A 130,914-nucleotide genomic window follows, 5' to 3' on the forward strand; every position below is an offset into this window, starting at 1 on the left:
CTGCACAGAAATATCATAAATATTATGTTATCATCAGACCAAAATAATTTAGAGAAAAAGAAGCTCTGTTGTCTATCTAGATTTCAGTTATCTGTTTCTTGACATTAAATAGCAAGTAACCCAGTGGAAGCTCCTGATAAATCATTCATTGTCCACAGCATATCTAGTTTTTTCTCCAAAAAAATTGAATCAGCTTCTGTTCACAGCAGGTGCAGCAACAACAAGTTGATATTGTTAAGAAAAATAACTGAGCAGCCACTGTACCTCGAAGGCCACCGCCATAGGTCCGTTCTTCACCAGTTCCTGCATCATGGCCATCTCACTGCAGCCTCCGTAGAACCCGCCCACATACTTGTATTCTGCCGTATAAAGGCGAGCACACTTGTGCGGGAGGCCACACGGAGAGTCCTTGCCAATGTATGGGAGGCACGACTCGTCCACGATGCCAAAGTCCTGCACGTATTTCCCAATCAGGTATGGGAACCCACCATCACAGCCTTAAAAATAAACAAAAATGAAATATTTAAAAAAAAATTTAAAAGTTGTTTACTGGTTCCTTTTTCCATTTCTTTATAGTTTGTCTGAAACATAACGATAGTATCAACATCAAAACAATAAAAACAAAACATTGAATACAAATGTTCTAATCCTTATTACAGCAAAAAACAAACAATAGATTTAACACAAATTGTACATACTGTATGTATCCTTCAGTTTTAGAAGGGACAGAATGAAGCACTATCTAGTCCTGACACTCCTTACTATCAGTAGGAGTATGTTTTTTTTGTAACAAACAATTGATTTGGCAACGTTGTGCCTGTTATAATGTAAAAAATCTCGCAGAATTGATTGGCAACCATCTACTTGGACATTCTTTTACTGAGCAAAAAGGGGTCACATATAATAAGACTCGGTCTTCAACATGCTCCTATTCTGACATGTGAAAAGTACTGACTATCAATTACAATGCAGGAATTGTAAACAGGATTACATGGAAGAATAAATTTGATTTGATTTGACAATCAGTGACCAACAAAAAGTCATGTCCATTCCAGCAAAACACAATCTAACACATACAGTGAACAATATTGTAATACATACACAATGAATAATAGGATAGTGATCTCCTCATACTTAATATGTGCATATGAATCAGTTACAGTTTGTATTGTTTTTGAAAGACTTTAAATTCTAATCAAGTTTGTTCCATAATTTTATACCATAAACAGAAGTACACAAGGTTTTTAAAGGATGAATAAAGTGTGGTTCTCCCCTTAAATTGTAATAATTGTCTCTTATTTTGGACAGTTTTTATAGATTAATTGGTAGTCTGTAGAGCACAGCCTTGTGAACTACGAACACCATTTTAAAGGAAACTAAATGGAAAAAATTGTGATTTTAAAAAAAAAAAGAAAAGGGGATTAGTGTGGTCTCTCTATAATTCTTTTTTGTAATGAGAAGATCTTTTGTAGATTTGATTACCCCAGACTTCAAACGCAATAAGACAGGTATGGCATGATCACTGAGCAGTGAGCAGCAAGTGTATGTAAAGCGTTTTTTTGGTCGTAAAATACTTTGTTTACTTAATTATTCCTATACTCCTTGACATTTCTGAACACAGATATCTTATGTATGGTTTCCAGCAAAGCTTGTGGTCAATCAAAATACTCAGATCTCCTATCTCAAAGTGCCGTAGGACTTCAGAGTTATGCAGATTTATCTAACAATAACGACTTTTTATTGCGCGTACACCCTCCAACAAAAAATTTACCTTTGTATGAAGCAGATTTATCAATGATGTTTTGTTTACCTTGAGAATATTCAGAACAGGAGACCACTTGTTGAGGGCTTAGGGTGGGAGTCTCTGAATTATTAGTGAGGATCCGCACGCGAGCTTCCAGCATTCCCATAGTGGCAAAGGAATAGCAGCTTCCACATGAACCTGAAACAAGCAAAAAATAATAATCACTGCAAGAAATCACCAGTGGAAGCTACAACTGCACCTCATACTTTGCTTTTAGTTGTGTGTTGGTTTAATAAGGTTTTCTGTGGCTGTACTATTGTGAAATGCACTATGTGAAATTGAATATGTGTCCTATTGTGTACAAAACTTCTAATAAGCAAACCAAGTCAGCATTTCTGTGCACTTTGAAAGTGCATGGATTGAGGAATACTTTAAAGAGTCAGCATTAAATGTACGTGTAAAGTTTCTGCGCCTGTGTACCTGATCACTCCTCTAATGCATTCAAATGAACCAGGGGACTCTGATAGATGTACTGGTTATTGCCACTAGTTTCCCATAAAGCGCAAGACATCCAGTTCTTAATATAATGCAGAAGCAAATTAGTGCAGTGGACCAAAGCTGCAGGGAGCATAATTGAAGTAATGATTCAAATCATGGGGACGGTGAAAGTGATTTCTTCCTCAGGTCTGAGAACATGTGTCTTTAGAGGACAATGATCTAATGGAAGTGACTTTGAAGATTATGCAAGAGCAAATGTCTTTGTGTCTTATTATTTGTGTAATGTGACCACATCTAATCACACAGGACCTCAGACAACAGCTGATGAGGCTTTGACTGGCTGAAACAGCTACGGTGTATTAAATAAAAACTGTGGTATTCAAGTTTTTTTATTGGACCATTAACTGCATGAGAGAAAGCAAAACTGAAATAAATCAGAGAGACTACAGTTGTTTATCCATTGTAGGCCAAATGAACGGAATGATTTGCCTCCAATTAACCATTAAAATAACAACGGACATTACATCATTTCAACGCATCCACTTCAACTCAGAAGTTTAGAGCTTTATATATATTATTTAAATAAAAGTTTAAGGTATTGGATGCTGGTGTAAATCCAAGTCTTGACATACATTACTGTTACAAACATTCTTTAAGGCTAGTAGGATTAACTAGACTGAAATTAGAACAAAAATGTTTTGTATTTGCTTAATCCAAATTCTGCAATAAAAATCTCATTAAATTCAGAAAGGTAATATTTTGCACCTGCCTTATATTCTATAGATCAGGGGTGTCACACTCATTTTTACTTAGGAGACAAATACGCGACAGTTTGAGCTCAAGTGAGTGTATTTTAACACTAATGTGCCTTAGTTTTTACTTTTTTTAAATGATATATACAATTTGAAAGACACCGACAATATCCAAGCAATGAGTGACAGATATCAGTCCCTGCAAGATCAACACTTGAAAAATTAAGAGTTGTTTCCACAATATCCAATAAAATTACACTGAAATCGTAATATTGGCACAAAAGCCCCTGCACATATTGTGTCATTTTAAAATTGTGTGTTTGGTATTCTTCATGAACCGCCACCTTAACGTGGTGGAGGGGTTTGAGTACCGGAATGATCCTGAGAGCTATGTTGTTGGGGGCTTAATGTCCCTGGTAGGGTCTCCCAAGGCAAACAGGTCACAGGTGACGAGTCCGACCAAGAGCGGTTCAAAAGCCACATATGAAGAATAATGAACAGAGGACGTTCACGTCGCCTGGATTGGTGCTACCTTCCTATAGGCTTACCATCCACAGGAGGGACCGTATGGGACCGGTGCAATGTGGATTGGGCAGTAGTCAAAAGTGGCAGCATTGGCGATCCAATCTACAGAAGCTGGCTTTAGGGACGTGGAATGTCACCTCTCTGGTGAGGAAGAAGCATGAGCTTGTGTGCGAGGTTGAGAAGTTCCGACTAGATAAAGTCGGTCTCACCTCAATACATAGCGAGGGTTCTGGAACCAGCCTTCTTGACAGGGGTTGGACTTCCACTATGGAGTTGCCAATGATGAGAGGCGCAGGGCCGGGGTGGCTATACTTCTTGGCAACCGACTCAGTGCCTGTACGTTGGAGTCCGATAGACGAGAGGGTAGCCTCCCTCCGCCTTTGGGTGGGGGTACGGATCCTGACTGTTGTTTGTGTCTATGGGCCAAATTGCAGCTCAGAGTATCCACTCTTCTTGGATTCCCTAGAGGGAGAGTCCTGGAAAACGACAGTAAAACCTGGAGGGGTGTGATTGGGAGGAACGCCCCCCCGATCAGAACCCGAGCGGTGCTTTGATATTGGACTTCTGTGCCCATCACAGATTGTCCATAACAAACACCATGTTCAGGCATAAGGGTGTCCATATGTCCACTTGGCACCAGGACACCTTAGGCCACAGTTCGATAATTGACTTCGTAGTTGTGTCTTCGGACTTACGGCCACATGTCTTGGACACGAGTAAAGAGAGGGGAGGAGCTGTCAACTGATCACCACCCGGGTGTGAAATGGCTCCGATGGTGGGGGAAGTTGCCAGTTAGACCTGGCAGACCTAAACATATTGTGAGGGTCTGCTGAGAATATCTGGCAGAGTCTCCTGTCAGAAGGAGTTTCAACTCCAACCTCCGGGCAAACTTCAACCATGTCTCGGGGGAGGCAGGAATTATTGAATCAGAGTGGGCAATGTTCCGTGCCTCTGTTGTTGAGGCGGCTGACCAGTACTGTGGCTGCAAGGTAGTTGGTGCCTGTCGTGGCAGCAACACCCGAACTCGTTGGTGGACACCAGGGGTGAGGGATGCCGTCAAGCTGAAAAAGGAGTCCTGTCAAGCCTTTTTGACGATCTGGTCCACCAGATAGTCAAACCTCGGATCCAGGAGGAGCAATGTGGTTTTCGTCCTGGTCGCGGAACTGTGGATCAGGGTGCATGGGAGTTTGTCCAACCAGTCCACATGTGTCTTGTGGACCTGGAGAAGGCATTCAACCATGTCCCTCGGGGATTCCTGTGGGGTTTTTTTCGGGAGTACGGGGAATCGAACTCCCTGATAGGGTCTGTCTGTTCACTGTACGACCTGAGTCAGAGCTTAGTCCGCATTGCCGGCAGTATATTGAACTCATTTCCAGTGAGGGTTGGACTCCACCAAGGCTTCCCTTTGTCACCGATTCTGTTAATAACTTGTATGGACAAAATTTCTAGGCACAATCAGGGCGTTGAGGGTGTCCGGTTTGGGGGCCTCAGGATTGCATATCTGCTTTTTACAGATGATGTGGTCCTGTTGGTTCCATCATGCCGTGAAGTTCAACTCTCACTGAATCGGAATGAGAATCAGGACCTCAAAATCCGAGTCCATGGTTCTCGACCGAAAAAAGGTGGAGTGCCTTCTCCACCTTTGTTTTTTAACAAATGATGGCCGATTGAGGAGGCTTGACTCCTTTTTTTCTTCGTTAAAAGCGAGATGAGGTCCTGCCCCAACTGGAGGAGTTCAAGCACATCTTGTTCACAAGTGAGGAAAAGATGGAGCAAGAGATCGACAAGCGGATTGGTGCGGCATATGCAGTCTGTAATGACCCGTCGTGGTAAAGAGGGAGCTGAGCCGAGAGGCGAAGCTCTCAATTTACAATTCGATCTACGTTACTAAGTGTGAGTAAAGTGTGTGCGAGGGAGAAAACAGCTGGATGCCTGAAGCCCCTGAGGAGTCCGGTACATGTGTCCGCTGCGGTGCAGAGCCAGAGGGTCGCTGTGTGCGGACCTCCGTGGGTGTCGCTTTGGACGCACAGCTCCAGTGAGCGTCTGTCTTTCTCTCCATGTTTTTAACATCAAACCCTGTGTCGCGTTGATGTGAGGCCAGAATCAGCTGATCAGATGCGTAATTTACGCAGTGATGGTGACACAGTGCTGCTCAAACCTGCTGGATGATGGTCAGTAGATCATCTTCAAATGGTGCAGACTGATTGACAGACTGTGTTGCTGCATTAACTCGGATCAATGGCAGATCAATAGGAGGGTTTCTGTCCAAATCTGCCTATTTTTCATGGACTGATCAGAGCAAAGTTACAGGACTTAACGGCGCAGCCACATTAAGTCTATCTGCCTCCAATTTAACTTCCTCAAATGTCATTGTGTGCTTCTGTGCACTCACCTCTCCACATTGAACGAGCATTGAAATAGGGCGATCTCCAACACCTTTGTTAATCATTGCTCCAACCTTAGTGAATTCTTCGCAGCATGTGAGGAAACTGCATCACCAAAGAATTTAGGCACGCACCTTGTTTACCACCCTTTATTCCAGATCTTAGTGAATCCACCCCTTAGAGTACTCAACCTCCATAATCTGCACTCACAAGGGTCCTACAGAATCATGAGAGGAGAACAAAAAGCTGACCCACACCTGGTGAAAGGTGAGCAATAGCGCCTGTTGTCTTGCTGAGAGCTCACACATGGAGGAGTGGCTCTACGTTACACCTTTGATTCTGTATGTCTCTTCTCCAAACAATTCCAAAGATCAGCAATCAACTTTAATGTCTAAATTCCATGAAATTCTCTCCTTTCTCATTTTGCAGACCTAGTTTAAAGTATACACATTAAGGGTTTCTATTGGATGACAGTAGATGAATCACCTTGGTTTCTCACAGGGCTGAGAAAGTTAACACTGTTCATATTTCTCCAATCCCAGTGCTCAGGGAGGGCTGCTGCCAGTTTGGCTACGTGAGCTTGGACAGGCACTGGGCGAACACGCCTAAGAGAAAAGACAATAACAATAAAAATAATATTTTAAAAATAAAAAAAGAACAATCAACAGGAAGTCTGCAAATATACTTTATATGTAAAATTGACAATATTGTATTGACGATACATGGGTCAATTTTTATGCTGCTCATGAGGTATTTTAAGTAAAACTAGCAAAGTCCTCCATAATGCTGCAATTGTAAATGTATCATGTTGTCTTTCATATAAATATAATAATTTATTGTTCTCATAATATACAATGCCTGTGATCCTACATCAAATCTTTCATTGAAGATTGTTAGCGTGTGTCAAACATTATTAGTAAATCTCATGTGTTTTAAATCATTCATATATTGTCCAAAAACGGTCTCTTGTGAATGAGACCTTGTTGGGACTATTTTGTTTTTTATCTTTTGGTTTATTTAACAGGGACAGTGTACGTTAATATTGATACTGAAAATATACCAAAATTAGCCAAAAGGCTATTTTTTATCTGTAGTCCGTGGACAGAATGTTCAATTGTCACCCTAAAAAAATAGCAATTACACAAATTACAGGAAATTTACGATAAAATGTACAATGAAAACATGCAACTACATAATAACATAACACTTCAAAAAACATCAGTACTGTATAAATATAGTTCATAAATAAAAACATTAATGATGTTAGTTTTATGGTAACAATACAACAACAGTAACCTTCAATATTTTCACAAATGAGTGTGAGACGGGGAATAAAGCAGAAACATGTGAGCACTCACACAGGGATCTGGGAGGCTGGTCCTCCTGCTCTGTAGTGCAGCTCCTGTAAAGAGTAGAGTTCATGCTCTGCATACGCTGCAGCCTTCCAGGAATTCTGAACAGTGTTGATTTCATTTATGAAGTCCAGGTTATGTTTGTATTGTCTCTGAAGGAATCTAGATGGTGAATACACGGGAGGTGGAAAGTGTAAAAACTTCAGTGCAGCTAAACACCAAAAACATGGCTGCACTATGTTTAAAATGTTAATTATAGCTAATAAACCTCACATACCTAACACATTTGTTCTGTTGCTAATATTTCTGCATGACTCATGAGAAACTTGGTGAGTAACTTAAGTTTCCTGGTCACACAGACGTGGTTTTCCGACGTCTGTAGGTCTTTTAATTTTATTTTTTTACTTTTTTACTCAATTAGTTGAGCATTAAGAACCATTTGTTGTTGGTCTCAATTGAACATGTTTGTAATTTCATTACAGCAGCTGATTCATTTCGGTAACACATTTGTCTTTAATTAATCCTTTCATATAAATAAATAAATAAATAACAGATTTTAAGGTCTAAAGTGTTGGGTTAATATTTCTATTAATGTTCCAGTTCCTCTTCCTACAGCGTGTGGACCTTTGAGGGTTCCTGCAGCACTTTTTAAAAACTCCTGCTCTAGTTGCATTTTGGGGAAGTGAATGTTTTTACACACCTGCTGCCAAAAAGGAGGTTGTAGTTTTTTCTTGGTGGCACAGGTTCTACTTTCTTCCCAACAAAACAAGCCCAGTTACGGCCCAGGACATCGTGGACCCATCCTGGCAGGGTATGGTCACAGTAGCTGGTCACCTTTGAGCCTTCACCAGTATACTGAAAGAGTGGGAAAACTCAGCTTATCTTAATGCAAAGCTTTGTGCTTCTAGTTGTATGTGTGTGAATGCCTCTGCCTGTGGACCAGGGTTAGGGTCAATTACATTTTTCAATTACAGTTATGTTGATAATTATCCATGTTCAATTACAACTCAATTATGATTACGGTAACCGGCATTTTTTTCAATTACAATTAAATTAGTAATTATTTTTTCCCTGTAAGTCAATTACAATTACATTCTATTACTAATAGTTTAAATTCAATTAATCACAATTATTGAGCCTTTAATAAACAACCATATCACGGTTAGCTTCCTGTTAGCATCTCTTATGATAACGGCTCAGTTTTCACCCATGTCTTAAATCAGCTGTAAAATACACTAAAAAAAATGTTAGTTTTATCTCATTTGATTCTCATCTCTTGGTCACCTTGTTAGTAGGGTTGTCCCGATCCAATGTTGATATCGGATATCGGTCCGATATCAGCCAGAAAACAAACACCGGATTTTATCAGACTGCATCTAAAATCTCTGATATATATTATTTATTCAGTTGTAGAATACTGTAGATATTATGTTGAAGGTTAAAATGTATGTAACCAACTGGTTAATAATAAATGGTTCAGTTTTTCCTCATACCTATTGTTGCTGATTATTGTTCTCTGTTTGAATAACATCACTTAACCAAGCCTTTTACACTACAAAATAAGTAATAAAAGCATGTATGATTCGTGCTGATATCGTATCGGATCGATATCTATATCGGCCAATACTCAAGGCTGCAATATTTATATCGTATCGGAAGTGAAAAAGTTGTATCGGGACATTCCTACTTGTTAGGCTTCCTAATCAATGGAAATATTGGTATTCATATTTTTGTTGTGGGCGTTCAAGCCTTTTTTTTCCCCATAAAAATAAAACACATTTTAACAATAGTTCCTTTTACTACATAGTTTTGTATTAAATTAGATTGTAATTGTAATTGGCATGGAAATTCTATGAAAACCGTCAATTACAAAGTCAATTATCTGAACTCAATTACAATCCATTTACAATTACAACAGCAAGATATTGTTTTCAATGATTACACAATTACAATTATAAATGACCCTAACCCTGGTGTGGACTCAAAGTGTTTAAAATCCACTAGATGTTACGTTTAAAGTTAATGAGAATAAAAGTTAATCAGCAGAAAATAATGAAGGCCAACAAAACAGTGAACAAAGTCTCAAAGTATTGAGCGGTGCAACGTTTTAAGAGCTTCCTTAAAACATAAGTCGCTTGAGTGTGAGGAAATGACACATGACACAAGACCACAAAATCAGCTGACGCACGTACGCACACACACGGAACCATAAATACAGGAAACAGTACATGATGATACCTTGAAGAAGGCGAACCATTTATAGCCATTGATGACCACCTCAAAGCCCTGATTGTAGATGAGTGTGAAGAAGCCGGTGTTTCCTAGTTCGTCTGTGGCTACAGACAGTTTCTCCAGTGTAATAGTCTTTGTGTTATTACCTATAACTACAAAATAAAACACACAAGGCTTTGTATAAGACAGGGCTCAAGGCCAAAAAGGGAAAAATACAACAACCAACATTTATGAAGTACTGATAAAGAACACAAGAAAACAAATTTTTATAAAAATCCTTTTATTAAAACTGATGGGACGACTTTTAACCACTTAACAAAATAAATAAATTAAGTACTGTACACTCATTGAATGTATTTGATGTTGGAAAATAAGTTATCATAATTGTTCAAATCCAAACACCACTTTGAATACTTCAGAACCCATAACCTTAGTAAATACTAGTCTATGACAAAGACTAACAATATTACCCCGTAATTACCCTATAATAATAATAATAATAATAATAATAATAATAATAATAATAATAAATGTGTAAGAATGTAAGACTTGCAGGTTTCTGGCGACTTCAGTAATTTTTTAATTTCTTGCACTTATAGTACAATATGTAGAAATGTCTACCTCCTAAATTCTAAGAAAATCTATGTTCTTAAAAAGACTTTTTACCTTTGTTTTCTATATTTGTATAAAACAAGTGATGCTGAATTGCTTTGCAAGTACGAGTGTAACTGCAAACTGTATCACTTTGAAAAAGCCCATAATAAAAACATTTATGGAGGAAAAAAATTATAATGTGAGATTTCAAAGCATTAAAATTACATTCTAATGATCACTATTTTAAAACTGCTAATTAATCATAGCAGCACAGTAGCAATAACATTGCAGGTTTTTTGCCATAACTTCATGTTGTGATAATGAAGTGTCCTACTGTCAAATACAGCTCAAAAGCACCACAACATGAATAAAATAATAGACAAGGAACAAATAATGAAGGTGAACCACAGTCACATGTTGTTCCTTAGTCAGCAGTAATGGAGTAATTACCTTCAGCTGTGCAGTTCACAGTCCCGTCTCGTCCCCCTCTGGACATTTGGAACACCCATGTCCCCAGCAGGTCCTCGTAGGTGCAGTTAGCCGGTGTGTCCCCCACACAGCCCTCAGTCCACATCAGTAGGACACACAGCAGCACACCGAGCAGCCTCATTGTTACTGCTAAAGCTAACCTAACGCTTTAACCTGTGTAATAAACACCCTGAAGACCAGCCGTGCTTTGGAAGAAGCTCAGAAAACGTGTGACTTGCTCCTGGTACTGCTTAATACCAGTACAGTCCCCTTACCTTGTCCTATGCTGTTTCTGCACACAGAAACTTTTACCCTTACAAAGACTACCAGCTAACCCGTCAAGAGGAGTCACTGTATCCTATCGGTGCCATTTGCCAATAACACAGTACGAGTAGCTGAAAACTGAAACAAATTAAGGAACCGATGTCACTGGTTATTATTTTTTTTACGATGTTTATCCTGCTGTGTATATATTTGAAGTATTATCCACTACTTTGTATGAATTGCAGAGGTACATATCTCTTCATAAACATACACGGAAGTACACGACAGTACATTTCTTGTGCTCAGATTATCTTCGCTTCTTCCCATTTGGTTGGACATGTGACTACGCGGCTTCGCGCATGCGCTCCAAGTGCAGAGAGACAGACACTGTCTGGGTTATTTTTAATCTTGTATTCCCGAACTATTCAACCGGCTGTCCAAGTGTTAAAAAAAAAAAATAGGTTTAAATTTTAGATGGGTAAACAAAATTAAATGTATTGTTAACCAGTAGCTGTCTTACTAACTACATTTCTTTCCCTGTTAACTTTGACCATGGGAATCATTTTAGTGGAAAAAGTAATATTATGTCCTCTGGTGCTTTGTGTGGAGTGCTAAAACAAAAAGCCTGCATTTAATGCATTTGATGAAAAAACAACAACAAAAAGATACCTCATAATAGGGGTGTCCCAATCCAACCTTTTTAATACCGATATAATACCAATATTGATGCCTAGAGTAATGATCGATGTGATATCAATCCGATTCGATATCAGCACAAATCATACACAGTGTGGTATGTTAGAAAAGGCTTGATCAAGTGATATTATTCAAACAGAGAATAATAGTCAAACAGTAGGTGTGAGGAAGAACGGAACCATTTATTATTACCCAATGGGTTACTTACATTTTAACCTTAAACATAAGAATATTCTACAACTGAATTAAATCATCCAATATTAACAAAAACATATGTACTTGCAAAATAATCCTTCATTTAGCATCAATGTAAAAATATTCAACAATTGAATAGAATGCAATTTATTTATTTATTTTAAAAAAATAGAAAACCCTGAAATATGACCTCAAAACCAACAGCACGTTCATGGTGACAGACGCTGCTACCAGGGCGGAAAAGGCCTTAAATTACGCTTTGGGCACTTAAAAGAAGTGGTGGTGGCTTTGATCACCATGGTAACTCTGAATGAGGCTGACTCATCTTCTTGACTGGCCATAACATGTATTTATCTGAAGAGGTATTAGTCATGCAGTCTCATTAGTCCCACTGAACTGTGTTTGTATGGACGTGTATTCGGGCAAATTTGTACAGTCCTTAACTGACACGATACAAACATATAAACTTAAATTAAAGACATTTGTGTTTGGTAGACCTTACAATCCAACTGCTGTTTGTAAAATGAATAAATGAGTTGCCTGTGTGCGTGTTCGGGCAGTTGGTTATCCTGCTATGTTCCATAGACTTCAGCCACAATTACCCCCTAACAGACATAAAGCAGTACCGACCTAAGCAATTTGGCGCCCCGGACAGTATTTAAGGTTCCACCCGTTTACATCACAGTAAACTGCCAATTTAGATATCCTCACACACACCCTGGACAGGGCAGCAGTCCATCAGTGGTTAACACACGCACACACAGACAGACAACCACTCACACTCACTCCTAATTTAGAGACTCCAATCAATCTAATTGTCATGTTTTTAGATGGTGAGAGGAAGCTGGGGTATCTGGAGAAAACACAGACAAGCAAATGAAGTGCCAACCCCAGGACTTGAACCTAGGACCTTTTTGCTGTGAGGCAGACATGCCAACCAGTACTCCGTGCATGCATGCTCCCAATTAAATCAGTTACCTGGAAAATAACATGTAAAAAAAGTAAATAAAAATTAATGTATTTCAAATAAACACAAGATGATATTTAAATATATAAATAAGAATATTTAAAGAATGAAATGAAATCATACATACAAAATGAATAAGGCGTTGCAGCAAAAAAGAAAGATATATACAGTAGATGCTCATGCTGTGTGTGTGCGTATGTGTGTTTGTATATTTAGATGAGGTTAGCTGAGTTTTTTCTGAGAATGACTCACTGGAAATGATGTTTCAATCTTGATCTTGTTCTCGTTTCCAGTGGCAGGAAATTTGCACTTGAGTGACTTTGAGTTGGAATGAAATGGCACCACAAGTTGTTTCCTCTCTTCTTTCATCACATTTTTTCTTATCTGCTTTAGTTACCCCCCTCCTCCTTCCTTTCCATATATTTCTAGCAATACTGTTTCCTATTTTGTACATGTTATAATGTGGATGTACTATAATATGACTATCATACCATAAAAATGTAAATATTAATTAACAGTTTAGATTTTTTTCAAGTATTTGCAGGTATACAACATGTATCTGCATTCTTCTATTTTTTGTGTTGTTGTCATAGCTGATAGCTTCAATATTTTAGGTTCCTGCTCTCCTGTGGGGTGAAAAAAGCATGAAGGCTTTCATGTTATCAGTGCAAAAACACACAGTATGATAAGGCTGTATCAGGAGTACTCAAATACAAACCTTAAAGGTCCACACGGAAACAAAGGTCCATTTATTATATTTGGTCAAGCCACAAGTCACAAGTCATAATAATGTTATATTTAAAACAAAAGATAATTTTTATTCAAAACAAAACAAACATAATGTAAAAAATAAAATACATAAAGCCAAATGAATATTTAAATAAAACAATATCTCTGTAAAACAAGTCTGTCGTGAAGGGGATAAAGAAGCCCCTTTCTTTTTGAAAAATATTTACATACTCAAATAAGATAAACTATTGCTTTCAGTTTAACAAAAAATCCATCCATCCACAGAATATTTGGTAAACAAATATATCAATATTTCCAGAGGTCATATTGATAAATTCCACTGCTGTTTAATCAGATAAATGGCATTTAGTGTCTTGGTGTGATGGTCAGCCTGAGACATTGATATGTTCATTTAATCTTAGCTCTGACTTGTTGAAAAGTAGGACAAACCACTTCAGAAACAAAGCCAAAATTGTTTGTCACCTTTTTCCATTTGCGGGTCACCACAGCAGATCAGTGTCTAACATGTTCGGATCACTGTTTATCCAGGTTTTGGACCAACACTGGAGAAAAAACTTGTAAGTGTTTGTGATTGTCCCTGTACATAATCTCTTAGGTAGTGGGTAGTGGTCAAGTGGACTTGGCAACTACTTCAGGGCGTGACGACCCTGCCTGACATGAGTCCCAGGCTCAGTTGGCTCTGGCTGACAGTACCTGGTATGGGCCCCTGTCATGGGTAACTCATACCATTCTGCTGCCTTGCAGCCAGATTCTTTAACCAAAGAATAAGGGAAGGTGTAACCCTGACAGAAAACATGCGTTGCGCCCAGCGATAGGCTCAGTAAAATGAGCAAAATCAGAATCAGAATCAGAAATGTTTTAATGGCCAAGTACAGTTTTTAGGACAGTACAAGGAATTTGACTTGGTAGTCAAATTGAGAGCAGTCACTCTCAAAATCAGTTGTTGTAGACCTCCCCATGCCACCGAATCACTTCGTGGGTGACCAAGTTAGTGGATCAAGGCCAGCGCACCCTCCATCCACTGTGCTGGGTCGGCCATGTCAGTCAGCCAACCGCCTTCATTAACGAGTCCTCTATGGAGAGCTCAGCAAGAGCAAGAGAAGCGCTGTTGGACAGAAAAAGCGATACAACGATCACCTGAAGGCCACCCTCAAGAAATGCAGAATCCCACCAGGCTGGCGAAGCATTTGTGATGCCGGCATGCAGCACTTCGACGATGCCTGCAAGCTGTGGGCCCACCTGCAGCAGGAGCTGTGCTTCACGCATTGGGCACCACCGTCACCTCCAGAGCCATATCTGAAGAAGAAAAATAAATAAATAAAAAATAGCGCCACAATGACGTCTTCGTCGACACCGACGGCACTACCCAGGAGAGAGACAGAGAGAGAAGAGAAGACATAATCTCTGTGCAGAATGAACCCAAAATGATCAAAATACCTTCTTATTTCCAACACTTTTACTGTTTTCATGGTCACTGTTCAGCAAGGCCATTCTCAGATGAAATACATATGTGTGGGGGTTATTTGCTGCTATAGGCCAAATTGCTAACCACAAGACCTGCACATTTTCTTCTTGGACTTATTGAAAATCCAGCCAAAGGGCAGCAGATCCCTCATATTATACAAATGTATTGTTTGAATTCCTAATCGAGTTTGACATTTGCTAAAATCTCTTTGTTTCTGTCACCAGAAACAGTAATACATTTTACATCTCTAATATAATGGAGGTGAAGGCTGAGCCCTCTATCGCAGAGTGGGGTGAGACACTTTAGCTTTTAGGTGATAATAAGGTTCTCTTCGAATTCAAATCAAGCTCTGTTGCACAGCTCAGCAGTCACTGACTCTACCCCAGCCACTCGACGACACCTACGCACAGACTAAAGAGAGCCAAGCAGCGTAAAACTAATTGTTTTGCACTTCTTGTTCATATGCCTTTGCCCACGCATGCATTACAGTCTTTGTTCTTGCAGAAAATACATATGCTTAGGCATAAATGTGCACAAACTCAAACGCACACTCATTACCAATTATCAAGATGTAATAAACCTGTAATACAGTGTATACTCCTTTACCAAGATGTAATCTGACAGCCATCAGCTGACTAACATAATACAAGACTTGGTTAGCACTTTATGACTGTTACACAGCCCCTCTCATTGGGTTCCACCCCATTAGTTTAGTTTCTCTTACAGTAACTGGACTAATGTGACAGAAGTGCCCTTATGTTCAAGTTTGTCAAGGTAGTATGATAGTACTGATTCATTGGGCTTTGAGTAGCTAACACTTTGAAGTTATGACACATGCCCTGGAAAATAGTTTTTCATCGCTATAAATGGATGGAACACATTGCACTCAGACAGGTGACTCAATTCAGCCTCCAAATCTTATAAAGGAATAAAAATCCATTATGTTGTCATACTGACGACCTGTGTTAAAGAGATCAACCACTGTTTTTATAAATGTGGCCTAAAACCTTTGAAATGTCCTTATTAGAAGATCTATGCCTAACAAAATGCAATATTTTCCACCATATTTGCTTTATTAACTTTTAAAAATGGGACTACTTTACCATTTGAGTCTGTGCACCGCCATGTTGAAATGACATCATTGGTGACTTGATTAGCCCCTTTTAGTCCATTGAGTTCTATAGGAGTGAAGCATACAGGATCGTTTAGCAGCTTTTTCAGTCAAAATGACAACTTGTGCTGCTTGGGTTTTGCCCTAAAAAGCAGTAAAAGTAAAAAAAAAAAAAAAAAAAAAAAAAAAAGTTGACGTAAACCTCCTTTGTTGAAGGAAATTTGATAAACAAAACCTGTGACCCAAAAAAACAACTCTGCTGTTGTGTAGATGGCATGCTTGGTGCCTGCTTATGCATATTCATGAGCGGGTGTGTCTATAAGCGCTGACTTTATGCCTCGCTCTTACGAGGGGAATCAGTGATCACCAAAGCGATTTTATTTTGCAATCTATACACTGTTATTGTTTTCAGCTAAACAACTGCCCATTACAGTAAAACACATGGATATTTAAGCTGCTATTGTTATTGTGAGTCCGTCTCAGTGCTTCAGGCTGTGTGTTTATCCCAGCAGCAGCAGCAGTAGAAGCAGTCATTCAGCTACTTCAAACTGTCACCGGAGTGTTAAGCTGCTAAGTCACTTTCTTCTCCTCCTCTCCTCTTCTAACTATAAGAATAGTGCATTTAAGGTGATAATCATTTGTTTTGTCCAACTGCTGCTTTGCATTGTGTCACAAACACGTCAGATCAAGTCAAAGGCGATACAAGGTGATATAACGGGTTCTAAAAATGCGCGTGCTCCCTGGCGCTACAACGTTGCTGCAGAGGGGACATTGCCCTTAACAATGAAATCCAGCCACTTCATTCTTGTGTCTTCAGCAGCTGGAGTTTGAGTCAAAGCCACATGCTGGTCTTTGCAACCTACAATGGAGCAAGTTCTGTATTTAGCTTTACTGGTAGCCATCACTCCTTCGCTAGTGAGAAAAACAATGGCGAACTTTCACAAAGGTTTTCATTAGGTTGGGGGTGGAGTCCATGGGTGGAGATACCAGCAGAGGGGAGGGTATTTTCTTTACCGATTTCGCTTGTGACGTCACAAACTTGAAAAAAATTGAAACGGCGCATTTTTCTCTGTGTTGTAAGACTTACAAAGACCATAACAAAAAGGACTGAATGGATTTATTTCACATTTTGTGCTCTGGTGGACACTCTAGTTACCTCATGTGTTCAAAAACACTGCAAAAGTGAATTTTTTCATAATATGTCCCCTTTAATAAATCCAAAAATACATTTTTTTCATTATATTCACATTGTTGTTATTATGGAAAGTGCAAAATAACAATTCAGTTATTTCTTACTGCTGGATAGAAGTGCTTGTTTCAGATATTTTAGAGGGAGGCCGGTATAATCCATTTTGATTTTTTTTGTTGCTGTTATCGGATCAATTTCTGCTATCAATATTGGATCCGGACACCCTTAGGGAGCGTTGTCACCGAACGTGACTTCAGTAGCTATAGTTGCTTAAAACGCCAGTGATGAGTCGCTTCAACACAGTCGTGCTTTTTCATTGCGGATGTCGTGACACAGCGTCACTCGAAGTCGCTTTAAAAGTTCAACATTTTCAACTTTAACCAGAGTCGCTAAAGTCACGTTCAGTGTAAATGCACCTTTAGTTATAAATAAAAAAAGTGCAGGTATCACCAAATATCCTGATTAAAAAAGTTTTTAAATAAGTTAAATAAAGGCAGTGGCTATCTGTACGGTTGCCGTATCAATATACCAACATTCTATCCATACACAGCACCCTTATTTGGCCATTTTAGGTCAGTCATTGGCCAGTTTAGGTCACGTGACAAAGACTAAACCTTACCCTAAACCCTATCACTAACCCTAACCCTAAAAATTGTTGTGAAATTGGGTTATAAACCTAACCCTAAGACGCTACATACTTGTACTTTGGTAACTGTACCAATAGCCGTACAAATAGACACTTTCTTAAATAAATGTTGGTAATTTCTAATTACTTTCTCTTCACCAGTTGCACTTTAGTGTTTCCTGCGGGCACAGATCAGTCCTAAAGGAGGGCATGGATTAAAAAAAAAGTTTGCACCAATTTGGATGAGGAAAACAGCTTTCAATTATTTTTGGTGCCGAAAAAAAGGCATGTGAACAAAGTCCAACCCCCAACTTTTTGTTTGAGTTTGGTGTATCGCCGTTTAAAACCGTCCAATCAGCTCGGCTGCTGTCACAGGTCCCCACCCAAAAAAGTCACTCAGACACAAACAGGGTGTATTTTCCAAACAGCTAGAGCCATATATTCTCATATTTGACACTTTACATTGCTGAGTGAAAATGTTATTGTTAATTAATATCCAAATATAAAGCCATCTTCTATCACACCAATATCAACACAGCATCAAAGTACATTCTACAAATCTTAATATTTTTTTTAAAAAAATCAAAAACAATAGTCATTTTCACTAAAAAAAAAAAAAAAAAAAAAAAAAAAATCACAATCAAAAGTTCCCATTGGGTGATAAACATCAACACATATCTTTTAGAAAAGGGTTGATTTAAGCCATCTTTATCACATATAAAGATAATGGCACTAATGTACAACTTGTGAAAAAAGATACAAGATGAAACACTTCTTTTAAGAACCAATATTTATTAAACTATACATGTTGTTTATTCTCTCTCTCTCTCTCTCTCTCTATGAAGTAAATAAGATTTAATGCTATGAAACACATCAGGAGGATGTTGGCACTGAATACAATGTGTGTCCCTAATGCAAAGATAAAAAGATACTCCATTCAGAGGACACACAGCCTCACTTTGCTGATACTTTTGGAATAAATAACTACTGGTAGTATAATTATATTTAAATGTTTCATTTTAGTAATTGTTAGTTATTGTTTATGAGTGAAATGATTGGTAGGTATGAATTAGAAAAAACACACTGGGATTCTTTTTACACTCGATACCAGAAGTTTAGCTCATCCACTTTGCTTTAATTATGACAACCCATCATCATTTCCATTTTATCAACATAAGCTTGAAATAGTCGCTCCACTGAGCTTGGCTGAATTAATATTTTGATAAAACTGAGTTGTAAGGAAATTGGAGCATGGCACAGGCCCCCAATTTGTATGCAGATTAGCAGGCTTTGTTGGAATGAAAGGCGAAATTACATTTTGTGTTTCTGCGCTTGATCATCTAACACACTGAAAAAAGAAAAAGGAAAAAAAAAAATCATGTAAGTTTGCTAAAACCCAACTCAAGTCAGAAACAAAACCAGCTCATCTTAAACATCTTGCGTGATCATTAATCATGTAAACATTGACGTCTATAGGCAACATTCAGTGCTTATATAACACTAACACTTAGTCAGCTGTCGAACAATACTGCAGAAAAAAGAAAAAAAATCTCATCTGAATGAAATGCAAGAACATTTTGTCCACAAAAGTAATCAGTAGTGAACAAATGATGAATATAGAATGAAAACAGTGACACTCTGGTGTTTTTATCCTCTAAAGGTATTTTCTTGGGGTGGAAATTTAACTCCAGTTTAAATTGCATATGTTATACACCAAAGTATAGCATTATTATTGTTTATTAACTTACTAAGATTGACAAACTATCAAGAGACATTATCAGAAAATCTGCAACTTGCTGTGTCCTTACATGAAGGATAAAAGAGGAACAAACCAACATCTATTCTTCACACACACTTGCGCACACACACGCTTTAATTAAATAAATAAAAAAAGAACTGAATTTCAATCAAATATTAGGACAAACACATCCCCTTATTCTCGAACAATGATTCAACTTCCAGGACACTTGTGCACATATTTTGCGATTTAGTAAAGCACAGTTAGGAGTATAAATGTAATAAAACACAGTTAGTAGTCTAAATGCTTTGAATTGGTTCTCAACATACAACCTGATTTACAGGAAGTTTAAAATCAATCAGTTTTCAAAACTCAGATAACGTCCAAGGAAACAAAACCCTGTATTGACTTCAAATGCAAATATTAGGTCCTTATTTATCCTGACAACACAAAGTAGATACTTGTTTAGTGAGAGTGTAGAATAACAAACTCATAATTCTATCATTCTTTAATGGAAACATGTTTGGAATACACAAAGGAAATATTTGATATCCACTTTCATTTCAATGACTTTTTGTTGTTCTTGTGGAGATGATGTATTGAGTTTCTGGATGCCTTTGAAATTTCTCGTGTGTTGCGTTGAGGGGTTAGAAATCATCAGGTCTACAGGTGATAAACCTTTACTGTGCCAGGAGCAGTTGTATTTGAAGATAAGCAAATAAATAAATAAATGAATAAATGTGTGAATGAAAGCCATTACAAGTAAATATGAATTCTAGTTTTTCTGCTCTGTAATAGTTACCTACGCTAAGGAGGTTATATATTCTAGCCCAAGTTTATTTGTCTGTTAACTGGATTAACTCAAGAGTACTTATTAGATTCTGACTGTCAGAGAGAGACCTTACACCATGGAAGATTCCATTAAATTTAGAGGGGTTCCGGATCAATATGCTGATTCTGGATCAGTTTGAAAAATCAAATAATCTCTTATCATTGGTGAAATTTCAAAAGATTCTTATTTCGGTTTGTATTTTACGGAGCCCTTAAAGGGACACGGACATTTTCATTTTTTTACTGCGTGCTCACGTAAAGGTTCCACGCGAGCACGTGAAACGTGTCTTTTTTTAACTGCGTGCTCACGTAATACTAGTATTGCGTTGTCGAGCATGTAAAGGTAGTTGCTAACCCTAACCCTAAACCTGACAAAAAAAAATGCAAGCATCGCATGGAAGGCACGCCAAATAAAAAAAGGAGGAAAGATTTTAAAGACGTGGACAAGGAACTGCAGAATTTACATCACACCACTGGGAGAAGAGAACGGAAAACCAATCCTCATCAAAACGATGGAAGACTTGGGAAAATACGAAGGATCCACCTAAACAACAACATTACTGATGGTAATCATGGATATGGACCCAGATCTATATAAACACTGGAAACAAAACTCAGACTGTGATTATTTTACGGAGACTGAATTAAATGTGGAAACCAAGAGTAAAAAAGGTCTGTCATTTATTCATTTCAATTGCTAGGTGGTGGGGTGATTAAGGATTACATTAAATTTAAATTCAAAGTGTTTATTGTCATATGTGCAGTTAGAAACACATTTTCCTGTACAATGAAATTACTATCTTGCTTATGAGCTAAGACATAATAATGTGTTTATACAAGTTAAATCTAACAGTGGAAAATACAACACTGCCAATACAACTAACAACAGCTGGATTAACCTTGATGTAGAGACAAAACGAGCTGCAAACTTGTGTGTCCCAAAAGAGACATTCCCGAGTGGTGACACTATGGATGAAAAGGGAAAAAAACTTCCAAACACCTTCGAAAGAGGAACTATTCTTGCACTGGAGGAATGCTAACAACGTCTGGCAGGGAACAAGGCCAACACGAACAACGATAGAGAGGAGGAGGAATAAAAAAAAAAAAGACAACACTGACTACAGATGAGAATACACAAAAAAGGACTGTTCAGAACAACTCAAGAATGTTTGACCAGAGAGACATGTAAACCCATGTAAATTTGCGATGGTAAAACAGGGGACGGGACCCAGATAAGCAAACTGCTTCTCTCGTCTCCTTTTTCGGCATGTACAAAAAAAAGAAAAAAAAATGTAAAAAAAAAAAGTGAATGTAACCATGTCGGAAATAAACTGAATAAATAAATAAATGAAAATAAATAAATAACTAAACATTTTACGTGCACGCTTAAAACTATTACTTACTCCCTTAGAACTACTTTTATGAGCTCACGTATTAGTTTCACTCGCTCACGTAAAAGTTCCACGCATGGAACCTTTACGTGAGCACGCAATAAAAATAAATAAATATCCGTGTCCCTTTAGGGGCTCCGTAGTATTTGACTGATCTTTATAAAATCTGAATCAATTATGTCGAATTGATTGTGATTTTCTGAAAAATGATGTGTGCCCATATGCATTTGGACCTACTTTACAGTTATTGATGAGAATAGAAATTTCTTGCCAGCCTTTAAGGTAGGGGTCACCAACATTAGGCCCCCAGGGCCACAGGTAGCTAGCATGGACCATGTGAGGTGCTCTAAGGAGCTCTAGTCACCAATGAGCTCCATCATAAATCTGATTTACTTGCCAGGTTTCAAACTGACAAATAAAAATGACAGATGTAGTCAGAACCTTAGTAGAGTTAAATACTTGATAAGTATTTGTATTGAATTAATCATCTTGAAATTTTTTTTTTTTTTTTTTTTTTAACTAAAACAATGTGTTCAGTTGTTGCAAATATCTTGTTAAAGATGTTGCTCATTTGGTGTTTAGATTGTGATAACGATGTTGTTTTAAATAAACAAAATGAGGATTTTTTTATAAAATATTACAAACTTGTTGAATTGTACAAACATGTTACATATTTTATAATTGGTTCAAACATTGGCTAATAAAATAGGAACCTTATGAAATGTATTGAAACAATACTGTGTTGCATGTTAAACATAAACATTTCTTGGTGCTCCTTTATTATCTTAAGTCTTAAAATCTTAGTAGAAGTGTAAATCACATTGGTAGCCCTTTGGATTACTCAGTACTTTTGTTGTAGCTCATAGTTTTAGAAAGGTTGGCGACCCCTGCTTTAAAGTATGAATGATCATGGAACCATGATCACGAGCACTTGTCCAGATAACTGAGAATACTGAGGATGCTTGACTATTGGTGAAGGTTTTAGCTCCGAGTGCTCTTGTTATTGAATGTGATCTCAACACACGGCTCTTCAACAAATCCCATTTTTCAAACATTTTATGTATGATACATGCTGTATCTGATTGTGCAAGTCTATTATAAAATAAGGTACTTAAAGTGATTAAGATATGGCAGAGTGAGATGAAGAGTCAGTGTGATCTACAGTGTATGACTAGCAACCTTTCCCCAGAGGGCTGATGTAACACGTGGCTGAAGAGCTGGAGTGAGCCCCTCGTTATTCCCTCAGCCAGTTCTGAACACAGCCGTGACACCAGCACATAAACCAGCAGCTCCTCAGTGGCACATGTACGTTCCTGACAACAGGTCAGGCAGTAAATTAATAAAAAAGGGACGAGGAGCTCTAGCATGATGCACTTTAAGCACTTTAAGCACATTAAGCACAGGGGTCAGGAAGTAATTATGTCCACGATTATGACCAAGTGTTTGTCATTTCTCGCTGAGCTATCGCTTTTGAAGCTGCTTGCGTGAATCCACCAATAACGTTTTCCATTAAATGCCTACACATCTGAAAATCAGAGGAAAAGAACTAAACAGGCCTTCATCCCAAAAACTGGACTTTAAAGATAAGCCATGAAAACAAATATTGTTATTTCATTCATTCATGAATAATTATTAATATTGTTATTATTGAATCACTTGAATGAGAGAAACCTCACCGTTTTCACCAGGCAAACATGGTGTAAATTTCTCCAATATTTTCAATAATCTTTGATTAATAACTCCAATACTGACAAAATAGGACAGCCAATCAGCTGTTCCCCGTGAACTCTTGCAATGCATTTTCAAATAGAGTTTTTTTCTACCTACTTGTGCCCAGTGTGCCCTACACTTTCTATATTAGTTTTTTTTATATTCTGTCATCCCACAGTGACATCTGTTGTATTCATTCTACACCAGCCATTCTCAACTGGTGGGTCGGGACCCAAAAGTGGGTCGCGAACCTGTACTGGGTGGTTCGTGGACAGCTGGTCAAAAATAAGTATCTCTCCAAATTGGACTTGTCTTTTATTTTGAAAGAAGCTTTTCTTTTGACAGGCATGCTGTGAAATGCATGTTACACAGTAAAAAAGAGTATATATATATATATATATATATGTGTGTGTGTGTTTTCAACAGCTATTTTTGAAAAACTAACTGGGTCGCTATTTAATGATTGTGGTAAAATGTGGGTCCCAGGGTGAGACCAGTCGAGAACCCCTGTTCTACACTATTGCAGTTTTTTTTTAAATTCGCTGATGTTTTTTCTAAACTATAACCATAGTGAATTAGTAGGATGTTTTGTATCAGGAGCTGCATGTGTAAACCATAATGTGAGTATGAAGCTTAGACACTTTGTGCTCCCATTTTGTGTTATTTGCTGTTTTAAAAGATAAGTGAATACAATCATTAACACAAAAATGGATGATTTGAATATGGTTTTATATGGAATCAGTTTAAAATGATGTCTCAAACTGTAAGGGGGGCCACTTTAAAAGTCACCTTTGACGTCAAACCACTTGTGTAAAACCCGCATGACCAAACCATTATCAAGTGTGCAAGCTTATACCAGAAGGGATGTTTGTTACTTTGCTTTGTCACTTTTTAAATTATTATAATTATTGGTATAATGCTTTTTTTTTTTGTTTGTTTGTGGCATCCGGTCTGGACAGCAAAGTAAGAATTTCATTGTACAGGGAAACATGTCTCCTTACTGTGCACGTGATAATAAACACTTTGAACCTTGAATCATGATAATTACGACCCATGATGTTCGTTTTATGTAATTCACATCAACGCAGCTTATCAAGGAAAAGGACATTCTCACTCCTCACTGAACAAGCCAGGGAATAATGAGCGAAGAGAATTAAATGACAATGTCATTTACAAAAGTGTGCACCTTTTGTATTGATAATATTGCTTTTACACTCCAAAGTCAGAAGTATTCATATAGAAAATATCCAAAACATCAAAATACATTTTCCCTTCTTTGTTTTCTTTTTCTTTTCTTTTTTTTTAATAAAACAACATATTCCACAATCTAATGAACTAGGTTCAACCAAACCCCTTTGGCACGATATTCATAGTAAATATTACATTGTTGAATTACAAGACATATAAATGGCCACTCACACTAAAAGGGTATCTGTAGTGAATTCTAGTTGTAAGCTCTATTGAAAAAAAGTATAATACCAGAGATTTAGTGGGGTTATGTTCTTTAGATGTAGTTGTAGAGCAGCCAGGAGGAAAAAAATCCAGCTTTTCTGTAAAACACGGTGGCCGCCATCATGCTACAGGTGTTGTGATTAAATCTGTGACAAAATGGTGGTTTCCATTAAGACGAACCATCATTCACAGACGAGCTGGTGTTTCTCCTTCTGGCTGCTCCACAAGGATTTCTAAAGTAAATAACGAAACCTCTGGTACTATATATAATATAATACTGGTATAATCTTTTGATAAAACTTGCAATTAAAATTCACCACAGGCACCATTTCAGATTTGTAACACAGTTTCTGTAGTCATAACACATAGGCTATTGATATTGTATGTTATAAGAAAATTATTTTCCTTTTTTTTTTTTTTCACTTATAAGTAAATAAATCTATTTTGAAAACAAAACAGAGTTTTTTTCTGCATGCCCTTACTATTTACAGAATCACTTTGTCCGAGTTGGTCAAGCTGGAGAGCATTAATACAAAATCTAATATAGAAACTGAGATTTAGATGGTCTGCATCAGTCAGTTGAACAGCTGACAGATGCACACGTGAAAATATGATCATCGTGATAATCAACTAATCACAGGCAGTAACTTCATGTGATATCAAAATATCCCATTATACTTAATATGTATACATTTCTATAAAAGTCAAAACCCAAAGTCAAGGCCCCGTTTCTTAAAAACACCTCATTGACTGCATTCTTCGGTATATTATCTCATCTCCTGGGAGTCGTGGTTGGCACATGTAAGCACATTCTGAGCAAACAAATCAACATTTTAGAAACCAAATGTGCACTTTGACTGTTTAGCAGATCTATTCACTTCTCTACTTGTCATTCTAATAACACATTAAATATGACATCATGAAAATGGGGTTACCTCACACTTCTCAGAAGGCCTAAAGCCACTACTGCAGCTAAAGTTTTTTTTAGTTTTCTTTAATCCATCATGAAACTAAAGGCATATAATAAAGACACACTGTTGTTTCAGAATATGACATAACTTTCCTTTCTTAAGCATCGTTTGAGGTTAAATTTCCAGAATGGAAATATTTCTTTCTTTATATTTTTTGTAGCAGCCAAAAAAAGAGAAAGAAATAGAATCCATTGCACTAAATTTACCAGTAACTCAATTTTGCATTTATCAAATCTTTGGTTCTTTGACCTTTTTTATGTCCAGAAAAGAAGAAAAAGCTGTAGCATCTGTGGCACAGATGACTCTTATTGATGCGCAATAAGAATTCATCTCTTTCCAGTTTGAGGATTTCTGCAGGTTTTCCTTTACAAAGGCAAATTAAAATATTCCAAAATGTTTGTTTACTTTTATTTGTATTCTAAACGGGAATAAGCGGGTATGAAAATGGATGGATGGATATTTGTATTCTGTCTACTTTTTTGGATGAACCTAAATTAGAAAAAAAATTTTAATAAACTAATTAAGGTAATATATTTATTTTTCTGTATATACAACAGAAAGAAAATCTTAAAGAAAATCTTAATACATATATTGTCTAAATTAATGTAACATAATGAATTTACTGCAGTGTCTAAATATAGCTGTTAACACCACTATTCTCCAAAATAGAAACAAATTGATTTATGATGTAAAAAACAATTTGACAAGGTATGATGCATGACCCTGCCACTTTAAGTTTGATTAAGAAATCAATGTTTAAAAGGAGCTACAAACCAAATGTAATAACTGGAATCCATCTAAGCCTGGTGATAATCTTTATTTGATAAATATTACTAAGTCGTGGGCAGGTTTTGCATGTCTTTTTTAGTAACTGAACTTAAATATTGAAAGCCACAACATTTTTGGTCCCAACTACTTCATGAAAAATGTAAAAAAAATATATACATTCAAGCATTTGACGAAAACTAAAAGGATGAGCTGGGAAAAACAATTACTGATAGGAGGAATTAAAAGGGATAAAAGTAGGAGCCATTAAACTGTAAAAGTATGCAATGGGCTTAGGTTGGAGGTGAAAGTAATTTAGAGTATGAAACCCTACAGTATACCAATAACGTTAATGCAATGCACTTGTGTCATTAGCCTCGTAGATTTTATCATCACAGAAGAATCTATCCTTTTTTATATTTACATTGTCTTGTTTGTGTGTCCTTGCACATGATTGTGTGTGCGGTTCTATAAACACATACATTTATGCCCTTTGTTTTTTCTCTTTCTGTAGTTCTTACAGAGCATCTTATCGCACTATATATATATTTATTTTTTATCATGTAACCATCACCTTGTATGAATAAAACACATCACGGCAAAAGCACATTCTTCTACATACATTCACGATCTCTAATTAATTAATTAATAGCCAAGTTACCATAAGGCCACGACCTGAATCTAAATTTTAGTCTTTGACCCTCAGGAATGTTGTCTGATATTCCTGACCTCTGACCTCTGACCTCTGACCAATTTTTAAGTGGCCTTTTTTTTTTTTTTTTTTTTGCAGTTCTTCATTATCATTCATTAGTGACTTCACAATGAAAACACCACTGTAGCAGGAGACACACTTGCAGGTCACTGCAAACATGTAAACACAGCTAAGCGTGTCATTAAACCAGCCCAACAGGACGGTTTCATCCAAGGTCTGTCCTCCACACAGGGATGAATGATTACTTCATCCTTTCTGTGACATTTGGACTTCTTGATTTTTACTCTCTACTGGTTCTCTGTGCCTCACAGTGAGGAGGAGCTCTGGCTGTAGTTTCTGAGTGTCAGTCTGCTATACCTGGGCGAGGGTGGGGAAGGGGGAGGATGGGACGGAACCGGGGGAAGACACAGACCTGTCTCTGAGATTTGTGAGCTACTGCTGGATGCCAGAGAGTCCCGGAATGGTGACGGAGGAGTCAAAGCGATTAGCTCGTCTTCCATCTCTAGCCTTCTCAGAGGAGAGTCGGTGAGGCAGGAGACCAGACCTCCTCGCATGGGGGAGAAAGAAGGGGAGGCCTGTGGGTGAGGCAGTGGCATGGGGTAGGGTGAATGAGGTACAGAGTGAATGGGGCAGCCAATACGACCGGAAAAGCCTGATTCCACAGGGGGGAGGGGCTGGACGTCAGCGTAGGTGGTGAGAGTCGGTGGCATCTGCATTTCCGGCTGTAACAGATAGGGGTCGGTGGGATGAGGAGAAGAGGGGGGGTGTTTGTGATTTTGGGAGTGTGTCGGGGAGGGCGAAAGCATCATGTTGTTGAGCTCAGAGATGTTGGCAGTGAATCGGCTGACCACGCAACTGATCTGATCCATGAGCAGTGAACTATGGGCTTCTCTTGGTACGTCATCTATAGCAACCAAGCGACCATCACTTCCAGCCATGGCAGAGCCAATGCTGGGGGCCCCACAGCTGCTGCCACTACCCCCGCTGCAGGTACTACTGGAATACCTCGGAAGCCTCACCATTTGAGAAGGGTCCTCCCCCATTGCCGCTCCTACTCTCTGGCTCACTGTGCTGATAGGCGACGGTGTCTGTGGGTGGTAGGTGATGGGGTACCGTTCCTCTGCTTCTGAGACCTCATATAGGGTCTTGTTATTGTCAATGTGATGGTGGGAGGGCACCATTGAGGGGAGGGAGGGCAGAGGAACGTGTTGCGGCAGGTCGCCCCCACCACAGTACCGCTCCTCTGAGGTCTTAGAGAAAGGCTTGATAACAGCTGTCTGATTATTCTCCTTCTTCTTTATGTGGAAGGACAGACGCTGCCACAGGTGGTTGCCTCGGGAGCTGGTGCGCTCTGTCTGGGCCCAGGACACTGATTTACCGTTGGAGCTGCAGGAGAAACAAAGGTAAATGCAGATGGGATGTTAGCAGGATTATTATCATATGAATGTGGCTTTACATTTAGAAAACCATTCCGTAACACTTTACTTGAAGTTTTATACATAAGGCTGACATTACGCTGTCAATACAGATATTGACAGTGTATCTGAATAAGGTGTCATGAAGGCTGTCATTAAGTGTTGTTTGCTAAATTAAGACACCTTTTGCTGAATTAGGAAACCTTGGGAGCTATGTTGGCATTTTGGTGGAGGGATCTAGTGGGGTTAGTTAGGGTTAGGCAGGGTTAGAGTTAAGGTTAGGGTTAAGGTTTGGGTTAAGGTTAAGGTTAGGGTTAAGGTTAGGGTTAAGGTTAGGGTTAAGGTTTGGGTTAAGGTTAAGGTTAGGGTTAAGGTTAGGGTTAAGGTTAGGGTTAAGGTTTGGGTTAAGGTTAAGGTTTGGGTTGAGGTTAGGGTTAAGGTTTGGGTTAAGGTTAAGGTTAAGGTTAAGGTTAAGGTTAAGGTTAACTTTAAGGTTAAGGTTTGGGTTGAGGTTAGGGTTAAGGTTAGGGTTAAGGTTTGGGTTAAGGTTAAGGTTTGGGTTGAGGTTAGGGTTAGGGGTTAAAGCTGATATCGAGAGTTTCTGAGAAATCTATGTTTATGTATGATTCTTTTGAAATGCAAAAAACCACACCTCAATACCTTTTACAATACCTAGTCTTTTACGATGGTCTACTGCCGGTGGTCATTCATATGCATTAAGTCCCGCCTTTGTTCTACAGACCCCTATACAAATGGAAACGATCGCAGAGTGCGCCCAGCCAATAGGCTTCAACTTCATGTTTTTGAGACTGTTAATCAAAGTGAATGCAAACAGGTACATATGATTTTGGCTCTTACCTGACCCATAGATCTATATCAATGCGACCTTGTTATGTTCTGCTATGCACGTGCAGAAAAGTAGAGGCGTGGCTTCTGGTAGATTGAGAGAGGCAGTGGGAGGAAGTGAGGCTGTTTAGGGCGGGACATCGAGACGTTTCTCAGAAACTCCAGATAGCAGCTTTAAGGTAGCAACTAGCAGCACTTCATGACACCTTAATCATGCTAATGACAGGTATCATGTCATAATAATGACAGCGTAATGTCAGCCTTGTGTATACAACTTCAAGTAAAGTGTTACCAACCTGTCTATACTAACTATACTGTAAAAAGACCAAATGTTAGGTTTATACAAATTTAGTGTTTCAGGTACAATCATTCTACACTTCCTATTTAGCAACGCTAGTAGTATGAGGAAACTTAAATCCATAAATCAAAATAAATTTTTCTTGAAAAAGCTTAGTTAAAAAAAATATACTGAATGAATGCAGTTTTGAGGTTTCTGTTTTTACATTGGTGTTTAAAAATAACTGCTTTTTTTTTTTTTTTTACAGGAAACAACCCAGAATGCTATGCAGCTTATATGGGAGCAAGCTACGCAGCCTCTCCACATATGACACCTCTTATCTGAAAGGCCGATATGAAATCGAGAAGCTATAACATGCTACTGTGGTTAGATAGACGCTAAGCAGGATATTGCAAGATTTTAACTTTACTGATGAAAAAATTGTCCATAAATCAAACTTCCTCTACTAGAGTTGCTGACTGTGTCCTCAAATGCCCCGTGAATTACGTAAAACACAGCTAATTAACTAAGGAAACAAACTCTGATTTACTTAAAGAGGATCAAAGAGTGGTGAAGTGTAGCTTTTACACTGGTTCCAGTAAGAAACCCTTCAGAGATTTTAATGCTGGTTCACACAAAACTTGTTGTAATTATCTCATTATTCCCTCCAGCCTTCTTAATTCACATTTCATATCTGTCTGTGTCTGTTTCGTCTGCACAATGATATCATCTCAGACTTAACAGCTTCCAGCCCTGCCCTTAGGAGACAGACAGGTCTGAAAATTACCTTCACCCACAGCAGATAGAAGCAAAAGAGAGTTAAAAGGGAACAAAACTGGATAAACATTTTTGATTGATACAGATTGAGTCTTGTTTACCAAGCAGGTGAGCTGAAGTAACTTGCTGATGGACAAATATGAGATTTGAGCACACAATTTAGCTTCAGTCGCCTTCATGTTTTGGTCCTGTTCGATGTAGATGACTTTTTAAGACAACAATGTATGTTTTGTAATTGCAATTAAATAAATGAATGTATTTTAATGCATAATTGTGACCACCACCAGCCCTCCCTAAGGAAGGGTAAGAAACACTTTATTACAGGGAGGATATAAAAAGAGAGGGCAGTGTTACACCTAAGTGAGGGGGAAGGGAACAGGGAGGAAAGACTCAAGGTAGGAAATGGAAAGGGTGGGGAAAAGCTGATTATTGAGAGTGAGATGTGATGTTGTAGTTGTGCATATTGTGCTTATTGTGTTGTGTAATCAAGCCAGTCTGGTGACAAGTGTAAAACTTAGGTATAATGGTGTTAGCTGTGGACAGAAGGAAGGAGTGTAAGGACTATAACGCGATTCACCTTTCACGTCCTCTGTGTTTCACGGTTTTGTTTTACAGTGCAATTTTGGATGTATTTTTTTACAGCGTATGAACGTGCATTGTGTTCTGCGTCCTAATTGGCTAATGCTGCGTTCACCCACCAGCGACACATCCAACTCGGTGAGTTTCACTGCCTACTGAAGTGAGGAGCTGCTCTCCTTTTTCTCCTCTCATGAACATGAACCACCAGTGAAAAAAGCCGGTGTGATTACCGGCTATTGCTATCCTAGCGCAGTGCTACAGAGAGAACTTTTACCTGCTACTACCACCTCCTTGATGATTCACCTCCACGCCAAATCCTTCCTAGTCTGGTCCCGGTTCTAAAGGCCGTGTCATACAGCTCCAGGTGGTCACACACAGCTTCTACTCCATGGTTGAATGGGTGAACAGACCGATGTTCGTGTTGACGGCCTGACGTCAACGTCAACAAAGACATTGATGCGCTCGGCATAAATGTCTGATCGCTAGCTGTGTGATTGCTGTATGTTTGAAAAGAAGTTTGTTTTAAAATCTACAGAGGTTTGAACTTTGAGAGTGTTTAAACAAGAGAGAAATGTTAATTCCTGTCTGAGAAAAGCGTATAAAGTGTGTGGTGAGGGGTTTTATTGCCCTAAAATATGTATAATAACTGTAAAAAATAAAGCTGACTACTTTGAGGATTTCGCCTATTGCGGGTTATTTTTAGAACCTAACCCCTGCGATAAACGAGGGACTACTGTACCTAAAACAGGTATTTGGCATCAACACGTCTAAGGTTAAGCCCAGTGCAAGTTTTATCCCACAGTCCAAGGCATGCCAGTGCATCCAAGACCAATGTATGTGCAAGAACCACTACTGCAAACCCAAGCAATACAATTACAATTTCTCTATTGCATCACTCCATCCAACCTATTTCTCTGTTTATAGTTCTCTCTCTCTCTGTCTCCCTCATTCACTTCACTCTCCCATCTGTCGACAAGGTCTCTATTAACCAATTGTCTGCAGTTCATGCCGGGGTCAGGAGATCTGTCAAGCAGACTCAAGGGAGTTAAGAGAAATCAATCTATTAAAAAACACACACACACACACACACACACACACACCTGAGTGTCTCTGCAGTGGAGCCTCTACGTTTCCACAGATTAACCAGGCTAGAAGATCGGCTGGCAGCTGAGGATGATTTGCCATCTCCTACATGCATGCGCACCACCGTGCTAGTGGTGAAGGCACTGCGCACATTACGCTCAGGTTTAGCCAAAATGATGTACACCTGCAATGGGAAAAAAAAACAAATAATTACAACTAGTATTTTTATATCAATAATGGCCAAGAATCTTTTACAGCTTTAAATCTCTAAAATATGTAAATCATCTGTTTACACCAAGTACCCTTTTACAGTAATAAATGTACCTGCAAAGACATAAAGATTAGGGTTGGGGTCAATTACATTTTTCAATTACAATTACGTTTTCAATTACCCATGTTCAATTACAATTCAGTGATCAGCATTTTTTTCCAATTACCATTAAATTTTACATTATTTTTTATCCTCAGAAAGTCAATTACAATTACGTTCTAAATTACTTAAGTTTAAGTACAATTAATCACAATTACTGAGCCTGAAATGAATAACCTAATAAAAGTTGTTATTATAATAGGTTAAAAAAAAAAAAAAAAAAAAAAAAAAACTGTAAAATACACTAAAAACAAATATCTATCATCTAATTTCTCTCTTTGTTAGGCTTCCTAATCAACGGAAATATAGGTTTTAATATTTTTGGTGTGGGCATTTCAGACTTTTTTTTGTGTCAATTTCAATTTTTTTTAAATGATAAAATGTGAGAAAGCTTGATATGAAACACATTTTAGTAATTGTTATCTACATACACTACTGGTCAAAAGTTTTAGAACGCCACACTTTTTCTATGTCTTTTACTGAACATTATTCAGTTTATTGTGTCATTGCACTCTGAAATGAAAGCATGGAACAAATAAGCAATTTGAGTTGAAAAATAAATCATGGAAACCATGAATAATACTGTTCAGCTGGTGCACATGAGGGTCTGTTACCACAGTGTGTTCCAACACTGCTTCCACGCAGACAGAGGGGGTTGGAAGTAACCAAGAAAAGTTGGAACACCTGTAGGAATGCTTTCAAGGCTGATTCAGCCTTCATTACTGCAGAACAGTTTTAACTTGTTAACCCACTTTGTGTTCCCTGAAAAAGGCCTATTTGTATAATTCTGAAATGTAAATTATTTTTTAGTTTTGGGTAATCAAACCTTTTAACTTTTGGCTGTTCAGTAGTTATCTTTGTACTAGTTCAAGCTATTCAGTGGACTTGCATGACTTGAACTGTAATAAATAAGTGGGGTGTTCTAAAACTTTTGACCGGAAGGGTATGTGTAGAACTGTACATGGAACTGGAACATGGTTCTCCAGTTTTGCATTAAATTACACTTGGCAATTTCTATAGAATTTTCATGGCAATTATAATTATTAAGTCAATAATCTAAACTCAATTATAATTTAATTACGATTACAACAGCAACAGTTTTTTCATTTACAATTATAATTACGCCTAAATTGTAATTAATTATCAATTATGCAGTTACAATTATAATCGACCCCAACCCTGGTAATGACTTATATCTTTGATGTAAACCTGGTACATTTTCCCAACAAGGCAACACATTAAAAGAAGAAGAATATATAATACACAATACTGAAAAAACACATACACAACCAAGGGTGGAAAATGAATTAATTTACATTTCAGTGTTTTCCAAAGCTTAAAAATCTCATTGAACTGATAATGCTCATGCTTAAAATGACAGTATATGTTCTTAAACTGGCAATGTGTTCACAATAAATGAAAGAAAAGCAAATGAGGATCCTTGTTTTTCACATTGTCATTGATTAGTATTGATTATTTTCCCATCTATCTCATCTGTGTATTACGATCCCAACAACCCGAGCACATCTGCAACGGAAACCAAGTCCACTTTATGTGGTGATATCAAACCACTCCTCTCCTGTGCAGCAAAAAGATAAAAAATATTGAATCCATAAATAGAGTAGCCAAAATCCCCCTCTAGAGTCTCACAATCTGGGTGCAGTCATAGAAAACACAGCCACAGCTCAGTTGAGGCCACTTAATATTCACTATTCATGGCAGGACATTTAGAAAAGGGTATAAGTGACGTGATTGCAAAGTGAAAAATGTGAAGGAATCAATTAAGATCAATGTAGAAAGAGGGACAACTTCAAACCTTACCTTAGGTACAAACATGCAGCACAGGGCCACGGTCGCACTGAGGCTGACGCTGAAGCACATGGTGATTATCTTATAGTTGGAGCCAAAGTAGATCGGTACAAACGCCAGCCAGATAATGCAGGTGGTGTACATGGTAAATGCAATGTACTTGGCCTCATTGAAGTTAGCTGGGACATTGCGGGTCTACAGAGAGAAAGGAGAGAAGTAAGTCATATGCATTTCAAGAGCCACAATATATTTTAATGAATTCAAAAACAGAGGGGCAAACATTGAGTAGAATAAGTTCCCTCTGATGACTGTAAATTGTATTTTGTGCTGTATATTGAACTGAAAAAGAAATTGAATTTGAATACATTTACAGAGTCCTGTGGAAAAACACCTAGGGGAATCTCAAAATATATTGAAAAACATTATGTTAACATTTTATTCATAATTCTCTGACTTCACCATGCTTTGCAAGCAAGTTAAGGGAAGCATGAGGTTATTCAAGTTTCAGCCATCACAGCTGCTAGGGTTTGCCAGCTCTGATGTTCATAAACACAGAATAAACACAATTGATTTATGTATTTGTTTGACCTGCAATGCGTTCCAGCTTGTTTTAATATTCTCTTCACGCACCATTGAAAGTGGAGGGCTGCAGACAACTGATAATCAAGCGCTGACCTGTTTGGAGTAACAGAATTTCATTTTCTGCTGTTTAAATGTTTTAGAGCAGGGGTTCTCAACTGGTTTCAGCCTGGGACCCACATTTTGCCACTCTTTTTTTTTTTTTTTTTTTAGAATTCTTCAGACCATGTTTAGTTTTTCAAAAATAGCTGTTGAAAACGCACACATACATAAACTTTTTTAAAACATAAATCTATATATTTTCGTCTGCAACATGCATTTCACAGCATGCCTGTCAAAAAAGGTCCAACATGAGAAACATTAAGTATTCATTTATTTTTGACCAGCTGTCCGTGATTTAGGAAACTTTTATATTCATGTCTTGCCTGAAAAACCTTTCTGCTACAGAGTAGATTTACATATTTTACAGATGTTTTATCACAGTGACTGGAGCCTTTTTTAGTCTACACAGTGACCCCTGGACCACCATCAACACCACAAAGTAACACAATGCACTACATCTTTAACAGGGATTTGAATCCAGGAACTTCTAACTGTGCAAGCAGCAGAAGTGGAAAGATATTGCAGCCTCAAGCACTTTCTGTGATACAGAGTAGAGAATGCACTAAATTACTGTAAGTAATTTAATAATGTACTAACAATTTAACTAACTATTGGATTTGTGAGAACAAATTCGCCAGCTCATACCTTGAAGGCATAAAAGGTGCAGCTGAGGATGAGCAGGCCGTTGTATCCCAATGGGGTCACAACGCCAAGGTTTGTGGTGTTGCAAATGAGGTTGACCTGGCGGATGCTGGGGTAATCATGGATCACCTGTAGTTAGAAAAAAAGACCATGTTCAATAGCTCACAATACACCATTTGTACGAAAACAAACTTTAAAAGAAAACTCCAAACCATAATTCCTGCTGGTGAGAGATCAATTGCTATCAGTCATACAGCAATATACTTCAGTCAAGTTTCACACACTACACATTTCCGTATAGATTTGTGAAATAGTCTCCAAAAGCTTGGAGATTAACGTCCTTTAACTCAAGAGTCAGAAACGTACAAAAACCTCACCTCAGGGGGCTCCATGAGGAAAAGAGCCACAATGATGCCCAGCTGCAGCAGTATGAGAAGGAAAGCGATGATAAGCTGAGCGCAGGCAGACATGAAGCGAGGTTTCTTTGTGCAGATCTTCTTCTTGCTTCCTGCCAGGATCCGGGCAATGCGGTTCGTCTAATGTCAGAGCACAAAACATCATCAGTACGATGAAGCACACACTCTCTTAAGAAGTCACTTAACTTTGGCTTTATGTGTTTTTAAATGCAATTAAACATGTTTAATCAGTATCAAAAACAAGACTATTAAAAAAAATGCACACGTGTGAAAATATGTTCATTAAGGTCAAGTTAATGCTAAATTAATCCTGCAACCACACGTTTAAAAATAATGATTGGGCAGTGAGAGGACCGTCCTTATGACCCATTCTATTAGAGTACTGCACCACTCAGCAATCTACATAAACTGGAAAGATACATTCCTGCAGCTACTCTTAGCCCAGATTGGGGTCAATTATCTTTTTCAGTTACAATTACGTTTTCAATTATCCATGTTCAATTACAATTACAGTGACCAGCATTTTGTCCAATTACAATTAAATTACAACATTGTTTTTATCCTCACAAAGTCAATTACAATTACGTTCTCAATTACTAACATTGAAATTAAATTAATCACAGTTACAGAGCCTTTAATAAATCCTTCCACTTGTGTTAGCTTTCTGTTAGCATCTCTTATGATAACGGGTCGGTTTGACCCATGTCTTAAATCAGCTGTAAAATACACAAATAAATATGATCCATCATCTAATTTGGTTTTTGTCTCTTAGTTACCTTGTTAGGCTTCCTAATCAATGAAAATATTGCTATTAATATTTTTGGTGCGGACGCCTTTTTTTTGTCTTTATACCCCTAGAAAAATGATGAAAATGATCCTGAAGAGAAGTGACAGGTAGTGGGAAAAGTTGATCTGAAACATTTTAATATTTATTAAATAAAATTGTGTAAGTCATAGATCTGTGAAATGTTTCCACAGGTTTGCTTTTCATTACAATGTAATTTACAGTTTTTATAGGTTTTCAATGACAATTATAATTACAAAGTAAATGATATGGACTTAATTACAATTCAATTACAATTATAACAGTAACAGGTTTTCCCAATTAGAATTACAGTTATTATTACATCATAATTGTAATAAATTAACAATTACACGATTACAATTATGATTGATCTCAACCCTGAAACATGCACACGGGGATGAAAATATTGACAATTAAAAGCAAACTGTGTAACTTGTGGCCACTAGGGGCGCTAGACCGATAACTTTCACGCTGCAGCAGTGTTGCAAAAATCAACAGTCAGTCAGGCCAGCGTCCCTTGTCTTTTGATTGTGTATGCAGACAGTTGACCTGGAACTTCAGGGATAAGGATTGGCTCTAAGGGCTGGGGTGTGAAGCCCCTTTCACCGAGGGACCCAGCATGTGAGGGGTCGCCCACCCCCTCCGATGCCCGGCAAAGTGGGCCGACAACGCGATGTTGAGGGGAAGCGCCACTGACGTGGTGAGGCGGGCCGAGCACCTGGTCTGCGGCGGCGGGGAGAAGAGTGGGCGGTGGCGGCTGCTTCTCCAACCCATACTCCAGCCCATACACTGTAGCAGCAGCGCGAGCCCAACCCTGAGAGCCAATTCTTAACCCGAAATTACAGATCTGACTTGCCGACTTCCCTTACTAAAGAATCCATGTTTAACTGAACTATCGTGGCAATTACTGCACCATTAACCCAACACAAAACTACCATATTGTGCTCTTTTGGCTGTAAACAGAAGCTAACTCTTTTCAGCTGCCAACAGCAATGGCGCCGGGTCGGGAAATGCCCGTATGTTGTGACGTCACGTGGGAACTATACAGTATATAGCTGAGCCTGTGGTCACGTGACTGCTGTAAAGTAATCACGTGACTGCTGTAAAGTAAGTAAAGTAATCACGTGACTGCTGTAAAGTAAAACTTCTCCAGGCATTCTCCAGGTCACATGACCTGGTGAGAGACGGTCCATCTCCTCCAAACTTACATAGTCGGTATTTCAAGAGGGAAGTCTCGCGAGGAGCATTGATACTGTCAAGCGCTGTATATTGGCCTGAGGAATCATTTAAAATAACTCATGGGTCAACTCTGTAGGTCAAAAAGTCTGCGGTGTGCCTTTAAGGTCAGGGTAATGCTAAAGTAAATTAACCCTGCACCCATAGTTCTAAATAAAGGGAGTTTGGGCAGTGAGAATTTGGTCCTTATGACCCATTCTATTGGATTAAAACGCTACTCAACAATCTACCTAAAGATATCTAGATAAAGACTGGAAAGATACATTCCTGCAGTTACTCTCTGTTGGTTGATTATGTCCCGTGTACTTTTAGAGTCAGGATTTTTCCACTCTATCTAACCCCTCTCACAATCACTACACTAATGCTTGATCACTAATCCTTCAATCTGAGCTCACCTTCGTGACTAGAGCGGAGTAGCTCATGGCAGGGGACAGGCCGATCCCCAGTCGCTGGAGATAGCAGAGGATGACATGAGGTTTGGCTATGAGGCTGAACGTGCACATGTATCCCAGGCAGATCCCTGCTAGTATTATGTAGCACAGCTCCCTACTAGAAGATTTTACTACTGGTGTGTCCCTGAACCTGTGTGCACATAGTCGGACAAACACAATAGAAAATTATGGCAGATGTCAAAAATACACAACCTTCATCTAGACCACATGGAAATGTTGGTAATATGTTTTTAACATTTATCTGTTGGCTCCATAAATGGAAAAACACCGATAAAAAAATGCCATTTTGCATTGACTCCAATTGTGTAGATGAGAGCAAATACAAAATGCCATAAAAAAAAAAAAATCTGTTTTGGAGATCAAATTCTGATCTTTTCCAATCATCAAAGAAGAAAAAGAAGAAGAAGTATCATACAGGATAGCAATAGCTGCCTAGCCCCTAATAACAGAATCCTATAAAAACAGAGCAAGATCAAAATGCACAGTGACGTGCCGTCAGGGTAGGCAAGGTAGGCAGTGCCTACCCAAGGGTGAATTGATATTTTGATTATTTAATTATAATTTTTTTTTTTTTTTTTTTTTTTTATTAGAAATTATTTATTTTTCCATTTCCAATAGCCTACAGTACCTATAAGTTTGAAAGTGTCCGCATTTTGTGCATTTCATAGCCCAAATTACTAAACAGCGCTGTTTCCTGGAACAGCTGCAGTCTTTTCTTTTTTTTTTTTCGCTCCGCTGCAAGGCAGAGGGAGGCCACGCCCCCTCCCAAAGGCACGTCGCTCTTCTGCCTCCGTTCTCATTGCGTGAATTTACGTGTTTGCGCATGCGCAGTCAGGTCCCCAATGTGACATCAATTTACGCGCAAAGGCAGCGTAGAGAGCTGCCTTTGCACATAACTGCGCTATGCTAAATGCTATACGTACGTTCACAGCACATTAGTGAATTGATGACACGTGACTGCTGCTGCTACGTTCTTTAACTAGTGGGCGAGTGACAGCACTAGAGACAATAAAGAAACTTTGTTTTGAGGAAAAACGACAGCTTTTGAAAGATGAGATCAGCACCTGAGCTACCAGACCTTCAGCTAAGGTAAGGTCAGAACATGTTTCATACTTTTCACAGTGAATGGTACAAAAGGAAGGATTGGCTTTATGGATGCTCCTCACTGAGGCTGTTCTGAGTTGTCATTTTCTCTGTGTTTCTGTTTCCAACACAAACAACGGATGTGCTGCCGTGTCATGAGATATATCTTGTTGGGAGAGTATGGAGGCTATATTAAATAATTGTTTATGTTTCTTTAATGGTGTTTATGATGTTGATTTTGTTAAATGGCTAAACACTTGTTCATGTGGATCTTATTGGGGTTTTTCTTTCTTATTATGAATTTTATATTTTGATAAGAGCATTGAGATGACTTTGTTGGAAATTGCTTGATACAAATAAAATTGATTTGAATTGAATTAACACTTGACAGCAGAAACATATGAAATTGTCATTGGTGGTCTCAATTTGCAACATGCCTACCCAACCCTAGTGGTCACGGCACGTCACTGAAAATGCATACTGTACAGTCAGGAATGTGTCTCTCTGCCTTTTTTTTAATCTTGTTTATCTATTTTCCATGATTTTCAAAAGTTGTTACCTGATAAAAACTGCAGTAACAAAAAACGTGGCCATTAATCCCAAGCAAGCGAAGACCACTGCGGCGATGGGTTCAGGGTCTCCCCACCGCAAGTACTCAACAGGAATGGGATCGCAGCCTTCCAACAAACACAAACAAACACAAAAGGAGAGCAATTATCAAAAGAAATACACATGTTCTGATTAATACTGTGGTTGAAGCCTGGCCTTTGTATTCTGAGCAACAGCATGCACAAGGAAAGGTCACATGTTGATCTGGTTTTCAGGTAAGAAAAGCCTTGACAATTAGGCAACAATCCTACAGCCATTTTTCATTTCATGGAGTATCGTATCAAATGTGATCTTCTATTACACCTTTTGTTCTTCCTTCATCAATCATTCTGCCCCTCTTTATTTCCCCTAATACCGCTCTTATCTCTTTAGATCCTTATTCTTCATACCTTGTTTCCTAATTTTGTCTCTTCATCTCTGCCATCCTCACAGACTGAAATATAACGTCATTTATTACAGGGACAGTTCTCATTAGGATCTGTCCTGATACTTTTTATAGTTTTTCATCTTGCACAATTAGGACCGAGGAACCTGCTTTTAAAAAATGTTTTCTGCAGACACACATAAGCACCAGTCACATGCAGTCAGGGTAGGCAAGGTAGGCAGTGTCTACCGAAGGGTGAATTGATATTTTGATTATTTGTTTTATAATATAATTATAAATGATTTATTTTTCATTTTCAGATAGTCTACAATACCTATAAGTGTGAAAGTGTCAGCATTTTGTGCGTTTCATAGACCAAATGACTAAACATCGCTATTTCCTGGTACGGCTGCACAGTCTCGCTCCGCTGTAAGGCAGGAGGAGGCCACGCCCTCTTCCAAAAGCACATTGCTGCTCTGCCTCTGTTCCCATAGCGTGTTTTTATGTGTTTGTGCATGAGCAGTCAGTTCCCCAAGATGAAAACCATTTACGTGAAAAGGCTGCTCTCTACGCTGCCTTTGGACGTAACCATGCGATGCTAAATGCTATACGTACGTTCACAGTGCATTAGTGAATTGATACAGCGTGGCTGCTTTACGTTCTCTAGCGAGTGGGCGGGATAACACTACAGGCAGGATGACAGCGCTAAAGACGATAAAGAAACTTTCTTTTGAGGAAAATGACAGCTTTTAAAAGATGGGAGACCAACACCTGAGCTACCAGACCTTCAGCAAATGTAAGGTCAGAAAATGTTTCATACTTTTCACAGTGAATGGTACAAAAGGAAGGATTGACTTTGTGGATGCTCCTCACTGAGGCTGTTCTGAGTTGTTGATGTTGTCATTTTCTCCGTGTTTCCAACACAAACAACGTATGAGCTGCCGTGTCATTATATATATATCTTGTTGGGAGAGTATGGAGGCTATTTTGAATAATTGCTTATGTTTCTTTCATGGTGTTTTATGATGTTGATTTTGTTTGATTAACACTTGCCAACAGAAACATATGAAATTGTCATTTGTGGTCTCGATTTGCAAAGTGCCAACCCAACCCTAGTGGTCACGGCACATCACTGATAAGCACATATACATTTGTACAACTAGAAAGAAAAACGAGAAAATATCTGTTAAAATGATTTAGGCAATGTTTAAGATGTATTTAACTCTGTCATCAAACTTGAGGATGTTCGGTTTGGGACACTGTGCATTGGTGTAATTACAGCTAAAATGTAACACAGGTGTGTGTTTGTGGCTCACTTAAAGACTAACAAAAGATGACAATTCAATTTCAGTGAAAAAACATACAGGAGGAAAATAATTATTTTTCTCATCAGATTCAGATTCAGAGCTGTATTTATCCCCGAGGTGGTTTGTTCCCAATAGACCAGATGTATTTCTTCTCCATTTTTATTTATTTATTTGATTAAATAAATTGATTTGTAAACCCTTACAATTTTATGGACCACAATGTCAATCTCCTTCTGTTGCTTCAACAAAAACAATTACATATCTGAATGGTTTTCATCCTGTGCTCTCAGTGATAAATTGTTGACATGGACAGAGCTTTGTTCCACTGCACTTAGATCATAGAAGATGCCGTGTGCATCATTTACCCACTGGTGAATTTAGAAGAAAGGGACACTTTTAAAGTGTCAGTCAGTTTTAAGTTTGGAGGCAAACTCATCTAAACGCTCACACTCTGAGAATATTTTCTGAGGAAAGGCTCAGATTTCAAAGCTTATTCTTCTCTTTTCTGCTCCATTCTCTTTTTCTGACTGCTGCTGATGTCATAGCCTCCATTCACGCAGCTTATTTTTGATAAAATGGGACACATATACGAAGAAACTCATATAAACTTTTGTCCACTAGCCATTGGTGGAGGAAGGAGTCGTGAGTAGGGGGAGGTTATACCAAGGAAGATTGGATTATAGAACAAGTAATGATAGTTTCAGTAACTGAAATAATAAATAAACACCTTTTGGAATCAAACTTAAAAGGGACTCAAACTAACAGCTCTGGGCATGCAAACCTAAAGTTATAACTCAGCACCGTCTTTTCAATCAAATAAATCCAGACAAAATAAAAAAATAGTATTAGTGTTGATTTACAAATTTGGGGACGCGATAGCACTACTTGAGAGAGAGAAAGTGGAACATTATCAAACAAAAACAAAAATATGGGGGTTTATAATGTCTATTTTTAGGTAAAAATTATAATAATGATGATGATGAAAATGATCTTGATGAAAACATGAATAAAAAAACAGGGGTCAGCCTTGGTCTCACACCAGGTGGGAGAATCATAAAAACTCTAGAAATAAATTCATTCAGGTGGCACTAAATACAGTTTAATTCCACTTACTGTATGTATAATATGATTATTTGAAATGTGTCTCATTCTTTCCATCATTTTGTTTTATAAGTGTTTTTTTATAGAATTCTCAGCAAAATGTTGTAGTCGGACAAAGGAGGTACTTGGATTAAGAAAAAAGGGAAAGTGGGTTCTTCAGCCATCAAAATTTGAGAACCACTGGATTAACTCATACCTGTGCTAGTGTTTTAATAATTCCATGGATTAAACTAGGTGTAGTAAACCATATTAGATCTACCCCCACATCTCCACTGCCTATGCTAGCTAATCTACAAGCACCCACTATCCAACCATTGGTATTTAGTTTAATTTCAAAGTTGACGTTTCATCATCAATACCAAGAGTCAGCCAGATAAACAAATTTATCTTCGACTCCACATAATTTTGTAGAAAAAGCTGCCCTTGTGCTAAAATTGTTCAAACAATGGGAATAAATGAAAATGGACAGAGGGAGTTAATAGCAGAGAAGGGAAGAGACTGAGAGTGTGACTAATGAAGAGCTTGTGGTAATAATGTTCTGTGATGAGACACTGGATACACAAGAGCTCTCTTGTCATTCTTGTTCCATCTAATGTCCTCTGCCTTTCACATGAGGGGACGTGCTGATGGTAACAGAAAATCACGTCTGTGAATGAGTAGTTTGCTAAGTGGGCTACATGTGTAGGGCTGTGTGAAGGCAACCCAAGGGCTGAGTACAATTATTTGTGAAATATGTACTTTTCAAAGCAGCATAAAATAACACATTTTCTCCTATATATAAATATTTTACGAAACTGCTTGTGGATGTTATCTACCCTTTGATTCTATAAGTCTATGGTGAGATTGAACAACATCAAAAACAACAAAGCTTGCAAAGTTTCACATTTTCACACCAAAGATATTTTTGCAATGCTTTCACAGTGGGCAGTATTGTAAAAGCAGGGTTTCAGAAATTGAAACGTAATCATATTTCAACATGCATACACAGTGCAAAGACTGACCTGTGAGTCCATCATTAGGCCAGGATCCCATTTCACAAGCTCGGCACGTGTATTCATCAAAAACAAACTCATTCTCCTTACAAGGTGTGCACGTCCAGCAGCAACTGACTTCACCTTTACGAATGACCTAGAAATGGAAAAGAATAGCAGACTCTCTACTGTATGCGTACATGTTTATTTGTGATCCGATAATGGTATAAATATATCCATTCTATTTACCATTAGGTGAGATGGGAATGTATAGTGTGTGACATCTTTAGATTTAGCAGAAAGTACTAGTTTGTGCTAGTATAAATTAAATTAATTCATGAAAGGTAATGTAGCCTATTTTTAATACATTTAAAGAACTTGTTTTTTGGTTGATGGTTATTTACTGTCATTCCCCTTATAGTTTAAAAATTTGGAATAAAAACAAAAGGCTCAGTCGGCCTAGCAAGTCCAACAACCAATGAGCAGACTTATGCATAAAGACGAAGAAATCTTTAGGATCAACGTCCAAGGACAGATATACTGTACGGTAATGGTTAAGGAAGTGAGCTTGTAACCGAAGGGTTGTCAGTTTAAATCCATTGTGGGCCAGTACTGTGGGACCAGAAGCAAATCTGCTTCCAGAGCTCTCTTGAAAAAGAGTTTATTAATCTTAATGAGACTTTCCTGGTTAAATAAAGACACAAAAAATAAAAGAAATATGGATGAATCAGCAACAAAGAATTTATTGAACATGACTTAATATAATTATACTACTTAATTTTCAACTTTTTTTTATCACTTGGTAAGCAAATGGACTATTTAACTATTAAAAAGGGGTCTTTATACAACTACAAAAACTAACCATCTGAAGAATTCTCTTTGTGTTAGATTTTAATCATCAAAAACAAAGAAAAAAAAATACATTAAAAAAAAGACATTTGGATATTCTAAATGTCTGCTTTTTTATTTGGATTAGACTGAATATATTGAGTTCTATTAAAATGTGTTACCTGTTTCAAAGCTCATTACGCAACACACATTCAACACTCAATTTGTATAATGATGACACATTTCATGCAATCGCTGTAGCCTCAGATCTGACTTGTGGCTGTACCTTTATCTGTCCTTTATCACAAGGTTCACTGCAAACAGACTTGATGAAGGCGTCTTTGTTTGGCCAGATTTCATCATCATCTATCTTCAAGCCTCTGTTGTCCCAACTGCCAACATTAATGTAGTCAAAGTAGTCCTTTCCCATCTTTTTGAAGTTCATTATTTCATATCTGTGATAAAAATAAAAAAAAAGAAGAAAAGTAATACATATAGTGCAAGCTCTGAGAAGGAATTGGCCAAAGAAATATCAGCAGCTGAGATATCTCAGTTAAAGTGCCCACCTGCCAGGTGAGTCCCCATTTTCATCAAACAGGATTCCCTCCCCTGACACACCGGTGAAGTTGGTTTTCATTAGGAAGTCAAGCAATGTAGCACCATCTATAGGTCGCATGGCATCACACAGACCCTTACAACACAAACATAGATACAATCTCTGAATAAATGGTCAAAAGAAGATGATTTTCAAAGCATATAACATGAGTTAGAGATCATCTAAAGTCAAGGAACAACCAGAATAGTAGTTCAGAGTCACATTGTAGTTCCAACACATTCACATAAAGCCATACCGTTCCTTCCTCAGATGGTCTTTTTTTCCTTCCTCTTATAGTACACATTGAAGTTAGACCTCATGTTCAGCTTTGATTCACATTTGATCAAGAGTGAGTAAAACTAGTGTGTGAAAAAATGTAAAGGGTGATTACAAAGGCAGGGAAACCAGGCTAACATTCCAAGGGACACAATGTGACCATGTCCAATTACTGGATTTAAAATGCTGCGGGTCAGATATGCTTCTGTTGCTCTGAGTAAAGGGATTGCTAGCCCTTCTGTTGCAATTTCAGAATAAAAGGCCAAAAAGGAAATATGCCCCGGGTGATTAGATGTATTGAAGTGTTTTTATATTTTGTGACATTCCTACTTGCGATCCATTCATCATTTATATCCTGTGTAACAGGAAAGCTAGCACTATGCCAAAAGAGTGCAATGAGCACACCTATATATATATATATATATATATAATTTTTTTTATGTATGATCATTAGGGTGGTTAAGGAAATTATTTTTTCACCAAATTTTGCCAGATCGCTTTTTGCCTTGTTCCATTTGACAATGTAAATATCTGCACCAAAAATGGAGTCAATTGCTACACATTTAAGCGTGGCACAATTTTCACAATGTTGAAGTTTTTTCTATATTCAGGAATAGTATTTAAACTGTTCTGTTTCAAGTATTTTGTTTATTGAAAGCATGGAACAACATCGATACTGGCTCGACAAGGCATATATGCTTTTTTTTGGTTATCATTTCAGTAGGTGTTACGGTCAGCCAAGCACAACCCAGATGCAGTCAAACATATTTATTTGAAGGCTTTCCAAAAACAGTGTGTGAGCAATGAGCAAATGTAAGTATAAAGTCCAAATGAAGGGAGGAGGAGGAGTAAGCCCCCCCCCCAAGGGACGGTACTGGACGGTCCAGGGATGTTGGGATGGAGCAGTGAAAATCCCGGATGAGCAAGGGGTCCAATATGTCTCTGGCAGGTGCCCCCGACCTCTCCTCTCGGCCATAGCCGTCCAAGTTGACTAAGTATTGAAAACCCTGACCCCATCGGCGCACAGCCAGGAGCCAGTGGACCATAAAGGCTTCCGCTCTATCAATCAGCCGTGGAGGAGGTGGAGGGCTGGACTGAGGAACGAGTGGACTGACCTTAACAGGGTTAACCTTGGAAACATGAAATGTACGGTGAATCTTATATGTACCGCAAAAGGACTGATAAGAAAAGGGCCAATAAACTTAGAGACCAGCTTTCTGGAATCAGAGAGTAGAGGCAAGTCACGAGTGGATAACCATACTCGCTGTCCCGGAACATAAGAGGGTGCCGGAGTCCGCCTCTTGTCTGCCCAGGACTTACTGGCTGCTGCTGTATGGAGAGGGTCCGACGGGCCTGGGTCCACATCTCCTGCAACGCCTGACAAAGACCTGCGCACAAGGCACACTAACCTCTCTTTCCAGGGCAGAGAAGAGAGGCAGTTGATAACCATAGGAGCACTCAAACAGGGTGAGCCCAGTTGAAGAGCAGGATAGGGAGTTGTGGGCACATTCTGCCCAGACGAAGTTCTGACTCCAGGATGTTTGATCCTGCGAGACCAGTATCCGGAAGGCTGTCCCCAACTCCTGATTCAGCCGCTCGGCCTGGCAATTAGACTCAGGATGGGAACCAGAAGAAAGGCTGATGGAAGCTCCTATTAAAGAACAAAAAGCATGCCAGAAGTGAGATATGAATTCAGGTCCTCAACCTGAGACCACGTTGCTGGGGAGTCCATGTATACAGAACACCTCACGCAACATGATCTGAGCTAGTTCCCTAGAGGAGGGCAGTTTTATCAAGGGAACAAAATGCACCATTTTGGAGAAGCAATCCACAATAGTAAGAATAACAGTGTTGCCTCTGGAAGAAGGCAGACCGGTGACAAAATCTAAGGATATATCAAACCAGGGCAATGAGGGAACTAAGAGCGGCTGGAGTAAGCCAGCCGGAGGTCGTCTAGAGGTTTTAGCACGGGCACACTCTGTACAATCGCCTCAATACTCCCGGACTTCTTTCACCATCCCGGGCCACCAGAACTGCTGCCACACCACAGTGTCCGTTGGCCTCCAGGATTACAGGAATGTGAGCGTGAGCCCACTCGATGACTTGTGGTCTAATACCTTCAACCACAAACAAAGGGTTAGAGGGACATCCTGTTCGGGATATCAGCTCCTACTTGGGCCAGCTAAACCCTGTTCTTGATGTCCCAGGTAACCATCTCCCCCACCCGATGGTTACACAGTACTGGTTCCAAGGGATTCCAAGTCTAGGTCTACTTTGGACAGGCGGGAGAGGGCATCCGGCTTGATATTCTTCAACCCTGGATGGTAGGAGACTACAAAGCCAAAGCGGTTAAAAAACAATGAACATCAGGCTTGACACACATTTAACCATCGAGTCGATTTAAGATACTCCTGATTCTTGTGGTCAGTCGACACCACAAACAATTGTTCTGCCCCTTGAGCCAGTGTCTCCACTACTCCAAGGCTACTTTTATTGCCAGAAGCTCCTGATCACCAATGTCATAATTGCGCTCGACAGAACTCAGCATTCTGGAAAAAAAGGCACAAGGGTGCACCTTACAGTCGACAGAGCTCCTCTGAGAGAGCACCGCCCCCAAACCAACATCCGAGGCATCCACCTCTCCAACAAACTGGCTCTGCAGATCCGGAAGCAAAAGAATGGGAGCAGAAGTAAACAAACACTTAAGATCTGAAAAAGCCTTTTCAGCAGCACTAGTCCAACAGAATTTGACTTAGAGTAAGTAAGTAAGTAAGTAAGTAACATTTATTTCTATAGCATCTTTCACAGACAAAAAGCCACAAAGTGTTTCACAACACAGTTTAAAAGAAAAACAGTACACACAGTATAAAAGGCCAAGACAACATAACATCATAGCAGCCCAAAATTAGCTAATTAAAAGCTTGAACAAATAAATAGATCTTAAGTTGGCCTTTCAAGGTGTCAACAGAGTCAATAGAACGAAGAGAGAGCGGAAGCTTGTTCCAAAGCCTTGGAGCAACAGCCTGGAATGATCGGTCTCTCCTGGTCCAAAAATGAGTGCGAGGAACCATCAGCAGATTCTGACCCACAGACCTTAGAGCCCGAGCAGGGGTGTAAGGTGGGATCAGATCACTAATGTAAGAAGGAGCCTGACCCTGTAAGACTCTGAAATCTAGAACCAGAATTTTTAAATGTATCCTAAAAGACACTGGCAGCCTATGGAGTTATTTTAGAATAGGGGATATATGAGTCCTCTATTTGTCAGAATTCTCGCTGCAGAGTTTTGCACTAATTGCAGTCGAGACAGGTCCTTCTTGTTCAGAAAACAAACTATTACAATTGTCTAAATGTGAAGACACAAAAGCATGAATGATGAGCTCCAAATCATTCTGTGACACCATTTTTCTAAGTTTAGATATTTTCCTTAGTTGGAAGAAGTAGTTCCTCGTCAGCTGCTAACTGTGCTGCACTAATGACATGTCATTGTCAAAGATAACTCCCAAGTTTCTCAGACTTGATTTAGCAGAGTGGCCTAAGTCACCCAAGTACTGTTTAATCCCTGGAATTGAGTCATCAGGGACAATAATCAGTGTTTCTGTTTTGCCTGCATTGAGCTGCAGAGAGTTATCACTTAGCCCTTGTTTTATTTCCACTAAACAATTGAGTAGTGAGTTTAGCTTCTGGATCTCAGACGGCTTAAAAGAGCAGTAAAGCTGGATATGATCAGCGAATAGGTGGTAAGACACATCACAAAACCTTTGGACGATCTTTCCCAAGGGAGCCAATTGCAACAAAAATAAGACAGGACCCAAAACAGAGCCTTGAGGGACTCCAAACAACAAATCCGCTGACTCAGACCTTATTTGTTTAGCTGTCACACTAAAGATAAATATGAGAAGAACCACTTTAGAACTGACCCTGACAGTTCTACTTGATTCCTCAATCTTCTCAGCAGGACCTGGTGGTCAACAGTGTTGAAGGCTGAGGACAGATCCAAGAGAACTAGAACAGTGCAGTTTCCAGAATCAGCAGAGGATGTGAAAGCATGAAGTGGTGCAGCAATAGAACTGCAGTTCTTAATGAAACATCTGTAAAAGTTTGAGAACCCTAAAAACCTTTGCAACTGGTTGCAGTCTTGCAGTGATTTTAGCTGGATGTATCTCCAGGTGGTCCGTGGATATGATACAGCCTAAGAAGGGAACAGTGGTAGCATGAAACACACACTTCTCTGCTTTAACATACAGGTTGTTCTCTAATAGGACGGTTAGGACTGACCTAACATGATGGATGTGAGTGGCCTCATCAGGAGAGAAAATCAAGATGTCATCCAAATAAAGAAAAACAAAATGATCCAACATATCCCACAGGACTTCATTTACCAGAGCCTGAAATACCGCATGGGCATTAGTCAACCCAAATGGCGTGACCAGGAACTCGTAATGACCGCTGGGGGTATTGAATGCTGTCTTCCACTCATCTCCCTCTTTAAAGGTGCAATCCGCAACTCTCAAATCCCTCTCTCCCTCTCCCTCCCCGTTGCTCTCTTGCCCTGCCTCCAAACTTTCTAAAGTCCCTCCCTCAGAGGAGCAAACAAGCTAACGTTAGTCCGACATCACAGTAATATAACATGCTCTGTTAAAAGCATATTACTGCAGCGCTTCTCTCTCTCTATGTGCACAAACCTCAGCAGCAGCAACAACTCAGTGCCACTTACAGCAGCTCATACGGAGGCTGCTGTGCGCACATGAACACATGCACCACAGAGTTCTAGTGAAACAATTAAAAATCAAAAATAATGTAAATTGAGCAGCAGTAAGTACCTTTCAAGCAGAAAAGTCACCAATTTCATGCTATACTCCTCCAGACCATACACTGTAAAAAAGACGATGCTCTAGCTCTGAGAAAGGGGGGGGGCTTGTGATCAACAGCTGTCAGACAGCCCATCAAACACAATCCTGGCCTATGGGGGAAGCGATTAGGCTTTATGTTTGTTAAAAACTTCCTGTATATCGCAGTACTCACTGGAAACCCTCTCCAAATCTGGATTTTTCACTCAAAATCACGAGCAAATATAAGTAGAAAGTCCAAGCAAAGGGTAACCTTTGGCCTGGAGAAGGACACACAGAGACTGTGGAGGCTGGAGTGGGGGATCCGTGGGAAACCTGCAAAAGGCGGCCACGGATGGAGAACACGGTGGAGGCGTCAGGCACTGTCAGAGGATGACAACCTCAGGGAACAGTACAGGTTAGCATACTTCTTAAGCAGGAGTAAGGGGCAGAGCCAGCACACAAACCCATCACTTGCCTGACAGGTCAACAAAGAGAGACACCTGACATTAGGTACAAATAGAAGAAATAATAGAACTATAAGTGAGTCAGTGTACTACTATCACGGTGTCACCAAGATAAGTATGCATATGTAAACTCAAAACAAGAGGTAGCACCCATGAAAATAAATAGGAAAATATAATAGAAATAACATGAAATAATAGAAAAACAAATAAAAACAAGTATCAATTGTAGTTGGGAGTTTGAACTGTTCTAATGTTCTTACTCATTTAGTATAAATACAGGGAGAGACTATTAATGACCATACTTAGATTTATATTGTTCTAGTTTCTGGTATCTGTGAAAGTTCTTCGGTTTAGCAATAAAGTGTGCCACCCTTTACTGACTTTACTTTACTGATTATATTTGCTCAAATTTTGGTACAGATGTTCAAAATGTCAATAGGAACAAGGCAAAATGTGATCTGAGAAAATGTTTAAAACATTTACTTATAGCATCATACTGTGAACCACCCTAATGACCATTGTAGAAAATATGATAGCAAAACTTGCTAATGACACTGATGTGCATCACTCTTTTCTCATAGCAGGACTCAAGTTTAGTTTTCTGCAACTGAGGTCTTAAGTTTAAACGTGTTAATCCGAGGGCTCTGAATTTTTACATTCTTTGAGTCACACTTTCTGCCTCCTTATTATTGTTATCACCTCGGTTTATCCGAGTGTATTCTAGCATTTTTCCATCAGCACAGCGCCTACCTGAAAACCAGGGCACAGTGCTCTTTGCATGTTATGCAGGCCAAATGCCATGGAGTAGATAGCATTGATGACAAACCCCATCTTGGTATCTTGTGCATATTGCTGTCGAAGGGACTCGCGGTCTGCAGAGGTGGATGAGGTGAGTCAGAGGGGAGGACGGGTGAGGTTGGCGAGGAAGAAAAAGAAAGGTATATTAGAAAAACTATTAATTTGCCCTGTGGTTTTATAAAAAGCACAGTTCTTTCATTTCTGACATCAAAGAGAACTCTCTTGCTTTTCCCCCTTCGTCGTCAATTTATTCCCACCCCCGCATCTCCTTTCTCCCTCCCTCTCTCCTTCTGCATTCTGTTCATTTGTATTTCACATCCCTTTTCATCAGGAATACAAGGGACCTGAGTCCTTTTGATGCAGTGTTAACGCACACTTTTTTTCCTATGAATGGAGGAAAACCAGAGTGAGAGAAAGGTGAAGGAGATGAATACAATCACAACAAAAAAATGCATTTGGTTCACTTCGATATTAGATAATCACTAGATAACCTCTGTGTTGTGTGTGTGTGTGTGTATATGTGTGTGTGTGTGTGTGTGTGTGTGTGTGTGTGTCTATAGGGCCTATTTGTAGGCGTGTAGGTGTGTTTTTACCTATTGTTCAACATGAATTTTTAGTGCAGATTATAAAAGCTTGTTATTAAAGCTGCTGATTGGCGCTGCAGCCTCTTACGCTGACCAATAATAAATGTTTCTCATTTTAGTGCAGATGACTATTTCACAGTTTATTTATTTATTTATTTATAGGTCACGTAGTTATACGAGGCAAATTATGTACCGTATGCCAAATGAAGCTAATCTATTAATTGAACTTTGACATCATTGTACGTTATTATAAGGATGTCGAACTAAAATTACAAACAGCCTAGTTAGATCTCTGGTGGCAAGATGCCAAAAATCATATTGTAATCTTATAAATTTGTCCTTTTTGTTATAAGGCAAATATTTAGGGGAAAATAACCCTGGCATATAGTTTATAATTGTATGTTGATTTTTTTATTTTATTTTTTTATAGATGCAACCATAAGCCTTAGAATTTTTATTCAAATACAGCCGAAATCAATTGTCTCACGGAGTGAAGTCATTTCATGGGGAACACCATGAACAAACCAGAAAACAGGCCATCAAATGGATTTCTGTCAGTGACGTGCAGTGAGGGTAGGCACGGTAGGCAGTGCCTACCCAACCCTAGTGGTCACGGCACGTCACTGATTTCTGTCTACCTTTTCTAGCAGACAAACAAAATACATTACGGTAAGAATGAGGCTGTAACACTTCTTGAATACAGAAAAGATCTTTGAACATCACAGTTTACCTTTGTGATGTAGATTTAACGTGATAACATGAGGCAAGGTGTGGCGAAACTACCAAAAAAATAAGAAAGTATTTCCTCATCTAGTCGAGTCTGTCATCCAACTTTTCCATCTTTACATTCTTTTACAGGATTGGTGATGGAGTCAAAATTAATCTTGCGAGCGACATTTCAACCTCATGATTCAAATTGCCCCATTTTGCGAGAGAAATACCTTTGTTCTATTGCTCTATGAGGCCTACACTATGTCTTATCTGAGTCAAAAGAGGTTCTAGGCTGCAGCTTTAAGGTGTAAGTAGATAACTTTATGTACGTTAAATGTTGTTCAAAAGTTTATCCAATTATTCGATTTGTTTTTTTGTGAATGTTTTTCTGTTGAGTTTCTGTAGAGGAGGTTTTTGTGTATTCACTTACTGCTACAGGTGCGGTTGTACTTGCTGCTCTCCTGTGGGTGACCTTTCAGCCGACAGTGGAAACGATGCTGCCAGAATTCAGGGAACCACGGGTTCCTCAGGTTGTTTTCAGGGCGCAACTTTAGATAGTATTCATCGAACCATTTCACATCAGCTGACTGAAGCTTGATGGTGATACCTCCCGCCGCTTCCCTTACGTAGCCATCCGTCACATCATACCTGTCTGCCCATCCATCACTGGAGAGAAACACACCAAAGGCACACAAGAATACATTAGTCTGTCTTTGAAAAGTAAAAAAGGATATTCACTTGTTTCACATAAAAAAATTTCACAGGTACTTAATAAGTCAGTTAAACCAGGGGTGTCAAACTCATCTTAGTTCAAGGGCCAAATATAAAATAGTTTGATCTTAAGTGGGCTGAAGATTTTAGGTGAGTAAATGAGCAATTTTTGTGATCCTCCAAATATTGTGGAGTTTCATTGAATTTGTGTTTTTAGAAGGGCTGAGAGATCTACAACTGCATTATTTTGTATTTTACACAAAAGTTCGTGTTTTTTCTGTCTTTTTAATTTCTCCTGCGGGCGGAATTGGATGTTCTAAAGGTCCAAATGTGGCATTCGTGCCGTGAGTTTGGCATATTACTTAAACGGTTACCAACATGCAAAAACAAGAGGCAGCTGAAGTGGGAAGATACGAGGGGGGGGGGGGGAGCTAGCAGAACACACAGTAAACAGAGTAGTAAAAGAACAAGAGGAGTGAACCTTTATATCACGTTTACAACTTTCAAAATCTACCATGGCTGAGCAAGAGCCACATACACACAGTCAGTCGCCGGACAAGACAATCTTGAAGGTGTGAGAACCCTAAAAGATAAATAAACACCCACTAAATATACAGGCATGAGCTGTGCTAACATTCAATATCGGTAAAGTTACATTTTGGTTTGCTTCTCGAGGAAGAGCAGGTGATTGAGAAAATGGATGCGATTGTGAATCAGGAATTCTTCTTCATCCTTTCACTATTAATGCCAACATGGACTCAAGCAAAACAAAAAATCCTCAGCTCATCCTGTGGAAATGACTTTCTTTTTGCTTTTGTTTCTGGATTCTTTTCCTCTTTCTGGGCTTCTTTTCTTTCAGTTTGATGATCCTCCAGAGAATAAAACTCATTTTCTCTCACAGCAACCCTTTCAGCATCTATCTGTGTGCGTGTGCGTGTGTGTGTGTGTGTGTGTGTGTGTGTAATAAATCTTATTCTGACAGCCTGTGCATTCACATAAATTATAATGATAAAATGTCTCACATTGTTATCCATTCTGTGCAATAATCTAAATTAGGGAGTAAATGTATGGTGTCATTTATAATTTCATGACTGATGGTGAACAGTAAGACTGAGGTAAACAGTAAGCTGCTTGGCAATATGTTGTTGTGCTGTGTACTTTCACCTTCTGACATGCATATGACCTGGTGCAACATATGCATTCAATAAAGGTCAACACCAAACCATTCAACTATTCAACCCACCTGTGGCCATTTTGTGCTACCTACTCCCAGCGTACTGACACAGGGGACATTTTAATTACTCTTCCCCCAATTAAAAGCAATCATGGCTTTCTATAGCAAAACAATACCAGTTTTAATTATAATAACTGCCTAAAGCAGCTACAAAGCACAGCTAAAGATCATTCACAGCATGCTAGTGTGCTAATATACAGCAGCTAGAAAACTCAGATTTCATGACTAAGTTGTAAAATTTGAGTTTTTATATTGAAGTTCTTTAGTAAAAGCAGTCAGGTACATTAGCAATGTTTTCTTTATGGTGTGGTATTATACAAAGTTCATAATACGATATACGCTACTGAGCCCGTGATAATGATACGGGACAATATTTTGGGATTGTTTTTATTTGACTAATGCTGAGCATGTATACTCCGGGTAAAGCCTTTTCAACTGAAGTGAATATAAAATATGCAATACATTTTTTTTCTTATTTAGAGTGCTAAAAAAGCCACTTTGCATATAGAACGCAAAAATAAAGTGACAATTTAATGCCAGTCTAAAATCAAAACAAATCATTTCATCATCAGAAGCAGAAATGCAGAATAGCAGAAATGTTTTTTAATGGCCATGTACAGTTTTAAGGACAGTACAAGGAATTTCTCTTGGTAGTGGTGCACAAACAAACAACAACCAAAAAAAAATAAAATGAATTAAAAAAAAACTAAGAACAACCCAGCAACAATAATAATAATAATAATGATAAATACAAAGGATGAGGGATAAATAAAGGATAGATAGAGAATAAAGGATAAATAGGAGGATAAATAGGAGAAATATAAATATAAATATATATATATATATATATATATATATATATATATATATATATACATATATACAGTGCAGCAGATAATGTCATCATGGAGGTGGTGATCGGGTGGGGGGGGGGTTCAGTGGGTGACTTGGGGTGTGTTCATGTGGATGGTGGCAGAGGGAAAGAAGCTGTTTTTGTGTCTGGAGGTTCTGGTCCTGATGGACCGAAACCTTCTTCCAGAAGGGAGAGATTGAAACAGTTTATGACCGGGGTGGGAGGGGTCAGCCACAATCTTTCCTGCACGCCTCAAAATCCTGGAGGCGTACAGGTCCTGGAGGGAGGGCAGATTGCAGCCGATGCAGTGGATGATACGCTGCAGTCTGGCCTTGTCCTTGGCCGTAGCTGCAGCGTACCAGATGATGATGGAGGAGCAGAGGATGGACTAGATGATGGAGCTGTAGAAGTTCACCATCATCTTTGTCTGCAGACTGAACTTCTTCAGCTGCCGCAGGAAGTACATCCTCTGCTGAGCTTTTTTAATAAGGGAGCTGATGTTCAGCTCCCACTTGAGGTCCTGAGTGATGATGGTCCCCAGGAAGCAGAAGTACTCCACAGAGCTCACTGTAGAGTCTCCCAGGGTGAGGGGGGTGAGGGGGGCTGGGTTCTTCCTGATGTCTGCTATCATCTCCACTGTCTCCCACCTGTAGTCAGACTCGTCTCCATCAGAGATGAGACCGATGATGGTCGTGTCGTCTGCAAACTTCAGGAGTTTGACCGACTGGTGAGAGGAGGTGCAGCTGTTGGTGTACAGGGAGAAGAGCAGAGGAGAAAGAACACAGCCCTGAGGAGATCCAGTGCTGATGGTCCGGGGAGCAGAGATGGTTTTTCCCAGCTTCACGTGCTGCTTCCTGTCAGACAGGAAGTCTGTGATCCACTTGCAGGTGGAGTCTGGCACGTTCAGCTGGGAAAGCTTGTCCTGAAGCAGAGCTGGGATTATAGTGTTGAAAGCAGAGCTGAAGTCCACAAACAGGATCCTGGCGTAGGAGCCTGGGGAGTCCAGGTGCTGGAGGATGAAGTGGAGAGCCAGGTTTACAGCATCGTCTACAGACCTGTTGGATCTATAAGCAAACTGCAGGGGGTCCAGGTGGGGGTCGGTGATGTCCTTGATGTGGGAGAGCATGAGGCGTTCAAAGGACTTCATGACCACAGATGTCAGAGCAATGGGTCTGTAGTCATTAAGTCCTGTGATCCTCAGCGTGATCATCATAACATTCTTCAAAAAAATATTTCTCTCCATGCATGAACACTTTGTAAAACGATTTTTTTTTTTAAACAAGCCCATATTAAAGATATGGACAAGATCTTAACATGTCTTAACCTTTTCTGGCAGCAAAATGTAGACCTTTGAACACTGACTTTGTCTCTTGCAGTTTAATAGAAGCGCTTGCGATATCTTGTGATGTTTTAATATTGCAATATTTTGGTTCCCATTGAATTCCAGGGAATAGGTTACTAGCAGGTTATGTCTTAATAAATTCTACAAACACAATTGTTGCAAAAGCTCTTTTAATATAAAGTGGACTTTTTTAATAGAATTCTTTCATGCCTTGAGCCTAAAACGTTTGCATCATATGAATATGAATATATTAAAGTTTCAGCCTTACAGGACAATGGATTGATCAGAAACTTTGGAAAAAAATAAAATGTAGAACTGTTTGACCTTCAGACCATTGTTGTACTGAAATGAGTCACAGTGGGTGGAACAGAAATAAATAGATAACTCTGAGTGAAAGGGGAAAGTCGGTGAGAAGTAAAGGGCAACGAATCAATTATCATTAATTATAATCATTTCGTCAATAGGTTTTCTGTTCTCCTCTGACGCATGTTTCTCTTTCTACTTCTTTTTTTTTTCCACTCCTATCAACAGTTTTCAGGTTATCCCTCAAGCCTCTCCAACGTTTTTCCTATCATTTTCCTCCTCTCAAGCATCCGACTCTTCACGTTCCACTGCAGCCATCTGTCCATATGGCCACTTTTTTTCAAGTCACGAAAACCCTCAAACACACTTTGACGTTATACAAAAAATTGCGTGTGTCTGCTCTAAAATCTTTTCTTTCTCGCTCTCTTGCTCGCCCGTCGCTTTCTGCCACCTGTCTGGAAAGCTTGCAAGCAGGTCATAAAAGTGGCCTCGCTGAGATCTAAATGACAACCATCACAAGCAACAAACACATTCACACTTTCATTATCCTTGCTTTTGAAAGCCCATGTATTTCCCCACAGTGGTTTTGTAAATCCCACCTAACCAATTTACTGGTTTGGTCTGAGGTTTAAAAGCCAGTCTGGGACCCTTCTTCACAGAGTTACCAAACCGTCTAACGTCCCACTGTGGTCAATCAATGCATAATGGAAAGCAAAACACAAGTGCTCCTGAAAGGAACTTTTAGTCAATGCTTCAGTGCAATTACAATAGATTTCTTTGTCCTCTTCTCCACTCATCTAATAAACTTCATAATTAGGATTTCCCAGACATGACTCCCACATAAATTACTAATTTTCAGTCTGGTCCAACTCATTTATTTTTAAATTTATTAAAAACGTTTGAAACTTTATTTATTCATGGATGATTCCTCATTCCTTTTCATTGTCTTCATAAAAGGAACATTTCAAAACCTCCTCTGCTTTTTTTTTTTTTTTATCTTATTCTGCCTTTTCCTCTTCTCAAATAACATTGAGATATATTTCTATGTCTGGTGCATATTCCCATATAGTCAATAGGCTCCAACTTCCAGGAATGGCAAAAACATCCACTGTGATTACATGATTCACCCACTCACAAAACAGCCAAGGTCAAGAGACAAGCAAGCCTCGCCATATACATAGAGTATATAACACATGTATCTGTGTGCATGTATTTCTGTAATCAAACGTTTTAGATTCCTGTCCATTCTTTGATCACAATGACTGTTTATTTGAAAGGACATCTTGCCTTTTTCTGTCTCCCTCTAATATCTCAGAGCACAAGGCCGTTGTCATGGTTTCCAGCCCACAGTCAACCTACTGTCTGTACTTTGTGTCTCATTAGCAGCGTGTTGGATTTAAATGCTCACACACCCACACGCTCACATTTGATTTGCTGGAGTCTTTCGATCAACATTGAGCACCAGTGCTATCCCCCAATAGTTGAAACGCAATTTGCATCACAGTGTAGTAGGAATTCTAAAGTGGGCTACATCGAAGGCTCTAACAACACCTTTTCCATTGTGAGCTTTTAGAGGATAAATATAAAGCGGAATTAATCTGTAATGATTCATATTTTTCTTTAAAATCCGCAGTTTTTTTTTTTTTTTTTATCCAACATCAGGCATTTTAATCTTGTTGCTTTCAAATTCCATTCTGTGTGCAAAATATCAGAAACATGGATAGGAAAAAATATTTACACCATCAGCCAAACAGCCAGGTAAAGGAAGTTACTAGGTTTTCTAAAACTTTTCATAAAGCAGAACCTTGTTTTCTCATTAGCTTTGTGAATTGTTCTCTGTTTTGATTAGCACACTAATTATGATACCTTCCTTTGGCAAAAAAAATAAAAATTTGAACACAAAGATCTAAAGCTGTCCTGTTCAATGGGTCAGCATAGTAATTAATGTCCAGGTTTAATAACAACACGGAGCCCCGACCCCAGTCCACCCACTCCCTTGCTACCATAGAAACCTGGCAGACGTTCTCGTTGAGCATCTGCCGCTTACATTTATAAAAGACTCCTCGGGGCATGCAAACGCACAAATACACAGAGCACACGCGGGCATCAGCATAGACAGGACACACACCCTGCAGACCACCAAACAAAATTTGACATTAGTATAAATAGTTGGACTGGCAACAAAGATAAATCTCTAATATACTGAGAGGGAACAAATTCATAGCATTCAGGGAAAGAAAGAAATAGAGAAGGTGAGCTACAATAGAACTAATAGCAAAGGAAAACAGGCGTTAAATGGGAGCATGACAAAAATTTAAATAATGCAATTTCAGTGGATGCTTCTGATTGTTTATTTGACAGTCGTGACATGCATTCACAGTACAATACCTGTTATGAATAATACAACATTTTGTTCTATGCTTTACCTTCAACAAAGTTGTAAGCATGTCCTTAAAAATAAGACCAGGGTTTTAGAGATTTTGTGCGTTAGTGCTGGTTGAATCAGTTAAAACTACAGACCCGTCTGGGCCTGGTCTATTATCAATATTGTTATATTATTATAGCCAAAACGTCACTGATGCTGCCATCTGAGTTAAATTCAAACAGCTGTGAACAGTTTCCATCTGACAAAACAGTAATTGCCACATTTACAAATACAGGTGCTGGACATATAAATAGAATATCATGAAAAAGTTGATTTATTTCAGTATTTCCATTCTTTTTTTTTTTTTTTTTTTTTTTTTTTCAGTATTTCCATTCAAAAGTAAAAACTTGCATAATGTCATTTACACAGACTGACATATTTCCAGTGTTTTATTATTTTAATGTTGATGATTATAACTGACAAATAATGAAAACCCCAAATTGAGTATCTCAGAAAATTTGAATATTGTGGAGATGTTCAATATTGAAGACACCTGGTGCCCCACTCTAATCAATAATTAACTTAAAACACCTGCAAAGGCCTTTACATGGTCTCCGGTCTAGTTTTGTAGGCTACACAATCATTGGGAAAACTGCTGACCACACAATTGTCCAAATGATGACCATTGACACCTTGCAACGAAGGGCCAAGACACAAAAGGTCATCGCTGAAGAGGCTGGCTGTTCACAGAGCTCTGTGTCCAAGCACATTAATAGAGGTGAATGGAAAAGGTGTGGTAGAAAAAAGTGTACAAGCATAGGATAACTGCACCCGAGAGAGGATTGTGAAACAAAACCCATTCAAAAATGTGGGGGGAGATTCACAAAGAGTAGACTGCAGCTGGAGTCAGTGCTTCAACAACCACCCCACAGACGTATGCAAGACATGGGTTTCAGCTGTCGCATTCCTTGTGTCAAGACACTCTTGAACTAGAGACAGCGTCAGAAGCGTCTCGCCTGGGCTAAAGACAAAAAGGACTGGACGGCTGCTGAGTGATCCAAAGTTCTGTTCTCTGATGAAAGTAAATGTTGCATGTCCTTTGGAAATCAAGGTCCCAGAGTATGGAGGATGAGAGGAGAGGCACAGAATCCCCTTCTTTGAGCCAAGATACATTTTTTTCATTGAAAAAAATCCCAAGGCACACCACCAACCAAAAATGTAAAGAAAAATACTAAACTTTGTAGCCTATATTACCAATATACAATCATTCTTATCAAAGTGTCTCGAATAGGAATCTAATAAAAAATTGCAATTTGCAGTCATTCTCATATGTGTTTTCAATAGGAATCAAATGAACAACAAAAAATACTACAATTGAACTTTATTCTGTTAAATAGTTTTGTTTTGTTTTATATGATGTATTTTTTAATATCATATATATATATATATATATATATGTGTCTGTGCGCTTTGGTACTGGGAGGGGTTCACAGCAGCACAATGGCAAATTTGCAGACAATAACCAATTAGTTTTCAAAATGTTTTTTAGAACAATTAGGTGAAATTGAATCATTTGCAGTGGATGGAAAACCCTGTCCAACTGAACCATGCCAATGACTAATGAGGGTATTTGATCCACCTGAACCAAGTGAAAGTAATCCTGAGCACCTCTTTCAGGGAGAACACACCTTATGACCACACCTGTAATAATTATTTGCACTGTGATTTAAATCGTCAAATTAGGGGCCAAATGTTAATGTCTCAAGTTACTATTCCAGATCTGTGACACCTTATCTATCAACTTCTGAGGTCAAAGTTCACCACAACATCAGCAAAACTCATTACCGTAAATGTCAGACCTGTCTCACACAGAGCCGCGGCAGAGCTAAAGTGGAGGAGTGGGAGTGTAAGAAAGGCAGATGAAGAGGGATAGTGAGACATGGTGACAGGGGTGCTTAGCCAGTGTACATGTGTGTGATTGTGTGTGAGAAATCAGAGCGCTTTACACGGCTATCATTCAATCACGCACGCTGATACACAACGAGAAGCCTACGACTGTCATTTTTACTCATCTGTTGATGCACACCTGTTATGTCATCCATCCATCCATCCATCCAAACTCAGAGAGTCCAATAGCATAACACGAACTGGAATAAAATATTCTCATTTTTTAGGCCAGAGGAATGAATAATTTAATGATTTTGGAGCGATTGATATGTTATTCAAAACTCAATAGTGGTCAATTCTGACTAGAAAGCACCTCACTTTCTTTCTCACAATAAGTCCCTAGACATTGTTAAGGCTAGTAGAGATACCAAACTCTAGCAACACTCTTTATTTCCCCTGAGCCCCGGACATCTAACACCTGATGTCATAAGTAACAGCCACATCTGAAACAGAAATGTTACTGATAGATTACATGAGGCAAAAAGAGTAATGGCAAGATAAAAACAGAGCAAAGAAAGCAAGAAAGTTCACCAAAAAAGCTGTCAGATCCCAGTGAGTTTATTCATAGAGCAAGCTAGAGTATCTTTGCTTCAGGGGGAAGTTATAGCCCACGTGTCAAAGAACAGCCACATGTATCACAGCAGGCTATCAAAAATAATACCATGTACAGCCTAATAGTCTGGCTTAGGAAATGATCGTCAACAAACACATTTGATTTATTTTAATGATGATTTTTTTTTTTTCTTTTTTTTTTTCCATTTCATCAATCTATGAACACAAACGTGCAAAATTGTGTTGCAGAAAAAAAGTTTTATTTTAATATTGCAATTTGAGACGTGGCCTTTCCGGCTAAAACCTGTGGTGGTTTATATTGAATGACTGAGAGCAAAACATTACAGTAAAATAACCCCCCCATACTCTGATTTACATGACAGCAGGATTCCATGGTCTCACACTGTCAATAGTCACATTAAGGACAAATAAATTCAACAAGTAGGCAGGGGATCCACTGAAGCCAATATGTGTAAAGCGAGAAATTATGGGTGAATATAATTTGAGATTGTAGAGGGAGAATGATACTGTAGCAGCTATAATATAAGTGACGGCTCACTTGTGCTTACGAGTGTTGCAACTGAAAACAGAAACTATTCTGAAATGGCTAAAAATGAAAAGCTAATTTTAGCCAGCATTTAATTAACAAGCAAAGAAGATTTATAGGTGTAGATGATGTGGTGTTGGTAGTAGTAATGATTAGTGATAGATCGATACATCGGCCTGCCAATACTAGTGAACATTTTTAAATCAAAGTTAAAGGAACTTTTTTCTCTACTGCGTATGATTGAGAGGGAAATTTTTGGTCATGATGTTGACGTAATGTGTTTGTATGATTGATTTTACTGATGATTTTAAATGTTCTTATTGATTTTAAGCTGTTGAATGTTTTATCATGTAAAGCACATCGAGTTGCCTTGCGTATGAAATACGCTATATAAATAAATTTGCCTTGCCTTGCCAATTATCGGCCGATTTTTGCGTTTTTTTTTTACGTTTATCGGCATCGGCCGATGTGGGCTGCTGCGTTGGCCTGATCCGCATTATTTACAGAGAACAGAAATATTTTTTTACTTGTACTTGTTCTACATCACCCGTTTTTAATATTTGTTAAATACTTTTTACTTGTTGTCGTTCTACCTCACCTTTGTTAATTTTAATAAATGTTCCTTTTTTTAAGAATTGAGTAATTTCTATGATGTAAATTGAGGCAGAAAAAGTAGCATCGGCTCCAAATATTGTCTCAAGTAAATCGGCGGTCCGTATCGATCATCGGCTAAGGCTGATGGGAAAAAAAATCGATATTGGCATTGGCCCTAATAAATCCATATCGGTCTATCCCTATAATAGAGACCTGGTCAAATGGGAATTGGACAGGAAATAAACAGAGGGATAAAGCAGAGAAAGACAGTGACATGAGAATGTTTTTAAAGGAAAAAGCTACAGTATTTGGAGTAAAGAAGATGATTCGAGAGAAATGATGTCAGAGCAAATGAGTTAGAGGTTGACTGAGGCTGTATCATCCATCTATTCCTCCTGGTATGGTATCACTGGTTTTTATTGCCATACACATAAAAAGTGCCATTTCTCATATTCAGGGTAGCAGACACTGTAAAATCACCTGCTGAGGTAATGCAGCACTATAAGAACATTACTCCCGCGATCTCCCAACAGCCTTTCATATTAAATCTTTCTTTTTTAGCACCATGGTAGACTTTTGGTCTTTCCCTTTCAAACTGTATCTCTCTCTCTTTCTCTCTCTCTTTAAGCCCTTTCTTATTCTGCATCTCTCACCTTTTCTCTGAGCGCTCTCCATTTTCTGCTTTAAAAATTCTATCAGAAGAAGAGCCCTGATCTAAAAGTTAGCTCTTTTTAAGGCTGCTATCAACCTGAAAAAGTGAGATGAAATTAAACCATGATTTATTTAACTATTTCAAAGTGAAACCCTATTTATATTAGAAATCCAACAATAAAGCCCTAATCGATTGATCCATTCAGAGGTTATGGATTAGATTAGATTAGATTAGATCAGTGATATGTTAGTCAGGTATGAACCCAGCAGGTTTCGCAGATCTATGGACACAGGTCAGATAGCAGCAATCATAGTGAAGCTGCTTTTAGTTGTTATGCTGCAAACAAGTGCAACAAACCAATGTGAATTTTTTTTTAAATCCAGCTTTAAAACTTTTCTTTGCCTTTGACTGAGAGGGGGATTTTTTAAAATCATTTTATGGTTGATTTGACATTTTTAAAGTTTTTTTTATTGTTGATTTCAAATTCTCTTTAATGTTTTCTGTTGCACCGTTTAATCATGTAGAGCACATTGAACAGCCTTGCGTATGAAATGCACTATACAAATACATTTGCCTTTGTCTTTCCTAATCAAGCTATAGAGGGAAAAATTTAAGGCCAAAGCTAATTTTATGAGCTGAGTGAAGGAAAACTGAGAGATTTAATCATTCACAATCAGGCTTTACATACAGTACAGTATTTGTCCTCATGCATGCATTCATGAACAAAACATTTATAAACATATATTTCTATAACAGGGTATATGCAGTAATCCTGAGGAAGACTTTTGAAAAAAAAACTTTCAAAAAACATTTAAGACCTCATCGCCACTTTAAGCTGTTAGCAACACATCTTTAATAGCTGTAGTTGAAATGAGGTAAGCTGAGAAGAAATAAAACTTGAAAGAATAAATTCAACCAAAGGCAGGTTTATTGATGGTCCCCTCAGGTCACAACAAGTAACAACAGTTACTCAAGGCCGACTGGCGGAAAACAAGAACTTATTACAACATGATCAAAATTTAGGACATGTGCCTGAGATTGTGTGATTTGCTTTCAATCAGCTTTTCTGTATCCATCAGCTCTTTGAGCTTTTCTTTGTGCCTTTGGCGCAATGTGTTGGACTTGGTGATAAGTTGGGCCATTAATGACCCAGATTTTCCTTCTACCTGCTCAGCAAGATGGTCTGCATCAATCTGAAGTGCATTGCACACTTCATGCAGGATTTTTATTCTTTTCTTCAGCTCTTCAACTTTAACTGCATTTAAGCCCATCCATGCAGTAGTGTGCAATAGGCTTCCTGGTTGTTATTTTCGACTGACTTTATCCAAACTTTGAAATCGGGCATCTTGAGCCAGGAGTCAGAGAACTTGCACTTTCCCATTTTTGTTTTCTTCTCGTCGGTTTTCGCACCAGAACATTCGCTGTCACGTGACGTCGCACCCGTACGCGTGCGGCCCCGAGGCGATCGAGCTCCGCGTATGCAACCGAGTCAAAGCTTGAATACCAATAAAAATTAATACATCATGAAATCACGATTAAGACTTTTCTAATACTTTTTAAGGACCTTAAATTTCCCACAATTGATTCATTACCTTTTAATACTTTTTAAGACCCCTGTATAAACTATGAACACGCACTCACAAATGCTTAAAAATACTGACAAATCACACTTACAAAAAAAAAAAAGACTGATAAAACGCTATCCCGCACACTAACATATAGAGAATATAGACAGGAGAAGATAAACATTAAAAAAAAGAACAATAGTAAGTTCCATTAAATTAAATTAAACTAATTAGGGACAACACCTAAAATAACAAATTAATTTCTGGGCATGATTTGCATGACAGAAAAAAAGCTTATTATAGAATTATTGTAGAATCAGGCAAACCTTCCAATTAAAGGCAGTGCGAAGCAAAGAGATAACATTTGATAAATATTGAATGAAACAAAAACTGTGCTGGGGTATGTTGTTGATGCTACAAAGACATTACTGATTCTCTGTCCATATGGCATGCAATTATAAAGCATAGTAACACGGAAGTGTATTGCAAAACTGGGGATTAAAACAGACAACTGAAAGCAGTTTATAATATAAAATAAGCACATATTCATTAAATGTATGTATTTCTGTGCCAGAAGCCATTACACGCGAAAACACAATCTGTGCTGAGCAGAACTTTCCAGTTTCTCTGCACGCACAAGCACAAGCACAAGCACAAGCACACCCATGCAACCACTCACAGCTTCACACAAACATATAAGAGCATTGCCATTGGAGAGCAGCTCTGTGTGTAACCCTAATGATGGGCTTGTGGCTTAGAATCAGCAGTCAGTGCTGTTCCCTGCTTTGCATGATGGCAATAATTATACAGGTTGTGCGCACACGTGCGTGCGCACCCTCTGCCAGTCTGTTTGACAGCGGGGATTATCAGGAAGAAGAGCAGCTCACGCAGAGTAACGAGACAGCCAGCTTATCACCCACTGAATCTTGTGTGCATCCATGTGTGCATGAAAGAGCGACACCCAGACAAATCCACACCAAATTAGCTGCATAATTTTCTCGATTTTAACGACTTGTCCACACTTAAATGGCACCACAAGCTTAAACCAACACTCGTCTTTCCTCTGCATCATTACCTCTGCTTGTATTTTACCATGGGTGTGTGTACTCATTTGCATCGGGCTTCTGACTGATTAAACTTTTCAGGATTTGGTGGAAAACTGTGGGGGATGTTTGATAGCAAAGCAAATAGTTTGAGCCATTTGTCATCAGTGATTTGATTGTAAATCTGCCTTATTTTACAGATCAACCAGTGATAGCAAATGTGCTGAAATTCAATCGGTAAATAATGCTTCATTCAAACGGTCTTTGTTTGAATGAGAGAGTGAATATTCAAACATATCTAATATGCAAAAAGGTTAGCATTAGCAAGCATTTGATAACCACCCTGATTGATTGTGTACTGGCTAAATTTGTTCCTATGTGACAATGTCACAGTCATCCAGCATTTAAAGCTGCAGCCCTGCATTTGTTATAGAACAATACTTGAGAACAATTTCATATTTAAAGAATGCACCAGCCAGGAAAGGCAAAGACATCACGCGGTCATAAACAAAAACACACAACAAGGTAAACAACACAAAACTGCCATGTTTTACGCAGTCGTAACTTAGCAACAATAGTAACTTCACATGTGAAAAAAAACAAGAGCAATACTTGTAGATATGCTAAGTCACCTAATTCTAACAGGTTTTTGTATACAACATGTGCACTCACTGTAGATACTGAACACATGTTTCTTAAGACTATTGAGCAGATGTTTTTTCTTCAGATGGAAAGTGACGATGTAATCCACAGATGTTTGTGGTTTTGCATCATTTACATTCAGAGCACAGACGACTGCTGCTCCATGGCCACACTGTGTGTATAGAGATTGTGTGGGTATCAATTTTTTTTTTCTGCCCTGCAAACATTGCGCCAAAGTATGTTGGCTCACAAGGACCAAGAAGGAGGACAATCATACTCAACCCTGAGTAACCGCGGAATGATTTATTATCCTCCAAAGCAACAGAGACAATACTGTTCGTCTATACGAAATAATTTAACATCCAACCACATCTCTATTGATCCAAGTAGAACATTGTGTGTGTGTGTGTGTGTGTGTGTGTGTAATCAGCATCCCTTCTGTTTGCACTCAGGTGTTCCTCATCTCCTAATTACTTTCCCTCACTATTAAAAGGAATATTCGTACACCGAGCTTTCGGTGTACAAATATTCCTGCTCCTTATGTTTTTCTCTTTCTTTCTTTTAGTTTTTGTGTTGGTTTTCTAGTTCTAGTACCTTTAGTAATCTCTTATTTTGTACTTTGTCGGGATTTACGATTGGGTCCTCCCAACACGGCACTTCACAAGGTTTTTTGCGAACATTTAAAAACAAACCTCTATGTATGGAGCCCAAGAATGTCAATTTTAGCCAGTTTGTGCGATCTATAAAACACTTCTCTTCAACACTGCTGGATCAAACACACAAAATATAAAGAATCTGAAAATATGATTGCGGGAATTAAGTATTGAGGTTAACAACGTAATATTATCTAACCATCCCATGATGCAGAGGTGGTATCCATTCATTAAATTTACATGGAAATATTTACAATTGTATATTTTTCTATAGAATGAAGAGAACAATCATGTTTAAATACAAGTCGTTTACAGAAGACCAAACAAATAACTCTCCGACATTGTGTTCCCAGCACAATAAAAATCACATTTTTTTAAGTAAACCTTTTCTTTAACACACTATCAACGTCCTTATTCTGTTCCAACGGCTTTGATGTGACATCTGTCTCATTAAAGCAACTGGAAAAGTGGGAAAGCGAGGAGACCAAAACAGAGGACGCTGCTTGGTGTGCCTGCGTGCTGAAATTTAGGGAGCCCATTATTAAAATCTCTTTAGGTGTCATTAACACATGGAAATTTGAAAAATCTACATAAAAAAAAAAATGTTAAAATGTCTCAGCTTGTACTTATTAGCAAGCAACTGCAACTGCCATTTAATTTGGTTCCTGGGAGGCATAATACTGAACCTGGCTGCCACCTGCACACTGCTGTCACTTATGAGCTTGCTGTTGTCAGAAACAGTTGCACGCTGGAGTCGATTACAGTATGTGACACTTTTATTTAGTCATCCTAAACAACCTCAAATGTCCTTTGCTCATGCTTTAATATAATAATCTACACTTTGGGTGCTGTGTGGCATTGTTATTGCAGGTTACAATGATTAACCTGTTCGCTTACATGTAATCAGGATTCAATCAATCAATTTCCAGGCTGTCACTGCACTTAAAGATATTAGGAAATATATCTATTATATTATTTAAAAAAACCAAAAAAAAAAAAAAAAACGGAATATTGTTATCTTAAAAAAATTATTAATCTAAGGCTTATTATGTGTTCCTGAATATGTGAAAGGACAGAGAACATAACAAATATATTCATTCAATTCAATTCAACTTTATTTATATAGCGCAAATTACAACAATATAGTCGTCTCGAAGCGAAATATAAAATTCTTAAAGCTGATATCTGGAGTTTCTGAGAGGGCTCTCAATGTCCCGCCCTCAACAGCTCCAGCTCCTCCCCCTGCCTCTGCAATCTACTAGAAGCCACGCCTCTACTATTCTGCACGCGCATCGCGGAACATAACAAGTTCGCGTCGGTTTGGATTGATATAGGTCTATGGGTCAGGTCAGAGCCAAAATCATATTTTCCTGTTTGCTGTTTGCGTCCTTGTTTCCGTACACAGTTCCACATTCACTTGATTGATAGTCTCAAAAACAGGAAGTCGAAGCCTATTGGCTGGGCGCAGTCGGCAATCGTTTCCATTTGTATAGGGGTCTATAGGATGAAGGAGGGACTTATATACATTAATGTATATGAATGACCACCGGCAGTAGACCATAGTAAAAGATCATCAGCTACAGTGGGGGAAAAAACTCCCTTTTAACGGGAAAAAATCTCCAGCAAAACCGGGCTCAGAGGTGGCCATTTATCCAAAAAACTTCAATATATTGTTTAAATGTGAAATTCCGTCTCATGCTATATGCAAACGCTTCATTTATTTGGCCCTACAGCCACCAGCGGGACTTCTAACAGTAGATTAAGCACTAAAACGATCCAGTATATGTAGGAAAACATCAATTCCATGTCTATTTTCTGTTTCTCTGTGAATAAACTTTGGTTTAAATGACACTTGATAATAAACTGCAACTCCACATGAAAAACCAGCATGAGCCCATTTGCTCCAAAGATTTGTGATTCTGCGTCGGCAACGTACTCTCTGGTATTGTTTCATGCAATCTGATGACCCATTTTATGGTGTATTCTTTTTACACATTAAATAACGAAGTAATTTACCTGATGGACTGATATCAGTGTCTGTTGTACTTCAACGTAAGGAAAGGCCCGAATTAGAGGAAGGTGTACTGGTGAGCTTCTATCTAGTACGCTTTGGGCTTTATGGGTCATATCTCTCTTAATTACCATTGTCTGGGTTGGGAACAAGGCTAAATTTAGGGTCACCTCATTTCATTTTGAAGCACTCCAGGAGATATTAGGCCAATTCAATACAGTCTATCAAAAGTGTAAGGGATGAAAATCAAAGTGGTGAAGATAAAAAGCTACTGCAGACAAAATAGCCACATTACATTACATTACATTACAGAAGCTATTGGTTTCCCGATGAGATCATTGTTCTTTGAAATTAATGTCAAGCAAATACCCGCATGATATTACTCAGATCAACTTAATTGACCATTATCATATTTCAAAAATGAAGCAGAAAAACAAGATCTAAACCCTTTTAAGTTGCATGGAGATTAAAGTACGGGCCACCACAAAAAAGGATTAATTGTGTGCGTCGGGGTGTGCACGTGAAGCTCGCTCAGCTGTGTGGTTGATGTAACACTCTGTTTAATCCCACGGTGGAAATCTCCAAAAAAAAAAAAAGAGCATCAAATACCAACCTAGAGCTTTTGACTGAGGAACAGCAAAGCCAGGGTTTGTGTTGTTCAGACACAGAGATCCATCCTCACCATCCTCACATGAGACAGGCAGACATATACTCTATTCCCTGTCTGTCTGTCTGTCTGTCTGTCCCTTTTCTTTTTAATTCTGAACACTTTTCTCACTGAAGCGCTGTAAGAGGATAAGGCCATTCCCTGGAATAGCAATAAGAGGATGAATAGTGTGTTGGTGTGTGTGTGTGTGTGTGTGTGTGTGTGTGTGTGTGTGGTGTGTGTGTGTGTGTGTGTGGTGTGTGTGTGGTGTGTGTGTGTGCACGCACAGATGTTTACGTTGGTCAGTCTGTGAATGTATTAACACTTCTTTTCAAATTCCCTTGTTTCTCTGGGTATGTTTGCCTGCATGTGAGATCATCCATCCATCCATTCCATCATCCATCCATCCCATCCATCCCCTTATCCAGTTCAGGGTCATTGATGTGATTTTTTTTTTACTCCAGCCTATTTAGGGCACACAGTAAGGTACACCCTGTACTGCAGTAGTATGTCTATAGTATGTGAATTCACATGCCCACAGGTCTGCCCTACATATGAAAACCTCTCGATTCCATCTCAGGGGACACAGAGAGAGCCATTAAAATCCTTGTGTGTTCTTTTGATTCATCTTCTTTTCTCGAATGCAGCGTGTGGCAACTCAGAGTTAAATCTGCCTGAATCTACAAATATTAAACAAAACACTAACAGGAATCTCCATTGTTTGAATTTTCAACCTTAATCAAGCCTTAAATCTTCATTTATGAACATGCTTACTTGGAAAATTTTTTGAAAAGTTTTCAAATGCTAAAAACAAGCTAAAAGTTCCACATTCACATTGCTTTCATAGTGGAATGATGTCATTTATTATTAATATTGTTATTAAAAGTGTGTGAACAAAAAAACTGTATATACAGTTGAAATTTGAAGTAAACTGACACTTGGTAAACACAAACTTGTGCAAGCCACATACCACATACAATCACTGAAGTGCATGATGAGTATATGTAAATGTGACATTGTCAAACTCACTTTTAATGAAGATAGTGAAGATAATAATAGTGAAGCACACAGGCAAGAAGAGACTGGAGCTCAAGTGTTTGAAGTTTAGAAGTTTTGGGCGCTCTTGGAAAAACAGGGGGGAAGAAATGTGTCAAAGAAATGGGGAAACCAAAACTGAAAAAATGACAAAATCAAAATGAGGAAGGAATTTAAAAGCCTTTAATGATTTTTATAATTTGTTCATTAAAATAAAGGCTTTTTAGATTTCTTTCCTCATTTTGTTCTGTCATTTTGGAGTGTCTGGTTTCCCATTTTTCGACATAATGTGCAGCGAAAGGTGAATATAGCTGGAAAAAAACCATTCACACCATTAGTGGCTAATCCTTGATTTCTATTGACGATGATGGCAATTTAAACAGGTTACGGAGCAGTGATGCGGAGGAGATCTCAATTTACACATACATTTTACTGGTATTAAAAACATTATTCAAAGCAGTAAACCTAAAAAATCAAATGTTTGTTTTGATTACTGTAGTTAAATCTGCAAATTTTGCTGACAAGATCGCTATTATCCAGTCAAATCTAGACATCACTGTCTCTTAGACATCACCTAAAAAATAGGGGGGGGGAAAAAATTGATTCACATAAGAATCACGATTGTGTAATCATCCACAATTCTGAATCGATGATCATAACTTGCAAGTCAAACAATACAAAACAAAACAACAACAAAAAGAAGCACAAAAGTAAGGACGAAAGCAGTTATATAGACTTACTCCTGGAAGAAAGGGGCAGCTTATTTATATTTAACTATTTCATTATTTATATTATTTTACCTTTTGTCTTAAGTTTGCCTTTGTGTAATTACATCATTGGAATCAGTTTATTTAAAACTATGATTTACAAACTGTATTGTTTTGATGCCGTAATTTGTCTTAACACTATGCATTGTATCAATTTTTCAATCGAGAATCAGTTGAAACGAGAATCGATTTTGAGTCAAATCGTGACTCTAAGAATCTGAATGGAATCGAATCGTGAGACACCCAAAGATTCACATCCCGACCTGAAAACACTACTGAATCTATAGTGTTGTAAGTGTGGTTATGACAAGTTCCTTCATGGCTACTGCAAGTGTTTCATTTCAACACAATCATTAGCTGTTTCATAAAGAAACACTGCAAGTCCAACAGAAGAAGTGAGAACAACAGAGAAGGAAGAAGAAGGAAAGTTGGGAGCAACAGCAGAAGAACGATAGTGACAGGAGGGAGATGTTAGAAGAGACCTGTGGGTTGAATGAAGAATACTTTGATACTGACTGGTTTCACTTCAGCAGCTTTGTGATGAGCTGTCTCAGAGGACTTCACCAAAGCTGACAGAAAAGAGAATAAAACTCACAGTGGAGTTTGATTGGATTTTAAAATGTAAAAAAATTCCAACCTGTTGAAAGTGTTCTTTGATGGATACAGAGGAAAAAAAAGAAATCCAGGAGCTACTGTGTCTTTGAAATGCTTTCTTTGGCTGAGAGGGAGAACTTCTGATGTGTGACTCATCATGGAAGTAGTTTTAAGGCAGATAAAGCATGTCTTATCTGTTTCAATTTATTTGGCCTGAAGTCTACGACTGCAGGAAGAACACTAGGTAGCAGGCCCAAAAAAAATAATCAGTTTCATTTTAGTTTTATTTAAAATTGTATTTAATAATACCTAAAAGAATAAGAATTTAATTTGATTTGACCTGTAAATCTCTCAAAACAGTAAAACCTAAAGCTGCACTACCTGAATCTTGAACCATGACAGAGGTGCATGACTGAATTTGAACCGTAAATCCCGCCTCCCACTCTGATAATCCCTCCCAGACTCCTCCTCTGGAAGTGCACGAAGTCGTGCTGAATGTGCACACGCATAAGTTGACAGTCTGAAGTTGCATCCAAGCATCTCCTCGTTCATATTTAAAAAAAAAATAAAATAAATGTCATCATCACGGATGCGTGTTAGCACCGTGGCGTGCACGCGTTTCACAATATATTGCGGCAGCCAATGAGGAGGCTCCTTTGTGGGCTCTGCTCACCCCTCCTTTCTCTAAATCCTGTGATTGGAGCTGGAGGGGGTGACCGCCAAGATTTTGTCTTCCGGGGTTTTATTAACTATAATAGTTAATTATAAGGCACAGACAGCACACAGACATACGTTTTTTTCAGAAATGATTACTTTTACATTATACTATATGATGCTCATAAGAATCTTTTTTTTTAATTAAAGAAAATAATTTATGTACCCCAGCTTTAAGTAAAATAACTTAACTTTTTAGTTTAGTCCAACAGTGGCTCATTATGATTTTTACCAAGAAAAAAGTTACTTTAAACCTGCATAAACTGTTCAAATGTGAATAAATGCTGGGATCTAATGTTCAGCTAATATTATATGCTACCAAAGCTAAGCTCATCTTATTCTCCTTATTAATTCCATATAGTGTAGAAGTGCTTTTGGCGAAACAACTGAGAAATATTGCTTTTATTGCTTGCTTTTAAGTCATTACAAATCTGCACTACACTCCAAATACGTTTTCGTCCAGCTTGTAAATTAAAACAGTGATGTTACCCCCAGCATTTTACCCACTGATGTTCCAATAAATCCATGTTTTGTTGTATTTAGCTCGCTTTGTTACAAACTATGATATTCTAACACCAGTATTAACATTCAAAATTGCATTAATAAAGCAGAAGAGATGGGACAGCGTACTGATTAAACTTCTAATTAACTAAACATTGTACAAAAGATATCAATCAAATTGCAGCTAATAGCTAGATGCCACTGATGAGTCACGACTGTTTTACATATTAGAATCAATGTGAGGCATGTGTGTAATTGTTTTCATAAGCAAACCAGGGATGGGGTCAATTAAATTTTTTCAATTACAATTACGTTTTCAATGACCCACATTCAATTACAATTCAATTATGATTATGGTAACCAGCATTTTTCCCAATTACAAGTAAATTTGAATTATTATTTTTCCCCTGAAGTCAATTACAATTACATTCTCAATTACTAAATTTAAATTAGAATTTTACTAACTTTTATTCATATAGCGTTGTGATGATTGTATATAATCTTATGTATAAAATTTGTTATTCTGTAAAATTGTATTGTCCATATTAAAAATAATTCTATTCTATCCTAACTCTAACCCAGTGGTTCCCAAACCTGGTGTGCCAGGTGTGCCGTGGGATTTTGGGACAACAACCATACATAATTATTTAGTGCCTTATAAAATCCACGTTAATGGAATTACGGAATGGACCAATGAAAACGGAATCCACTGTTGAACACGGAAATGAACTGAAACGGCGTCACTGTGAGGAAAAGGAACTTTTTTTTTTTCAAAAGTGTAATGTTTCTGGGGACCGTTTATTAGGTGCACCTCCCGCTCCCGTCCTGGCCGCTTCAAACAGCTCCTAAACCACCCAAAACCCTGTGTTTAAACTGCCAAAAAACTACGCAAATCATCATTGACTCCGAACTACAGAGCCAGCAGTGCCCGCTTAACTTTACTGTGTCTGTGAAACTCTGTCCATTTCTTATGCAGCGCTGCTCCATGAGAACATGAGCAGTTCATCTATGCTACAGAATATCTGTGGATAAAGTTGTTTGTTGCTGTGGACGAGACCATTCATTTGTTGTTGTTTAATTATTACAGTCTGGAATTATGTCATCAGGATAATTTAAACTAGGTGAATTTAAATTAAGTTGATCAAAACTTAATCAATAAATCAATAAATATGACATATACATAATTTAAAAAAAAGAGCAGTCAGAATAATCCATGTCACTACAATTTATATTTACTTTATTTTTGACATACAATTTTGTTTAATTATGAGGTTTTTGTTTTAATTATTAGCATTTGTTTTGTTTTCTCACAGGAGTTAAAAACTAATATTTTATGAAAAAAAAATGATTATGATAATAAAACACGGAATTTGGAATAAAAATAAAACAGATTTCATAGGGCCCTAATTATTGCAATATACAACTACACAAAAATAACTATATTTTAATGTACTACTTTGTATGCACTCATTTCATAATATATACATGATATGAGTGATAACACGTGTTATAAAGGCTATTTTGCACAAAATCTTCAGATTTCCTTTGGTGTGCCTTGGGCACAAAAAGCTTGGGAACCACTGCTCTAACCCCTAACTCTTCTAGCCCTTACCACCGGTATGGGTGTGAAGATTCACTGACACATTTTAATAATTAACTACATACTGTATGTGTAAGCCATAGAACTGTTTTGCATTTAATCAAATTATAATTGACATTTTTTATAGAATTTCCATAATTTCGAATACAAAGTCAATGATCTTAACTTAATTACAATTCAAATTCGATTACATTACATACGAAAACATATTTTTTCAATTACAATTCTGATTATACTCATGCCATAATTGTAATTATTTACCCTGAAGCAAACCCTCAGACTTAACAAAGATATGGGTATTATTGATTAGGTATATAAAAACAAATGATTTTTTTTAGTGGAGGATATCTTACAATCAACAGGTCCAATGATAAAGGAACAAAGCTGCAAAACCAATGGAAATAGATATTTAAATAAATAATAATCACACACACTTAATTTAGAATTTGAAAACAAGGGTTCCACTCTCCCGTCTCTTTGTTTCATCATCCCATCATTTATTCCAACATCTTCTCTTGTGTTTAATTACCAACAGCCTTTGAGGGCTTTGCTGTAAAAAAAAAAATAATGCACAATTGATTTCAACCCTTTCAGCAATTAAAAGAACATGAAAGAGTTATTGTTTTAATTAAAGATGAATTAACAACACACTAGAAAATCGTACACACTCCGTTGCCCATCAACAAGAGCAAATAATCACCTCTAACAAATGTACTGATGCAAATGCGTAGCAAAAGTCTGTCTGACAAGGATTTTTTGATTTCCATAAAAGACGTAAAAACCCACTGACACACTGAAACACGTAAGCAGTAAGCGTGTCTGCTCCCGGCTTTGCCCTCGACTGCTAATCCCAGCCCTCCCTAATCACGCTGTTGCTTCTTTTCAATTCCTCGTCCTCCTGAAGTCATCCCTCAATACTCCACGCTCTGTTTCTGTGCTCCGTTACACATCCTTGATCTCACTTTAGCACCTTACAGGTGAACAACCTCCTGAAGTTGGTGGCTGTGAAACAGCTTGAGTCACTCAGATTTATTTTACCATGAACTCACAACGACGAAGAAGAGCTGTTTGACCTTGGCCGAAGAAATCCAAGATCATTTAAAGAAAATTAGAAAATCCCCAGTTAAAATGGAGAAAATAGGTAGAAGAAGTCAGAGGATATAAAAGATGTGATGAAACGGAGTTAAATACATCATCAGTATGAATCAGTATAAATAGGAACACATTTAGTGACAGTTGCACACACGTAAATAGATGCGCCCACACATGAACATAAGCATTCACATAAAACGCATGCGCCACATCTCACCCCAGCTGCTATGGTGTATCCATCCAAATACAGTGGAGGATATTTCCATGGCAACAGCAGGCAGTCAGGGACTACAGACTTGTGTGGGATGATCTCCAGAGAGAGTCTGTCTTCTGACTTTTGATTCAATCGTTCATTCAATTCATTCAAAAGCACAGTCAATCCTTCAGCACACTCACAGTTGCCCGCTCTTATGAATGCACACTCAAGCCATGGTTACACATCACCTGCAAACACAAGCTAACACTTGGCTACACATTTCTAACAAACAGTCCATTTTTCTAGTTTACTGTACATCCTGAGCAGTGACGTGCAGTCAGGGTAGGCAAGGTAGGCAGTGCCTACCCAAGGGTGAATTAATATTTTGATTATTTGTTTTAAATATAATATAATTACAAATTATTTATTTTTCCATTTCCGATAGCCTACAGTACCTATAAGTTTGAAAGTGTCAGCATTTTGTGCTTTTCATAGCCCAAATGACTAAACATCGCTATTTCTTGGTACGGCAGAGACGCTGCACAGTCTCACTCTGCTTTAAGGCAGGAGGAGGCCACGCCCCCTCTCAAAAGCACATTGCTGCTCTGCCTCTGTTTCCATAGCGTGTTTTTATGTGTTTTTTTTAATGCGCAGTCAGTTCCCCAAAATGAAAACCATTTACATAAAAAGGCAGCTCTCTACGCTGCCTTTGGACATAACCATGCTACGCTAAATGCTATACGTACGTTCAGAGTGCATAATCGAATTGATCCAACATGGCCGCTGCTACGTTCTCTAGCTAGTGGGCGGGATAAAGTATGGAGGCTATATTAAATATTTGTTTGTTTTTTTTAATGGTGTTTTACAATGTCGATTTTGTTTGATTAACACTTACCAGCCGAAACATATGAAATTCTCGACATTGGTGGTCTCGATTTGCAACGCCCTGCCTACCTAACCCTAGCGCTCACGGCACGTCACTGATCCTGAGCTACCACCTTCAGTAGTAGGTGGATCCCTAAAAATGAAGAATGGTCTGACAGATTTAAAGAATATAATAAATAATAAACTTTATTTATAAAGCACTTTCACTTTTCAAAACACACGTTACAAATTGCTTTCCAAAGGCAGCTGTGCATTAGAAAATAAAACATAAAGTTTAGGTCAGAGATTAAAACAGTTTTAAAAACAGAAACATCAAAATAAGTTACAAGGTCCTAAAAATCAGGGAAGGCTCTCAGATAAACGTATGTTTTAAGACCTGATTTGTCACAGAGTCAGCAGACCTGACCTCCTCGGGAAGATCATTGTTTTGTGGCTCAGACTGAAAAGACTCTCAAGTCCCCTTTAGTTATTGGCAGGCCCGTGGAACAGACACTAGACCTTTGCCTGAGGATCTTAAGGTACGTGCTGGTGTATACAGTAATAAAAGCTCTGTGAGGGAAGTTGGGGCGAGGCAATTTAGAGCCTTAATCAATAAAATCTTAAAATCAATCCATAAATGTACTAGGAACCAGTGTAAAATCACTAAAACATAGGTAATATGGTCATATTTCTTGGTTTTTGTTAAGATTTTTTTTAGTTTTAACCGGCGTAGGACACAAAGCAAACCTGTTACAGGGGAATTTGATTAATCACCTCGTGCCTCAAACAACAAATGGGCTTAGTGTCCTAGAATCGATGTGTAGTTCAGTGAAGTGCAGTGTGGTAAGCAGTTAGCACTGTAGACAAAAGGTAGTCTACCAGAACACAATGCTATCTTCAAAGCATACCCAGAAAAATAAAGTCATTTGATGGCCTCCATATCTTACTTATAAATAATGACTTTTCCCTTTTATTGCCTATTCTAAGCACTCTGTTTTATCTTTATTAACTTATTGAAAACAGCAAGTCAGCTGAAACCTGGCCTCATTGCAGTTTTTTCTGATGAAATGTAATTAAATTTGCCTAATCAGGAAGTGAGCACTGCAACTCATTCTGAACTATTAATACTGTGTTTGAGGTAAAGTTACCCGCAGCTTTGCTCAGCCTTATCAGGACAAACGTTAGTAAAAGAAACAGTGACACAGGCATTTTTTAATAAGGATCGACCGATATGGATTTTTTAGGGTCGATGTCAATATCGATTTTTTTTTTTCCATCAGCCTTAGCCGACGAGCGATTTTCTTGAGCCGACTTTTGGAGCCGATACTACTTTAGCTCCCTCAATTTACATCATAGAAATTACATAATGATGATAACAAATGGTACGAGTCTCAATTTTTAAAAAAGGAACATGAAATTAACAAAGGTGAGGTAGAATGACAAAGAGTAAAAAAATATTTAACAAATATTAAAAACAGGTGATGTAGAACAAGAACAAGTAAAAAATATTTAACGTATATTAAAAACAGGTGATGTAGAAAAAAACAAGTAAAAAATATTAAACAAATATTAAAAACAGGTGATGTAGAAAAAAACAAGTAAAAAATATTAAACAAATATTAAAAACAGGTGATGTAGAAAAAACAAGTAAAAAATATTTAACGTATATTAAAAACAGGTGATGTAGAAAAAAACAAGTAAAAAATATTAAACAAATACTAAAAACAGGTGATGTAGAAAAAAACAAGTAAAAAATATTAAACAAATATTAAAAACAGGTGATGTAGAACAAGAACAAGTAAAAAATATTTAACAAATGTTAAAAACAGGTGATGTAGAAAAAAACAAGTAAAAAATATTAAACAAATACTAAAAACAGGTGATGTAGAAAAAAACAAGTAAAAAATATTAAACAAATATTAAAAACAGGTGATGTAGAACAAGAACAAGTAAAAAATATTTAACAAATGTTAAAAATGTAGAAGTAAAAAATATTTCTGCTCTCAAATAATGCGGATCGGCAAACGCCGCAGCCCGCATCGGCCGATGCCGATACACGTAAAAAACGCAAAAATCGACCAATAATATCGGCAAACTGATGTATCGGTCTATCACTAGTTTTTTAACCAAAAACAAAGGATGAGCATTGTCCTTCTGCACAAACATGACTCTGTGTTGTGCAGAGATGATGACAAAGTATCCAGTCTCATCAACTCAGACCAATTTTTCCAGCCAGGGATTAAGTTATTGAGATGTGTTCGTAGGCGTTTTGTAAAACAATATCTGCACCTGTTAGAATTGGTCTTTTTAAAGTGACTCTGAGAAAAAGACTATTTCAATCATTCCAAAAATAAAAGAAATCTTGTTACACATTTTATTGGATAAATAACACTATTCATATCAATAAAACCTTTGCTGATTTTATTTGTTTTTTTAATTGTCAAGGTGAGAGAAAAGGGAAAGCCTGCAAACATGGCTTCCCATATTTCATCAAAAAATACACCAACAAATGAATCAGTCATTCATATGAGTCTCTGCAATAGTAACATGAACAGGAAATGATAATCGGGCCACACCTTAAATTTTACTTGAATTACAAATCAATCTGCAGTAGATTGTGTGCCATGTGTTCATATAATATAAGGTCTTGAATCCCATCTTGCTTTGCATCTTATGTAGAAAGCAGTCACACTGGTCAAGGTAAGCTACTTGTTCTACTGTTTTGCGCCTACAGACCAAACCCTCCCCCCTCTCCCTTGTCCTCAAACAAATATATTCATAAATTCACAAGGCCACAATGATCATCACTGACCACTCAGCATAAGAGTGAATATAACTCAAACTAAAACACATCTTTGTCATTAATCATTTTTTTCCAATCGGCTGTTCCATTAGGAGTCGCTACAGCAAGTCATCTACTTTCATTTCCTCTTATCCTTCCTATCATCGATCACTCTACACCTGCTACCTTCGAACACTCTTTCACTACATCCGACAAGATTCTTTTGTGGTCTTCCTCTTCTACTGCCTGGCAGCTGCATCTGGATCTGCCACATCCTGTGTCTGTAATATTCACCATCTCTCCTCCACACACGCCCAAACCTTCTCAATCTATTCTCCTAATTGCTACACCTTAAAGGAAACTCAACCTAAATTACAAAGACAGCTCAACTGAAGGACTATTATATGTACGCTTTACAAGAAAACGAGGTGATTTAGGAGCTATAAAAAGAACTTTAAACACACGCTTGTGGAGGTTAACATGTTTGAAGTGATTAACGTACTAAAGGAAGTGCTCCATTCACCTAACACCAACAGGTCTAATGAGGTTAAAGGCATCTTACATTCAAATGGTAAAGTGAAGTAAGGAACGTTCCAATTGTTACGTAGACTTACCAGTTATAAGGTGGTGTATTACTTTATCAGCTGGAAGGCATGCATTGATCTGTCGTAAGATGGCTGATAGTGGCAGCCACATGCTGCACCCACCGCCATTTTAAAAGTCCATTTTCTCATTTTCTGGTAAATGCAACATTAAAATATGTCCACTGTACAGTTCTTGGAATAACGTCAAAACGTCCATGATGGAACTGCATGACATGTAACTAAGCAGTAAAAACTGTTTTTCCCAGAATGAAGGGCTGCACAAGCTGGAACAACTGGCCAATGGTGGTCAGAGACAGCGCACCACCCTTGTATCATTCAATAAACATCTGAAAGAATGGCTTATTAGTAATGAAAGCTCTATTTCATAATATTTTGTGCGATGTCTCACTATGTGATGCAACCTCTGTCTGCTCTCCTCAGACGCAATATTTCATTCTGTCAATCCTGATTAGCCGGTGAAGCGCGTCAATCCGCTAAGGACCCGACCACTTCCTATAAAAGGAGGACACGGACAGAACTGGGGTTATATACATACTGTACCTGAAGTTGTGATCACTAAATATGCGTTTTCTTATAATTTATCCTTCATGTACTTGTATAAGTGAGTGTGTGTATGTGTGAGTGTATGTTGTTATAGTGAACAGGTTTAGGCTTTTTAATCGAGCATTTAGGATAGGATTATTGTATTTATATTATGAATTATCTGATTATCTCTGCTGTGTTTGTATTTGTATGTCACTGTGTGTTGTCATATTGTTGTGGAGTTATGTATGTTTACACTATTATATTCAGTATCTGCTTCTACCTCTGCACCGCGGTACTACAGAGAGAAATTAGCGTTTAGCTAAATCCAGTGTATTTACAACTTCGGCTGGACATTAATACACACTATCCCACTCAAATAAACAAACAAATAAATAAATAAACAAATAAAAATACAACTTTGGATTTATATATTATCATAGACTTCCTATGGGAGCAGAAGCACAAAGAGAACTCCTACTGTGACGACAACATAATATGCAAATGCTGATTGGCTGAAATGATATTAGGTTTATTTTAAGACTGGAAGTTGATATAAATTACTCGTGAATTCTTGCATGAATTAGAAACAAATGTTTATTATTCAGCTGTAGATGGATCATCTAAAGTGTATTCATGTGATGGGTTGCAAATCGCTTTAACTATTCCTCTAAAATAATTGGTTCTGTCCTGGTTCAAAAAACACCTTCATCTGATCTTCAGCTCTGCCACCTTCAGTTCATCCAGATGTTTCCTGGACATAGCTACTGCCTCCAAACCATACAGTAAATAATGGCAGCTCTCACAAATGGTTCATCAACATTTCTTTAGCTCGAGGGACATCCTTTTGTTACACATAACCCCATCCATTCACTTCCATTCACTCCTTCATATCTGTGCTTTCTTCTTCACCTCCTTTTGTTCCTTTTGATGGTTGACTTCACGTCATCCACTTATACAATCTTTTAATGTTACATCTTGACATTTCCATTTGCATCACACTAACGTTCATTCCAAGCACTCCCGTGTGTGCTTCCTACTTTCACTTCAATACAATTAATAATGACATAATGTACGCAAGAAAAGAAAAGCGAGGAAGGCGGTTCACAGATGTATAGTATGTGATGAGTGATTGTTTGAAAATCCCATTAATCATTCCAGCTATTGATTAATGGGTTTAAACACATTTATGAATAAACCCCTAAATCAACTTTTAAGAATATTTCAAGATGTTGTAGTGAAACTTGAAGAAGTAATTTTAAAAATAAAAAAAAATAAAAATAAACTGCTTTACATTAAAATGACTGACTTTAGATCGCTCAATAAAAATCACCAAATCACTGGAAATGTTATCATTTAATATAGTACAGGTGAACTAAAAGCAATCAGGGTCTAGAAAGTATATATACATATATACATAATTTAATGTACATTACCTAATCATAACAATAAGACAAACTGATTGAAGGAATGACCTGAAAAACAAGTTGATTAATCGTATTTTATGATTCAATCTGAGTCAATGTGACATTGGGTCAAATTGGGTTTATTTCTGAATGCTGGAGCTTTGCAGGAATAGATTCAGTTCATTTCACTTTAATAGAAACTACGTCATCCACCTCACAAAAGTCAATATATTTGCAGGATGTTAGTCTTTTAATGAAAACAAGCCTAAAAAAACTCATCTGGGGCCAAATCTTCAGAGGCTATCACAGCGACGATCCCAGAGAACTCTTTAATCTTATCTGCTCAATGTAGCTAAACAATCAGCCTTATCGTGGTATGTGTAATGTAATCATCCTGAGGTTAAACAAGTGTCTGCTCAAGTTGTCAGGAGTTCCTTCCTCAGACCAGTTAGGAGCACTCACCCATGACCATCGTTAATTTACAGCCAGCGTGTGATTAGGATCCTAATGTGAATTGAGGCTAATATTAAATTAACTTGACCAACCACGTCTGGGCTAGCTTTAACCATCTATTAGGTTCTTTTTCCTTTAGTAAACATTGTTTTTCAAATAAAGACAAAGCCTTTCATCAATGTTTTTTACTGAAAAAAATAAATCATTTCTTTCCTTTTTATTGACCTGTTTTTCATCATTGAATCAACACAACAATAATTTCATTTCATTTAATTCCAAGCAAGATCGTTTATCAAAATATGCATTGTTGTCATGGCTACCGTGCACGTCTTTTAATTATACTAGTCTTTAATTATGTTACACAAAAGTACAAACCGTTAAAATGAATGCACTGATATCAAAGTGTGTATTCGTAAATCATGCTCTAATACCACGGTCTGATACCACTGACTTAATTGTAACTTTACCCAATTAGATTTGATGTATTACTTAAAAACTGTGTGGAAATACTTAAAGGTTGATGAGAGTAATACTTCTAAGGTGGACTGAACAGAAGACCATTAAAAAATGTTACTTTAATACTCGTATCGCTCGTATAACAGGGTATTTGTACTCGTTGTGGAAAAATCTGGTGTCGAACGTCCATAATATCAACAGATAGTCAATCAGTCTTTTTGTCAAAGACGTTTCCATGATTCCTCTCAAAGATAGAGTAGAGTAGAATTGAATGGAATAGAATAGAAGTGATTTACTTTCTTAGACAAGAACAGTTCATGGAAGAGATTAAAGTGTTTTAAATGCAGGTAACTTTACCTCCAAAATGCACAATAACGACAAGTATGATGATGATGATGATGATGATGGAGATGGAGATGATGATGATGATGGATGCTGCCTTTGGCGACATGGTGTGACATCACTGTGGAGGAGAAGTAGAGCAGAAGTACAGTAAACCAAAAAAAACTTTTCTAGCATTTCAACTGATTTTTATTTGGATCTTCCAAACACTATTTTGTTATCTGTGTGTTGGCAGAGGTGTTAAAACATTATTCATGCTGGATTAATTATACGGTTGACATGGCAACAGAAGCTGAGGGCACATGCTTATCATTGGGCAAGAGTGTAGATAAAAGTGTTGAAATAGAAAATGTTCTTGTGTGATTTGTTTATGCTGACCATATAGGAGAAATTCAGGACAAGCTGGGCTTTTGTTACTGAGAACACAGTCTTCACTACTCCTGCAGCGTGCTGTTAGCATAGACATGGATACATCTGCAGCTCTTCTCGTTCAAAGTTTTGTTCAAGGCTTCTCTCAATGGACATTTCACTGTGTAGTGTGTAACTATTCAACTTGAGGCTCAACTTAATAAAGGGTAAAGCAATCTGCATTAACAATAACCAACCACAACACAGCAACTCAGTGCATTTAAGTGTGAATACGTGCTTATGATGAGCTGCTGAAGTACAAAGCATCAGGATGATGAATGTGATTATGTGCCTTTGATAGAGGCACGGGTGCCCGAAAGGCTGTTGTAAATATTTCTAAAACTGCTGATTAATCAACTCCAGGGTTCACAGAGGAATGGTTGAAAGAGATTAAATCCCCAGTGTGTGTGTGAGTTCTTTAGGACAAATGCCTTAATGACACCAGAAATCAGAAAATACCCAGAACTGGACCTTTTTTTAATACAACAGTAGCTCCTGAATACTTGAAACACACCAAATACATTTAACCATGAATCAGATGGACTACAGCAGCAGGAGACCAGACTAAGTGCCACGCAGTAGGTCAAAACAAGCAAACAGAGCAGAGTTCAGATAGAAAGCATTAACATGTTGATTGAGCAAAAATTTAGGGCTAACCCCTGAAGTTCAAAGATATAAGCTGGTTAGGATCAGAAATTGGCAAAAAAACATAAACTTATATATCCATCCAACCTCAAAATTTATATTTTAAATCATCTACATCCTCATGATTGGGCATGGGATGCAAGCTCAGGTTCGATCACCCTGTAGCTGACCACCTTTGATGAGGATATCTATGGTTTAAAGGACTGTAACACCCGCTGATTCAAAGGAACACTACTGATGATGCGTCCCAAATTACATCTTTCCCATATCTGAGACAAAGCTCCCATGCCACTTTCTAATGGTAAACCTCATGTGACTACCATCTTTTAGCAAAAAGGACGATTTAACATCACGTACCGTGTTTAATGATTCTGAATTATCTTATATCAATTCAAACAATTGTGTGGTTTTATTAGCCTAAAATTAACATAATTAACAAAAAAACTAAGAACATAATTTGATGACTTTATTGGGTAACAATGGTTAGGAGCATAATCAGTGGATTAATATGGTGACTAGAGGTACTGGACATAGTCAGCCTTTGTTTTTCTTCATTATATACAGCATGTATGTCAAATTATAGAGTATTTTTAAACATACATTATTATGTGATTGTTATTGTTGTCCTTCATCATCCAGACAGCCATTATAATGCAGAAGAGGAATTCGGAGGAAGTAAGGAAAATCTGCAGACCACCATCTATTAAAATTAAAAACTATTAACCAGCTGGATGAGTATATGTATAAAACAAGTGTGAAACCAATTTGAAGCATTTATTATATTAATATGCATAGTTCATTGATGTATTTTGAAAGGGCTGTGACAATCTGGATTTTTCTGTGAATTAATAAACATCCGAAAGCATCAAAAACTTCTGAAGTGCCTCGAGTACATCACTGGATCTGTGATTCTTCTGTTTACAGCTGTGCTAACTTATAGAATACACTTGACTATGGAAGATGAGTACAAACACATGCAACTTTTGACTGTTTATCATTATCATTAGTCAAATAATGAACATATTCTGGGAGTCTTTAGGTCAACTATTGCAAACAATTTCTTCTAAAATGTCCTTTTTCTCTATTTTCTACCTCTGCTGATTGTATTCATCCAGCTATTCTTTCTAAATTACACAAGGCAAGCATGAGATGCAGAGAAAATGTATTGATATTGATATTGATCTTTCATTGTTAAGCAGAATTTAAAAGGCCTTGGATTGTTTACCCATTAATAGGGTACTTCATAAACCCTCATGAGACAGGTTTGTGTTACCCATGTTGTTAAGCTGTTATCAAAGCAGAGTTTGCGAAGAACAACCTTTTGCTGTGTGAAACGTATAAATCAAGCTTGAAATATAGCTTCACTCACCTGCCAATAAGAAGGAACTCTCCCACCAGTCTTTGCCGTCTCATGGCCATGAGGATGTTACGAACGGTCATCCCTTCACAGAAACAGGCAACGACTCTGGCCTTTGGAAGGTGGGCCCTCAGTCTTTCCAGCAGCCGATCAAAGCTCTGCTCTCCGGCGTTGCTCCAAATTTTGCCTGAGGACGGCATGACAGAAAAAGAATACACGCCTAAGTACACGACCTGGTGGTATGCTCAGATCTGTCTCCTCTGGTAAGGTGGCAACCTCTGAGCCTTTACTTATTTAGTCTTGGTACTCGGCTGTTCCCTTGATTTTGAATCAAATGCCTAAAACTTGACAGGAGTATAAAGCTAAACAAAAAGGGGGAAAAACACATTGTCTTACAACTTCAATCATAGTCGAAGTCAGTGTAAGTCTAGGAGCTGTAACTGTGTTAAACTTAGAGGCAATGCAATTACGACTGGTGAATTTTTATTTCTTTTTGCTTAACAGCCCTTTTAACATCATCAACTCTCTGATATTCACAATTGTTTTAGTGCATTTTTAATCACCGCTAACATTTTCAAAAGCGACAATGCTTTTTCCAGAAAACACTGACTGCACCAATCTTAAACTGCATTTAAAGCCAGAGGGTCGGGAGCATATTTTAGCCTCTTTCGCAACAGCTCAGAGTAGAAAATTGGAAACATGCATCGAGCTGCCATGAACTGATGGTGGGACAGAAAGCAGCACACAGTTATTCTCAGGGGGAACGATGCACATGGCACACAGATTGCCCGCCTGCAGGGTGACAAACACAGACGGTAATACATTCATAACACACCTATGTTATATTAACCTTTACAGCTGGCCATGGTTTTGTCCCAACCACTCCAGAAATGAGATTTAGAACCAAAAGAGATTCAGAATATCTTAAATTTTCCTGAGCTTATTCAGTGAGTCTGCACATTCCGTGTCATGTTTTAATTAGGGCTTTATTGCATTTACAGCGAGAAAAAGCCATTATTTGTGCAAGGATGCTGAGAACCATCAGTTCCCAATGATTAGTGAATGTCATTTCCATGAAATTATGAACAGGTTGTGTTATGTTACAGTCGGTACGATGTGTCAAAGTAACATCCTGTTTATCTCGTTCGCTGTCTCTTACCGGAGTGAGCGATACAGATGCCCTCCTTTCCTGCCATCTCCTTAAATGCTTCCATCCCACTTTCTCCATAGTTGCCTAAAAATTCAATAAAACAAGACAAATGACATGAAAAGTGACATGATGAGGAGAAAAGACGGACAAAAAAAACCTCCGATCGCAGACCCACCCACTGCAGTGCATATTATACTAAGTCCTTTGTAGAAGCAAAAACTTGTGTCAGAGAAAGCATCTCCTTGCGGTTGCACCCACTTTCTCTGCCAGGGAAAGTGGGTGACCTGGAATTTATGCAAATGGCGGGGTTGTACACACTTGCAAACATATGATAGGATTCCCCTCTTTAACTCTGCATCTTTTTACCTTTTATCTCCTTCTTATCGCTGAGTTGAATAAAGATAAGATCAAAACTGCTTTTTTCATCGCATTTTTCCAAAACATTGCATTGTTTGTCTCTATTCACAGGCCCTGTTATTCATATCTAAATCGCCCTTACTTGTTATCGCTTGTACAGCTTAACCTAATTCTATTTGGGTATAAAACATGGTAGGTCAGTATAGAGATATAGGGTAAATGCATAGATTAAAAGACATAGAAATGCATCATTTGGAGTAAAAAAAAACAAAAAAAAAAAAAAGGAACACGTATGAGCTGTCTTTTAGTCACTCACTGATGTACAATACACTCAGCACATCTTATAGGCTACTATGAGGCGTCCATCAGTGAGGACGTTGGGCCAGTGGAGAGTGAAGTGTAAAGTCCTGTAATTAGTGTCTCAGTAAGAAGAGTTGGAGACAGATGGTCCTGCCCAGTCCATCCATCCCTTACACACACACACACACACACACACACACATACACACACTCCCATCTTTGCTCTTACCATCATCAGAATCGATAAAGCTAGTAACCTACTTCACTCTGTGGATTCAACAGGGATTTGTGTAGGACATCGCTCTCTCTCTCTCTGTCTCTCTTACACACACACACACACACACACACACACACTTACATCGCCCGTTACACAGATACTCTTCAAAGAGAAAACCAACCCACACTGGCTACAACTAAGGCACGGGTTAAGCCACAAAGTGTGGCTAAATTTGAAAGCTGTTCACATATGCTAGGTCACATTTTTTGTGTGAAGTCATTCATTCATTCATCCTCCGACCCACTCATTCCTGTTAAGTCGTGGTCCCGTTGATGTGCTTGTGTCTATCTCTAGCTCTCAGCAGGTGCTATGCACGAATACACCCTGGGCCGTGCGCCAGTGCATCCCAAACACATAGAGAGAGACAACCACTCACACAGCTGATCTAAAGTGTCCAAATTAAACCTAATGTTGAAGGTTACATAGAGCCCCGACACGTTAAAAACGTCAAATCTCATGTTTTGGTCCTGTCCTAGGCTGACCAAATTGTGGTCTGACATATTCGAAACCTTCAGCCAAATTCTCGCTACCCCTGTCCCCCCTGATCCTCTGACTGCTATTTTTGGCCTATCACAGACTCCTGACTTGTCTTCTGCAGCAAAAAGTCAGGTAGCCTTTACTACTACTTTACTGGAAGCAAGCCTCCCCTCCATCACACAATAGATGGGTCCAGGAGGTCTTAGCCTGTGTCCGTCTTGAGAAGCTACAATATTCTTTAAGGGATCTCTCAAAACCTTTCGGGAGAACTGGAATCTCCTGCTGAGTCGTGAAATATATTGACCTAAGCCCTGAAGTTAGTGGTATGACCCTCCCCGTTCCTTTTACCATTATTTTTGGTTATTGTTGTTGTTGTTGTTGTGGTTTTTTGTTTTTTGTTTGTGTGTGTGTGTGTGGCATGTGGTGCTGTGTTCTGGTGGCCAATAATGGGTGGGGAGGTGGGGGACTGAACTACAGACACTTTACCTTATTTTATAGACATTATGTCAGGCTGTCCGTGTTCTGCTTATACCTATGTACCCTTTTACCCTGACTCCTGTAATATAGTTTGGCATCAATTGCAAATTGTTTTGCGTCTATTTGCTGTAAACCTAATACACAAATTTGAAAAATAAATGAATAAAAATAATAAAAATAATAAAATAATAATAAAAATAAATTAAATAAATAAATAAACGTCAAATCTGCCTGATTCGTGACACATTTGTGACACTCACAATGAAGCACAACCTCACTGGAGAAGGTTTGTAACAGCTCGTAGTCTTCATGGAGACGTTTTTTACATTAATAAAAATATTCTACGAGTGCTACGAATGTGACCATATTCGTGGAGTGCGTGGCAGCTTATGAACTGTCCGTGTCGCCCTGTGCTGATCCACTTTGACACGCAACAGAGTTTGAAAGCATTCGGAGTGTGCCCTACTTCATTTCTCATCATTTCAAGATGCCTCCAGACATGTAGCTCCTGATGTTCCTCCATCACCTCCAGTTACTCCTCCACCTCCTCCTGCTGCTCCTCAGAAGGGGAGTGACTCAGATGGCCCAGAGGTGCAGAGTGAAGTATCATGTCTCAGGAAAACCTCTGTCATTTATTAGACCAGACGGAATTAAATGTTGATACATCTTATTCTTTAAAAATAAACAGAAAAGAACAGCTTTAACTTACTCTCGTATCTGAAGCAGCACATATTGATGACGTCATGTGTATTTCCAGTTTCTACAAAATACAACGTCATGTTTTATTTCATTTGACAAGTAAGGCCGTGCCATTTGACGGAGATTTTCCTGATACGTGATAACGCACTCTGAGACCGGAGGATGTCCTAAAATGTACACCGTACTGGTGATCTGATGGAGGAATATGTAGCACTGTGTAACCCCAGCATTATATATATTATATAATATAATATATATATATAGTACGGGGAGTATGTAAACTACCACAGAGTGTCCTAAAGTGTCCCTGGTGTTGTTACAACTTAAAAAAAACACACAGAGTACCAGAATAGTAGCATTTGAAAGTCATGATTTACCTCAGACCTTATAAATCTACAAGCCTGTGATACAGTATATTAGCCGTTTCAGCTAACTGTATGATATATCTGCTCCCTTCGTTCGATTAAAATCCCCTTCTCCACTCACCCTGTGTCACGTTAATGGTACCTTTTATCAGCTCACTTTTTCGCTGATTTCTTTTAGTACCTTTGATGCTTTTTCTGTGTCATTTTGCAGACTTCTAACTTGACAGTAAAAGCCCTAATTCCTCTTTTAATTAGCGGAAGTTCCAGCACATTTCAAAGTATCCAACCTTCACTCACAGGAGGGTGACCTTGAACTCCTTTAATATAATTGCAACTTCTTTTGTTTCATTACCTTCGACTACTAGGATATAACATACGTATTCACTGGCTCCTTCTACTCCTCGGTTTTCCGCTGTTCCTTCCCTCTGCAATTTTAAATGAAAACATCTTGAAGTAACCATATTACTTGTTGGTCACAGTCATGTTTTTTTAATATCTATTCCCCTGTAAGATTACCTTCTAAAATATATATTTATTCATAGAGAAATGTGTAATACATTGCAACCCTGGAGAGGATAAGTGATATAATGGATAGATGAATTGCAACATGCAATTCAAAAAAAGCTTTCAGTCAAGCTCCCAATCTTCCACCTTTAGCAACTTGTTTCCTTTTCCACTTCTCTTCAGCTGTGAATGAACAGCAGAGATATTTAAGATACAGGAGGCTGTGTCCTCCATCCCCTCATTTCTTTCCACCCCATTCCCTCTCATCCTTCCCTCTTTCCTTCTCAATTACCATCTTTATCCTCACGTCACTCTAGTATAATACATGCAATTACCCGTTCCCCTTGAATCCCTTCCTTCTTGCTTGTGTGTTTCCTGGTTGGATTCCATTACAACATGGCTTGCTAAAAAAAAACATGTAAAAACAAAACCCCAGATATTTCTCTGTTCAATAAAATTCCTTAATTTTGGTTTAAATCAAACCAAACCTACAAAACCCAAAGGCACCAAACTCATGCTAGTCTGACAACGGGGGGGGGGGGGGACACATCACCTCAAAGATTTAGACTGCCTTTGAACAAGCAGCATAAGCAACGGTGCCTTCGCTAAAACTAAAATGAACACTAATGTAACATGAAACTGAGCAGCAGAGTAAACCATGTGACTTTCTCATAAAAACCATTAAAACATTAGTTCCCAAACTAAATGGAATACAGATGCAACACAAATGGGTTCTAGTTACGTTGGGACCAATAATGAAAACTGGCCCATGCCCTACTTTGATTCTACACCCTGAGGCAACACTTAAATTCAACTCCTTGTACAGCACCTTATTGGATAATGATAATGATAATGTTAACACCAACCCACTTCGGCTCTTTTCTGCCATGGCTTTGAAAGGTAAGCAGATAAATATTGTAGCGCTGTTGTGTAGTGCGATTAAAGCAGCTATCCCGGATAATTATTTTGTTGGATAAAATTCCCTATTGATCAATCAATCGAACATCGTTTATTACAAAAAGAAAGGAAAAATATCTATACTGCCGCTTGAAAGTTTGTTTTTATCTCCAGCCTCAACACGCTGTTTGTTGACATTTTCACGCATTGCATTGTGGGATGTGGATTCGCCTAAATGAATGCAAGTGTTATTAATTCATTCTTAGAATGATTTCTTGTGTTTCTTCTCTAGACAATGAGGACAGAGATTCTCTTGACACCATTTTTGTTCTAGTTTGTTCCATGATATTAGAATGAAGAAAAAAATACTTCTATGCACACATCTACGCGAGTCCACAACCCAGAATGCATTGCGCGAAAATGTCAACAAACGGAGCGTTTAGACATAGATTTTAACTTTTTACATCTTTTGATGGAAGAATTAAGAATTATGAGCACCTGTGCTGGTCTATGTGATCATCAGTGGCGTAACTTCCGGAGGGGCTGGGGGGGGGGGGGCAGGGAACAGTTTGATGAGGCTAAGTAAATGGACTGGTAAATGGACTTGATTTTATATAGCGCTTTATCACCACACTGAAACAGTCTCAAAGTGCTTTACATATCAGCTCATTCACCCAATCACTCTCACATTCATACACCAGTGGGACAGGACTGCCATGCAAAGCGCTAGTCGACCACTGGGAGCAACTTAGGGTTCAGTGTCTTGCCCAAGGACACTTCGACACATAGTCAGATACTGGGATCGAACCCCCAACCTCTCAATCAGAAGACGACCCACTACCACCTGAGCCATGGTCACCCACAAGTCTGCCACTCTTGCTCTAGCTTCTAAGTGGGGAAGCCAAACACAGTTTGAAACAACCAGAGCCAGAAAAGTGAAGTCACTTTGATGAACTTTCTGTCACCTCACTGATGCAGAGAGCAACTTTCAGGTGAACATTTTTAATGCCATATCATTCAGCAACTGTCCTGAAGATCCTCCAGCTTAAATGGAACTGTGAACATTTTTGAGGAAATTCACCCCAACACACTGCTGCAAGCACGAGATGAGTTACACCAAGCTGCTCGTCAGCATAGTCAGCACGACAGTCAGCTCATCGCCCCCAGCTTTCCTGGCCAGCTGCTTTTAGAACCTCTTTCAGGGACCAGATACCAAAAATGCTCATTTTTAACCAACCAGCAGTAACTGCTACATTCAGTGAGGTCAGTTTTTATTAAATATTGTAGCAGTTGATACAGTTGCATGCTGTTTTCGTTTGATGAAACAGTTAAAGTGGGTGTCAGAATATTGTCGCTATCCATGGTGCTGAACTTTGAATTTGTGTTATTATTAGGGACGAGGTACCCTATTGTTTTTATTGTTCTCTTGGTTTGTTAGACTTCACGTCCATTTGATTGACTTCAAAATGTCATAATTGTATGTAAAAAATGTAGGAATGCTTATAAGCCCCATTGTGAGCCCTGGTGTTATCATCAGCGTTATGGGGCTTAAAGGGCATGGTCATGTGCCCCGCCTCCAGCCCAGCATTGATTTGTTCCGCTAGTCGTGATGATGTTCTCTATTCAATAGCATTCTTAGTAGTTAAAATATGCGTTTACTCATATGTGCTCCATATATACACACTTACACATCCACGGCAAGTGAGTCTTTAAAATTACGACTTGTGTCCAAAATGACGTACAACACGAGCAGTTAGGGTAAAAGGACTTGCTCAACATCCCACAGTGATGGATTCGAACCAGTGACTCTACACCACTATTACATAATAGTATTACCAGGCATGAGACCAGATTTGTATCCCTCCCAGAGAAAATTATAGACAGGAATATAGGGAGGCTGATCTTCCATCACACATGATGGTTTAAACAATAAATGATACAAAAATGGTTCTATTACAGTAATCACGGTGCAATAATGTGGCAGCTCTTTATTTTTGTATATGATTATTAAAATATGATTAAAAAATGTATTGTTTTGCTTTTTTTTTTGTTTTATTTAACAAAGAATGTTCACTCAGTACACATAACTTAGATCGTGACAGTTACTTTGTTTTCAGCACTTAAGGCAGGAGAGCTCTCATATGTCCATTTGACGCAGCACTGAGCTGTATATGGATTTTAGCATTGCAGTCACAACCTTAAGGAAAAACTGTCTGGCCACAGAGACATGTTTGCAGGACATCTATAAAAGGAAGCATTTTACAGCTCAAACACTGCATGCATAAATTCCACCGTTTGGAATAAATTCTACCATTGCAGAAGTTATGATCACAACGTTAACCCCTTCCAATAGTAGCACTTCATTACTTCAGTATAATTACTACTGTGCTGATTTTACATGTATTATTCAGGGACTCATTTGCATATCAGTTTTCCCTATCTTTGCCCCCAGATGCACAATGTTAAGACAGAATTAATGAGCCTTTCTACGCTTCCAATCGTTGTCCAAATCTGCAGTTGTGGTACACTGTTATCTGTTCTTCTTAGTACGTCATCTATCGTTCCCATTTGCATTCTTGTGGTTGCTTTGACATTCTCTTTTTCCTCGCTTGTTCCTCATAAGGGTTTTAACCAAAACACCATTTATCCTAAATTTTTCCCTGCTATTTTCCTGATCCCCTTATTCCTTCCTTTAATGTCGCCCCCTCCCTCACCAACGTCTCATTCTTGCTATCTCATTCTCTCACAACCCATCCTAATTCTGCCTGTTTTGTCCACGCCACCCACTCTCTTCGGCTCAGGGTGTCTGAGAGTGATTGAGCTTGACAAGGCAGACACTGACCTTGAATGCCAGTTTCAAGGTCGAACTTGTCTTGCTGCAAAAGCACAAAGACTAACATTTTCTCACAAGTGTGGAAACCACAGACACCATCTTAAAGACAAATCCACACAGTCTCTCCCTGCCGTTCTGCTCATCTCGATCAAAGGCTCGTAGACACACACACTCGTTCACATGAGAACAGGACCCTAAATGTCACACAGACCACGCAAATATCATCTGGGGGGATTTATCCGTAGCTCGTTGTTTATGTAGACATCACACAGATTTGTGAAAATGTTGGTAGATAAATCAAGTAATCGATTAGCCAATCCCAAAGGTGCATCACTGTGACAGTTTACCGGACTTTAGTGTAGCTCCATCCGACCTAATTGAAAGATATTATATTGATTTGCTTTAGTTTATATAGTAACAACATTCTAGTGTAGAAATTAATCAATGAAAATCTTTCTGCTAAATGAAACTTTTCATATTCCGTCTCCATCTATTTAACTGAGGTGAGGAGGTTAGTTAACAATGTGAGTGTGTATCTTGTGTTGTGTATTTCTACTAAAAAAATGTGCTAGTTAAAAATAAGATCAGCAGCATCCGTCAATTTAAGCCATTTCTAAAAGATCAATGAAAAGTTAATCAACCATATCAGATATAGCAACATGCCAAAAACAGGCATGTCACCATAAATGTGATGAATAAAGTAGCCAAAAATGGATGGAAACATTGGAAAAGTGTGTGTGTATGACGAGCAAGTGGAAGGGTATTCTATATGTTACGTAGAAGCTTTCAGCATTAGATATCTCTAAACAAGTTTGTGTAAATTGCATCTCATAATTCTAGGTTTGGTTTGGGTTTGTACTCTTGCATCTGTAGAGACGCAAGTTTGAAATCCGGAGGGTGATCCAGATCGCAAGATACTAAAAACCTAAAAATCGGATCAGGATCGAGGTCAGAAATTGTGACATTGTGACATTTCACATTTAAAATGTTTGATAGTTGCATCGCTAATGTCTGGAACCATTAGTTCATTGGCTTGGAATTTTTCAAGACATAATGGCGTGAATGCTAAATAGTGATTTATATTATTAGTAAGGAGGGTTTAGATAAAAAAAAAATTGAGGATTGATTTAATCCTACCTAATTTCAGGTATACATTTTAGCATCTAAAATCGCAAAATAAAGCAGTTAATTGGTGAATACTGTATACTCTTAAGCCATGGATCTCTATGACATTGTGACTTCTCGATTTCTCTAGGTAAAAGAAGTCATGCATAGTTGGAATACAACATTTATATATTTACATGCTTACACACAACAAGCACGTGTTCTTTGTAGCTCCATTCAAAATGTTTACTGTCTTAAAGGCAAAATCCGATCTGCGGCAGCCCACAGTGTCTGTGTGCTCCTTGTGTAAGTAGGTGTTACTCATGTTGTGGGATCTTTAACCTGTCCACATGGTCTCATCATTGCTACATTGTCTTCATGGAAGCAGAATCCAGTTCCAGCATTAATAGTCATACATTTTTAAGGAAACCACTTGTCTTGACTTGGAATCCATGTAAAGGTGACAAGCTCAAGCTAGATGACAAGGCTAAATCTCCAGGGAGTGGATGTCAGCTAACTAAGAGAGGACTGACTTTTGGTGCGCCTATCACTACATTTCAAAGGCTTTGTTCCCTCTTTTCTCTTCGTTGGAAACACCAGCACAGTCACTGCAGTGTCCTCCTGTTCAGGTGGCTGTCTCACTATCTCTAACATATCTTAGAGTCAAACTGACTCAACTACCTTCTCCACTGACTTTAGAGTACACAGGGAGCAACACAACAGTCTCCTTTCCTCTAGAAACCTCCATATGTATCTTTACTGCTCTACCCTTCAACTTCTGCCTTTGTCTTATTATTGTCTATGAAAATACGTACTCTAATAAACAATTCATAATGCCATTCTTCTGTTCAGCCACAAACATCCACAACTCTTCTTAAGTTCCTTCTATATTTGCTCCAAATATATCCTCGCATTCAAAGCCAAACACTTTAATGTATCAAACCTCAGTTTCGAACTGCCTTCAGCTTCATGACTTCTTTTTTTTCTTATCATATAATTCTTCCCAAGCTGACAACTCCTCTACTTGAAAAGCACTTCTCCTTCACCCTAGCGACAGTTTATTCCAAGAGGACACAGATATCAACAATTACATCTTATTTTTGTTATTTTCTCCTTGTGTTGATAAACATCTTAAATTGTAAAGGACTTTTAATCATTTGCTGCTTACTCTCTCGTGTACACTAAATGTTTTTTTAAAAAAAAAAGAAAAGTTTTTGAGTGTTTGTACCTTCAGTATGTATAGCAGACACATAGCTCCAGTTGTATCGTTTGACGATGTCCACCATAGCTCTCGCCTGCTGAGCATCCGAAGGCACCACCCGCATAAAGTATTTGTAAAGGCTCTGAAACAATAAAAACAAACACCATGAGTTGTTTTTGGGGGGGAGAGTTATAAACATGTTAAGGTGTTACTTAAGAAGTATAGACAGATCTTTGATATTTTAGATGCACCATGGGAAAACTAGGAACAAGTCAGCCAGTGGGAGGCTTTTTCAGTTATTTACAAACTCAAACTCTCCTAAAGCAGCATTTGTCAGAATCATAATCAGAATTAGTGCTTAAGTAGCCATGTGTTTTCCTTCAACGTGTAGGTTATTGGCCCAAACCAAAAACAAAAACGTTTGTATAGACAAAGAAAGCCGGTATGTTAATCAGATCTTGGATCTCCACACCCCCCAAACGCAGAGTCCGGTCTGCTGTAAAACAAGCCATTTTCAAAGACAAGGTTTACTGTTTTAAAACCTTTGATACGGGTATTTGAAGCATAGAGTGATTTCTTTGTAACTTCCACTAGCATATTTTGCGATAATTACTACTTTCTCAGAAAAGTCTTTTTTCTCATTTCGCTCATGCCGACTTGTTCTTGGTTGTCTCATGGTGCCTCACATTTGCTTTAGTGTGAGACTTGAATGACCTTATCACTGAGATCCATACTGGTGGCAGAGTAGGCAATCTGTGGTATGTTGAACAACTGGAGCAGGTTTTGGACCTGAATGGCCACTGAGCTGGAACCAGGTCCAATTAAACCCACGATGGGTTTCTTTCCCCTCATTGGGGTGGCTGCAGGGTCAGAGCACTTCATCGTAGCTCCTCCTCCACCCCCTCCTCCTCCCCATGGACTCCCTCCACCCCACTCTTCGGCGTCGTCAGAGGAGACGAGCGAATCACGTATGAACTCGATGCTCTGCTCCAAAGCTACAGCTGAGTTCCAGCAGGAGTCTCGAATCTCACAGCCCAGGCTGATGTTGGGAAGTATGTTGGGGTCAGCGTTGATGCGATCCAGCGTGTGCATCATGGCCTCTACCCTCTGGATGCCGTACTGTTCCCGCACAGCACCACACTTGCGCTCATGCACCTATGCAAACAGGGACAAGAAAATTAAAAGCTCCCCTTTTGGATTTTTGGATTGAGTAAGAAATAGTTAAAACTGCTATCCACAATATATTTTTTTATCAGATAAATCCATAGTGTAGGCCTTATTGATCAATAATTCAAAGATCAATTGCTTGGAAAAAAGATGTGAAAGGTTGTGTTTTTACTTCATTCTGATATCACCATAAATACTGGGGAATAACTAGCACAGAAATGGTGTCAAGAGAATCAACTGTTTTTTTGGTGAAGAAACACAAGAAATCACAGTAAGAGTGAGGTGAAAACATTCAATGCATCCGTTTACTCCACATTTCATAATGCAATGTGCGAAACTGTCAACAAAAGGAGTGTTTATGATGGACTAAAAACGTACTTTCAATCGGCAATTTAAACCTTTTTCCTTTGTTTTTGGAGTAAATGATGCTTGATTCATTTATCTATGAGGCATACACTATGATTGCATCTAACAAAAAATTAGTAGGAGATTTAAACTTGGGTCTTACTGTCTATAACTCAACAATGTGCTCATGTTGAACAACCAATGACCCATGTAACACAACTGTGCCAGAGGTTAGTTGGTCAGAAGTTAAAGTTAAAGCATCTGTTGTAAGAATACCTTAGTTATAGATGACCATTAATGGTAGACTAAAATAAGTAATCCTTCATGTCAGTAGGTGGTAGTAGGTTAGAAGTAGTCGTTTACTGACCAACTGCATTCCCCACAGTGCTCAGAACTCTTATCAGAACCAAAGTCATAAATCTCTCCCCTGGTAGTCCATTCAGAGGAGCTTAGTGTTTCTGCTCAAGGGAATGTATTTTTTTTGTTACAGCCGGGCATTTCGGGTGTGGAGTGTACTAATGTCTGAGTTGATGAGGCCAGCTCGGTTCACTGCAAACTGCTGATCGCCATTTCATTCATTAATGTCTCTAGTGGGCATTAGCTGTACTCTTTGAAAACAGAGGCTTCCGCTCCCAAGTTTGACAGTTGGAATTAAAGAGAATGAAGTCTATGTGCCCCTCGGCTTTTCTGCAGAGGACGAAGTCCAGTGTGATCTGGCTTCTAGGGACGGTTTCCCATACGGCAAAAGAAGTGAGAGAAAAACTAACGAAGCTAAAAAAAAATAACAAAAGATCAGGCTCCAGCCTTCTGTTCAAAACTGACGGAGGAGAGCATATTTATTCATTCTGTCAGTAATTTTTTTAATTTATTCATTTATTTATTTATTCATTGTATATTGTTTACACTAATAAGAGCTGAAGCTTCTTTAAGGAGCTCTTTCTCCCATTGCTGTTTCTTACGTTACGGCTAACGTATACACAGTAACTAGAGTGCAACCGCAACACACACACAAGCAGGACTGAGTGCACATTTGTGCCCCGGGCTGATGACCACCCTGCACCTTCAACCGCCAAGGACTGTCCGTGTGTAAAATGTAATATGACTCAGGTCAGGCGGTCGGTTGCTATGCCATCGGACTCCTTAAGCATGAGTTTGCTGTGGCAGGTACAAACAGGTATTTAAAGTGTCTTGGATAAAAAATTAAAAAAAAAAGGCTAGAATATTGATTTTGTCATAGCAGAGATTATATTTCAAGATAAAAAAAAATCTATTACAGAGGATGTTTAATCAGCACCTTCTCTGCACAGGCCTGCAGTGTCTGTCCATAGTTAATACTTAAGTGCTTTTGCAACACAAAGTATTAATCTCCACTTCTATAGAAAAAAAAATATGTTCTGATTCTGTTAAGAAAAAGTGATACTAAAGTGCTAAAAAGAAAAACAAATCATTACATTTGGGTGCATAAAAGGGTCCATTTAGAATTAATAAAACATGACAATTAATTATATTAAAATATATATCAACAAATGTCATAAAATTGGTACTTTTGAGTTCCTCACAGTTGCCTTTATTAAAATACATATTTCATTTACTGACAGTATTAACACTGTGATGACTGCTGGTGTGTTAATGGCTTCATATTCATAGGCTGTAATCTTAAATTGAACAATTCTCTGACCTAAAACGGTGGGAAACAAAATCCTAAATGTCAGTGGAGGTACCCTAACTGAAGGTTTTTCACCCAAAGCAGAAAAAAAGTTTAAAGGCAAACTAACAAAGAAACACCAAATTACCTTGTCAGCAGGAGGCTGATGATGAACAGAAAAGAGCGCTCCGATGATAATGTCACCTGGAATGTGCGCTACGACCCGCCTTTCACTGGCCTGAGTGGAGTCAGCTTGACAGAGCTTGGAGAGAAAAACCAGCAGCCAGAGCATCATCTTGATTTGTAGAATATCGCACAGGGAACAGATCTGAATTTAGCTTCGTAGAGAAGTCACAGGTAATGTCTTGTTGGAGAGGCGTTATTCCGAGCCATGGCCACGGCTTTGTGGCACAGAGCAGCTTTGTGGAAGACTGAAGGTTGTTGTATGTTCCTGTCTTCAGACTGGCCGGTCTTTCTTTTGATTTCAAGGTGGAACCACTGCTGCAGCGTGGGTGGATGCAGCGATGAAACCTGAAAGATTGGAAAAGAAACTTGGGGTTAACTATAAGGTTGAAGTCACACTTTGTAACTCTTCTGTGTATGTAAGTGTGGCACCTTAAGGGTGAAGTTGTTAGAGGTGGGTTAAATACGCTGTCCTGTCTATCAGCCGTATCACTGCGCTCACTCATTATGGTCTTAGTTTGTGTCTAGTGCCGTCTTCACCTTTGGATATGCCTCTCTGCTTTGATGACATTTAGTTGGATTTACCAACAACACAAGGACTTCTAATTACAGTTTAAGTGCTCAAAACTGGGAATTAATTTTGTATTTATGTCACTGCAGTTACTTTAACCCTCGATCCTGTGATTAGTTTCCACCAACTGCATAAATGATTATTTCGACAACAAATCATCAAAGGATCCTTGTGTTTTACACAAATTACATTAAATATCAAACAAGTTCTTCAGTGGTTTGTAAAGTGCAAATACGGACAAGTGTGATCTCAAGTGGGCCAGCAAATCTTTACCTTTCCTTCAACATTATTGTGCCCTAGTTTTCACTTCCATGGATAAACATAGGATGTAAGGCACTGACAATATCCAAATTGATGTGACAGATATCCCAATTCTCTAAAATATCCTTTAAATTTCCAATTCCTAATTAATTTAGGGAAATTCAATATTTTTATCATTTTTTTTTTTTTTTATTCTTCTTTCAGCAATTTGTGTTTAAATAGTAAATGGACTTGACTTATATAACGTTTTATAACCACCGAGTTAGTCACAATATCATCTCACATTCACACACCAATGGGACAGAGCTGCCATGCATGGTACTAATCCACCACTGGTGGGCCAGTGTCTTGCCCAAGGACACTTCCATAGGTATAGCACTGAGATCGAACCCCCAACCTCTCGATCAGAAGACAACCACCTGAACCTCTACCACCTCATACATGGTCGCCCGATTAAAAATGACTGCCATCATGCGATACAAACATGCTGAGAACTGTTTCTGTTTCCAACACAAACAACAGATGTGCTGCCGTGTCATGAGAAACTGTATATCTTGTTGGAGAGTATGGAGGCTATATTAAATAATTGTTTATGTTTCTTTAATGGTGTTTATGATGTTGATTTTGTTAGATGGCTAAATACTTGTTCATGTGGATCTTGTTGGATTTTTTCTTTCTTATTATGAATTTTATATTTTGATAAGCGCATTGAGATGACTTTGTTGGAAATTGCTTTATACAAATAAAATTGATTTGAATTGAATTAACACATTAAACATATGAAATTGTCATTGGTGGTCTCGATTTGCAACGTGCCTACCCAACCCTAGTGGTCACGGCACGTCACTGAACAGTAGCCATCCTACTGTTACCTCAGCGACCAAACCTTGCCTTACTGTGTCACCACTGTGTGGACATAATGTCAATAACACAAGTCGCACCTCACAGGCGCTGTGAGGATGTGCTGCTTGTCTGACACATTTTTACTGATCGCCTCTGTTAAAGTGTGACACCATTGCAGTTACATAAACCACCTCAATTTTATGCTTTCGGTCTGTGATCAAAGAAAAAAAAACAAAGAAAGGATGAAAAATGTTATTTAGATGTCTTAAGGATAGTATTTTAATTTAGGAAACTGTTGTTTCTCTAATAGAGTTCAAAAACATACAAAGATTGCTTTACATCCTCTGGCAAGAATTGTACGAACAGAAGTATTTTGTATTTTAATCCTGCTATTGTGAACTATTATACACACTACCTTAAGAAAAAAAGCTTTAGACAACAGTGTAGTACAAAAAGTGGACAAGTCAAATAGATGTAAGCCAATGATGAAAAAAAAACCTCATTGATCTTTTTCTTTCCAGGAGCAATTTTCAAGCAGCCGGTGCTTTTTAATTGACTGTAAACATCAGGGGAACTGACAGAAGTCGTATGGCATTATTTTCTCTGTCAAACAGGATCACGACTGTGGTAAAAAAAAAAAGGTGGAAATATAAAAGTGAGCTGCTGTAAAAATGAAAGTGAGGGAAAGAAGAAAGTGGATGGAAACAGACACACAAAGAGGGAAAGGTGGAGCGGGCGAAGAAAGGTTGGGGAAAAAAAACGACCCTGAAAGCAGTTGGCAAAGCCTGAGTGAGAGAGAAGATAAGTAATGAAACAGGCAAAAGAGAAACTGAGGCAAGAGAGCTAAAAAGGGGCATCTAGGGACGGAGAATCTCACTGAGAATAATTAACACGACGGAGTCACAATGGCAGCAGGGCTAACTGCTGCTCCAATAATGAACAACTCAACCAAACTCATCTGCTGTCACACACACGCACACACGCACACACACACACACACACACACTGTCAGTGAGACAGTTGTGTCTCCATTATCTCTTTTTTTCAAGTTTAAGTCTATCTTTTTAATCTTCTCATGTAACTATGCCGTATTCACCGTTCCCACTGACATCTTTGAGCTTGACGTATAAGTCACAGCTTCATTACCAATGCACACATGCTTTATGTCTCTGTCACTTAAGTCAGTCAGCTGCATGGAAGACTAAAGAAATCACATCCTCATTGGCTAAACAAACATCTCACAAATATGCTATTGGGCAGTAATATCCTCAGGTTTAGCTAAACTGCTCACATGGGTGTTTTTTTTTATTAACAACCATCCAAAACTCCTTTAACACAAATGTGAGTCTAGAAAATGAAGATCACAAACATGTAAACTTTCTCTAGCCCTAACACTGCAGTTGGAGTCAATTATAATTGTAAATGCGTATTTGATAATTAACTACAATTATGATGTATTTTTAATTGTAATCGTAATTTAAAGGAATTTGTTTCTGTTGTAATCGTGATTGTTTTGTAACGGAGTTCAGGTAATTGACTTTGTAATTGTGTTTGCCATGGAAATTCTATAACAACTGTCAATTAAGTTTTAAATAAATACAAAATTGACAGTTCTATAGCTTACACATATGTAGTTAACAATTATTAAAAAAAAGTATTTTATTGTACCCATTAGTTATCTTGAGGATCATTTTACCATTATTAAAGTAATTAAAATCGAGGGGTATACTTACACAACAAAAAGCTCAGACGCTTCCACCAAAAATATCAAAACCTACAAGCGAAAGGTGCATTTTTATGAAAACATAATTGTAATTTACTTTAAGGGGAAAATAATAATTGTAATTTTATGTGTGCCAGTCAATGTAATCATAATTGAGTTATAATAGAACGCGGATAAAGATGACGTCGTCGTAATGGAAAAGTGTAATTAGCCCCAACCCTGGCTGAAACACTTAATAAGTTCAATACAAACAATGACTATCAAATGCCTTATCCACAGATGCATTCATATACGTAAATACATGCTACTATTTGTTGAGGGAATGGTTAGTTTTTCCAAAAATAGCTTGTTGTGTCTCTTCTTATGATCAGCTGTTTCCAGTGACTCCTCCACTGACAGAATTGGTTTTCCTGAGACACAGTGAACAGCCTGTAATCATTCACAACAGACATGTTCCCACACAAAGGCTCAAATACATATAATCAAACATGTGGAGCGCCTCTGAGTCATTCACAAATAAATGTACGTTTATCCACTTCATTTGAATGTAAAGAGGACACTTGTTTTATAGTCAGAGGAGTGAAATGAAGACTTCTCTCTTTTCTACCAGCTTTGGTATGTAAAGGATGTTCAGATGGTTGCATAACCGAGTCGCTCTCTGTCTATTACTCTGACTCCAAATGTGCCATCAGTCACTTTAGAAAAACAGCTAAAACATGTGATCATTCAGCAGAGAAGTCAGACACTGTCCTCTGACACTGCATCACAGGGCTTCTCCGAAAGTATTCTAGCCACTACTCAGGTGATGCAGGGAAAGCTTTGGTTGAGTAGCGTGTGGACAATTGCTATTTTTTTTATTCTGTCTTCTTATAACAGGTGGAAAAACCTCTAAACTGAAATTGTGTGAGTTATAAAAACACAAACTTTCTCTGGTTTAGGCTCTGATTAACTCTCTTAACTCGTGTTTGTGAACCGACTCGTGTTGTTGCATTTGAAGGAAAATGTCACTCCATAAACACATCAAAAGCCAACTGTTACTTCAGACCTTTGACCCAGTATCACCGAAACTCATCATCGGAGTTAGAGTCAATGATGTGTAAGAATACCATAGCATGTATTGTTTTATACTAGGGATGTCCCGATACAACTTTTTCCACTTCTGATGCGATACCGATATTGCAGCCTTGAGTATTGGTCGATACCGATATCAATCCGATATGATATCAGCCCGACTCATACATACTTTTAATACTTGTTTTGTAGCGTGGAATGTTAGAAAAGGCTTGATCCAGTGATGTTACATTATACTTTTAAAGTGCAAACAATTAAAGTTCATTGCAGTCATTTTTTACTGTCAGTATATGGTGGGAACAACTGAGGGCGGGAACAAAAACAACAAAAACTGATCGGAGCGCTTATATCGGAGATTTTAGATGCAGTCCGATAAAATCCAATATCCATTTTCTGGCTAATATCGGACTGATATCCGACATCAATATGGGATCAGGACACCCCTACTTTATACTATACACAAGACAGATAGAGCCCATTAACATGTCCTCCAACCTTGATCCTAGAGAGCCACAGTTATGCATGTTTTTGTTGTTATTCCTCATTAGCACACCAGAATTCAACAGATGTGTGATTGTTCATGTGCGCAAAAGCCCTGAGAACCAGACACTCCTCACCGAGGGAGGGTCGACCAATTCAAGTTTTTCATTTCCAATATGACAACGATATTGTAGCCTTGAGTGTTGACCAATACCAATATCAATTTGATCCGATATTAGTGCGAATCACACATACTTTTATTGCTTATTGTGAATGTTAGAAAAGCCTTGATCAAGTGATATCACGCATACTGAGAACAATGGTCAGCAACGGGAAAAACTGATCCATTTATTACTAACCAATAAGTTACATAGATTTTAACCTTAAACATAGGAATATTCAACAATTGAATAAAATAAATGAGAATACCCCTAAAAGTAACCTTAATAAAGTCAATAAAAACTGGAAAAATACAATTTAAAACTCTGAAATATAACTTCAAAACCAATAAAAACACAAAAAAGAAATGATTCTTTTAAAATGTATCATAATTCAAGTTGACTTATTTTTACTGTCAATATTTTATTATTGTCAGCTGCTCCATAGAAGTGCTGGAGCTGAGTGTGGAATAGACTGCTTGTATTGTAGAGGCCAGTAGAATACAATACAGTCTATCCATCCATCCCTTCATCCATTTTCTGACCCACTTGCTCCTTTTTTCATGGTCATGGGGTCTGCTGGTGCCTATCTCTAGCTCTCAGTGGGTATTAGGCAAGGGGAGAATAGGATGCCATTTCTTGTTTATATTTTTACTAATATCGAACCTATTCCGGTACCAATATCGGATAAGGATAAGAAATGTAAAACAAGCAGGACAGTGGCTCTACAGGACTGAGTATGTCGACCCCTCCAGGGAAAAAGCACTTTTATGCCACTTGATGTCAAACAAGAAGTGAGCCAAAGAACACACAACGACATTATTTCACAGACACGGTTTGGTTTGAAGTACAAACTATAGCAAACTACACTCCAAGGAATCTCTGTACAACCTGTGATGGATGGATGAATCATCACCTTGTTCTTTGTCAGTTTAAACAATGTACATACACTGAACGGCTTATGGATGCATATCAATATAATGAAATTCTGTCACTCCTTTGAGGCAAAGCTAAAATACCAATGCATGAGACAACCAGGGAAGTGTGAAAGCTTCCTGTTGAATACTGATGGCTGAAGGCTCCTTGTGGGAATGTCTCCCCAGTGTCAGTAATACGTGTGTAGTCTCTGTTGTTATCACAGATACCAGAAGCAGTTGTAACTTTACCTGCCACTACCACAATGGACAAGATGGGACACATGTTTCAGTGCCCTAAACAAGCTCTGACCTCCAGTTCCTTCTCCTGACATGTTGCACATGCAGCTTCCATTGACGCTCCTCCAACACCCTGGTTACACTTTTCATCAACCTAAAGCAGCGGTGGGCAACGTTCATCACAGCGGTGGCCACAAAAATGTGTGTTTGTTTTGATCGAAGGGCCACAGTACGTTCATGTCAGCATTTGGAAAAATGACCAATCTGAGCATTAAAATGGGAAACAACGAAGGGTTTTAAGAGGAATTTTGTGTTTTTCTGTCATTCCGTGTGTTTGTTTTGCATTTCTGTTGTCCTTTTGTGTATTTTTCCTGTAAATTCTATCTCTTTTGGAGTCATATTGTGTATTTGTGTTGTCATTTTGCGGGGTGGGGGGGTACTGAGTCCCTTTTGTGTATTTTTGTTGTTGTTTTGTTTGTTTGTAGTACTGTGGGTTTGGCATTTTTGTGTACTATTGTTGTCATTTTCTGTACTTTTGTATGTTTTTTTGAGTCATTTTGTTTACTTTTGTTGTCTTTTTAGGAGTTTTTTGTGTATTTCTGTTGTCATTTTGTTAATTTCTGAAGTAGTTTTGTGCGTTTCTGGAGTATTTTTGCTGTTTCTCTTGTATTTTACTGTATTTTTCTGTAGTACTGTCATTTGTTTTCTTGCTATTGTTTTGTGCATATTTAACATCATTCTGCATTTAATTTGGGGGCTGCATACAATTACACCGAGGGCCGGATGTGGCCCCCGGGCCACCAGTTGCCTATATCTGACCTTAAGTGTGATATGTTGTGCATCTGGCACAAACACACTGTGTCTGTTCAAGGAGACACAACAATGTGAAACATCACAGAGATGAACTGGAGCAGCGCACCACAATGAGCCCCGACCATAGCCTGTCTGTAACACACACACACACACACACACGCATGTACAACACGGACGGTTTTATCGCCAGCAATGTTTGCACAACATGACAGAAACACACACACACACACACACACACACACACACCATGCATGGATGCAAAGCGGGGTTTGGGACGCGCAGCTGTCTCACTGCGTCCTCCACTCAGCAGCGCAACTGGCGTCTTTACGCAGACACACGGAGACGGAGACGGATCAATGCGAGTCTGTCTGTCATGGCCAAGAGAAGAAACACACTCCCACATGGATAAAGGAAAACCCCTTCCCTCCCTACACCCCCCACCCCCCCCCACAGAACACGGGTGCGACAAAAACCCTTCAAACGCAGAATCCTCTACCAGTGAAACACTCACCTTGTGGGAACCCGCGGATGTGTGTCTGTGAAACCAGTAGCACAGCTCTACTGGACGGTGAGAGTAAACTGGCCGACTGCGTCGATGCCTTGTTGCAGAGTCCCAATGTCAAAGCGAAGCAGCATCCGTTCACGGTGCAGCCTCCTCCGTTTTCCAGTCACGCACACCTGAGCCTCCCTCCAAACACCTCTCCTCTCCTCTCCTCCTCTCCTCTCTTCTCATCTCTTCTCCTCTCCTCCCTCAGCTCATCCCACCTCCCCCTCATCCCACAGACACTCTTTACATCTTCATCATTACAAATATCCCACCATCACCAGCCTTCTGCTCATTTCCCTTTCTCTCTGTCTGCGAGTTACTACACAATGTGGACAACTTTAACCTGGTTACATTAAAACACACACACACACACACACATCCTTTAATTCATGTATCACACCTTACGTTTTAATTGGTGAGTTTAAAGGCTCAATTTTTCATTATTTGTACTGACTTGCTATTTATCTCTGATCTTGTGCTCAGAGCATTACAGTCAAGCCCCTGAAAATGTCCAAAAGTTTCTGACGCTTAAAGCTGATATCTGGAGTTTCTGAGAAGTCTGTTCTTTTAAAATGTAAAAAAAAAAAACCTAACTAGTCTTTTACTATGGTCTACTGCCAATGGTCATTCATATAATGTATATAAGTCCCGCCTTTGTCCTATAGACCCCTATACAAATGCCGTGATCGCCCAACCAATAGGCTTCAACGCCTGTTTTTGAGACTGTCAATCAAAGTGAATGCGGAACTGTGCACGGAACACAACAGCAAACAGGTAAATATGATTTTGGCTCCTACCTTACCTATAGACCTATATCAATGCAACCCGATGCAGCCTTGTTACAGTATGTTCCGCGATCCACATGACTTTTGGTAGATTGGCAGAGGTAGTTGGAGGAAGTGGAACTGTTTAGGGCGGGACATCGAGACGTTTCTCAGAAACTCCTGATATCGGCTTTAATGTCTCCACCAGGACAATGAGTTCTTATTGTAATGCTCTACCTGTGCTGTTTCAGGTTGTTGCACACGGAAGGGGATTAGGGCCCATTTTGATGGAGAAAATTATTTTAGGCAAATCATAAATTATGTCGAATGTCAAGATTAAAGTTGAAATTTCGGAAATAAAACTCAACATTTCCCCCGTTGAACGGTTTGCTCTCTCCCATCATGTCTGCCCGTGTAGACATCCTTCTACACCGTGCATAAAACCCACTTTATCCGTTAAGTGAAGAACCACAGGAAAAAGGTTGCACTCAACACGGCTGCGTCTCGCACATTGTTTTATTACATCGCCCAACGTGCAAAGATCCTCTATAGTGACAGACATCACACTCTAACACAGGATTGTTAAACATGTTTTAGTTCAAAACCACTAACACAGACTAAAGGTATTGTGGACGATGTCATTTTGGCTTCAACTTCCGGGTGGATCATCTTAACCATTGGTCCTCCTAATTGTCAATCATTTTGTTGATATGTCTGCGTAAGGCCGCTCGTGCTCATGCCTGGTGCACATCGGGTCCTTTGAAAATTGATTTTCACTTACCAGTGGCGAGTCTGACATAGTGGGAAAAGTGCAAATCTTCTTTTGGAAGGAAAGCTTGTATGAGCGATGCCAACTCCATTTTGTAAACAGAGCTGTGCACGAGGAAAGCTGGGCTCATGCACGCTCTCTCGCACACGTAGGCATGTGCAAAAGAGCACGAGTGTTACGCAAGTGCAGAGGGCGTTTCTTTTCTAAACTTTGGGAAAATCATCCTCTACACCTTTAAGGAAAATGTAAAAAAATGACAAACATGTCCTTGTTTTAACCCAGGACACAATGTATAAACTGTATTTAATTGTATAAATCACAGCTATAATATAGCATCAGGAAAAGATTCAGTTCAGCTAATTTACTTCATGTTTTCACTGTAATTTTTACCTTCAGTAAAATCACCATGAGGGCTGGAAGGGCTGGGTTTTGCCCACTGGCCTTGAGTTTGACAAGTCTGTTCTGAAGGCTACAAAATAATATAAATATACAATAATATTTGAACTTGTTAGAATATATTTTCAAAAATATTAGATAATCATGCATGTTGAATGATCTTCAAAAGAACGAATAGAGGGAAGTATGTAAAGACAATCTGAGACACTCAACCATTAACACAGGCATTCACTCCTACAGGCAGTTTAGAGACCCCAATTAACCTCACATAGCAGTCATATATGAATAATGTAAGTAAAGCCATACACATTGGAACAGACTGTTTCTCTAAAGGTACATTAAAGTTGGGTTCCTATGTGCTTTGAAAGAACTCCCACGGAACAAATCCCAGGGACTGCATTGACGTGCAACCATCAGTGTGTAATTTAGCATTAGAAATAACATTAACACAAACCGCCCACTCCCTCCTTTCAGTTTCTTTCTAAAACAAAGATGATAATCTACTGTCATTGTGTTATAACAATCCATGTGAATTATACCAAAAAATTCAAATTTGGCAGGTACTGGTTTACTTTTATTGATAATAATTTTTTTTTCCAACTCTAAATTTCTTCTTTGTTGGGCTAACAGTTGCACTTCATATTTAGATTAGTTGCACTATGCATCGCATTGTCCAGTAATATAATAAATACTGTAAAAAAACAGGCTGTGACATGTTTATTCAATTGGAATTAATGTATTACACAGAAAAAACTAGGGTTTGGTTCCCAAGTAACTTCAAATCATTTAAGGACATTGAAATGAAACAATTTTTGTTGTTTAAAGTCTATTTTTGGTTATGGATGGATGGATAGATGGATGAATGAATGGATGATGGATGGATGTGTGGATGGATGGATGGATGGATGTGTAGATGAATGGATGAATGCTGGATGGATGCTTGCATGGATGGATAGACAGATGAATGGGTGGGTTGTGTGGATGGCTAGGTGAGTAGATGAATGGATGGGTTGGCGGGTGGCTAAGTCAATGGATGGATTCCTGGTTTGATGGATGGATTAATGTGTGGATGAATGGATGGATGCCTGGATGGATGGGTTGGCAGGTGGGTGGATGGATGGATGGCTGTGTATATGAATGGATGGATGGATGCCTAAATGGATGCTTGCATGGATGGATGGACGGATGAATGGATTGGTTGGTGGGTGGCTAAGTGGGTGGAAGGATGGATGAATGGGTGGGTTGGGTAGATGGATGGATGGGTGGATGGATGTGTGAATGAATGGATGAATGCCTGGATGGATGCTTGCATGGATGGACAGACGGATGAATGGGTGGGTTGAGTGGATGGATGGATGGCTCGGTGAGTAGATGGATGGATGGGTTGGCGGGTGGCTAAGTCAGTGGATGGATCCCTGGTTAGATGGATGAATGTGTGGATGAATGGGTGGATGCCTGTATAGATGGGTTGGCGGGTGGATGGATGGATGGGTGTGTGGATGGATGGATGGATGATGGATGGATGCCTAAATTGATGCTTGCATGGATGGACGGACGGATGAATGGGTGGGTTGGGTGGATGAATGGATGGCTAGGTGAGTGGATGGATGGATGGGCTGGTGGGTGGCTAAGTGGGTGGATGGATGGATGAATGGGTGGATGAATGGATGCCTGCATGGATGGATGGATGGATGAATGAGTGGATTGGGTGGATGGATGGATGACTAGGTGAGTGGATGGATCGTTGAATGGATGGTTGGATAAATGAATGTGTGGATGAATGGATGGATGCCTGCATGGATGAACAGATGGATGAATGGGTGGGTTGGGTGGGTTGGGTGGTTGGATGGATGGATGGATGGATTTATGGATGGATGGATGGATGGTTAGGCGAGTGGATGGATGGATGGATAATGTCAACAATACTCCATCTTAGAATGGTGTTTAATATCTTTATATTTAGAAATAGATGTGGTAAAATTGACACGGAAAGAACATTTTACTACATTTATTTATTTATTGTCTCCAAACCTATTTAATCACCCTTTAAGGAAGACACTGTTACCAAACTATAAGCACACTGTAAATGAGGAAATGAGAAGGATCTGTGCATGCTTCCACTCACACACACCCACATTCACAGAGGATATCACACTGGGACTGTTGCACACACACCTTTGCTTTTGTTCACATGCATATCTATATCCATGTCTTCACATAATAAACACCACACACTGGCACTACAGCCTATGCTAACACCCTGACAGCAAGATATTTGGGGTTTTCACATAAAACAAGGACAGGAAAGAGTGAAGGAGGACTTAAACAGACTGTTTGATTTCTCAAGTGTGATTTTTGCATTTAAAGGGCACAAAACAGTTTTCATGTTATCGCTAAATGCAACAACATACCCAAAATGTTGCATCCACTGAATATTTTACAATATTATGTCCATCTTAACATTAAATTTGGCATTTTAATGTTACTTTTAGCACATTCGCGACCTGCTTTTTGGAGACCATGTGAAGTTTCCTCTGCTAGGAGTTACATAGCATCAACATTATTATCATTACACCAACTACTCTCAAAGATTCCTCCATAGCAGCTCATTGTAAGAAGACTTCAGCTTATGGATATTCCTTATTTATGCTTTTGTCACGTCACCCACCCACAACTAGTCACAGACAAGTGTTGTGACAAATTCTGTAACTCGACAAAATGATGGTCCATGTTTACTTGCGAGCTTCAGAGCCACCAAAGTCAGCTCCCGTAACTGAAGCTGGAGCCATAAAAACTCTAAAGCTTTAGTATTAACTATAACTATTCTATAACTATAACAATTTTTTGTTCACCCTTCACCTACAGCCTGAGCACAGACAGCGAGCTGTCAGGCTGTCTACTTCCTCATCACTCATATTGGGTTCATATTGATAAGGCTGAATTCCCTCGCATCTGAGCATGGAAGGTGACCTCCATCTACTTTGTGTACTTCTTCTCAGAAATCAAACTTTCATGTGCTCCGGACGTATTGTTTTGGTGAGCTGAGAGTTCCTCCACTGACGTCACATTCAGGCTGCTGGGATTTTCGCGGCGGCGCCATTGGCAGAAGCCAAAATTACGATAATAAATACAGATTGCAGAGAAACCGAGCATCTTTTTGTCGCTTTTATTATTGAACATTATTTTTCATAGAATTAGATGGTGTTAAAAACATGATATGTCAAAGCTGGTGTCATGTTTAAAAAGTTTATTTGAATACTGCTTTTTATTTGTTGTAATCTGTAATCTATTTTTCATTTACAGAATTAATAATGTAATTTATTTTATTTATTTATTTATTTATTCAGTTTATTTCCGACATGGTTACATTCACTTTTTTTTTTTTTTTCTTTTTTGTACATGCCGAAAAAGGAGACGAGAGAAGCAGTTTGCTTATCCGGGTCCCGTCCCCTGTTTTACCATCGCAAATTTACATGGGTTTACATGTCTCTCTGGTCAAACATTCTTGAGTTGAACAGTCCTTTTTTGTGTATTCTCATCTCATCTCATGCTTTTAATACTGAGAGTAAAATGCATTACTCATTTGTTTAAATTGTTAATTGTTTGAGGGTGGGAAATCATCAATTGTAACGTATAACATGCCCATTGATGGTCAAACTTCATAGATGTGTGATTCTATCTACAGTATCTATCCCTGAGGGCATTTACAATTAGAGGCTCCTTGTCCATTTGTGGGCTGTAAGCAGAGTCAGATATGGTATAAAGATGGATGGCCGTCTGTGACTCTACAGCCAGTGTAGGATGGAAGCGCTGAGCATCTCTTGCTCTGTCTCTCTCCTTTGATCAGACAGAGATGTGACACGGTGGCGCAGCGGGATAACGATGCAATGCATGAGATCGATAACATTTGAAGTTTCATAGTCACAGCAGTAAGAACCATTAACCTATACAGTTTTAGTTTTAGCTCAGAGCCCCTCAGAGACCTGATCATTAGGACTAAGGAGATCGATGCAAATCCAATGGAGACATACAAACATATCTGACCATGTCACTGCTGCTTCATATTTTGCAGAATAAATGTTGCATGCTTATGTTTCCCTAAATTAAAAAATAAGGTTCGAAGCTTAACTTTTGCAACTTGCACAAACACTGGCAAATTTACAAAATCCTAAAATAAAATTAAAAAAATTGTGGAAATTAAAAAAATAGAAACTATGCAATAAACTAGGGCATTATTTTGGAGACATTTTGAAAGAATCATGTGTGGATGAGAAATATTTTCCTAACAAAGGTTTGGATAATGCTAAAGTAGGTCTATGATACAGATAATGGGGTTATATGAGGAAGTGTCTCCCTTTTTTTGTAGCAAGCCTCCATCCTCTGTAAGTGCCAGAAATGCTCCTAGTGCTGCCCCATCCTGGACCAGATCGTTTAGAATAACAAGGATCTGGACTCACCATGGCTTACCTTATAGATCGCAAGACAGGCGTTTCCTCCTGGAAAACACAGCATCTCCTACACGTCCATCAGGGCATCATGCTCACGGTGCTTAATCTACTTTTTCACTATGGCAACAAATGGGCGCCCTTTCCTCCTCCTCCTTTTCCTCTGTGTGTCTCCTGCTCCAATGAGGAGGATCCATTCGTGGGTCAACCTCTCTCTCTCTCTCTCGCTCTCTCTCATATGTGTGTGTGTGTATGTGTGTGTGTGTGTGACTATCACACCTACCTCTAAGATACCATCTGGAGAGAGATACTAATAGAGAGGAGCCCTGGAAGAATGAGAGAGCGAGGGAACGGCGTAGAGATGGAGAGTGTGGGATGGTTGCGGGGGTTTTTAAGCTGGGCCACGACAGAGTTGGGATTAATATGCCAGCCAAGTGCATGTGGGATTAGTGGACCATTAAAAGAGCATAGACACAGACTGACACAGGCACACACGCTGCAGACTTCAGTGCAGCTTTAGGCGATGCACTGATAGCCTTACTAACCCTGGACTCCATCTCCAGTGGGCTCCTGACGTCTCTGAGCCCCCTTTTTAGTGCTCATATGCTCCCATAACAACACGAATGAAAGAAAGCATGAGTGGATGTGTGCACTTGGTAAAAAATAAAGGTCCAGGTTATTCACAAGTGGAAAAATTGGATTACCAAGTATCACTCATCACTGGTCTGACCACTACCAAGGATAATAATGCATCAATTTTATATAGCGCTTTATCATAGACACTCAAAGACGCTTTACAGAAGTAAGGCATTATTCTTTCACACTTAGTGGTGGTAAACTACTATTGTAGCCTCCGACCACCACAAACACTCACTCACACACTACGTTCATACTAGGCAATGTAGGTGAAGTGCCTTGCCCAAGGACACAATGACAGATACCACTGGAGCAACTGCCACCCCACTGTGGCACCTGGAATTCTGAGTGGTCTCCCATCCAACTACTAACCAGGCCCAGACCTGCTTAGCTTCCGAGATCTACCGGGATCGGGCAAAGACAGGCTGGTCAATGGCAACTGATGTGACCTCAGGGCCACAATATCTACATTTATGTAAATATTTAGAACAATTATCAATCTAATCATTATTGTCTTTTCGTGTGCATATTTTGTTGGGTTTTTGTGTCTTTATCTGTCATTTTGAGAATATTTGTTTTATTGGTCCTTACATGTAGTTTTTTGTGTTCTTGAATTTTTTTTTACATTTTTTGATATTATCTAAATGTTTTTGTAGATTTGTGTTTTTTTTTTTTATTATTATTATTCATTGTGCATTTTTCTATCATTGTTGTTTTGCGCAATTTTGTTGGTCTTATGTCTTTGAATTCCTTTTGTATCTCTGTTGTTGTTTCATGTGTTTAAGTGGTTGTTTGTGTGTCTTTTGTATGTTTTGCGAGTCATTTTGTATAAATCTGATAACGTTTTGTGTGTTTTAGTGGTTACTTTGTGTACCTTTGTTGACATTTTGTGCATTTTCATCTCATTTGGTTTGTTTTTGGAGTTTTTTTGGGGGGCATTATGTTGGGCTTCATAATTCTTTCAACTTCTTGCAATTTTTGGGGGAACTGTTATGAGGGCTGCACAAAATCAAACGGAGGGCTGCATGTTTGTCTATACAAACCGCTAAATATTTTCAACTGGAGTCAATAGTTTCAATGCTTTTTCTTGTACTGGCCAATAATATCTTTTCAAATGTAAAACCTTTGTTAGAAAATATAATCAGATCTGTGTGCATCATGCTTTTTCTCTGAATTTATTTTATATTCACTTAATTTTCATTTCCTATCATGATCTTTCTTTCATCATGTTAAAACACATTCATTTTTTGATGACTGAAAAACCCGTTGTTGGGAAGTATGTATGAATTCATTTGTTGTACTTTTTTTGGCCAGAAAATATCACAAATGTAAACATAATGAATAACACAATAATGCAGGAATTATAACCTAGATTATTTGTTTTCATTTAAAACCAGTTTCATTTTGTCATGTCACTTGCGGAGGTTCATAAAGGCAAACCCCTTTTGATGATATTGATTTGCCAGAGAGCATTATTTCTGATCGTACTTTTCCAGACAACATTGTATAACAAAGGTTAAAGTGAAAAGATGAGAAAGTTCCATGAACTGCCAACTTCTCTTTATTGGCAGACAACATGTCCAGTCACACTTTGAAACAGCCTCTGTGATTGGTTATTGACACAAGACTCTTTTTCAACAAATTAGTTGTAATCTGTCTTGTCTATGAAAGAAAGTGTATTTTAAAATATATATTTCATCTAAATGAGTATCCTTGCTTCAACATGAGTGGATGGCTGATTACTTTCACATTCATCAGATTTAAGTGTTCAATAAGGGAGAATAAAGTCTGCAGCCCAGTGGCCCTCGACTACCTGAGTCTGGTGCCTCTAACATAACAAATTATTACTTTATCATGTAAGAAAGTCAAATGGGAGGGTTACTGCCTGCAGTAGACAAGGTCTGATATTCTCTCAACAAAAAGTGCACTTGCTGTTCTTCAGAAATTGCACAATGTTCAAATTTGGTATTTTTCCAGTTTTAAAGGCAGTTTAAATAACTCCCGATGTTGCACAGCATACTGCACAGCATATTTTCTTTCTTTTTTTTAAATCTTAACCTTCTTTGGCTGGCTCCAACAAAAGTCAGTAGGTTTTCACCTGTTGGACTGTTTTTGGTTTTTTATGGATCTTACCAATGCTTCAAGATATGACTGATAGTGTCAGTGCAGCAGCTGTTCAAATGTTCTAAATACTAAATATCCCTAAATATCACGTGACTTTACATGCCTGTTGGCATGTATGCAAAGTGACCTAAATTACTTGTTGAAAAATGCATTTGTTGATGCAGGTGAATCAAGAGAGATATTTCAATATGACAGTGATCTTGAATTGTGCTTGAGTAAGTTTAAGACTTGGTTTGAGACAGATTTAATGACAACAACAGAAGCCATTCAACTTTCAAATCCATGCAAGTGCATGCGCATTGCTTCAAGAGTCAAAATGTGCATTTCCATATTTTAAATGTAGTACAATTTTTATTGCTTTTTTTTATTGTTTATTTAGTTGAACATTATCATTTTTAGTTGGTTTATTTTCTTAATTCCACATTAAAAAAAAAAAAAGAAAAAAGAAAATAGCTGGACCAACTTAAATGAATTCTTTCAATTGTTAACGCCTAATTGAGTTTCTGAAATTAAGTTAATCATTTAGATTTACATATACACATTTATTGACATTGACTAAACAATGTTTTGCATGATTCCAACTTAAAATGAAGACAAGTCAACTCAAAGTCTTCAGTATTTCCAACGAGCACCAATGAGCAGTTATGGGTCTTGCTCAAGTGCCCATATAGTGAGGACCCACGGTGGGTTTTTGTTTCCTTAATTTAAAAAATTACAGTTTTAAGTTTAAGAAAATGTAAAACAAAAAAAAAAAAATTCCCAGATCCATTTTGGAGAAGGTGGCAATGTCTTGACGTCAGACGCACAGCAACACGAGAAACCTAACTGATACAGTTCCACCCAAATGACAATAGCAGGTTGTAGAATATGCCTTCACTAAAGCCAAAATCTGAATAAAACTCACTTAGAATTTTTAGTTACTTCGACAACCGCTGAAATACAATTTTTAGAGTGCAGAGTAAAGCCAAATGGGAACAGTCAGTGGATACCAGCTGTTATGTTTTTCCTCTGTTTGAGCTGAGGATTGTTACTGCATCTGAAATAAACTGCAAATCTTAAGTCTTTCGTAAGCATCAGTGAGAGTTTGTGTGCCTGTGACTGTCTCTGTGCTATAGGCATGTGGCCTCCAGTGCCTTGTAACAATCTATATATATAATATAAATAATTTAGCTTTACTTGAAGTTTTATTACACTGTCATTATTATAACATGACACCCATCATTAGCATGAATAAGGTGTCATGAAGGCTGTCATTAAGAGTTGTTTGTTACCATAACCCTAACCCCTAACCCTAACTCTAACTCTAACTGTAATCCTACCTAATCCTAACCCTATCTGACCTTCTCCCTTCTGCTTCTCAGAGAAGGCGGTTTTCTTGCTTTTCTTGGACGTGGAGGACATCTACATGACTGGATTTATGGTAGCAGGGATGCTGCTGATTGGAGCGGGCAGCTTTCTGATCTATCGCGAAGTCTGTGTTACGTTGGCAACTGTTTTGGGAAGGCTGCCAGTCAATTCTGAAGGGTGGAGCAGAGCACTCAACACTCAGACTAATGTGATGAACAAACTCAAAAGTAAGCAGGAGGCTATTTTGGAGCGTTTACGCGGGATTGAAACCAACTTGGAGAGGCAGAGTCCTCGGCTTGCAGTTTGAGTCCACATTATTGGATTATACTGCTGGAGACCAAAGACTCAAGGTTACCAAAATTGTGCTAGCCTTAATCGAAAAAAATTCACTTATCATCACGCTATTCCACCAACCCCCACCTGCCCCTTCCCCTTTCGGACGAAAATGTTTATTCATTTTAGTCCATTTTAGTCATTTCAAAATGTGATATTTTTAGTCTAGTTTTAGTCAATGAAAACTCGAAAAGGTTTTAGTCTAATTTTTGTTAATTTTTTTTTTTTTTTAAGTACTATTAGTCTTTTAACATTAATTTAGGTCAATACCTGTTTGAAAGTGGAATTAGGATTTACAGGTTGTACTGAAAATTTAAGTGTGGCTCCTTTAATGCTTTAAGGGAATGAGAGCCGCATGTGTGAGTGGGAGTGGACGAGCGGTAAAGCCAAGAGCGAATGACTTAATAAACTCTATTGCGCGTATGTGTGACTAGTGACTGCAGTGGTGGGCGTGACCCAACAAGGCATTGCTGATATATGCTGATATGTTTTTTTTTTTTAGCTTTTGACAGACAGGTTACCTGCACATTAGGAGGAAATGTGCATTTTGCATGTCTGACAGGTCAGTCACTGACGTTTTTTTCCAGTCTCGTCACGTCAGCAAAAACTCAACCATGTATATCGTCATGCTTTAGTCATAAAAGAGCCGAGTTAGGCTCGTCACTGTCTCGTCACCGTCATGACAAAAGGGGCGTCAACGAAATCATTGTCATCATCGTTGATGAAAACAGCACTGTTTCCTCCCCAATAGGGAAGTTAGTTTAAAGCCTGCTTTTTCCCCCTCACCTCTCCTCCTGTTGTTCTCCCACTTTTCATCTAAATACGAGGCGCCTCCCATCCCCATGGCGACCCACAGTTCTCCCGTTCTTGTCCTCCCATGTTATATGTGATTGTCTTTTCATGTTTCTTTGGACGGTGTGAGGGCTGACCCCGCCCACACACTGGAGAGCTGTCACTCATTCAGCTCCAGGGTGTAACTTCCAGGCTCCACCCCTATGGCCTGAACCATGGCAGGACATGAGGGGAGATCTGGGATGTCAATTTAAGTTGATATTATTTACAGTTTATACATAATTTGCTAATATTATTTGTCAATGTGTTTTACTTGCCAAATCTTATTTGCTTATCTAGATTTAGCTGATTTACTTACCAATTAATGTATCTAATTATGTCTGTAATGTGTCAGTCAAGTCACCCCCTTCATGTTTGGTCTGATCAGCCAGCTTAAATGTTCCCCCTGTGTGTCATTTGGTAGGTCTGTTAGGTTGTGTCATGTTCAGATGGAGTTCAGTTTGTTCCTTCTGTTAACATTTGATTACTTTGGCCTCATTTATTTGGTCATTTTTGACTATTTTTTTGGCTAAATAAAAGCCGTAAACTTGAATTGCTTTGGTGTGTTTCCTACTTTGACCCTCGGTCCCTGACCGTAACTGAAATGTTTGTACAGCACTTTGTGATTTTTATCTGTGAAAAGTGCTTTATAAATAACTTATTAACCCCTAACCCTTCCTAACCCCAACCCCTAACCTTATCCTTTTCCTTAACCCTACCTAACTCAATTAGATCCCTCCACCTAACCCAAATAAATGCCAACTTAGCTACAAAGGTGTCATTATTTAGCTAAAAGTGTCATAATTTAGTTAACGACACTTAAAGAGTGACTAAAGCCCTGCTTTCTCCTGACCTGCCACTAGGAGGGAATGTTAAAAAATGCCTTGATTATGGGTGGGGCTCTTGGAGCAGTTAAGACACGCCCAGTCTATACTATAAAATCTCCAAAGAACAAGCTGTGCTATGTTAACTACTGGAGCTACTCATTACTCAATATACTGTAGCTCTCTATTCACTCTTCTTTTAATCCAATCTGTTCACCACAGATTGTAGAGCCCACAGGTGCTAGTTTGTGTTGCAAGATGGTCCCAAAACATCGTAAGATCTTGTTCCAAGCCAATAGCAAAAATCAGTTGTAATAGCCGGGTTTCAACCCATAGAGGGCATTTTACAACAAAATATGCCAAATTGAAATACTTTGACTAAAATTTTGAGAGTTGGACCAGGATCAATCAACAGCATTACTTCATACCCTTTGTATTCAGCAGGAAAAAGTGGTTTGGGGATTTAGTTATTCTTTGATGACAGACTTCATGGCACCTTATGTATACTAATGGTAGATATTGACAGCGTAATGTCAGCCTTTATGTATAAAACTTCAAGCAAAGTGTCACCAAAATGTCTTCTATGATTTGTATTAATCTGTGAAACTTGATATCAGCATCTTCATCTTCGTTGAGGGAACACAGATAGATCATTTACATGGTGTTTATTGACGGTTTTGCCGACCAAGTTCAATGCTGTTTATTTTTATTTGTTTTTTTTAACTCCATCCTTGCAACAGTTAAGGTTTCACTTGTTGATCTCCACATTCTGCATCAACTGTATTTCTACAGGTAAAAGCAATGGTAGGCTGGGAGAAAACAGGCATGGTTGTGTCTGATGTCAAAGCACATCATATTTGTGATATCCTAAGTACAGTTACTTAGAATGAGTAGAATGACACGACGATCCAAGGTCACACTTCTATGACAGCCCTTCACTGTTGTAAAACAGAAAATCGGCAAGCAACCAGTGGATCCGCTCGGCATGTCACAATTCATACATGTCAACCTCCCTCTCTCTGATTCTCTGTCTCTCTCTCTCTCCTGCTCCCTCGCTCACGAATGGATTAAGCTCATTAATCAACTAAGGGAGACTTGAAATTTGATTGATGCAAATTTGGATCAATAAGTGAATTAATATTGATGACACTGAGGCAAATCGATGACATGTTATCTGGCAAAGTGTGTCGACGGACAGTGAACCGCGCGGGATAATATGATAGATGGAAATCATTTAGTTACTGTCATGTATCTGCATAATCTGACACTGATGCTGTTAAGCAGGGTTAGCCACTGAGTAATGTGTCACGCAAATAATGGTTCCCTGATTAGAGAAAAACGAGATTATACAACAAACAACACAACTAAATGGACCCTTTGAAACACGCAAGGACTCTGTGATGTGTGCGTTTGTGTAGTCATGTGTGTAACGCTATGCAAAGGGATAAATGCATGCTAGTAAATCCTCCATAGGTTAAAATCTCTGTTTGACACACTCCTCCACAAATCACATGCGCGTGACACTCAGAGTCACAGTCTGTGAATCGATTCCCCACTGGCGTAACAAAATGACAATGACAACCATGGGTGCCTTCGACACATGAATGATTTATAAGGTTGTCACTTGCTCGTCATGTATTTCCATGAAGTTGAAACTATAAACTGGAAAAGTAATTCTGTATTGGGCTCACAGTACCTCACCATTGCCTAATAAGATACACGCTTCATTGACCAAATGAGAACTACATTCTAATGTTTATTGATCATTTCGTTTGGAAAGTTTGTAACATGTAATAAAATGTTTACCCTCGAGTTCACTGTGCTGTCTTGTCTTTATCAAACACATTCTCCTCTTTTCAGTGTCTTCAAGTTATTAACAAAACCTCTGAGTTGTAGCAATTTAGCAAATAACCTGTTTTAATATAGTGTCAGGGACAGAAGATATACTAAACAGGAAATGTGTGAACAATATTTGAGGGGAATAGGCTTTTTGTGTACATAGAAAACGTCTTCGATCTTTGAGTTTAGCTCATGAATAATGGGAGCAAAAACAAAAAAGTTGCATTTATAATTTTGTTATGTAATATTACTTATTGTCTTCTGACAAAACTTTATATTTAAGTGTTTTTAAGTCAACTGAATGCTGTTTAGGTTTAGCCTAGTTTTAGTTGACTTAAATAAACCATATTGTGGTACTACAACAATTTTTGTTCATTGAGAAACTACAATAACTTTTGCTTCCTATGGTAATTTACTGGTATTGAAATGTTCTAATTCCCCCCACAGAAAGACCCTGACCACTTTACATTAACTTGCGACTTCCTTAAAGTTAGTAAATAAGTGGACAACATTTTTTTCAAATTTTAATCTTTAGGAGCATTAATGTTTAATTGTTCTCTTTTTCTTTCTTTTTTGTTTTTCATTTACTAATATGCATTTTCGTCATTTTTTTTTAAATTTATTTATCTTGTCTTAAAAAATGTAACAACAATAATAATAATGATTATAATAATTTAATAAAACATTTAAAAAATAAAACTAAAATAAATTTGAAAAATAAAAGGAAATAAATAATTATATATATATATATATATATATATATATATATATATATATATATATATAATTAAAATAGAAGAAGTATTGTTGATATTTATTGAAAAAACACTGCGTTTGTTGGACGATGAGTAAACGGATGAAGAGGCAAATCATCAAAAAAAAAAAACCACATCAATGAAATAATTATTTCGTATCATTTCAATATTTGTTATTCGAGTAACACGTTATCCTTTTTTTCCATTCTTTGCTGTGTACTGCTCATTTCAGTTCATGAGTCAGTTTAAACTAAAATCTATAGGAAGGCTGTAGGAAGCTGGGTGCATACCAACTAGAACCAGCCTCATGACGATGCAAACTGTCAACACAGGTTGACGTGCTGTCACTGCGTCTCTGACTGCAATGACACTCTGCAGATGCGTGTGGGCTTTAGCCTGCAGAAATAAGAAAACACAGGGAGAAAATAGACCTGACAGATCAGCCTTTAATGTCATCAAATCTCACTGGTTTTCATTACTTCTTTATAATGAATCACAGAGATTCACCATTTGTTGATTTTGTGATTCAAAGAGTTCTGTCAGTTGTTTAGCTCAGATTTAGTGACTACAACTTAAATATTTTAATACAGTTCATCAAAAAGTAACAATCTGAAACACATGAAATATTAAAAAGCCACTGAATCATCTGCTTGTGCACTCGGGATTAGAATGAGTATCGATGTTACTGTTTATGGAGGCTCCAAACTGATGGACGACACGCATCAAAACTTAACACAAACACACTTTAGACTACACTACTACACACTGCAGGTAATCAGGACAAATCATCTTAACAGTCAGAGATCTGTGTTTGATATTTAATCAGATAATTACAATATTTGTCAGGCAAATCTCACAGTATTGTACTGAAATGTCAAATTATTCAAGCATGGCAACACAATTTCCTCGTATTTTTCGTGCTGCAGGGAACTAATTGTTTTTGTGCTGCATGACATGACATTTTTAAACACTGCTCAGCACAAGTCAGTCCATTTTTCCTAGCGTTGATTATAAATCTTTGCTTTGTTCCTTAAGTATTGACACAAATTTCCCACAGAAAGAATCTCTTCTACTATAACCAACCAGTTGGCTGCTGTACGTGATGGTCTTTTTGCCAGCCAGAATATGGATTTTAAGCAGGTAGACGTCCTTCTTTTGAATAATACCTTCAGGGATCAGGCCTAAGTATACTATCTGTGGGTCTTTGGGAATATTGCAGCCAAAAATCTTGTTAAGAGTTTGAATAACTTTGTCCCAGAAAGATTGTATCTTTGTGCAGAGCCAGAAAATATGTGAGTGGTTGGCATTCAGAGTTCCACATTGCCTCCAACAGATTTGAAGTGAACTTAATAGTTTGTTTTTATTTCTGTGGCTTAACAAAAAAAAGCGCAGCAAATGTTTCCACCCAAATTCTTTTCATCCTCTGGAGCTTGTAGATGTTTGTTGTGTTTTACACATAGAATACCAATCACACTCTGACACAGTTAGACCGAGTTCAAATTCCAATTCGGCTTTTACGTAGAGTGAATTACAACCATTCTGTTGCTGTAAACTCTTGTACAGTTTGGACACAACCCTTGAGGGAGTATTTGTACTGTATATGCAGCAGTCAGAATCCCGATCACTTCACTACCCTCTGCTGAAATTCCCGGTTTCATTTCTGTGTTTAAAAAATGCCTGAGTTGTAGGTATCTATGTACAAACAGCTGTTATTGCCTTTTAATTCCACCTGCTGACTGTATTATCCATTAATCCAGGTATGAATCTAGGAGTCTGTGAGAGCCAAATTAGAAGTTTACTATCGCCTCCCAGATTATACTTTTTAACAACTTCAGACCAAGTTTCATACGTGTCTTCCAAAATGCTTCAGTTAGTTGTCTAGTTTCTTTTCCTTCTAATTTAGTCTTGGGTTGAAATGGTAATAATTTTAACTCAATCTGTTTTCATTTTGCTTGGTACTCTGGGGAGCACCAATAGACAATATATCACATTTGGGCCACGAGATAATATTCTCAAAAATTTGGAAGTGTTAAAGAGTCTTAAATTCTACCCTCGGTCTTGCACCGGCCCATATGAACCAGGATATCTGTTTATCCCATGCAGAAAATTGAGATTCAGTGAGTCTGTATCTAGGAAGCACATTGATTTTCACAATTTCCATTCTTGAACTAAAGTCTAAAACTAGTGCTGACCATTTTGTCACATCTTTCTGTACATTATTGTTTATGATGTTATAATTCACTTCATATAGTTTACTCAAGTCTTGTGTTAGAACCACCCCCAGATATCGTATAGATTGTGCTTTCCACTTTAATTTATAAAGTTGTCTGATTTCTTTACTGGCTTTATACATTATTGGAAGGATTTGTGTTTTGTTAATGTTCACTTTATAACCTGACATCTTGCCATAGTCATCAAAAATTGACATCAGTAGTGGGAGAGCTGTGTCTGGCTTCTGGAGGTAAGAAATAATGTAATCTGCAAAGAGCCCTATGACGGGTTCCTCGTTGGCTATAACGATTCCTCTCAATTCTTAATTTTGTATAATAGCTTGAGCTCGTGGCCTGTGGTTTGCTTGTTCCTAAAGTGTACAGAAGTAGAACAGGAGGCAGAGCATTCAGCTACCAGGCTCCTCGCCTTTGGAACCAGCTCACAGTCTTAGTTTTGGAGGCTGTTACTCTCTCCACCTTTAAAGCTAAAGTCAAAACATACTTATTTACTAAAGTGTATATTGTATAATAGCAATAACCTGAAACGGCCATGGTTGCGTTTGTAATGGCCACAATCACTGACCATTACACGTAACAGTCAACACCTGAGACCATGACGTGCGACAGTTAAACTCAAAACCTACTTATTTGCTAAAGCATATACCGTATAATAGCGTTAACTTAAAGCGGACAGGGTCTTGTCTGTAATGATCGCTTAGATCATTACGTGCACACAGTACAAGACAAAGTCTCGTCTGTAGTGGTAGCATTTCAGACCATGGCAGACGCCGCAAGACGTTTGACGTTAACCTAGCCACTAAAAACAAAGCCCAAAACCACGGGGGCAGACCTGCTAATAGTGTATCATGTTTTTCTGCAGTCCGTACCTTCTCCTCGCCGTTCTTTCTCTTTTCTGTTTCAGGTGTCTTGATGCTGGAGCAGGCAGTTTCTGATCAATGGTTCGCGGCTCAACTAGTCTGTGACACTCAGATTACCTATCCTTCTATCCGGTTCTGTTCGTCCTTCTGTTCACTAACCCAACCAGTTGAAGTGGATGGCTGCCACCTCTGAACCTGGTTCTGCTGGAGATTTCTATGTCTAAAAAAAAAAAAAAAATAGGGAGTTTTTTCTTTCCACTGTCGCTAAATGCTTGTTCATGTGGATTTTGTTGGGTTCTTTCTTTCTTACTATGAACTTTATATTTTGTTAAGCGCAATGAGATGACTTTGTTGTAAATTGCGCTACATAAATAAAGTTGAATTAAATTGAATTGAATTAACAAAGCAAATGAGGAAGGGCTGAGGCAGCAACCCTGGCGTGTGCCTCTGAAAAGATTAAACTTTCTAGATACATGGTTGTTGATTTGAGCTATAGGGTCTTTATTGTCTATTGGTCTGATTGAATACACTTGATGAATGTATTGTTGAAGCCAAACCTCTCCAATACTCCAGACAGAAAGGGCCAACTAACTCTGTCAAAGGCCTTCTCCGCGTCAAGGCTTACGAGGGCCGCTGACAGGTAATGTTTAGTAGTTTGGTCAATAATATGAAGGGTCTGTCTGATATTGTCCTGTGTTTGTCATCTTTTTTGAATCCGGTCTTGTCTTCATTTAGTAAGTCTAATTAGATGGATTATAGTTGTCTTGAAATTATAGATGTGAATAATTTATAGTCTACATATAGTATAAAAATAGGACGATAGGATCCACAGCATTCTTTATTTTTGCCTTCTTTTGGGATGACGGATACCACAGCCTCTCTCTCAGATGGTGGTGTTACAGTTTTGTTGAGTGACCAGATAAAGGAGTCAAGAATAACAGGAGCAATGCCCTCTCTAAAGATTCTATTAGGAAAACCGTCACTTCCAGGGCATTTATTCGTTTCCAATTTTCCTATTGCAAAGTCCAGTTCTTTCTTTGTTATAGTTGCTGTAAAAATATTGTTTTGTGTTGTTCCTATAGATGGGAAATCTAGCGTTAATAGGTACTGTTTAATTCTTTCATCCTTAACTGTTTCGGGTTGCGAGTACAATGATTCATAGTCATTTGTAAATATTTCATGAATTTCATCAGGATCCTGGGTTATTCTGTTGCATAGAGGACTTATAATACTGTGTGTTGCATGTTTATTTTGATGAGACCTTAAGCGTTTTGCGAAAATTTTTGTTTCTCTTCTAATGCATCATGTAAGTTGTTATCCATTTGTTCTTTAGGCTCCTTTAAATGTCCAAGCAATCCTTTGTCATTGTGTTTTTGGTATCATTTCTCTAGATCTCTGATTTTTTTTCCTGCAATTTCTCACAATTCGCCCTCTTCTTGCAATTTAAATACGTTGTTCTAGATATAAGTTTGCCCCTCATTAAATACTGCTTTGATAGAGTCCCATAGTATTGTTGGTTCTACTTGACCATTATCATTGTCCTTTATACAGTCATGAATTACTCTCTTAACCTCCTTTAGCACAAATTCGTTGTTTAAAATACCAAAGTTACGTTTCCATCATGTTTGTTTGGGTCTGTTGCTCAAACTGATGGTGATGTAAATTGCATTATGGTCTGAGACGTCTGCAGTTTCTATTGCACACTCTTTTACTCTATGTCTATCTATGTTGTTCATTAAGAAATTGTCTGTTCTTGAGTGCACCTGGTGAACAGCTGAGTAGTGAGTAAAATATATTTTCTCTCGTATGGAGGTTTCGCCAAACATCAAATAAACCTGCTTTTTCAATTAACACACTGAGATCTCTTGATTTAACGGGTCTGTGTTGTCTTGAACTTGTTGTGTCAACAGAGTAGTTTAGAACTGTGTTCCAGTCACCCGAACACACTAAGATATCCTCAGACTTTGATGTTACTGTGTCAAATAATTCTCTAAAGAAACTCCTCTCGCTCTCTGGTGGAGCTTATTCATTTACAAATGTGACCACTGTATTGTCTATCGTGCCTTTTGTAATCATATATCTGCCCTATTTATCTGTCTTCCCTTTAATAAAGTCAAAGTTAACAGAGTTAGAAATAAGAGTGGCAACTCCTCTTTTCCAACTGTTCTTGCAGGAAATGAAATAGGAATTAGAATACCCAAAGTTTGTTGTGTTCTTGACAAGGCATATTGGTCTCCTGTAAAAATATGACTTGCTAACACCTTACTCCTCTTTACTGGGTTTTTTTTTTTAATTATGTGAGCCTATTGTGCTTATTTAAGGATGTCAATGTGAGAGTATACCCCCTGAACTGATCAAGAACAGTATTTTGAACAACAAAACGTGTAAGAAAACAGAGAGCACCCAGTCTTGAAGGTGATTAAAGAGCCAGATAACATGAGCTCTACCATCATATTAGGCCAACTTTTACTAGATGATAAGGAAACAGCTTCTCCCTGGCACTAAAATGTCACTGATGGCCTGCATTTTAAATTAAAAAGTGAATTGAAGTTACTGTTCTGAATCAGGCAAATTCAGTCTGCGGTCCTTTACTTGGCGTGAAACTCCTGCGGTTTGTTCCTCGCTCTCTGGGCAGACGCCGACCCTCTATCCCGATCACCCAGTACTTGTTGCCTACTTTACAGCTCCCGGAGCCGCTCCGCACCGCTGCTGGGCTTCTACGCTCTCGGTGGCTCCCTTATTACCTCCGCTGCACTGGAGTATGTCCGAACTCCGGTGGTCCAGTGGATCCGCATGCTCATGTTGGGTGTTTCAAAACAGATAGACTCCTTACGCCTTTTTACGATCTCTGCTTCATAGTTGTGGTCATAAACAGTGTCCTGTTGCTCAGCTGTATTTTCCCCTTCTTCCACGCTTTTCCCGGTACCATCTCCTTGCTAGTAAACTCCTGGAAATTGATGATTATTGGTCTCGGAGGAGCCTCTGATCTGGGTTTCAAGGCAGGTGAGTGGTGGGCTCACTGAATCTTTAAGTTCATGTCTTGGGGTAATAGCATCTCTCGCCTAAGGAGAGTCTTGATGAATTGTGAGACTGAATTTCCCTCCTCGCCCTCGCCTACTCCAAATATACATTTATTGTTTCTTCTTGACCAGGATTCTAGATCAGTTACTTCCTCTGAAGCAACTGATCTCCCAAGCGGGAGAAGAGCGCCTCCGTGGCCTCCGCCGCCTCCGCCGCCCACACTTAAACCTGATTCACCCGTGACTCCGTTTCGCCGGTTCGGTCAGACAAACCCTGCACGTCGGTAGTTAGTTTGTCGAGTTTGCCATTTAGTTGATTTCTTGTCCCAATCGGTTAATTTCCAGTCGTAGGTTGTCCCCCCTTCAAGCCCTCTTTTAGCTCTTTTATCACTGTTATGATATTGAACCTATGGCCATTTTTTTTAGCTTAAAGGCACAGTTTGAAGAGAAAGCCTGAAGAAACCCTCACAAACCTGGATTTATAGTAGAGTAGTTTTGACAAAGATTGTGATTTATATTGCCATCTAGTGCAAGCTGCTCTGAGTTTACTGAGAGGTCAGAAATCAGAACCATTCTCTTTGGCAGCTTTCACAATGTTACGACTGCTATGTGTATGAGTACAAAACAGACTTTTCCTTTCTGCACCATACTGTAATACTGTGACACCTAATATCAAATAAATAATTTAGATTTTTAGTTTTAGTTTTCTAAGAAGAAAAATCACAAACTTTTTTTAGGTTGACACATTTGTATAAAGCATTTAAAAATGTGAGAAAACTAAAAATACGGTACTAACAGGGCTGAGACCCTGCTCTATGACCAATGGATGACCAATTGTGCATGAATAACACATG

The 130,914-nt window shown here is 38.5% G+C and overlaps 2 protein-coding genes across 4 annotated transcripts in view; both read right to left on the reverse strand.

Annotated features, from left to right (window-relative positions):
• ctsc (cathepsin C) overlaps positions 1 to 10,875 on the reverse strand; it is an 11,946-nt gene extending 1,071 nt beyond the window's left edge. The window contains exons 1-7 of the mRNA XM_028465614.1: positions 10,532 to 10,875; positions 9,494 to 9,639; positions 7,956 to 8,110; positions 7,262 to 7,417; positions 6,390 to 6,508; positions 1,811 to 1,942; positions 265 to 497 (exon numbers count right to left, since the gene is read on the reverse strand). Of these exons, the coding sequence (XP_028321415.1) occupies positions 265 to 497; positions 1,811 to 1,942; positions 6,390 to 6,508; positions 7,262 to 7,417; positions 7,956 to 8,110; positions 9,494 to 9,639; positions 10,532 to 10,691 (1,101 nt within the window). The 5' untranslated portion in view covers positions 10,692 to 10,875. The remainder of the gene's footprint in view (positions 1 to 264; positions 498 to 1,810; positions 1,943 to 6,389; positions 6,509 to 7,261; positions 7,418 to 7,955; positions 8,111 to 9,493; positions 9,640 to 10,531) is intronic.
• Positions 10,876 to 27,435: 16,560 nt separating this feature from the next.
• On the reverse strand, positions 27,436 to 115,382 carry grm5b (glutamate receptor, metabotropic 5b). 3 transcript variants are annotated; one of them, XM_028464381.1, is made up of 18 exons: positions 115,286 to 115,382; positions 101,234 to 101,616; positions 98,643 to 99,083; positions 97,956 to 98,070; positions 88,448 to 88,522; positions 87,301 to 87,475; positions 53,720 to 53,955; positions 51,947 to 52,068; positions 45,599 to 45,723; positions 45,319 to 45,487; positions 44,235 to 44,361; positions 40,412 to 40,529; positions 38,713 to 38,899; positions 36,238 to 36,396; positions 35,864 to 35,989; positions 34,550 to 34,732; positions 32,376 to 32,542; positions 27,436 to 28,767 (listed from the first exon to the last, which is right to left on the reverse strand). In XM_028464381.1, the coding sequence occupies exons 2-18, from the start codon at positions 101,378 to 101,380 to the stop codon at positions 27,687 to 27,689; spliced, it is 3,753 nt and encodes a 1,250-aa protein (XP_028320182.1). In that variant the 5' UTR covers positions 101,381 to 101,616; positions 115,286 to 115,382; the 3' UTR covers positions 27,436 to 27,686. The 3 variants fall into 3 exon arrangements, with proteins under 3 accessions (XP_028320182.1, XP_028320183.1, XP_028320180.1); XM_028464382.1 differs by having other exon boundaries at positions 115,276 to 115,357; XM_028464379.1 differs by lacking the exon at positions 115,286 to 115,382 and adding an exon at positions 108,854 to 109,045.
• Positions 115,383 to 130,914: the final 15,532 nt, after the last annotated feature.

Source organism: Gouania willdenowi, chromosome 13 (assembly GCF_900634775.1).
Source record: "Gouania willdenowi chromosome 13, fGouWil2.1, whole genome shotgun sequence".
Classification (NCBI taxonomy): Eukaryota; Metazoa; Chordata; class Actinopteri; order Blenniiformes; family Gobiesocidae; genus Gouania; species Gouania willdenowi.

Bases quoted from the DNA above. Each gene is read 5' to 3' on its own strand.
- grm5b (XM_028464381.1), bottom strand. From the start codon at position 101,380: ATGATGCTCTGGCTGCTGGTTTTTCTCTCCAAGCTCTGTCAAGCTGAC. The intron at 38,900-40,411 runs GTAACAACTTTT...ATGTGCACACAG, and splicing joins GTTACTGCAGTTTTTATCAG to GTTCAGGGACACACCAGTAG. The intron at 34,733-35,863 runs GTATGAGCTGGC...TTCTCTCTGTAG, and splicing joins GCACCTTTTATGCCTTCAAG to ACCCGCAATGTCCCAGCTAA.